Source organism: Pristis pectinata, chromosome 2, assembly GCF_009764475.1.
Source record: "Pristis pectinata isolate sPriPec2 chromosome 2, sPriPec2.1.pri, whole genome shotgun sequence".
Taxonomy (NCBI): Eukaryota; Metazoa; Chordata; class Chondrichthyes; order Rhinopristiformes; family Pristidae; genus Pristis; species Pristis pectinata.
In genome coordinates this window covers 28,342,160-28,461,626 of record NC_067406.1, presented here as the reverse complement: position 1 = coordinate 28,461,626, position 119,467 = coordinate 28,342,160, and the positions used below count along the sequence as shown (strand labels likewise).

Below are 119,467 nucleotides of genomic sequence, written 5' to 3'. Positions count from 1 at the left end.
AGTTTCTATGATTCATCAAACAGTCTCTACACTTTTTAAATCAGTAAATTGTTTTATTATTGTCACATGTACCAAGGTGTAGTGTAAAACTTGTCTTGCATACCGTTCATACAGTTCAATTCATTACACAGTGTATTGAGGCAGTCCGAGGTAAAACAATAACAGAATGCAGAATAAAGTGTTACAGCTACAGAGAAAGCGTAGTCCAGGCAGACAATAAGGTGCAAGGTCACAACAAGGTAGATTTTGAGGTCAAGAGTCCATCTTATCGTACTAGGGAACAGTTCAATAGTGTTATAACAGTAGGATAGAAGCTGTCCTTGAGACTGGTGGTACGCGCTTTCAGGCTTTTGTATCTTCTGTCCGATGGGAGAGGGGAGAAGAGAGAATATCCCGGGTGGGTGGGGTCTTTGATTATGCTCGCTGCTTTACTGAGGCAGCAAGAAGTATAGACAGAGTTCTTGGAGGGGAGGCTAGTTTCCATGATGTGCTGAGCTGTGTCCACAACTCTCTGCAGTTTGTTGTGGTCCCGGGCAGAGCAGTTTCCATATCAATCCATGACGCATCCAGATAGGATGCTTCTTATGGTGCATCAATAAAAATTGGTGAGTGTCAAAAGGGACAAGCCAAATTTCTTTAGCCTCCTGAGGAAGTAAAGGCGCTAGTGAACTTTCTTGACCATGGTATCTACGTGGTTGGACCAGGTCAGGCTATTGGTGATGTTCACTCCTCAGAACTTGAAGCTTTCAAACCTCTCAACCTCAGCACTGTTGATGTAGACAGGAGCATGTGCACCACCCCCCCTTCCTGAAGTCAATGACCAGCTCTTTTGTTTTGCTGACATTGAGGGAAAGGTTGTTGTCGTGACAAATGCTACTAGGCTCTCTATCTTCTTCCTGTACTCTGATTCATCGTTACTTGAGATACGGCCCACTGCGGTGGTATCATCTGCAAACTTGTAAATGGAGTTATAGCAGAATCTGGCCATGCAGTCGTGATATATAGGGAGTAGAGTATGGGGCTGAGGACACAGCCTTGTGGGGCACCAATGTTGAGAATAATCATGCCAAAGGTGTTGCTGCCTATCCTTGTGGATTACGGTCTGTTTGTCAGGAAGTCAAGGATCCAGTTGCAAAGGGAGGTGTTGAGACCCAGGTCTCAGAGTTTGGAGATGAGTTTGCTTGGAATTATAGTATTGAAGGTGGAGCTGTTGTCAATAAACAATAGTCTAACGTAGGTGGCTTTACTGTCCAGGTGCTCCAGAGATGAGTGTAGGGCCAGGGAGATGGCGTCCACTGTAAACCAGTTTTGGTGGTGAGCAAATTACAGTGGGTCGAAATTGTCTGGGAGGCTGGAGTTAATATGTACCATGACCAGCCTCTCGAAGCCCTTCATGATGGTGGATGTCAGAGCCACTGGTCGGTAGTTATTAAGGCATGTTACCTTGTTTCTCTTTGGTACCAGATAATCATGGTCTTTTAAAGCAGGTGGGAACCTCAGATTAAAGCAGGGAGAGGTTCAAAATGTCTGCAAATACTCCTGCTAGCTGATCTGCAAAGGATCTAAGGACACAGTCAGGAGTACCATCCAGGCCAGATGCTTTCTGTAGGTTCACTCTACGGAAGACTGATGTTATGTCCCCTACAGTGACTATAGGTTCAGATGCACTGGAGGCTGTCAGGGTGGGTGTTTTCAGCAAAATGTATATGTAGACTGAGCTGTGATAGTTTCCACATATCCAAGCAGTCTGCCATTGCTCACCGTCCCCTCTCACACTGCTGGAAGAGTTTATTTATTGATCTGGCCCTGAACTGAGAGGTTCACTCAGGCATTTCAGAGGCAGTTGAATGTCAACCACATGGCTGTGGTAATTGAGGTATATTCAGGAGAGCATGAAAGGAAAGTCAGGTTTTCTTTTCTAAATGGACATTAGATGGGTCTCAACAATAATATCAGTGGTTTAAAATTCTTCATTGTCAACACCAGCTTTCCAGGTTTATTTAGCAAAACCAATTCAAATTCTCCAACTGCCACAATGAGATTTGAACTCATGCCTCCCAATTATTAGTCCATGTTTTTGGTGTTCCATCCATCAACAAAACTACTATGTATGGAATCTCATTTTTGTTGTTGTATCTGGTACAGGGAGCCCTTGAACAAAATATCTGAGGAAAGACATTGCCTACATAACCATAGCCCACCTTGAACTCTTCAAAGGGGAGAAAAAGAAGTCATGGGCAAAAATGATGTAAAAGTGAATGACAGCACTTGGAGCCAAGAAATGGAAATAAATAGCTTCCAGAACAGCTATCAGTTCCAGATCTGAACCACATCAAGCGGAAAGGTGTCAAGTGGAATCTACAGCACTTCTCAGTAAAGGAATGAAAATGAGCAGGGACAGTACATACAGTCACTGCCAACTCCTAAGAGTACCTGCAGGGGCCATTTGCAACAGAGATAGACAATAACATGAACTGCAAATATAACATACAAGCTACATTTTTTAAAAAGAAGAAATGCAAATTAAAATACATTTAAAGGAGAAAGGGAGGCAAACATTTACAGTAAATGTTGGGAAATATAAATAGAAACAAAATCTGCAAGCAATAACTGATGAACCACACCCATACTAAATTACTTTTCATTCTAGACATTGACCTGCTTCATATCTCCAGCAGAATTCCATGTTTTAAATAGGTTTGCAATCTGTTTCACTTTCTTTTCTTTATGAGTTTTCACTCACAGGATTTCCTTCTTGCTGACCACTTTGTAAAATATTACAAGTAATAAAGCTATCATTTACAAACCATGAAAATAATTTCTCTTTTTACCTCATTTAGATTCTATGTTTTTGCATTGGGGATGTGAAGAATTATGGCTAGGAGCTAACAAAACCTAACTGTTAAAGAGCCAGCACCTGCTATAAAATCCTCAGTCAAAATTTTTCTTGCTTTTAATATAACATTTTGAAACCACATTGTAAAAATGTAGAAGATACCAAACCAACCATCTGTAGTAAAAATGTAAACGTTCATGAACAGCCAGCCCAATGATTAAAACGAGAGAGAGAGAGAGAGAGAGAGAGAGAGAGAGAGAGAGAGAGAGAGCGCTATGCTCTTGGTATTAGAGCACCTAAGCACTTAGGAGCCTGATGGTTAGCAAAAGAGCAGAATAGGCATCAAGAAGTGTTAGCCACTGACACATCCTGACATCGTGCACATCCTGCCATAAAGTGTCACTCAGGAAATAAATTGTGCATTTAGCTTTGACCTTGTTGGGTGTAGTGAGATGGGTCAAGGGACAGCTGAGGATCCCCCAGTCTTACCCAAGTTTGGACATCATTGTTGGTATGAACTATCCTCCACTAAACAAATTGTTTTATAGAAATTCACTCCTTCCTGTGTATAGGGTTTCTGGAATTCACATGAATCATTTCCCTGCATTGCTTGTGAAAATCAGAAAGAAACTGGAGATGCTGGAAAATTTAAAATGAAAGCAGAAAATGCTGGAAATACATCTGTGGGAAGAGAAATGTGGTAAGATACACAGATGCAGCCTGACCAAGTACCCCTCTGGGGTAAGGAAGGGTATCTACAGTTGTTCTGCTGGTACTTGGCCTGGAAATATAATTCAGGTCACTTTGACCAGAACAATTTAACATGGGCAGTTTTGAAAAGACCCTCCCTTTAACTTTAAGATAAGGGGTGACTGAAATCTCCAAGCTGCCATGGATGAGAACGTTTCGAAAACTAAAACTGCACTAAATGGGATGTCAGAAAGTAGTATTTGACATTTTTCTTATACTACAGAGAAAAGGAAAGGTTTAATTTTTTTTAAATTTTATTTACAGCGTGGTAACAGGCCCTTCCGGCCCAACAAGTCCACGCTGCCCATTTTAAACCCATATTAACCTACCCGTAGGTCTTTAGAATGTGGGAGGAAACTGGAGCACCCAGAGGAAACCCACACAGACATGGGAGAATGTACAAACTCCTTGCAGACAGCAATGGGAATCAAACCCCGATCGCTGGCACTGTAACAGCGTCGCGCTAACCGCTACGCTACTGTGCTGATCCTAGAGGCATATGAACCAAGCACAGGCAAATGGAATAGTTTAGATGGGCACCTCAAGCAACAATCTGCTGCAGGAACACAGGGGGTGGACCAGCATCTATGGGCAGGGGAGTGGGGGGGGGGGGGGGGGAAGAAATCATCAATGTTTTAAGTCGAAATCCTGATACAGGATCTTGACCCCAAATGTCAACAATTCCTTTTCCCTCCACAGATGTGGCTCGACCCACTGAGTTCCTCCAGCAGGTTGTTTGTTGCTCCAGATTCCAGCATCTGCAGTCTCTTGTCTCTCCAGTCTGGCACCTTGGTCAGTATGGTCGAGATGGGCCGAAGGGCCTGTTTCGGTGCTGTATAACTCTACCAATCTACTGGAGCTCGATAACCTTTTGTTTGGAAAACCATCACATTGAATTTAAAAAATCAATAACATTAAGTGACGTGAAGGTGAACAACATCATTCCCTGATGGATTGGTGTTGTCCTGCCCCAGGTGAAGCAGACAGCAGGCTGTCTTCACATCGAGAGCATGAAGCGGGGTTGGGGGGGGGGGGGGGGGGGGTCGCAGCAGCAGCAGCCGGGCGCCGTGTCTCACTAACCCCCGCGCAAACCACGCTCGGCCACCACCCCAGCCCGGTTGTCGGGGTCCGGCGGAAGGTTATTCATTTAAACTTTGCTCTGAAAGGAAAACAGCTCTCCAAGTTTGATCGGCGCCTCATGGAAAAGTTTGTTCAAACAATTTTTTTTAATCGCAAAGCGCAAGGAGTTCCTGTGATGACGTTGACTTTTGCCAATGCACTACTTTTGCAATTGCTTGCGGAAGGGTCGGCGGCGGTTGCTAGGAGCGCTGTGGCACCGCTGGCTCCGGTGGGAGGGACGGCCGTATGGTGGAGCTGATTGAAGCGGAGGAGAGAGGGTCCCAGCGCGGAGTGGCAGCGGAGAGAGGGTCCCAGCGCGGAGCGGCAGCGGAGAGAGGGTCCCAGCGCGGAGCGGCGGAGGAGAGAGGGTCCCAGCGCGGAGCGGCGGCGGAGGGAAGGCCCAGCGCGGAACGTAAGAGGAAGGAGGGTCCCAGCGCGGAGCGGCGGGAGAGAGAGGATCCCAGCGCAGAGTGGCGTGCAGAGAGGGTCCCAGCGCGGAGCGATAGGAGACAAGTGTCCCAGCACGGAGCTGGATGAGACGGCGGCGAGACCCAATCGCGGAGCGGGAGGAGAGAGGGAGGGGCCCCAGCGCGGAGCGGGAGGAGAGAGGGAGGGGCCCAGCTCAGTAGCCTCGCCAGCTCACCCCCGCTGTCAGCTTAACTCTGACCGGCTGTCTCTCTTCCCGGAGGCCGCCACCATGGAGAGGAAGCGAACGATCTGCCCGTGTCTGCCCCCCGGGTGGAAGAAGGAGGAGGTGATCCGGAAATCGGGGCTCAGCGCCGGCAAGAGCGACGTTTATTATTACAGGTAGCTGGGAGGTGGGAGCTGGGAGGTGGAGGGAGGGGGAGAGGGAGAGGGGAGTTGGGAGTTGGGCAGGGGTAGGGGCAAAAAGGTGGCTTGAGAGGGAGGAGAAGTAGGATGTTGTGATGGCAAGAAGTAAATGAGGAATGGGAGAAGTAGCTGGAAATGAGTGGGTGGGAGGGGTTGGGGTAAGAGGGGCTGTGGGGGATGATATGGGGAGGATGGTGTGGGAGTTGTGGGGTTATAAAAATAAAAGATGGCATTAGTAGATGGATGGGAGGGTAGGTAGGGAAGGGGAGGGAGGGTAGGTAGGGAAGGGGAGGGGGCTGTTTGGCTAGGGGTGAGAATGGGTTGGGGAGGAAAGTGGGGCGTTGTGGGTGGGGAGCTGGGAAGAGGTGTGTGGAGGAATTGAGGTGGTAGTGCGGGAAGTGGGTGGGGAGTGGTAACGGTACTTGAAACTGCCAGATACCAGTGTCCTGGCAAATTGGCAACTGGGGCTTTAAACAATAGCTAAAAGAATTAAACCTTAGAACAAAAGAAGGTTTTGGTTAACAAACAGTTTGCTGGAGTCGAGCAGCATCTCTGGGAGGAAGCAAATTGTCGCTGTTGTGGGTTGAAACCCTGCATCAGGTCTGATGCAGGGTTTTGACCCGAAACGTGGATAATTCCTCACCACCCCCACCGCCCCCCAAAGATGCTGCTCGAACCGCTGAGTTCCCCCAGTTCCTCCAGCAGACTGTTTGTTGCTCCGGGTTCCAGCATCTACAGTCTGTTGTGTCTTGGTTTTGGTTAATAAGTTTTTGAAGTAATAAGGCAGTAACAAGGGAATGTTTAAATTTCCCGAATATGAACTGGTGTACAGTCAGCTTAAAATGCATCAAATTCCTAAATTGCATTTTGGACATTTTACTTTTGGCCATTATGAGGCAAACCCAACAATAGGGTATTGGTGAGGGTTGTAATTTTGGATTTAGCTAAAAGAAGTTGGACAGGTGGGAGATGCATCAGTGGGAGAACATCTTTTGTGTAGTCATCATTATGGAGTTAGGTTTAGCATAATTGTTGAAAAGACAAAGATAAGTTTGGAGTAAAGGTTCTAAATTTAAGCCTAATTTTACTAGACGGAGAAATGATTTGTCAGAAGTGGACATTGAATCTGCAACACACAATGCTGCAATCAGAAAGTAAATCAGTTTCAGAATTATGGGAGGGATTTGGGCAAGAAATTTGAGGGATTTGGAGTAAACATCTTTCCACAAAGAAATGGGGTGAAGCCGCCAGATCTAGAGGTGTCTGGGTGACAAAAAATGGAAGTTTCAATTAGATATCCCTTAATCTGATGGAAGGCCTGGACATCAATAGTAGGTGTAAGAATGAAATTAAGAGTGATTAGGAAAGTGAAGAAAGCGTATGAAAAATATTAACAAGTAAAAAAAAAAGATGTTTTATAAACATAAAGAGCAAGAGGATAACCAAAGATAAGGTAGGCCGATTAGGAACAAAATAAAATAGATAACCTATTTGTGGAGGCGTAGGATGTGGTTACTTTGCTTAAAGAAAAATTTGCGACTAGGGGATGATGGCAATATTGTTATTCAGGCAAATAAATATTAGATGTCGAGGGGGAAGTATTAAGAGTTTTATCATCTCTGAAACTGGATAAAGCACTGGGCTCAGATGACATGGAACCTGGGTTCTTGAAAGAAGCAAGGGAGAAAATTACTGAAGCTTTGATTACAACTTTTTAATCTCTCTCTCCAGGAGTGGAGCCAGAGGAGTGAAGGGCTGTTGACATTGTACTGTTGTTTAAAAAGGAGATGGGTACAGCTACGTAGTGGTTTGTAAGTCATTTAAGTTAACTGGTGGTGGACAAATTATTGCCATCCCTTTGAAGCAACAGAATCTTTTAGAAAAGCATAGATTAATTTGGGACAGTGGAATGGATGTGGATTTTTTTAGGGGAAGGTTGTGTCTGACAAACAGAAAAGGCCTGGAGGATCTGTGGCAGATTAGATCCAAAATTAATGGAGTAGCAGGTATCATGTTGATGGGTGTAATGGTCACTGGAAGACACAGTGTTCCACAGAGCTCAGTGCTTGGCCCCTTTTTTTTTGCAATAGATGCTAATGATTTAGATCCAAACCTAGTTGAGGGGCATTATAAGGAAGTATGCAGATTGAAACGTGGATACATAGGAGCAGGAGTAATCTGTTCAGCCCCTCGAGGCTGCCTTGCTGTTCAGTGTGATCATGGCTGATCATCTCAGTACCATATTCACATGCTCTCCCCATAATCCTGTTGCCTTTTCTGCTTCGAAATCGATCATCTTAAATATATTCAGTGATTTGGCCTCCACAGCCTTCTGAGGTAGAGAATTTCACAGGTTCATCACCCTCTGAATAAAGAGATTTCTCCTCTTCTCAGATCTAAATGCATTGCTCCTTATCCTGATGCTGTGACTCATGGTTCTAGATCTCCCAGCCAGACTGTCAGGATTTTGTAGGCTTTAATGAGATGTCCTCTCATTCTTATAAACTCTATTGAATGCAGGCAAAGTTGACCTAATCCCTCTCCATACAGCAGTCCCACCAATCGGGCAGTATATCCTTTCTTGGTTAGGGAGGCAAAACTTCACATAGTACACTATGTGTGTTCTCATCAATGCTCTTCTTAATAGTAGTGCCTGTACACTCAAAATTTCTTGCAATGAAGACCAAACTACCATATGTTTTCTTCATTGCTTGCTGGAACTGCATGTTTGCTTTCAATGATCCATGTATTAGGGTACCTGGATCCCTCTGAAATGCACTACTTCCCACCCATCACCATTTAATTAATACTCTGTCTTTCTGTTTTACCTACCAAGTTTCTATCAGCTTGTCTAAATTGCCTTAAAGCCTCCTTGCATCCTCCTCACAGCTCACAACCCCACCCAGTTTCATGTCCTCGGTGAATCTAGAAACATTTGTTTGGTATACTTATCTAAATTGTCGATGTATATTGTGAATAGCTGGGGCCCGGGTGGTGATCCTGGTGGTACCCAGTTGGTTACCACCTACCACTCTGAATGGGTGAAGTGTTTGCCAGTAAGGAGGAAAGTTTTCTCCTTTTGGCAAACTACAAGAAGGTGTAGATGGTTAGGTCAATTGGGTAGAACAATGACAGATAAGGATTTAATCTAGAAGAGTGAATATGTGCATTAAGGGAGGTTCAACAAGCCAAGGAAATATACGGTAAATAGGAGCAACAAACAATCTGCTGGAGAAACTCAGCAAGTTGAGCAGCTTCTGGGGGAAGGGGGCTGAAGGGAAGGAATTGTCATCATTTTGGATCGAAACCCTGCATGAGGACAGTAAATAGAATATTGAGTGGCATGGCCACAGATCCTTAAAGGGAGCAAGACAAGTCAATAAGATGGTTGAAAATGCATATGGGATGGTTTCTTTTACTAGCTGAGAAATAATATACAAGAGCAGGAAGGTCATGCTAGAACTGTATACAATGCTAGTTAGGTCACAGTTTGAATACAGGTGACCCCCACATGACAGCCATTCAGGTATTCATAAATCACTACGCAGAAATTTGAGATGTGGAATAAAATTCGCCCTCACAGAACTTGTGTGGGGAGAATACATTTTTTCAACTAGTGTTTCTTGAAGGATGTGCAGATAACATGGCTTCATGTTATAGAAAATCATGATATGGCCTGCTTTGTAGAAATGGGAGTCGCCTGTTTTGCATTTTGATTTGGTCACTGCATTACAGCAAAGATGTGATAGTATTGGAGAAACTGCAGAGGAGATTTGTGAAGTTGTTGCCAGGACTGGAAAATTGGATCTGTGAGGAAAGACTGGATAAGCCAATATTTTTTTTTCCCCCTTGGAACAGAGGAAGTCTGAAGGGAGACATAATTGAGGGGCCATGTTGGAGTGGAAAGGAATGAGCTGTTTCCTTTAGCAGAGGGGTCAAGACCAGGAGACATAAGTTTAATGTAAAGGGACAGAGAGAAGATGAGGAAAAGCTTTTACACCCAGAGGGAGTTATGGGTCTGGAACCTGCTGTCATCAACATATTTAAACAGTACTTGGATGAATACTTGAAGAGCTACGACCTGCAGGGCTGTGGACCAAGTGCTGGAAGGTGGGATTAGGCTAGAGAGCTTTTTTTTGACTGGCCCAGACATAAAGGGTGGAATTGACTCCTACATCATAAATTTTCTCTGATTCTAAATTTATTTGATGAGGTACCTTTATCAAAAGTTAGTCAGGGTGTCCAAAAGAGAACTGGGTAAGCACTTGGTAGAATATAATTTGCAGGGCTACAGGGAAAAAAATTGGGATTGACTAGTTGTTCTACATGAAGCCGGCATAGATACAAAAGGCCAAATGGCCTTCTGTGTTAGATCAGAATTGTTGGTAAATTGTTTATTATTGTCACATGTACCAAGGTACAGTCAAAAACTTTGCTTTGCACGCCATCCATATAGATCATTTCATCACATCAGTGCATCGAGGTAGTATAAAGGAAAAGAATGCAGAATATAGTGTTACAGCTACAGAGAAAGTGCAATGCAGGCAGACAATAAAGGGCAAGGCCATGACGAGGTAGATTGTGAGGTCAAGAGTCTGTCTTATCATACAAGAGGTTCATATTGAAATTAACAACTGAGATGAAAGGCCAGAGTTTAAGATATCAATGTTGGCCATTAGTACACAGCCAGGATGGTACAAAAGGGCTGCAGAAGAAAATAGGCTGGTTAAGCCTATATTATACTCCATCTTTATGGCTGATGGAATATAATATAGGAACAGGTGACTTGTGCAGTTTGGTAGGGGGAGAAAAAGCAGAATGCTTTTGAAACTGGTAGGATGTTTGTTTGCTGTGGAATCTTGGTGTGTGGAAAGTAAACATGAAAATACAGCACCCAATCGTCAAGACAAGTATTATCTTTCCATTGAGTTGTACAGCACAGAATCAGGCCCTTAGGCCCACCCTGTCCACAGAGATGGTCTTGCTCACCTTAACTAATTGCATTTGCATACATGTGTCCTCTACGGCTTAAATTTATGGGTCCTCCATGCAATTTTAGTCATGCCTGAAGGATACATTTGCCCTGCAAATGTAATTTTGATTTGATGAATTGATTCTGGGATGAGGGGTTGATGTGTGACAAGATATTGAATAAGATTGACCAATGCTCAAGAGGCCGTTTCCTCTAGCTGAAACACGTATAACTGGGGGCATAATCTCAGCGTAATGAGTCAACCCTTGAGGATTGCAATGAGACATTTCTTTCTGCAGGGTTGTAAAACATTAGAGTCTCTGCTTCAGAGGACTGTAAATGTTCAATGATGAAGTCTATGATGGCAAACAATTTTTGAACACCAAGGAAATAGAAGATATGGGCAGGCAAGCTGACAACACACAGGATCTATCATGATATTGAATGACAGAGCAGACGCAAGGGATCTATGGATCTAAATCTTTGTTTATGTTTTTAGGTTCTTGGGGGAGTACTGTAAACTGGAGTATTACTGTGGCATTATGGTCACTGATAAGTGAGGGAGTATTACCATGGTTTCTTTGAGGGTACGTGAATGAGAGGATATTGGTTATACTGCAGACATAGGTAGTATTTTTGCAGCTACTAGTTTTTAGTGATTTCTGTAGTTGTGCTTTGAAACCTCTCTGCTCTTTCACAGTTCCTAATTTCTCATCATTTGGAAATTGCTCTGATTAGTGTTTTTTGGGTACGGAGTGTATGGCTGCCCTGTTCTCCATATTGTGCTCCACCTTATTGGAATGGGTGCTCTGGTGTGAAATTCCTTCCTGAAGTCAACACGGAGCTGATTGAAATCCAGGGCAGTGCTAGTCACTTCAGATTGAAAATAGCATGCCTGGCTTTGAAAGACAGTCCAGTCATGCCTCCAGGACTGCTGGCTATTAAAGCTGTCAGAGATTGTGCATTAAAAAAAAATTATTCAATGACATTCAAAGTTATTAAAAATTTAGCAGATGAAAACTTGCAACATTTTAAAACTAATAAAAAATAAACATAAACACCAGAAAATGCTTTCAGTAATATTTATTAAAATTAACTCATCAGTTCAAAAAATGTCTTGCTTCATGCTTGCCCTTCTCCTTCACCAACCTGGCCCAGTCATAGAATCATAGAGTATGCAAATGAGCCCTCTGGCCCAACTTGTCTATGCTGACCTGAACTAATCCCATTTTCCTTTGTTTGTCCCATTATCCCTCTAAATCATTTTTATCCTCGTCCCCATCTAAATATCTTAAATGTTGTAATTGTACCTGCCTCTACCACTTGCTCTGGCAGCTTATTCCATATACCTACCTCCCTCTGTGTGCAAAGACTTGCCCCTCAGATCCCCTTTAGATTTTCCCCTTTCACGTTAAACCTATGCCATCTAGTTTTAGATTTCCCTACCCTGGGAAAAAGACGGTGACCATCCACCTTATCTCTGCCCCTCAAAATTTTATAAACCTCCATGAGGTCATCCCTCGGCTTCCTACATCCCAGGGAAAACAGTCCTAGCCTATCTGGTCTCTCCTTGTCACTCGAGCCCTCCAGTCCCAGCAACATTCTTGAATATCTTTCTGCACCCTTTCTTGCTTAACCACATCCTTCCTATAGCATGGCGACCAGAATTGCACACAATACTCCAAGTGTGGTCTCACCAATATGAGCTGTAACATGACGGCCTGATTGTTGTACTCAATGCCCTGACTGATGAAGGTGAGCATGCTGTCCACTTTCTTCACAACCACTTTCAGGGAGCTATGTATTTGTACCTCTAGGTATCTCTGTTCTACGTCACTCCCCAGTGCCCAGCCACTGTGTGCATAAGTCCTGCCCTGGTTCAATTTCCCAAATTGCAATACTTGTCACTTGTCTGAGTTAAATTCCAACAGTGTGAAGATTTCCCAAGGAAATCTGCAGAAGGGTGCATTTTGCTGCAGGACACCATGAAAAGACCAATGTTAGATTCCAATTAGGAACTCCCCACTGATCAACTGTAGTTTGAGACTTGTACTTTCATCGTTGGTGCAGAGCTTTCTTTATCTTGCTGCCACATGCTTTGTACTGTTTCCTGGGTTCTTTCTCTAAACCCTGCATCTTTCTGCATCAAAAACCTGCATAAAAGCAATGTCCAATGACGCTTTTGGTCATAGGAGCATAAGTAGAAGCAGGAGTATGTCATCCGGCCCTCATGCCTGTTCCATTGTTTATTTTGGTACCACTTCCCTGCAGTAACCCTACATTTCTTGATTCCCTTAATATCTAATGTTCTATCAACCTCTGCTTTGAATATACTTGGCCACTGAGCCAGGACAGCACAGTAGCACAGCCAGTAGAACTTGCCTCACATCTCCAGCAACTTTGGTTCAATCCTGCCCTTGGGTGTTGTCCATGTGGAGTTTTCCCATTCCCTCCTGTGACTGTGTGGGTTTCTTCCAGTGCTCCAGTTCCCTCCCACGTCCCATAAACCCTGGTTGGTTGGTTAATTGGCAATGTAGGTTGTAGAATCTGGGGGAATTGATAGGAATGTGGGGAGAATAGGTTACAGGGAAAATTAGTGGGTGAATGGGTTTGCTCTGAGAATCAGCATAAACTTGATAGGCAGAAATAGCCTCCTTCTGTGTCATAAGGGAATATGGAATTTACAGAGCTCCTGGGTAGAGAATTCAAAAGTCTCAAGACTGAGATAAGAAGACATTTCTTCTTATCTCAGGCTTGAATGGCTGGCCTTTTATTTGATCCCTGATTCTACTCATTACAGCCATTATCCCTACATCTATGCTATTAAGCCCCTTAAGAATTTTGCATTCTTAAATGAGATTGCCTTTCATTCTTTTAAACTAGAGATTATAAACCCAGTACACTTAAACTTTTCTGAAAGGACAATCTCCCTACCTTTACCAAAACCCCAGGAATCAATGTGGTGAACCGCTATTGCATGCTCTCCATTGCAAGAATATCTTCCCTTGGGTTGGGAGATCAGACCTACACACAATATTCCAGCTACGATGTCACCAGAGCCCTATGTAATTGCATACAGACATCTTTATGTACTATTTATGTTCTTAATTGCTTGTTGTACCTGCATGTTGATCTTCAGCGAGAGCACCCAGGTCTCTCTGAATGCCAACACTCTCACCATTTAAAAAAATATATACTTTTTATACTGAAATGGATGACTTCATATTTATCTGCTTTGAATTTCATCTGTCATTTCTTTACCCATTAACTTAACTCCTCTACCTCCCTTTGAAGCTTCTATGCATCCGCCACACAACATGCAGATTTGTATCATCAGAAAACTTGGACACTCAGAGGTGATTCCCTCACCCAAATCATTGATCTAGGTAGTGAATAGCAGGGGAACTTTTTACTACTAATTACAATGTCCCAAACCAGAAGTAACCGCTTTATTTCTATACGTTTTTGGTAGTCAACCAATCCTCAATGCATCCCACTATATTAACTCTGATCCCATTTGTCCTAATTTTTTTAATAGCCTCTTGTGCAGCACCTGAAAGAAGGCCCCTGAAAGTACAAATCCATTGCATCCACTGATTTATCTTTATCTTTCTACTAGTTACAGTCTCAACAAAATCTAACTATTTGTCAAACATAATTTTCCTTTCATAAATCCATGCTGACTCTGCCAAATCCTATTATTGTTTTCTAAATTCCTTGCTACCACTTCCTTGGTAGTAGATTCCAAGAATTTTGTACTGGTGATGTCAGACTAACTATCGATAGATTCCTATTTTTCCTCTCCACTCTTTCTTCAGTTATGGGGTCTTATTTATTATCGTTCATTCTGTGGGAACCATTCTAGAATCTATGGAATGTTGCAACTTGCATTCAGCATCTGCAAAACCACCTCTTTCAAAATCTTGGGATCTAGATCATCAGGTTCTGAAGGTGTATTGGCTTTTAGCCTCATTCATTTTCCGCCCTTTTTATTTAAGGAATGCTGATTTTTTTTTTAGGTTCTTATTTATTCCAACACTATTGTTCTCCACTATTTCCTGCAGGTTTTTATGTGTTCTAATGTGAAGAAGACAGATAAAATATTTGTTTAATTTCTCTAGCACTTCCTTATTCCCCATCTTAGCCTGTAAGGGACAACATTAACTTTTGTTAACTTTTTACTTTTTGCATATCTGTAAAACCTTTGTCCTTTTTTGTTGTTTCTCATTAGATTAGTCTTGTATCCTTTCCCACTTAAGCTTTACAGGTTTTTTGGGAGTGTTATAATCTCTTCATTTGATCTAATACTGTCTTGTTAGCCACAGTTGGACCACCATACCTAGGTTTTTTGAGCCTTAAAGGGAATTGTATTTGTTGCAAACTATGTATCGTTTCAGTATATGTTGTCTTTCGTATCCACTGTCATTCCCTTTCATGTAGGTTCACAATCTGTCATAGTTAACCCGTGCCTATTTCCATTCCCCCTCTTCCCCCTGACCACCATTTGCATTGTTTCGATTTAAGACCCAGGGTTCCAATTGAACTGAATATTTTCAATTTTAATGTAAAATTCTATCATATTATATTTACTTTTCCCTAAAGACAGCACACCTGCAAGATTATTAATTGGCCCTATTTCAATGCACAATATTAGATATGAAGTAGCCAGCTCTGTAGTTGATTCCTCAACATGCTGATCTAGAAATCCACCTCATAAGCACACCACCCCTGCACTATTATTGCTGATAAGGTTTGCCCAGTATTTATTTAGATAAAGTCCTTCAGGAATATTGTATTATCTTTGTTACATGTACCTCTAATTTCCTGATTCTACCGTGCCCTACTTGCATGTTCAACCTGTCCACATCTCTCTTGTTCTGAATGCTGTATACATTCAGATAAAGAGCCTTAAGTGTTGTCTTTTTTTTTAACCAATTTTTCCCAACTGTGACTGTAATTGGACTAATATTTTGTGCTGCTTTGTTAGCTTCATCTAAACTACTACTCTGATGCTCTGACCAAGGTTCTTTTCTTTCAACTGCATTTATCCCTTCCTTTATTATCAGAACTAGCCCTTCCACTTTTAAATTTGCTTATTTCCAACCTCAATCATTTTGCAGTGTCACCTTCTTAAATGTTGTTAGATCCTACTCATTTTCATTTGTGCCCTCATTTCATCTCTCTTGTTATGGATGCTGTATGCACTCAGATAAAGAACCTTCAATTATTTTTAAACATTCTTTTTCCAGTTCTGACTCTGACTGGAGGTATACTCTTATGCATCTATGGTCTGATCCTTCCTGACACACACTGGTTAATAATATCCATTTCAGTACCTTGTGCTATTGCCTTGTCCTAACTTTGTAACCTAATTCCTCTTCACCTGAATCCTTCACTCACCATTTTGTTTAAAACCTAATCTACAATCCCAACTCAGTTCAAGTGAAGCCCATTCCATCCTTTTTCCCCAGTACTAGTGCCAGAGGCCCAGGAGTTGAAACCCTTTCCCCTATTCAGATCTTTGAGCCATGCATTCAACTCTCTGATCTTGTTTACTGTGTATCAGTCTGTATCTGGAACAAGTAGAAATCCAGAGATTATAATCTTTGTAGTTCTGCCTTTTAATTTAGTGCCTAGCTGCAGAATCTTTTTATTTCCTATACATATTGTTGATTCCCTTAGTTGGGTCGTCCTCTTTTCTGTTTTCATTCCTGGTTGAGTCTGATGTCCACATGTGCAACTTGCTCAAATCATCCATGGGCAAAGTGCTATCTTGCTTAATTCTGCTTTGCTGACCGACTGCCTATCCAATTGATGTATCAAATTTTGTCAAAGTTTTTTTTTCCAGCTGTAACCACTGTGATAGGCCCAGTCTAAATTTTACTTAATTAGAATAACGTCTTTATGAAACCTTGATATCCCATTTGATCTAGAGTTGAGTTTAAACTCCAGAGCTGGCTGATTTCCGTCTGAAGAAAGTTGCTTTAGTCTTAGTTCTGGCATAAAAATCCCATATTCTGACTTCTCATAAGAAAGCAATAATTAGGAGCTAGGATGGGCCATTTTGTCCTACAAGCCTGCCTGGCTGCTCTGTCCTCAAGCCTGCCCTGCCATTCAACAAGATCATTGTTGATCTTCTACCTCATTACCCTCAGGGGTAGATAATCACAAAGATTCACCACCCTCTGAGTGAAGAAATTTCTCTTAATTTCTGTCCTAAATGGCCTACCCCTTATCTTTAGATTGCAGCTTCTAGATCTAGAATCCTTAGCCAGGGGAATCATCATCCCTGCATCTATAGAGAACAGCCCTCTAAATATTTACTTGTCTCAATAAGACCACCTCTCATTCTTCTAAGCTCCAGAGAGTAGAGAGTTGACCTACTCAATCTCTCTTCATATGATAGACCTGCCATCTTAGGAACCAGTTTGGTGAATCTTTGCTATACTCTCTCTATAACAAGTATTTTTTTTAAGGGAAGGAGACCAAAATTGTACATAATAGAACATAGAACAGTACAGCATAGAACAGGCCTTTCGTCCCACAATGTTGTGCCGACATAGCTATTCCCTCCTACCTACAGAATGCCCATAACCCTCTATTTTCCTCTCATTCATGTGCCAATCCAAGCCCCTCTTAAAAGCCCAGGTGTGATCTCTTGAAGGTCCGTTATAATCATAGCAAGGTATCTTTACTCTTGTACTCTAGCACGTACTGGTGATCTTTCTTGCATCCCGTTCGAATACGATTCTTGGACAGGTTGAATGTGCAAGTTGGCCAAAGGTGAACTTGGCAGAATTGTATGTTCATTATCTACATTTCAACACCCTATAATTCTGCACATATTGTATGTTCTTTTGATATCAGTGTGGCAACAGACTGCATAGAACTTCTTGGTGAATCACTAGTGAGTCATGGTGTGGTAATTTAAGGGATCTGAAGTCAAAGTACTTGAGCAATGACTTGTCATATTTCAGAATGAGGTGTGGTATATGAGGGAGCATTTTTGTGGTCCCCTGAATTGCCAAAAAATTTGGTGTTCTCCCTAATTTCTGTGCAAATTTTAGTGATTCAACAAAATTACCAGCTCCTTATCTCGCTTCAAACAATAGATGGTAGAGTATGTATATTGTTGTTTACAATTTTCAGCATCATGGCAGTAAAGTTTTTAAATATGCTTCTGTAAATTCCTGTCACTCTCACTGCATGATCCTATGATTATGAAATGCTACTTAATGCTGCACCGCACCCCGAAAATAATTTTCCTCTGGGCTAGCTCCAATGTCTAGCTATTTCTGCTCTAGAAATCAACATTTAATGCGCATGGATTTTTTTACTTCTTGGAAGTCACTGAACTTCATCTCTTTAAATGATGATTTGAAATGCATGTTGTTTAGTCTCATTCCTGGGCTTGCCTCTAATGAAAAGCAATAGGTCTGTGTTTATGACAGATCACTCACCGGCATGCCATTAGCATGCAGTAATGGTGCAGGCCCTAACTTTTCCAAGAAATTGTGGCTATGTGTCTGCTTCCTGGCATTTTTCTTGCCTTCAGTGCAGCATGCATTACACATTTCCCTATCCACAATTGGAAGAAAAGTTATTTTGTTATTCATTTTTCCTCATTCTTTTGGATGAGTTTTTTTTGTTTCTTCTTTCCATATATTTTCCTATTTGCCCCCTTACTACCCTTCTTTAACTCTTAGTTCCCACTTGTTCTTTCCAGTGCTTATGAGTTGCCAAGGAATGTGGGAACAGAAGAAGGTCAATTAGCTGATCAAGCCTATTATGCCATTCAGTGAGGCTGAGCGATTGGTAGTCTTAACTCCACATACCTGCCTTTGCAAAGCTCCCTGACAGAGTTGATTGCGATTGGAAATAGTCTCAAACTTCTGCCACCACTTGTGCATAGAAGTGTTTTCTAACCACATTCTGTTCATGTTTCCCAGGGCAACTGCACCTATTCTCAACCCTCCAGTCCCCACAACCTTCTTCATGGCTTGTTAGTGTTAATTCCTTCTCCCCTCCCATGGACACTTTGCACCTCCCACGTGTACCCTGTTGAGAGCTCGACTGACCTCAAGCCCTTTTTGCAACTTAAACGTGCAAAGTTGTGCAGTTTTGTTATCAGAATTTAAGAATCAGCAGCATCTTTTGAAGTATTTTTGTTTTGTGTCTGCCTTTAAGCCAAAGAAAAGTGTATTCTGAGAGTTGACCAAAATTATCCTCAAAGTTAGTTTTAAAAAGCATCTTGGTTGATTGGAGAGGTTGAAATTTTTAACAGCTGAAGCCAAGGAGATAGGGATTTTCGATGCCAGATTGTGAAAAATTTAATGTAGTGATGTCTAATGGTGTCCAAGGCCAAGATGTGCATTCTAGCAGCAGGTGGATATAGATTTAGGTTGCCAATGTACAGTACAGGGCTGGTTGTGGGCGGGGCTAGGACCAGCCCCATTGTATAATCCTGGGAGCGGCACAGGCTCAATGAGGCACACTATCTCCTGTAACTATGGACTTTGTATGAAATGATAGTTATTGAAAGAGGAACTAAACATTATCTCGGAAATTCAGAATCAGGTTTATTATCCCTGACACATATGAAATTTGTTGTTTTGTGGCAGTAGTACAGTGCAAAACATAAAGACATTAAAAATTACTATAAGTTACAAAATAAATAAATAGTGCAAAAAGGGGAATAACGAGGTAGTGTTCATGGGTTTCATGGACCGTTCAGAAATCTGATGGCGGAGGGGAAGAAGCTGTTTCTGAAATGTTGAGTGTGGGTCTTCAGGCTCCTGTACCTCCTCCCCAATGGTAGTAAACATGAAGGGGGCATGTCCCAGATGGTGAGGGTCCTTACTGATGGATGCCACCTTCTTGAGGCACCGCTCCTTGAAGATGTCCTCAATGGCGGGGAGGGTTCTGCCCTGGTGAAGCTGGCTGAGTCTACAACCCTCTGCAATCTCTTTTGATCTTGCGCATTGGAGCCTCCATACCAGGTGGTGATGCAACCAGTCAGAATGCTCTCCATCCTACATCTGTAGAAATTTGCATGAGTCTTTGGTGTCTTACGAAATCTCCTCAAATTCCTGACGAGGTAGAGCTGCTGGCATGCCGCCTTTGTGATTGCATCAGTGTTGGGCCCAGGATAGATCTTCTGCGACCCCTTAATGAAGACTGGTGTGTGTTCTCCCAGCTTCCCCTTCCTGAAGTCCACAATCAATTTGCTGACAACAACATGTTGTAGGAAAAGTTTGCACAAATTTGGGTGGTATCAACATATTATTGGATAATCACTTTCTCCTCCCCCTGTCCTCTTTGGATGCTAAGGCTAATTGGCCAAATTCCTAGCTTATAATAGTCTTCTATTTCTTCACTTCTAGTTTGTTCCTTTAACTCATCCAGTTAGGGAAGTGTGATTGCTTAAATGGAATCACTTAAAGATGGATCTTGTGCATCTCTTTTGGCTCCAGATATGGAGAGCTGAATGTGGTTACAGGAAAACCCTGGCATTGATCTCAAACCTCAACTTAACAAATGTACAATGGTATAGAGTAGATATGGAAAGCTTTTGGCAAGGAAATTTAGACAACCCGGTCACATTGTGCTACTGCTGTTAGTTAGTTGTGACCAATGGACAGTAATAAAATCTCTGATCAGAGAGAGCAAGTTGAGTGCAAGGGTTAAGGATGAGTTAAGGCAATCAAGCAACTTATAAACTTTGGCGTGGATTTTTGAAATCAATGAACTGATAAATGTGTGGGGGTGGAGAGGTGCAACAGAGGTCAGTAACAAACAGTATGAATAATTTGTTGCAAAGATGAGAATGCAACTGTGGAGGAAAAAAAAACTCAAAATGAGCATTTGTTAAGTTGCAGAGTATGGTTTTGGCAGGGGTGTTAAGACAATGTTGCACAACAGATTTTGGCTTACACGGCAAAGTTCCGAACATTTGGTTTCTCCTGAAAAAGTAAAGTGAAAATGGGTCTAGAATGTAGCACCTGGCAAGAACTGAACAGGATAGTTTGACCCAGAGTGATTCCTAATTGTCTGGGACACTGTGACTTGATGTGGTGAATACTTCAATACCACAGGCAGTTGTGGAATTGTGGGTGATATTAGTGGAAAGATGTATTCAACTGACAAAATCACTGTGGATGCTGCAAATACTTTTGTCTCAAGGGGATACTGGTCAGGCATCCCCTTGAGAGAGAAGGGAAAAGAATGTTTCGGGTCAATGACCTTGAACCAAAACAGGCAAAAGGTTAGAAATCAAATGGGTTTTAAGAGGAACAAAGAAAGGATAAAGGAAAGAGAACCAAAAAATTTTGTCATGATGTAGGGCAGAAAGATAAAGTGAGGATGGTCGAAGGCAAAAGGTGGTGGTAATGGGAGAAGTGCTTAAAAATAAATCTAGAGGAGCTTTTTAAAAATAAAAGTAGCATATGAAATTGTTGAACTTGGCATTGGGTCCAGAAGGTTGCAGTGTACCTAACTGAAAGATAAAATGATGTTTTTGGAGCTTATTTTGAGCTCCATTAGAACTGTGAAGGAGGATGAGGACTTGGAGAATTAAATGGCAGTCTGTTGAATGTGTAGGTGGGTAATGTGGAAAGTAAGGAGACGGGGAACCTAACTGTGGTTTGGGAGGTAGAGAGGGGAAATGATGAGAGCAGTGTTGTGTGAAATGGAATTAATAATGTATCTATTTGATTGTGCCATATACATGAAACCTTGCAATAACAATCTATTTGAGGGATTTAATAGCATAGATATGTTACCAACTATAAAGTCAGCATTAGAAATTCACAACATATAGTTTTTACTGGCTTTTCAATAGTATTTACTTTCTAATACTTTGATAAATTTAAAATGTCTTCAAATATAATCAACACAAGACTATAAATTTTTTAATGCAATACTTTTATCTTGTATTTTATTTTCCATGTTTTCCATAAATACATGTTTTTTATGTCTTCTGGAACAACGGGCAAAAGAGATTAGAAGAGTGATTTTTATTTTTATCATCCATTGAGCAACTGTTGACAATGTGGAATTAGCAATAAAATCTTTTGGCATTTTTGAATTATTTTTCATTATTGGGCTCTAAATAAGATTTTTCAGGCATTTAGTATAATTTGTGATGCATTTTGTTTTCCAAGATCAGTCCAGTGGTGTAATAGTGACCAAGTAAAGGCATAAGCTTTTTTTTCTTTTTCTCTATTTACTGTGAAGTTAATCTATACTTCCCGGGCTCGACTCTCTCTCAATAACATGATTGGTTGAAGAGTCACATAGTGTTTTGGCTTGTAACACAGCTACCCTCTAGAATTGCTGAACTGGGAACAATCCATTATGTTGCACACTGGTGCACAGAAGACAACAGAAGCTCTATGAACACATATTGGTTTGTTGAGTGGCAAGCATCATTCCTTCACCACTGATCACAAGTTCTGACCATTATGGTCACCAATAAGACTTCTACTATTTATGGGTTCTTTGCTTGGAAAACCCAGTGGTGGTGGGTTTTAAATTGTTTAAAGGTTAGCTAGGAAGTTAAAGAAATTATTCTATAGTAGTTCTAGTAGTACAAATGAGGAGTTCCTCAAAGGGTTTGCGTCTTGGATACAAATATCTGGAGCTGCAGTGGATGGTTTTCAGAACACGGTCAGCTGAATGCTGGAATGATTCAGCGACTGACCAGTTTGCATAACGGGTTTTGGATTTGAATGCTATTTTAGCATTCTGTCAAAGTAATTCATGTTTCCATTGTGGATTTCTGGGTGCTTAATAGCACAAAGTGCATCTTGCTGTGGGATCCTGAGACATTCTTCAATTAGGTCTCCCAGCAGCAGTTGGATGAGCCACTGCTTCAGGTCTGAATGCAGTCAGATCTTCCTATTCTTTAGCTTTGTCGCAAGGTTTTCATGAATTGAAAGTGTCTCTTACAAACCAAGACCCATCCTCCACATCCTTTCCCTTTGTTATTGATTGCCAAATTGGCACATTTTATTAGTCCATATCCCAATTTTATCTGATGAATTTTTCGTACGTAGTCATACTGTTCCTTCACCAGGAGCCATTTACTTTGAGCTTAAAAGGCAGGAAAATGAGTCTATTCCTGAGAAATGTTAACTTTGATTTTAAATGTTCTCAAAATAATACAGGATGAATGAATTGGAAAAATAAGTAAGGGAATATACAGAATGGATACCATATTATTACAACCTCCTGCATGAATTGACAGAAATTACCTGCGAAATCAACTTCTCAAAATGTTTTGGTGAAATCTCACTACAAAATTGTGAAGAAGCAATTTTTTTATGCTCTCTGCTTTGAGTTGGTGGTGGTAAAGTGCAGATATAATGGCAAAATGCTCTTTCACGGCCTAGATGATAGCCTCATCAAAACTGATCTTGACTTCAAACCTTGTTCTTGTTGCTGGAAGATGTTTGCTATCAGAGGCTGTGCTGGTGTTCTTGTTGATGTGGTCAGCACTGCTTATACCTTTTCTGAAACTACTACTGGCTGTCGCAATTTCTTGATCCAGATAATGTTATAAAACTTGTACCGACTGCTCCTGTGAACTTTTTTAGGCTTGCATGCCCAACTATCTGTTAGTTTTCAGAGATCGGCTTGGGAACAAAGTAAAATTTTACATCATTCACATCAGATTTCCTGTAGTCCAAATAGATGATGCAACTATTGTAGAGGATAAACATGTAATCTGTAGGGTGTACTTGTGAAATTTTACTCATGCACACTTTCTGGATTAAGCTCCAGTGTGTGTTGTTGCAACCACCATATAGCATGCATTTCCTTTATCAACTGGTGCTAGACCAGCTATTTTCGTTTTTATTTTCTCTTCCACCTTTCAGCCCAAGTGGTAAGAAGTTCAGGAGTAAACCTCAGCTGGCTCGATATCTGGGAAACAGTATCGACCTCAATAGCTTTGACTTTCGGACCGGGAAGATGATGCCCAATAAACTACAGAGGAATAAACAGCGTCTTCGGAATGAAGCAATAAATCAATCAAAGGTATTGTATCTTTTCAGTATTCTGCTCTAGGTATGTTTCAGATTTTAAATTTTAATTGATTTAAGTATTTTTATAAATATTATCCTTGGTGCACCCACTGTATCCTGTGCCATGAAGAGGTGGTTGTAGATTAGACCATTTTTGATTTCCTTCAGGTAAGTTCCTGCTACTAGTCATCAATCTGTTGGGCAAAAGGCATTTCCTAGAAGAGGAAATTGTGATTAAAATTTGAGTTGAATTGGACCATTCTTGCTGTCCTGCAAACCCATTTAAGCAGATGAAGCCTCCATATTAATGGCCTGTTTGTTCTATCTGGGCAGCAATGCATGGTTTGGGATAACGCAAAAAAATTAAGGGAAGGAAAGAATAGAATAAAGAATTAGAAGTATAATGCTCAGTTATTAAGATAATTAAATTTTTGAACAGAATTGAAATCCACTTAGTTTTCTTGTTGTTGATTTTAATAATATGGTCCCTCTTGTCATTGGCTATCTTATGAATGTAGTTTATTTCTGTCAAATACAGCCATATGTATCTAACCCTTTTTGCCCTCTTTTTAAACTTTAATATCTGTATTTGTATTAAATAATCACAACATTTGGTATTTAGGATCTCCTGGAACAAGGTGTAGTGGATTAAAATATTTTTTTTCAAGATTTCTCTCTGTTGTAATGGCCAATTCCCATTCTCTCTAAGCTCAGTGACACAAGAAATCAAGCTCTAGAGCAATAGGTTCAGGTAAAATATCTGATGTTGATACTTTGTTTACTGGCACAACATGCCTGCAACTAATTCTGTTATAGTTGTGAAGGATTTGATTGGGCAGATAGTTTGCAACTTTTCTGTACTGTGCTGGTAAGCATGTGGCCTTGAATGAATTCCAGAAATGCCCAGCATACTGGAGCTTCCTAAGCTTTCACTGTTGATAGCATGCATCTAACCTCTTAGGACGTTAATGTTCAAATCAATCAGGATCTGCATAGGCAGAATTTCTGTTCTCCATTAGAGGTGGTTAATCATTAGCTGAAGTACACACCTGGCTCAGATATCAAATTACCACAGCCAGTTGCTTCGTTACAGTCTCGCGTTACAAGGCAGATCATTCTGGAGCCACACTAGATGATCTGCCCATGCTATTTTGCTTTTCACTCTTTCCCATCTGCTTCAAAAGGTGAAGGTAGAAGATCAATCTGTTCTTATGGCAGGGCTGTTATGAGGAGCCTTTTCCTGCCCCTTAAGTTCTTAAAGAGGATTACAAATAGATAGCGTAGCTTGTTATTTACAAAGATATGTAAATGCTTTGTTGTCATCCTCCTAGACATTGAGCACTGCTCACATCAATGTAGGTGCAAAGCCTCAGTAGTTGCTGTTTTTATTTTCTTTGCATTGGAACAGTGAACCTCCGTACGGAGGATGCACCCATGCAAGGTATTTTTTTTAGTATACCTGGATCCTGTTGGGTCCAATAGATAACTTCCAGACTAAGTTTTAACAGCATGGCTTCTAATGGGTGCTCATCTTTTGAGTGTTTGTGCACTGAACTAACTTCACCTCAAGGCACTGATCTAGAAGACTGAAGGAGGATGCTTACTGATTGGGGCCTGATTTTTTTGCCAGGATGCAACCTTGTCAAGTACTCCAGACCCAGGAATTTCAATGAGTTGAAGCTTCAATGTTTTCTGACCTTGATGGAGGAAGTTTTAAGGGAAGGACTGCTTCACCCCTCCCCAACCTACACCCATCCCCTCTGCCCATAGACCCCAAGAAATTGTTACACTCTGATTTCTGGACCAGTGTTTTCCTTGGTCCAGGCTAAATAATATTGATTGTACTGATTAGTTAGTAGATCTACTATTGTATTGTTTGGCCCCCAGCTTGTTATATGGTGAACTAGAAGGACCTCAGCTGTTTATCAACTATTTTATGTCCCAATATGGTTTTCTATCATACTCCTCATTAGTAACTTATAGGGTTCTGGTGCTTCTTTGAGGAATCATGAGGAGCAGCTTGTTTTCAAGTTTCCAGATTCTCCCCGTACTTGCAACCATGTCATGGGTCCAATTAAGCTTCTGGCCACTGACAATTCCCAGGTTATTAATGTCAGGAGAATCAGTAATTGTGATGTTGAGGGTCTGAGGAACCTGTTAATTTTGAAAATTGTAGTGCCATTTGAGCTAGTAGTTACAAGTTCAAGTCCCATTGCAGAAATCTCACAAAAATTTACTCAAGGAAATACAGCACCATCAAAGGTACTGTCATTTGGATGAGGTGTCAAAGGTTCTGTTTGCTCTCTCTCATGGTCGGGGCCAAGGCTACTATTTCCAAAGAGAGGTTTTCTAACTTGGCCAATATTATCCCTAAATAAAACATTGTGACCATTATCTGATTGCTGGTTGTAGGAGATCATTGAAATTGGCTGTTTTGTTAGCTACATTACATCTATATTTCAAATTTGTCTGTCATGTACTTTGGGGTTTCCTGAAGTTGTGGAAGGTGGTATTTAAATGCAAGTCTTTTATTTGTAAAGGTAATAATTGCAGAGTTATCAGCGGGCAATTTCACATTCAATGTTGTCAAGGGGAGTTCTGGTTGCATTGTTCTGGGTCCAATAGATGGTCTCCAGGTCAAATTTTAACAGTAAAACTCCTGCAAGTATTTGAATTTTTAATATTTGTGCACTGAACTAACTGCAGCTTTTGTGCTCCTAATATGTCTGCAGCTACTTTTCAGCTGAACTTTGCTGACACCAGTTCTGCTATGTTGCTTGTTGCCATGTTGTTAAACATTGTCAAATACCATTACTCCTGCCTCTTGCATTTCTTAGCCTTGATCCAAAATAATGAATCTGTGATGTGAATTTGAATGAAGTTGAATGGTTTAACCTAAAGTCATTCTACTGTTCAGGAGGTGGCTAACATGATAGTAAATAATTAGGTCAATTTTGTCCTGCTTGTTGATAGAATAGACCTATGCCTTTCAACTTTGTGTGTGTGCACGCCTCCATGTGTTATCTCCCTTAATCTACAGTTCTTTTTGAAACCAAGACCTCCCTCTGCATGCTTAAGAGACAATTGCGAATGTTGGTGCAGAATTATAAATATATTACAAAACAGTATTTTTTATACATCCCAGAGATATATATGCTCCATTCATTTGCATTCAACCACAGATTTACTGATTATATAAAATTGAACAACTTTAATGGAGCAGTATATCCACTATTATTATGCTATGTGGAACTGAGCCTTAACTATAATTGCAGTTTTTCTATTGATCTGGTTGATGTAATGGGTGCAACCCAAGAGTGTTGTAATTTTTGGACCTGTTGGAAGATGTTGCTGGTGTGTTTTTTCATTTAAGTACCTTGTGGATTAGAAAAGTCATTTGACCCATATTAATTTATCCACTCAGGAAGGTTCAACATCAGATTTATTTTTTTAACTTTTTCTAGAAGTCTCTCCTATTCATTCATCATAGTTCCACACCAGTGCTGAATTTGTTCTTTACTACTTTGAAATTTGTATCCTAAATATAGTTTGAGTTTTCAGTTTGTAGTCCTGGAATTAAAGTATATTAGCATACTACAACAAATTTCAACAGATTCCTAAGAACATGATAAATCATGGTCAAAATTTAGCTGTAGATAGTTCCAAAGAATTCCATGTTACTGAATGCTTTGTGAACTTTGCTAGTTCTGGCACGACCTTGGGATAATTATCATCTATCCTTGGATCTTTATGTTGATCTTGACTGGGACTTTCATTTTATTTATATAGCAGTCAACTGGCCGTAACTTCTAGAGACAAACTCTTAATGTTCTTTACTGATGTGCTTGTTTATTTTGTGTGTTTGTGCTGGTGATGCCTTGGTGATTGGTGCCACCCAGAACCTAAATGGTGAAGGTAGAGATCTGTGTGATACAGCTCCCTTTTGTGGGTGGGCCAGAACAAGTTGTGCCAGTGAAGTATTTAGCCATCTAGTCACTTCCCTTGGCTTAAACAGCCATTAAAATTTGCCATGTTCTTGGTATTGAATACTCTTGGCTTCTCCTAGCATTCAGAAACCATTGAAGATAAACCGATTGAATTCTAACAAAAATTAAATGAGAAATATTTCTGGAGACTGATGCCCACATCCATTTCTCCCCACTGAATTGAATGGACTTGCTATTCCTGCAGTAGATCCGAGAATGTGCTTAACACTTCCAGTGTACATGTTAGTATGTCTAACATTGGAGAACATTTGCGAAATTTAGGAAGAGCTACCATCACATTTGAGTAAAGATCCTAAAAGATAGTCAAGTCAATTCAGTTCAGTGCAAAGCATTTTCCAGTAAGTTTCAATTAGTGTTCAGTTGGATCAAACCTGTTGTAGGTGGCATGTTGCTCTTGATTTCTCCTGTGAGGAACTGATTTCAAAGTCAGTTCAAAACCACTTCTAAAATGTGATTTTTGATTAGTGAGTAAATGGAAATGGAAGCACTGTAGTTTAATTATACTTTTGAGTAGATAGAAAATATATAATTGAAACATAACTAATCTTTATACATGAAATTTTCAGAAGCTTTTGTTCAAAGTACCATGAAGTAAACTTCTGAGGAAGATCAAACGTATGGAGTTTGGGGAAAGTAGCAAATGAAAGTAATCATTGCCAGAAAGGTAGAAAACTGAGCTGGAGTTAAAGATTAGAAATGGGTACTAGTATTACAGTAAGTGATGGAAACATTCAGCAGGTTGGGCAGCAATTGTGGAAGGAGAAACCATCAAAGTTTCAGATCTAAGACCCTTCATCAGAACTGGTAAAGTGAGAAACCTGTAAGTTTTAAGTTGCAGAGTGGGGGATGGATGGATAGGACAAAGAACCCCTCCAAGTCCAGGATTGCTGAGGTCATCCTGAGAGATTGAGAGGGAGAAGAGAGGGAGAGAAAGGGACATATTAAAATTGTGCATCACAGGTCAGAGTTAAACCGTAAGACGAGGAGAATGCTGGAAATACCCAGCATATAATGTAGCCTCTCCAGAGAGAGGAAAATCTTGCATAAGAATTGGCAAGTTCTGATGCAACCAGAAAAAGCAGGTTAACTGAACTTTGTTAACTCGACATTTAAGTTCTGAGGCATTTATACAGTGGCATGCAAAAGTTTGGGCACCCCGGTCAAAATTTCTGTTACTGTGAATAGTAGAAGATGAACTGATCTCCAAAAGTCAAAGTTAAAGGTGAAACATTCTTTTCAACATTTTAAGCAAGATTAGTGTATTATTTTTGTTTTGTACAATTTTAGAGTGGGGGAAAAAAGGAAAGGAGCACCACGCAAAAGTTTGGGCACCCCAGGAGATTTGAGCTCTCAGATAACTTTTACCAAGGTCTCAGACCTTCGTTAGCTTGTTAGGGCTGTGGCTTGTTCACAGTCATCGTAGGATAGAGTTAAAATAGAACTTTTTGGCCGCAATGAGCAAAGGAATGTTTGGAGAAAAAAGGGTGCAGAATTTCACAAAAAGAACACCTCTCCAACTGTTAAGCATGGGGGTGGATCGATCATGCTCTGGGCTTGTGTTGCAGCCAGTGGCACGGGGAACATTTCACTGGTAGAGGGAAGAATGAATTCAATTAAATACCAGCAAATTCTGGAAGCAAACATCACACTGTGTTTAAAAAAAAAGCTGATAACTGAACAGAGGTACTCTGCAAAGCAGACATCCAATGTTCATTTGGCTTATCCAGTGTAGAGAAGCCCACATCTTGAGCATTGAAGGCAATACACTTGATTGGAAGAAGGGGCGGCACAGTAGTGTAGCAGTTAGCGCGACGCTATTACAGCGCCAGCGATCGGGGTTCAATTCCCGTTGCTGTCTGTAAGGAGTTTGTACGTTCTCCCATGTCTGTGTGGGTTTCCTCCGGGTGCTCCGGTTTCCTCCCACATTGCAAAGGTGTACGGGTAGGTTAATTTGGGTTTAAAATGGGCGTTGCGGACTCATTGGGCTGGAAGGGCCTGTTACCACGCTGTAAATAAAATTTTAAAAAAAAGCACAAGCAAATCGCTGCTTCACCTGGAGGGACACTTCAGGTCCTTGGATGATAGGAAGGGAGTGAGATAAAAGGACAAGTGTTGCATCTCCTGCAATTGCATTGAGAAGGGGAGTGTGGTGGAAATCAAAGAGAGGATAAGGGAGTAACGCAGGGAACAGTCCCTTTGAAATGCTGAAAGGGGTTGGGAGGGAAAGATGTGGTATCTCATTGAAAGTGGCAGAAATTGTGGATAATCTGTTCAAGTCAGAGACTTGGGGTGGGAGCTGAGGACAAGAGGATTCCCATCCTTGCCCTGGCCAGGTGAAGAGTAGGGGCGAGCACAGGTACGGGAAAGAGTTGGGGCATGCTTGAGGGCTCTGACAACTGTACTAAAGGGGAAGCCATGTGCAAGGAAAAAGGAATACTGACATCTCCATGTGAAATGTCTTATAATCACAGGAGATACGATTGAGCTGGGGGAAAAAGGGAGAGTGGAATGAGTTCTTCCAGGAAACAAGGTGGAAGGAAGTAACGTTGAGAAAATTATGGGAGCCTTTGGGCTTGTATTGGGCTTGTAATGGATATTGGTCATGAACTTATTTCCTGAGCTGAAGATAGACAAATCCAGAAAAGGAAGGGAAGTCTGTTTTATCTTTCTGACTCCAACAATCAGGTCTTAGCAAAAGCCTTTGCTTCATTTACCAGCATCCCCATCTTGATGCATTCTGAACCCAATGTGATAATGCTGCCTCTTTGCCTATTTCTTTGCTCAGGAGTCTTCTCTCAAGACTTTTGTCTCCAGAATTCATGATCCAACTAGACCCTTCCTTATGGCTGCTTACCATCTCGGTCCATTCATAATTAATGTTAGCAGTTAGCAATCTCAACTTTTTTCACGCCTTTTACACTCTTTAACCCATCCCCTACTGAAGCCTTCATCTCACCAAGGACAAACCCTGGTGTCATCATCAAATACACCAAGAGAATGGAGCTGTGTCTGTTTGGCAAACTAAACTCTTTCTCACAAAGGGCAAACATCAGCTTGCAGATCTCTTCATACATCGCTCTGGATTATTCCCTCATCATTCTAATAAGGGCCATTTCTCCCAGATGGTCACTGACCTCATTTTCTCAGGAGGGCTTCACCTCCATTGATCTGGCCTCCAGCATTATGGTCCACCTCTTTTCTTTTCCAAGATTCACATGCAGGACCGTCAAGCCAAGCCCATTGTTTTGTTCTGCTCTTCCCCCTTCCACCCCCCCCCCCCCACCAAACCTTTGTCCTATCCATTCTTCCCGGACCCTCTCTGCAACTTAAAACTAATATGTTCTTGCACTTTCCCAGTTCTGATGAAAGGTCTTCTTTATTCTGAAACAATCTCCACAGTTGCTGCTTGATCTGCAGTGTTTGTGTTGTGGGTCTGCATTGTGTTCAAACTTGCAAACTATTACTATGAAGAGGATTTGTAAATTAGTTGTGAGGTCCATTTAAAGCAATATTGATAATGTTGTCTAATGCACAAAGTACCCATGGCAATTCACTAGGTTTTGGTGAAAAAAAATGTGGTGATTATGGTTTGGTTATTGGATGTTTAATAAGAAAGAGTTGAGAGATTGAGGGTTCAGGTTCTCAAGACATTAGGTATAGAAGGCAAGTAGAGAAACTATGGCCACATTGAATACTCAGCAGCTTTGAGTGTAACATCAGATTTATTAGGAGGAAGAAAGTTTAAAATATATATTTTTCTTTTGAACAGGGGATAAACTGTGGAATTATTGATAGAGATGTTTAAAATTATGCTGGCTTGGGTCAATGTGGATAGAAACTGTTTTGAGTGTAAAATGCAGGAATGTTAGAGAGAAGATTTAATGTGTGAGATTTGGGATGGAGGGGAAAAAATTTGTTTTTTATATTTTGCTGTGGTAGAATAAACAGATTGTTCAACAGAAATACAATAACATAGGTGATGGTACTGGACTACCAATGCTGAGGCATGAATTTCATAAATTAAATGAATCTGGATTAAAAAAGCTAGTGTCAGTAATGACCAAAAACTGTTCCTTGGGCAATTCACTGGTTACACCTCTCCTGTCTGAGAGATCCTCATTTAAATTGACTGTCTTCTGTGATAACCAGTTTGTAATCGTTATTAACACACTTCCTCCAAATCATGAGCTTTTATTTTGTGGCTCCTTAAAGAATGCGTTCTGGAAATCCAAATACACCTCATCTACAGGTTCCCTCTATCGTTACATCCTAAAGGACTCTGGCAAAATTGCCTTTACTTTTCATAAAACCATGTTAACCTCAACAGTAGATATTAAGCTAACTGGCCTGTAGTTTCCTACATTTGTTCTCCTCCCTACTTTGAATAAGGGGGACAGATTTGCAGTTATTAAATCTTCTAGTACCCTCCCAGAATTCAGTCAGTTTTGAAAATCTTTAACCAATGATTCTACTATATCGGAAGTCACTTCCTTTAAAATGGCAGGCCTCTGGGTCCTGGTGACTTTGTCTTTAGTTTCATTACTTATTCAAATACTTTGTCCCTTGTAATATGAATTGTTACAAGTTCTTCCCTGCTTGAAATTAGCCCATCTACTCAGCTTGGATATTTCCAGTATCTTCCATCCTGAAATTGATGCAAGGTATTGATTTAAAGTAATTGCCAGTTCCTAGTTTTTCATTATTGATTGTGCAGTCTCACCCTCTAGGGATCTCACACTTGCCTTCGCTGCCCTCTTTTTAAACATCCTTAGAAGGTCTTGCTGCTTTTGATCTTACTTGCTAGTTTACTCTCATAATCAATTACATTCCTACTTAGCTTTTTAGTCTCGCACTGCTAGTTCCTGACAAATTCCTTGGTTTTTTTTTGTCTTCCATTAGCTTTTGCTGCTTAGTATGCTATAGTTTATGATTTGGTATGTTCCTTGACTTCTTTTGTTAAACGTCTTTCTCATTGTGTCCTTTTTAATTGGAATTAATATTTGCTGAGTATTATGAAATAGCTGCTTTAAGTATCTGCCACTGCTCATCTGCTGACCTTTCTTTAGCGTATTTTCCCCAGTCCGCTCTAAGCAATTCTACCTTCATACATTGCTCTTGTTTAAATTGAGGACCTGAGGTGTGCACCTCCAAACTGTGTCTGGAATTCTACCATGTTGTGATCACTACTTTCTAGAGAATCTTCAACTTAAGGATTTGTAGTTATTCCTACCTCATGAAACCTAGGTGGAAAGGCATCATGGCTGTGTGGAGTTTGCACATTCTTCTGTAACCACATTAGTGTCCTCTGCGTATTCCAGTTTCCTTATCTGAGGGCATATTGTCGGTAGGTTAATTGGCTGCTATATGTTACCCCTGCTGTAGGTGAGTAGTGGAATCTGGGGCTAGGGCAATTGATGGGAATGTGGGGAGAATAAAAATGGGATCTGTGGCGATTCATGTAAGTGGGTGATGGTCGACACAAACCTCGCGCTAAAGGGCCTATTTCCATGCTGAATGACTTGTGACTTTATTTGGGATTGACATTTTGAATTTTAGGGCTTAGGCAGTTGATAGTACAGCTAGTTGTGGAAAAAGATGTGAGGGATGGAAATGAATCAAAATTGTTTTTCAAAGTTTGTTGGTTACCACTATGGGAGGGATGAGCCATGGAAAATTTTGAACTCAAGGATGTAAATTTTAAAATCAGGCTGAAGAGAGCTGACATTTTTGTGCTTTTCCTCCACTCTGGGGGGTAGACCACAAACCCACATTCATAAAAATGCATGTGGATTATTGCACAAGAATTTTTATTACAATCCTATTTTAACCATTTATTTATCTTTTTTGTTTTAAACTTACAGGGCAAGTTGGATTTGAACACATCCCTGCCAATAAGACAGACTGCATCCATTTTCAAGCAGCCAGTAACTAAAGTTACAGATCATCCCAATAACAAAGTTAAAACAGAGCTGCAGAAAGTAATAGAGCAACCACGGCAAGTAAGTTTAACATCCTGTGAATATTTTCATTGTGGGCATTATATATATATATATATATATATATATATATATATATATATATATATATATATATATATATATATACACACACATACACATACACATATACATACACACACACTGTATGTATAATACAAAAAGAAACATATTTTGGTTTAAGATTTCCTCATTACTGCCTTCGTTTATCTTACTACAGACAACCCTGTAACAAAACCTACTCCAGAGTGGTAGTGAAAAAATTCGAGCACTCAGAGACCTGGCCTTAAATGTATATTTATTTTAAAATATCTGAAAGCTTGAGAAAACAGCATCACTAATTCTTGCTGCTTCTCTCCAGTATTTGTTCTGTGGGGTAGGAAACGGGGATTTTCTGTTGTGATAGATTTTCTAACTGGTCGATACTGTTTGATGTTGATCACAGGAGATATTTGAAGAAGAGGTAGATACATTCTTGAAAGAATGGAGAATTGATGGCTTCTGTGGAGAAGTGTCCTTGGGCAGAACAGCCATGATGTGTTTGAATGGCAGGGCAGACTCGGGTCGGGTGAACTGCTCCTGCTCCTACTTTTGAGTTCTCGTGTTTTTCTGCTAGCCTGACCAAAGTATACCCTGCAAATGTCAGCAAGAAAGTGGGGTATCTAGGCATTGTCACACTGCTAATTATTCAGAATTGGCTGCTTCTACTTCTACATTACCACATATTCACTATCTTTGAAATGTATTCTTGGCTCAGTAAATCAATTTGGGATGTCCTATACCATATATTCAAATTTGTTCTTTGTGGCCTGAGATGGATGTTCGTTTTCTTGGACTATCCCATATTTGACTCCACAATAATTTACTTAATCTCTTTAGATTAAACTCGATAAAACTACTTAGTTTCTTTTGTGATTGAACTTCAGTGTTGTCTTTGAGAATTAAAGTTTATTTCAAAATTTGGGCCATCTCATTGCACATCACATGCTTTAAGATAGTAAACTTGCATGAATTTCTTAACTTTCTCATTATCTTAATAAGTGGGGGGGTTTGGAAGTTAGAATTTCATGGAAAAGTAATCACAGCCTGGTTTGAGGAAGCTCTATATCAGCTGTAATTGATCAGGATTAAGATTTAATTGTATTATAGTTGTAAGAGTTTTACCTCTAATGAGTAATGGATAAAATCATTTTGTTCCTTGAGGACATTTACATCTTTGGAACTATTGCTTCTGTCAACAGCATACTAATGTTTGGAAAGATCCATGTCAGAAACATCAGTACATGGTCTATATGTGGAACTGCAAAGGATATGTCATTTTTCCTATGTTGAACAATTCTTAAAGTTGCCATCCCTTCTGTTCGAAGTGACATCCTAATACTCATTTTCATCTTTCTTTGTAAAATGTGATTTTTGGACGAGGCCTCCTACTGAGAAAGCATTCTTGAGGAATAAACCATTGGTGGTTTAAAGGCTACAACAAATTTTTAAAATTACATAATGCCATCCACCACATGATGTGTAATTCTCACCCACCAGACCATTTTGATTTTAAACAATATTTCCTTTGCTAGGTACTTTCTCTTCAAGGGTTTCACTTTTCTTAATTCTGCTGGTAATCTGGTTTGTATGGAAAAACTGGTGAGGCTGTATTTCATGGTGGCACCTATTCCTAGTTGTTACTACAGGATGTTTATAATGACTTCATTGTTCACTTACTCAATTTTCCTGTCAACTACCCATTCCAGATGCGTCCAATATGGCATTAGAAAGAGTAACCATCATTCCATCTTAACTGCAAGTCACTGTTGTGAGGATGCACTCCCTCGTGTACTATCACTTTGTCAAACAAGCTCATACATGTGAGCAGAACAAAACAAGATATTCATGACACACTGGGTTACAGATTTCAGGAGAAATAACTATGATCACAATCTGAAATATCTTGATTTGAATATTCCTCAATCATTCATAAGCATCAAGAGCATAGACTTGGTCCAATGGGGGAATTTTGAATGGTATGTAGATAGAATGCTATATAATTTCTATGATTTTTAAGAATTGTTGACCTTTGGAGGTGACCCAGCCTAATAATTTTCATTCATTAGTTAATCATTACTTGTTGGGGCGCTAACATTTGCACAGGATTATGTCTTCAATTAAACTGCACTGTCAACAGATGTCAGAACAACTTTAGAGCTGTTTTGTCTTGCTTTGGTCCTCATGTAACGTGGAGATACCAAAAAAAGCAATACTGTCTCAGTAATTTCTTCATTCTTTGAATAATGTCACATTTACCACATCAGGATTCAATTCCATCTCGCCTGTAGGTCTCACTGAGTGTTAAACCATCTTAAGCTAAGAGAACATCAAATGATTTTTCTGCAACTTCAGTCAAAAAAAAACCTGATACATTTAGTAGTGATAGCAACAACTTCCCTTGTTCATCTTAACATAGAAAACGTGCTTGGGTACTTTGCAAGTAAATGGAAATTGATATCTAGACTTATGAGGAGGTGTTAGTACATACAGCCAAAGGTTAAGGCAGGTTTTCAAGATTAGCTTAAAGGAGGAAAATAGGCCAAAAACTGTGCAATGGGATTTCAGAGTTTAAGGATTTGATAGGAGAAGGCTGCCAGTTATTAAGTGGTAGAATGGATAAATTTGGGGTTGATTCAGGCCAGAACTGGAGTAGTGCAGATTTTTGATGGTATTAAGGTTTGGGGGTATAAATCCTAAAGAGGGAAGATGCTACGGAGGGACTTGAAAACAAGATTGAGAATTTTCATATCTGGACTCTGCTGGGAGCCACTGTAAATCAACAAGCACAGGATTGATAGGTGAGTGATGCTTGTTACTATGTGGGTAGCAAAGGTTCAGGTAACCTTGACATTTTGATTACATTATTCCAAAAAAGTAACTAAGCATGTCAGTGAGTAATATGATTGGTCCAAAAGGTAAGAGCTCACAGGATCCAAGGCAGTTTGCAAATTGGATCCAAAGCGGTCTTGTGATTGGAAACTTGTGACCAGAAATGTACTGCAAGGATCATTGCTGGCATTCCTTGTTATTTGTTATATGCATTAATGGTCTGAATGTGAATATAGAAGGTATGATGATTAAACTTGCAGACATGAAAATTGATGGTGTTGATAGTGAGGAGCATAACAGTACAGTACAGCACAGTACGGGCCCTTCGGCCCACGATGTTGTGCCGACCTATATTAACCTTTTCCCCATTCAATCTATCCCCCTCTCTACTTCACCTCCTATAACCCTCTATTTTTCTTTTGTCCATGTGCCTATCTAATAGTCTCTTAAATGACCCTATTGTATCAGCCTCTACCACCACCCCTGGTAGTGCAGTCCAGGCACCCACCACTGTGTAAAAAAAAACTACCCCTCACATCTCCCCTGAATTTTCCTTCACACATCTTAAACGCTGACCTCTAGTATTGGCCATTGCCACCCTGGGGAAAAGGTGCTGGCTGTCAACGCCTCTCATAATCTTATACCTCTATCAAGTCTCCTGTCATCCTCCGTCACTCCAAAGAGAAAAGCCCTAACTCACTCAACCTCTCCTCATAAGACATGTTCTCCAACCCAGGTGGCATCCTTGTAAATCTCCTCTGCACCCTCTCCAATGCTTCCACGTCCTTCCTATGATGAGGTGACCAGAACTGAACACAATATTCCAAGTGTGGTCTAACCAGAGTCTTATAGAAGCACAACATTACCTCTCGGCTCTTAAACTCAATCCCCCGGCTAATGAAGGCCAGCACATCATACACCGCCTTAACTGCCCTATCCATTTGTGTGGCTTTGAGGGATCTATGTACTTGAACCCCAAGGTCTCTCTGTTCCTCCACACTGCTAAGAATCTTGCTGTTAACCATGTACACTGCCTTCATCTTCATTCTTCCAAAGTGTATCACTTCACACTTTTCCGAATTGAACTCCATCTGCCGCTTCTCCATCCAGCTCTGCATCCTGTCTAAATCCTGTTGCAACCTATGACAACCTTCTTCACTACTACACCACCAACCTTGGTGTTATCTGCAAACTTACCAACCCATCCTTCCACTTCCTCATCAAAGTTTTTATGAAAATCACAAAGGACAGGCCAAAAATGCCCACAGGCCAAAATGCTTGCCCACCAAGAGGTCTTTCACCTGACCAAGTTGACACCAGATCCAGCATGGCTTCTCTTGTGGTCAGCCTGTCTACATACTGTGTCAGGAATCCTTCCTGTACACACCTAACAAATTCTGCCCCATCTAAACCTTTTGCACTAGGGAGGTGCCAATTAATATTGGGGAAGTCGAAGTCACCCATAATAACAACCCTGTTATTTTGGCACCTTTGCAAAATCTGCCTACTTATCTGCTCCTCAGTGTCCCGATAGCTATTTGGGGGCCTATAGAGTGATCTCTCCCTTCCTGTTTTTGACTTCTACCCACACTGACTCAGTAGATGATCCCTCCAGTACATCCTCCATCCCTGCAGCTGTGATACTATCTCCGATTAGCAATGCCATCCTTTTATCCCCTTCCCTATCCCTTTTGAAACATCTAAACCCCAAATCTCAATCAGCCACTCCCGCACTTAAGACAGCCAAGTCTCTCTAATGGCCACAACATTGTAATTCCATGTATTGATCCGTGTTCATCATCCTTATTCTTAACACTTCTTGCATTAAGGTAAATGTATTTCAACCCATCTAATTGATTGCATTTATGCCCTGTCCCCTGCCCATCCTTCCTCACCTTCTCTGTATACATTGCATCTACTTCTACACCAACTGATCCATCTTCTAATCTAATACTCCGGTTCCCATCCCACTGCCAACCTAGTTTAAACCCTCCCCAACAGCTCTAGCAAACTTGCCCGCAAGGACGCTGGTCCCTCTCCAGTTCAGGTGTAACCTGTCTCTTGTACAGATATCTACCCCAGAAGAGAGCCCAATGATCACAAATCTGAACCCCTGCCCCCTGCACCAACTCTTCAGCCACTCATTAGTCTGCCATATCTTCCTATTCTTTCCCTCCATGGTGCATGGCACAGGTAGCAATCCAGAGAATATGACCCTTGAAGTCCTGCTTTTTAGCTTTCTTCCTAACTCCCATACTCACTTTTCAGGACCTCAAGCCTTATCTTACCTAATGTCATTGGTGCCAATGTGCACCACAACTCTGGCTCCTCACTCTCTCCCTTAAGAATGCTGTGTGCTCGATCCAAGATGTCCCTCACCTTGGCACCTGCAAGGCAGCATACCAAACAGGAGTCTCGTTCTTGAATCTCCACAGAATCTCCTATCTGTCCCCCTAACCAATGAATCCCCTATCACTATCCTACTCCTCTTTTCTTCCTTCCTCTTTCCCCCCCCGAGCCATAGATCCAGACTCCGCGCCAGAGACCCAGCTGCTGTGGCTTTCCACCAGCGATTCATCCAACCCCCACCAGCATCCAAAATGACATACTTGCTATTCAGGGAAATGGTCACCGGCGTATCCTGTACCGACTGCCTATTCCTTTTCCCTCCCCTAATTGTTACCCAACTACCTACATCCTGCACCCTCTATTTTTAACGGCCTCCTGGTAACTCCTATCTATCATCTCCTCAGCTTCCCAAATGATCCAGAGTTCATCCAACTGCAGCTCCAACTCCCTAACACAGTCTGTAAGGAGCTGCAGCTGGACGCACTTCCTGCAGGTGAAGTCATTAGTGACGCTGGAGGCTGATTTCCCACATCCTACAGGAGGAGCATACTTCTGCCCTGACTGCCATTCCCACTGTTCTATACAAAGAAAATTACAAATAACAGAGAAAGAAAGAGAACCTACCAGAAGCCTCCGCTCACCTACTCCACCTCTTCACGCCGAAGCCTCTTACACGAAAGCCTCAGCTCCCCACACAGAGTGGCCATTGTGTGAGTGGACAGTGTTAACTTCTTGACCCTAACTTCTTCTTATTGGCAGCTGCTGCCTTGTTATCCAATTAGCTAATCAACAGCTATTCACTACAGCTTCAAGAACAACAACGGGCCTACCTTTTCAAACTGCTTCCCGTTCTCACTCTCATTCTAGTTCTTGCCATACTTACCACGGCAACGAGACTTCCCGCTCTCGTACTCATACTACTCACCACAGCAACCTTAAGCAACTTCAGCAACAGAACAATACTGATGAGTTGTTAAGAGGGCAGAGAAATGGCAGATGAAATTTAATCCTGAAAAATGTGAGGACTAATAAGGCTGAATAGTAGCTCCCAGGAGCAAAGGGATTTTGGTGTGCATGTCCAAAGATCCCTGAAATACAGGTAGATTGGGTAGTTAAGAAGGCCTTCTTTAGCCTGGGTGCAGAATATAAGAACAAGCAGGTTATTATACCACCATTTGAAACAGTATTTAAACCACAACTGGATTACTTTGTGTAATTTTGGTTGCTACATGATAGGGAAGATGTGATTGCAGTGGAGAAGTTACAGAAGAGATTCACCAGGATGTTGCCAGGGATGGTTTGTTTCCCTTGAAATGGAGAAGGCTGCAAGGGGACTTGAATGGGGTGTACAAAATTTTGAGGGGCAGAGAGTGAGAAACTTTTCCCCATAGCAAAGATGCCTTTATCCAATGGGCATTGCTTTAGGGTAAAGGGTCGGTGATTTTGAGGACTAATTTTTTCACCCAGATGGTGGTTGAAGTTTGAAATGCATGCGTGAATTGGAAGTGAAGATGGGTATTCTAACGACATTTAAATACTTAGACAAGAACCTGAAATGCCATGGTGTAGAAGGCTACGGACTGAGTACTGGAAAATGGAACCAGTGAATATAAGTATACAGTGGGTTGATGGGCCTTATTCTGAGCTGTATGATTCTATGACTATTACCTCAAGTCAACAGCATGCTGTATGACTGCAGTGGTGCATCCTTTTATGTGTTTGGGCAAGGGTACGTGTTCGTTTCTAGGAATGGATCAGACAGGGAGATGAAAGAGATCTCCTATGGTGCTTTTATGATGTGGATATGTAATCAGACTTTCATATTCCAGGCTCAAATCTATACTATTAGTTGCTGAAGGATCATATTTGAAATAGTAAACTGTCCAAATTCTGAGCAATCTTCTGTAAACTTCCAGCATGGTATAAAATATTCAACAGTTAGTCTTTACCCACTATATCCCTGAAGGCACTTGCCTTTAAGTCACTGTTTTACATTTGAAATTATATGATTATGAGCAGTAATTTTAATCATTGTAACCCATTGCCAAACTGCTTAGGCACTCAGTTCAGTATGGATTATTTCCACTCTGCTTCTTTGAGTTCTGAGCTGGCTGCTGAGGTCATTATGCAACCTGCTGACTTTGCCACAGGTGGAGTAGGAGGTGCCTGATGGTATATGCGAGTGGATAGTCTGGCAGGTGGAACATTCCTTCCACTACATTGGGCTTCGGCATGCTTCCAACAAAAAGACTTGAGGCTCTTGGTGCCATCTCAATCTCAAATCTTCCTCCACTATTTTGAGTGGTCACGGGCCAGGGATTCCTACAAGCCAATGGAGGATGTTACAATTTTTCAAGGGGGCTCTGAACACATGAACATATTGTTGAATTGTTTCTGCTATTCTGGTAATCTCTTGCCGTAATGGATTGGAAAATTTATGGTGGGGGGGGGGGGCGGAATCTTTGGCATTATGCATTTGCTAGTAGGAATATTGCAGATGCTCATTAGATTAATTAAGTGAGCGAGTTCAAATGCTGTTTTTGTGTTCTTTGGTCAGGAAATTTACCTTATTCTGAATAAAAAGGTTTTAGAATATGCAAGTCAACAATGGAACTTTTGAGTTCCACCACGAGGTTATTGCACAGTCAGTTTTGTAAAAGGTGGCAGTTAGCTGTAGCACGGAATTACCAGTAGATGTCCCCAAAACCGCACGATTGAACATGTCACACATAATACTGCTTTCAGACCATGCCATGTAGTCTGAACTGTGAAAATGTACTTGCATTAAGGGAGCTGTTCAATCACTCAGATCCCATTGATTGGAAGAATATGTTTTTCATAGCCAAAGATTTGTTTTTTCAAAAAAGGCTTGCTATTCCAGAATAAAATGAAATGCTGGTGAAACTTAACTGAATGAATCTTTGTTTGTAAACTGGATTCACTTTCATTTATGTAATGCAGTCACATACCTCTCAAACTCATCAATGATTGGTTGATTGTTACAATTTCAATTGTGGTAGCCATTTCATGAATAAGCATAATCCCAAAGACAATACCACTGGTTAATCTATTTTGGCACAATTTACCTTTTTTTTTTACCATTTCAGTGATAGCAAGTGTTTCCTGTGGAACTTAAGTTCAAGTATTTAATTTGGAATAGAAATATAGTTTTAGTAAGGGTGACTATATATACAGTTGTATCTGTTTTAATACTAATCCACAGAGCACTGATTCATTACAGCATTCTTTGTCTTCTGCTCTAAATAACTGTAGATACGTAGTCCCCTGTACTCTTTAAAAGACATCCACTTAAGCTGTGCACTGCCTAGAACCTGGCACAAAGCAGTGTATTTCCCACTGTTTGTGTTGCTGTGCTGTGCCTGGTGCAAGCCCATGCAATAAATTGTCCAGGGATCAGTACGGAGCAGCTGTGTATGAGGACTGGGGCAAATGGTGTTGCCGTGCAGTGCTGAGATGTAGGGCTGCAGTGTACATGTGGGCAGTTGCTGGCAACAGGCATCAGCTTTTTCAGGTGTGACAGACTGCCTGGATCCTTTGGTCTCTCTCATCATCTGCAGTTAGATATGATGTGTTGTTGTCTCTTCTCTTTGCTGGGCGATGTGACTCTGCAGTCCAAATACTTTTCTATGGTAACAAGCTGAACAGTGGTAGCTGGCCTTTGAATGATGAAATGTGTGAATAAAGGTAGTCCATTAACTTTACTTATCCTGTTAGAATTATTTCCTGTTTGTTTCTTTCAGGAATGTAGATTAGTCTGTTTGATTGGAAAAACTTGGAGTAATTTCCTGGCTATGATTGGTAAACTTCTTTCTTTGTTGATGAAAATTTTTCGATGCGGAGTCAGTATATAAAATGGAAGTCCTTTTTCAAAGAGCGTTCAGCTCAAATCATGCATTTGTTTCACCTTTCCAAATGCAGCTTCTACATTGAAGAACATTGCATCAGTCGTAAGTGGATTATAAGAAAAATGTTAGTCAGATAATTTGCCTTGTTTGATCTTTCTGCTCACTGAGCCCAAATAGTCTAGTACCAATCCCTTTAACAATTATTTATTGTTGATTGGTGCTGATACTTGTTTTAAACCTTAAGATCAACCTTGTTGAAGCTGAACTTATAATTCAGGTTGCTGATATTCTGCTATTTGAGTTAAGAGAACTCTGCTATTAGCTAAGATCCAGTTAACCATAGTAATACAGCTTGAGCAAAGGCACTTCTTGAATTGTTTTTGGATACAGAAGGACTCTGAGTATAAGGTATTTCAACATCTTAGCAGTCCTTGGGATGTTCACCAGGCCAAAGGGCACAGTATTTTGTGACAACACTACATCACTTTTGTCCGTTTTGCCAATTGTGTTAATGTTATTGGATATCCTTCCCAGCACACAATAACTCCTTAAATTGTAGGAAAATATCAAAGTGGAAGCTCAGCTTTTCTTTCAGCTCTGTTCATCTCTAGTGTTTTAGAGCAGAATAATAAATACTGTGCAAGTTTTAGCAGTTGATTGATATGTGTCCATGTACAGTTGCAGATTTTTATGTGCTTGGTGATATTTGTGCATTTCAGAACTCCTTAACTCAATTCATGTTGGTGTAAGTGTGAAGTGGTTCATTTTGGTAGGTCAAATATGTTGGCGGAATATAGCCTTAATGGTAGGACTCTTGGCAGTGTGGAGGATCAGAGGGATCTTGGGGTCCGAGTCCATAGGACGCTCAAAGCGGCTGAGCAGGTTGACTCTGTGGTTAGGAAGGCATATGGTGTATTGTCCTTCATCAATCAGGGAATTGAATTTAGGAGCCGAGAGGTATTGTTGTAGCTATATAGGTCCCTGGTCAGACCCCACTTGGAGTACTGTGCTCAGTTCTGGTCACCTCACTACAGGAAAGATGTAAAAGCCATAGAGAGGGTGCAGAGGAGATTTACAAGGATGCTGCCTGGAATGCGGAGCATGCCTTATGAAAGCAGGTTGAGGGAACTGGGCCTTTTCTCCTTGGAGAGACGGAGGATGAGGGGGGACCTGATAGAGGTATATAAGATGATAAGAGGTATTGATCAGGTAGATAGTCAGAGGCTTTTCCCCAGGGCTGAATTGGTGGCCACAAGAGGACATAGGTTTAAGGTGCTGGGGAGTAGATATAGGGGAGATGTCAGGGGTATGTTTTTTTTTACTCAGAGAGTGGTGAGTGTGTGGAATGAGCTGCCAGAAACGATGGTGGAGGCGGATACGATAGGATCTTTCAAGAGACTGTTAGATAGGTACATGGAGCTGAGCAAAATAGAGGGCTGTGGGTAAGCCTAATAATTTCTAGGGTAGGGACACGTTTGGCACAGCTTTGTGGGCCGAAGGGCCTGAATTGTGCTGTAGTTTTTTTCTATGTTCTAAGTATTCTTATTATTCAGTTATTACAGAACCTATGTGCAGCTTCTCTGGTTTTAACCATCAGTTATGTCTGATACTTTGACTCCATTGGAACGCTTGTCAAATGTACTGATTTTGCAAGCAGAAATATAGATAGTCATACAGCATAGAAAGAGGCCCTTCGGCAAACTGAGTGAGTTTCTGCCAACAATCATTTACCCATCTACGCTAATTTTATTTTTTATTCTCTCTATTATAGTTAATTGTACTTTTTTGATCCTCTGGAAATATTTACAACATTGAAGATTATTATTATGAAGAATAGAGTACACCAATTTTATTATGTCTTCTGGTCAAATTTATCAGGATGGATTTTATCACACAATGAAATAGAATTTGCCCACATACTACAAGGCCTGGGGAACATCAGGGCATGAACTGATGCACACCAGTGGTGGAGGAAGTGCAGAATTAAGACAAATGCCAGGCAATGATCATATCCAAGAAGAGAGTTAAAGCATCCCTCCTTGATATTCAATTGCATTGCCAAATCTCCCATCATCAGCATTCTAAAGGGGTGGTGAGGGGCTGTCTGTCAACATTGACCAGCTACTTTGCTGGACCACACACAAACTTGGTTTTAATGACTTGTTACTTATTTGCTCAGAGCCTTTCCAAAACACAAAATCAGGCTAATGAAGGAACACCTCACTGAGTTCCAACCGTACCTATGAACCTTGATATAATCCAGGGCAAAGAACACTTCTTGTTATTGTCTAAGTGCATACATATTAAATATGCACTCCCTGTGCCATCAGTGTAGTATGTTTAGAGTGAGTGCCACAAACTAAAAAGCAGTTTGCTAAATCATCGTCACCAATACCTCCCAAAGCCATTACCTCCACCATCGGGGATGGGGAATAAATGGCTGGTTGTTGGACAGCTTTGGCTGCATCCCAAGTATATTTGTGTTATCCCTTTCTGAATCTAATAACCTCCAGTTGGGCTTTCAGTTGCTAAGGGTTTGAGTTCTGAAATTTGTTCCTAAATTCTTCTGCCTCTTGTTTTTTTTCCTCCTGTATGATGCTCTGTAAAGCCTAGCTTTGAACAAGATTTTGATAGTCTGTCCAGTGTCTCTTTGTGACTTGGCACGGTATAAATGGAAATTATTGTTGCCTTACAATGTGCAGATCTGCAGGCACTTGTTAGTCCTATGTTATCCTTCATCTCTTAGCTAACCTCAGTGATTCCCGATTATACAGTTGATAAATGCACACTTTGAGATGGCAAAAATAATTAGTCAAGGCTTGCCTTCTTGATGACTAGTGATTCTTATTGAAATATATAATTGGTGGGAGTGTTGTCACAGCTCAGCAACAATACTTCCTTTTGGTAACAAAATTCACTGTTGGTTTTCAGCCAACAAATCACTTAAATTGAGCAAAAAAGCAGAACACTGGAAGAACTCAGTGGGTCCAAGCAGCAACTGTGGAAGCAAAAAGTGTAAGTTGACATTTCGGGTCGAAACCCTGCATCAGGATTGAGAGGGTACAGGAAAGATTGCCAGTGTATGGCAGTACGAAAGGGGCTGGAATAGATTCTGCTGATGGTAGGTGGAACCAGATGGGGAGGGTATGCTGGGCAGATGGGAAAGGGGATGGGAAGGATGAACGAAGGGAGAAAACTAGGTGGACAGATGAATGTGTGTGGGAGGAGAGCATTGAAGGTGAGGGTTACCTGAAATTGGAAAATTCAGTGTTCATACCATTGGGCTACAGGTTACCCAAGCGGAATATGAGATTTTGTTTTTCCAATTGCATGTGGCCTCTGTAGTAATGGAGAAGGCTGAGTCAGTGGACTAGTAATGGACAAGTCAGTGTGGGAGCAGGAAGGAGAGTCAAAATGACATTCAATAGGAAGCTCGAGGTGGCCATTGTGGACAGATTGCAGGTGGTCTGCAAAATGTCATTTAGTCTACACTTGGTTTCAGCAATGTAGAAGAGGCCACATTGTGAGCACTGAATGCAGTAGACCAGATTGGAAGAGGTGCAGATGAACCTCTGCCTCACCTAGAAAGGCTGTTTAGGTCCCTGGATGATGGTGATAGAGGGAGATGGGGGGGGGGGGGGGGGGGGGAGGGGGGGAAGAACAGGTTTCACACTTCCTTGGGTTGCAGGGGAACGTGTCATGGGATGGGAAGGGGTGGGTGGGGAATAATGAATGGACCAGAGGGTCCTGGAGAGAGATTTCCCCATGGGAAGGCAGAAAGGAGGGGAGGGTGAAGATGTATTGCAGCTGGTAGAAATGATGGGGGATGATGTGCAGGATGCAGAGGCTGATGGGGTGAAAGGTAAGGACCAAGGGAATTTTTATTATTGTTCTGCCTGGGGAGAGGGAGAGTCAGAGCAGATGATATTCCCCATCTGACACCTCTTCCCCATCTGATTCCATCTACCGATCATCCCCACCCTGTGGTTCCACCTGTCACCTATGAGCCTCTATCCCACCTCCCTTTGTACTGCCATATACTGGCCATTTTTCTTGTTCCCCCTCAGTTCTGATACAGGGTCTTGACTGGAAACATCCACTTACACCTTTTGCCTCCACAGATGCTGCTTGACCTGCTGAGTTCTTTCAGCATTCTGATTTTTTTTGTTCTAGATTCCAGCATCTGCAGTCTCTTTTGTCTTTAGCCACTTAAATTGTATTTTCTTTGGTAAATGTGGCAACCAGTTTGCTCACAGTATAGTCCCAAATCAGCAATAGATGTTAATTTATTCTTGATGCTGTTAATTGAAGAATAGCACAGGAAGCCTTCATCAGCTGCATTCTTGAACAATAGCATGGGAGTTTTGTTTTTAAACATTACCTAATTTTGTTTGTTGTTTCCCAAAAGAAGACAGTTCATAGTTTATTTTTAATCTCTGGTGATAAACCAGTGCAATAATGTAACCCACATATCAGTGAAACCCAATATCAGGAGGGAGTGTATGTAGAGCTAGTAATCAATAACTAAATTATACTCTCACCTCCTAATGGTGTAACAGTCCGTAGTATACTGAATTGTTAGCATAGTTATGTGATCAGTAACTGATGATAACATCAACGTTCTGGAAGCCCCTATAATTAATTATTGCAGTACACCAGAGATTTACAAGTAGATATGGATCCTTTTCCTGGTTTATTTTAATCATCCGATCATAAGTCATGGAAAAATAACATTGAATTTTATGTTAACTATACTTGCTATGCTGCTGTTCCCTAGTCCAATTTTAGCAGCCTTGCAGATTAATTAACAACACTGAAGAACGATCGAGCAGATATGGTCTAAGAAGGTTTTCATATGGCGTCTGCATGATTTCTAATCCCATGTATTCTTATCTCTATATAAAGGCCAGCAATCCATTAACCTTTTTGATCTTTCTTTGTGGCTATCCTTGGATCTCTTAACTCGTATACTTGAATTCATGTTTTCATTTTTGGATCTCCACTGTTTCTAGTTTTTCACCATTTTGAAAATGAATGTGTTCTATCCTTTTTATGGCCTGATGCAAAGCTTCATGTTTCAAAATTATTCAATCCATATTCACTGACACCACCTCAGTCTTGTTCACTGATACCGCATTGATCTTGGCATGACATATATGGCATCTCAGTTCTCATGGCCAATTCTGACAGCTTTCTTCCATCACTTTTCATCTACCAATCTCCTTCCAACTCTACTTTGATCCTTGCTTGTGGCTGTCTCCTTTTCAGCCTAGCTTATAGCACTCTGCTCAACTACTCCCACTCCTCCACCTTGGATACCCTACACTCTTGAACCATTTCTGGTTTCTCATGTTCTTCTTCTCTGCTCCAACTAGCAGCCACGTCTTCAAACTCAGAATTCAGAGCACTAGAATTACTAACATAAACCACTCCATCTGTCTTTTCCTTTTAAGACTCTCATTGAAACTTAAATTTTTGACTGAGTTGGACATGCTTTAATTTTTTTTTTACTTTTATAAGCTGTGTAAATTCAATATTTTATAGAGATCAGAAAGCTGTGAGCTCCTGTTCAAATATGTTTGCAGTGTTGCTGCACTGCGTCTAATAGATAGCTTAATTATCAGAGGAGTAGAGCACTGGAAATATCGATGATGATCTTACTCCTGGTATTACACTAGAAGGGAGGCTTTGCAGCTCTAGATTGAGCTGTGAGAGGTGCTTTGAATCTTAAATACAATTGCTGTACTTGTTTAATGAAGAATTTATTTTCTATATCAGTCTAGGATTATTACTAGCAATTGTCAAATTGATTATTCTCTTGGGTAATCCATTTTATTGGGATTCAATTGTTTCATTTTGATTAGATTTTTTTGAAGTACAAAGTCTTTTTGGTGATACATCTATTATCGCTGCACTTAAGTCCTGTGGTTCAAGTTAAAGTGTGTAAAGATTTGCATTGTGCAGACCGAACATGGCATGTGAGATGGACATGATGTGCACAAAATCCTTTTAACTTTCATATAATACCATTTAAAATGAGCTTGCTAGGTCTGGCAACCTCACCACCATTCCACAAAGCTACTCCAGCTGTACAAACAGTCAGGGATTTCATTGCAAAAGTCAAATATAACATTTTGTAAAAATTGCTTGCCACATCACAAAGATTAATAATATTATGAGCTTTATGCAATCATATCAGTTTTTTTCCTTTGTAATTAGGTAGGGAAAGGGTTGGTTGTTTTCTTCCTCCTTCTCTTGACTACAAATGATGGCATGAATTTCAAATAGCTCAAAAAGGTCGTAGAGCAATATATGATAGAAGTGGGCCCTTTGGCCTAACTCATCCATGCCAGCCAAGGTGCCAATATCCCTCTAAACCCTTCTTATCCATTTAGCTGTTTAAATGTAGCAGTATGGTAGCAAAATGGTTTAATATAGCTTTATTTAAACTTGTTTATAAAGTTTTCTGTAGCTTTTGAAATCTTGAGTCTTTTTTGTCATAAAAATCAGTGAGGAATGTATTCTTCAGCTTGTTCAATCTTTAAATGTTACCCAGTCTCCATTCTAATATTCTAAAATATGTAATTTCAGTATTAAATGGATAGCCATTGATTTACCATAAAACCCTGAGACGCTGGTATTTATGGCATCCTGGAATACTTGATCTGCGATTTCATTTTTATCTTTTGTTAGTCAGCTACTGATGATCCCAGTAAGGTTATGAAGTTCCCATTAAAAGCCTTGACTATGAATCATTCTTCTGATTCAATTCAGCCATCCTGTGACTTGTGTGCCCAGCTGAACTCAGTTTTGTCCTGTGGCAGTTAACTCCAACTTATCTTGACGGGATTTGAATTCATTGCAAAAGTGAAAGGTCAGTATTGAACCCTTGTAGACCTAATTACGAAAAACGAATATGATTCTATAAAGTGATAGATCGTTAGAATATCAGTTTTTATGATATTGAGCTCTGATGCGCTCTTACAGACTAAACACAGATGCTCCGCAAAGCAGTCACCCAATTTACATTTGGTTTCTCCAATATAGAAGGGACCGTATTGCATAGACTAGATTGGAAGAAATGACTATTTAGATCTCTGGATGCTAGGAAGGGAAGAGAGTGTGTGTTGCACTTCCTGCACTTGCTTCAGAAAGTGTCATTAAGATAGTATGGTGGTTGAGAAGGAAGTATGAACCAGGGACTCTCAAAGGGAGTAATCCTTTTGAAATACTGATAGGTGGAGGGGAAGATGTGTCTGATGATGGAATCACGTTGGAGCTGATGGAAATTGTGAAGCATGATGTATTGAATGCAAAGACTGGGAGGATAGAAAAATGAAGACAACTGTTCAGGAGAGGGAGTGAGAATAGAAGTCAATTAAACTGCAGATGTTGCCTAGCCTGCTGGCAATTTCCAGGATATTCCTTTTTATGTATGTTTACAAATGGAAGCGTGGCGACACTTGTGGGCTGCACCCAAAATACTCTACGCAAAAGATGCATTTCACTGTGTGTTTCAATGTACATGTGACTAATAAAGAAATCTTATCTGATTTTAAATGTATTACCAGATTAAATGGCGTGTATGTTGTTTAATGTTAATGAACTCTGTTAATAAAAATTTTAAAATCTATATATTTGCTATGGAAAGAGAGACTAAAATTATACTAGAATTATTCTACTTGTATGTAGAAACATCACTAATGTATTTAAGCTTATCTTGGGTGTCATTTTATTTATATAGAGTCATGCAGCATGAAACTCGCTCTTCGGCCTACCATGTCTATACCAGCTATAAAGTACCTATCTGTACTAATCTCATTCCTCAATGCTTGGCGCAGAGCAGTCTATACCATGGAATTTCAAGTACTCATCTAAATACTACTAAAATATGAGAATACCTGGCTCCAACACCCATGCAGCCAGACAGTGCACTCGAGGTTTCAAACACCCTTTGGGTGAAAAAGATTCTTCAAGTCCAATTACAATGTTTTTTTAAAAAAAAGACATTTGGACAGGTGCATGGATAGGAAAGGTTTGGAGGGATATGGGCCTAATGCAGGCAAGTGGGACCAGCTCAGGTAGGCTACTTGATTGGCATGTACGAGTTGGGCCAAAGGGCCTACTTCTGTGTAATGTAACCCTGACTCTGGGTCCCCTCTGAATCCCTTGCCCCTTCCCTAAACCTATGTATGGCCTCTGATTATAGATACCTATGCTAAAGGGGAACATTTTCTCACTCTGTATCCTATACTTTAATCAAATACCCTCTTGGTCTTCTCAACTCCAAAAAAAAATCAACCCAATCTATCTGGTCTCTACTCCCAGCTGTAATGTTACAAGGGTACATCCTGGTGAATGTCCTCAGTACCCTCTCCAGTACAATTACATCCTTCCTACAGTGCAGTGACCAAAACTGCACACAATACTCCACTTGTGGCTTAACTAATGGTTTATATAGTTATACCTTAACCTTTTTGCTCTTGTATTCTGTGTCCTATCTAACAAAGACTGGTATCGTATATGCCTTCTTAACTATTGGATCTACCTGTGCATAAAGTGAACTGCTGGAAGAACTCAGCAGGTCAAACAGCATCTGCAAAGGGACGGTCAAAATTTCAGGTCGAGGTCCTATATCAGAGTGTGGAGGAAAGAAAGCCAACACAGAAGTTAGAAGGAAGGTGAGACAGATCCTGGTTGGTGATAGGTGGAACCAAATAAGGGAGGCATAGAGGTATACAGCACAGACACAGGCCCTTTGGCCCAACACATCCATGCCAACCAAGTTGCCTACCTGAGCTGGTCCCTTTTGCCTGGGTTTGGTCCATATCTCTCTAAATCTTTCCTACTCGTGTATCTGTCCAAATGTCTTTTAAACATTGTATTTTTACCCGTGTCTATTACTTCCTCTGGCAGCTTGTTCCACATATCCACTACCCTCTGTGTGGAAAAAATTGTTCTGCAAATCCTCTTTAAACTTTCCCCTCTTAACTTAAATCTACAGTGGCACACAAAAGTTTTGACCCCTGGTCAAAATTTCTGTTACTGTGAATAGCTAAGCGAGTAAAAGATGACCTGATTTCCAAAAGGCATAAAGTTAAAGATGACACATTTTAATATTTTAAGCAAGATTACTTTTTTATTTCCATCTTTTACAGTTTCAAAATAACAAAAAAGGAAAAGAGCCTGAAGCAAAAGTTTGGGCACTCTGCATGGTCAGTACTTAGTAACACCCCCTTTGGCAAGTATCACAGCTTGTAAACGCTTTCTGTAGCCAGCTAAGAGTCTTTCAGTTCTTGTTTGTGGGATTTTTGCCCATTCTTCCTTGCAGGAGGCTTCTAGCTCTGTGAGATTCTTGGGCCGTCTTGCATGCACTGCTCTTTTGAGGTCTATCCACAGATTTTTGATGATGTTTAGGTCGGGGAGCTGTGAGGGCCAAGGCAAAATCTTCAGCTTGTGCATCTTGAGGTAGTCCATTGTGGATTTTGAGGTGTGTTTACGATCGTTATCCTGTTGTAGAAGCCATCCTCTTTTCATCTTTAGCTTTTTTACAGACGGAGTGATGTTTGCTTCCAGAATTTGCTGGTATTTAATTGAATTAATTCTTCCCTCTACCAGTGAAATGTTCCCCGTGCCACTGGCTGCAACACAAGCCAAGAGCATGATCAATCCACCCCTGTGCTTAACAGTTGGAGAGGTGTTCTTTTTGTGAAATTCTGCACCCTTTTTTCTCCAAACTTTCCTGTGTCCTCACCACAAAATTCAGCGTCAGAAGTTTGCAAAGGAACATCTAAACAAGCCTAATGCATTTTGGAAACAAGTCCTGTGGACTGATGAAGTTAAAATAGAACTTTTTGGCAGCAATGAGCAAAGGTATGTTTGGAGAAATGTATGGGTGTACGGGTGCAGAATTTCACAAAAAGAACACCTCTCCAACTGTTAAGCACAGGGGTGGATTGATCATGCTCTAGGCTTGTGTTACAGCATGGGCGAAAATACCACAAACAAGAATTGAAAGACTCTTAGCTGGCTACAGAAAGCATCTACAAGCTGTAATACTTGCCAAAGGGCGTGTTACTTAGTACTGACCATGCAAGGTGCCCAAACTTTTGCTTCGGGCCCTTTTCCTTTTTTTTCTGTTTTGAAACTGTAAAAGATGGAAATAAAAAAGTAATCTTGCTTAAAATATTAAAGAAATATGTCATCTTTAACTTTATGCCTTTTGGAAATCAGGTCATCTTTTACTTGCTTAGCTATTCACAGTAACAGAAATTTTGACCGGGGTGCCCAAACTTGTGCATGCCACTGTATGCTTCTAGTTCTAGACTCTCCTACTCTGAGGAAAAGACTGTGATCATTTACTTCATCTATGCCCCTCATGATTTTGTATACCTCTATAAGGTCATCCCTCAGTCTCCTATGCTCCTGGGTTAAATGCCCCAGCCTATCCAGTCTCTCCTTATTACTCAAACCCTCTGGTCCCGGTAACATGGTTGTCTTTTCTGTACCTTTTCCAGCTTAATGACAGCCTCTGTACAGTTGGATGACCAGAACTGCACGCAATACTCGAGTGTACCGTTCTGGTCAGTGTGGTTTCACCAAGTCTTGTACAGTTGTTACATGACATCTCAACTCTTGTACTCTTTGCCCCGACTGATGATGGCAAACCTGCCAAGTGCCTTCCTCACCAGCCTGTCTATAGTCCTGCCCTGGTTTAACTTACCAAAATGCATCAACTCTGCACCCTTTTCCTGTGCTTCTAAAACCTTTTTGTAATATGACAATAAGAACTGTAAACAGTTCGGTGTGGTCTAACCAATGCAGGTTGAGTATGGCTTTGCTATTTTTCTGTGAAGTGCTGAACTATGTCCACAACTCTCTGCAGTTTCTTGTGGTCCTGAGCAGAGCAGTTGCCATACCAAACCATGATGCATGCAGATAGGATGCTTTCTATGATGCATCGATTAAAAATTGGTGAGGGTCGATGGGGACATGCCAGATTTCTTTAGCCTCCTGAGGAAGTTGAGGTACTGGTGAGCTTTCTTGGCCATGGCCTCCAGGACAGGCTATTGGTGATGTCCACCCCTAGGAACTTGAAGCTCTCAACTCTTTCGACCTCAGCACCACTGATGTAAACAGGAGCATGTGCACTGCACCCCTTCCTGAAGTTTATTTGTTTTGCTGACATGGAGGGAAAGGCTGTTGTCATGACACCATGTCACTAGGCTCTCTATTTCCTTCCTGTACTCCAACTCATCGTTATTTGAGATACGGCCCACTACGGTGGTATCAACTACAAAGTTGCAGATAGAATTAGAGCAGAATCTGGCCACACAGTCATGAGTGCATAGGGAGTAGAGTAGTGCAACTTTTAATTGTTTGTGTATTGCATTCCAAGGTATCGTTTGAACTTCAATCCCACCAAGACTCTCACCTTCCAAGTAACAAGCAACCTTTCTGTTCTTTCTACCAAAACCACATCTTGCAGTCATCCGTGTTTAACATTGTCTGTGTATTCTGCAAGTTTATTAATGTTCTTCTGTAATTTGTTGGAGTCATCCTCTATATGGACCTCTCCCCTAAGTTGGTACCTGTCCCATGGCCCCTGCCCTCTCCTTGAAAACCTACCACCGAAGCAAAATTGTTGCCTTGGCCTCATCCTGCCTTGCTCCCTCTCTGCTCTTTTTTATCTTTACCTCTCTTCCCCAAGATCCCCTCCCCTCTACCTTTCTTCACACATTTTCAGCTGATTGGATGAAAAGCTATATTCATTTATTAAGTGCAGTGATATATACTTGGCTCTGGAGGAATAACTATGCCTACTGCCACACCTGTCATCATTTCCTGCATGTTTCAAATGGCCACATTATTATGACAGTGGGTCCCTGTTAGAGGAGAAAATTGGCCCTTTGAATTACATTCCAAAGATGACTTCATTTGATTCTCTTTTAAAGAGAAAGGAAATTAAGTGACATGAGGCATGAGGTTGGATTTAAGATCTATTAAGAAAGATTTTACAAGATCAATTCAATTGTCGTATTTTCTATTTTAACGTCCCTTTTTAAATATTAGGAAAAAAAATCATCACTGGCATATTCTCTATATACTGCTTCGTGTTTCCCTCTTGATTGCCTGGTAGAAAGGAGAAAGTTCTTTTGGTTCTAAAGCATTTTAATTCTGCCATTTCTTAACAGCTTTTCTGGGAGAAAAGACTCCAAGGTTTGAGTGCATGTGACATTGCTGAACAGATCATTAAATCAGTAGAACTTCCCAAAGGGTTGCAAGGTAAGATCCACTGATGATGTGATAATCAATAGGATAATGCGATAAAAGCAGTTTGTCCCAATTACTTTTGTGCACAGTTTCTGACTGGCAATATCAAGATTTTAATGGTTTCTTATCTTCACAAAATCTTGGCTACCCTCGTTATTAAAAATTCCAGGATGTATTCCAAGTAAGCGTGGTCTTCAAGCTGTGATGTGTCAAAACGCCTACAAGTGCTGATAAATCTTGATTTTAGACATAAGTTGAGTTTTAAAAAAATTCTAAACTAACTTCTAAGGGAATTCTTGGGTAGTGGATTTGTAAAATTGAACTGTGGTTGAAGTTTTCTATTTTCTGCTTAGTTGGTCATGAAATTACTTTTTTGTCATTTTGGTCCCTGCTTTTGCTGGAAGTAGTTAATTTGAACATTTCTTTTTGTAGATGAAGACAGGTTGGATGAGTTTAGATAGTATTTGTTGGTAGGTAGCAAAACTTGGAGATATCAGAGCCATTGGCATAGATAATCTGATTAGTTCACAAGATCATTACAATGGCCCAGTCAGGCCATAAAAATCCTGTCCATTTAGGAGACCTCAATCATCCTTGAGAGTCATAGAGCTGTACAGCACAGAAACAGGCCCTTTGGCTCAACTCATCCATGCTGACCAAGGTCCCTACCTGCATCTACCAATTCCTCTGGTAGCTTGTTCCACATACCCACCACCCCCTGTGTGGAAAAACTTGCCCCTCGGGTCCCTCTTAAATCTTTCCACTCTCACCTGACTATGCCCTCTAGTTTTAGGCTTCCTAACCCTGGGAAAAAGACTGCAACCATCCACCTTATCTATGCCTGTCATGATTTCCTAAAACTCTACAAAGTCACCCCTCAGCCTCCTTTGCTGGAGTGAGAACAGTGCCAGCCTATGCAGTCTCTCCTTATAACTCAAACCCTCCAGTCCTGGTAATATCCTTGTGAATCTTTTCTGGATCCTGTGGTCACCTCTTAATCATATTATTCCCATAGTATGGTGACCATAACTGCACACAATATTCCAGGTACGGTCTCACCAATGTCTTGTACAACTGTAATATGATGTACCAACTCTTGTACTCACTGTCCTGACCGAGCATGAGTGTGCCATTTGCCGCCTTCACCACACCGTCCACCTGTGTCTCCACATTCAGGGAGCTGTGTACTTTACCCCTAGGTATCTGTGCTCTGCAGCATTCCCCAGTGCCCATTGTGTACATCTTGCCCTGGTTTAATTTCCCAAAATGCAACAGCTCACACTTGACCAAGTTAAATTCCATCTGCAATTCCTTTGCCCACTTTTCCAGTTGATCTAGATCCTGTTGTAACCTTTGACAATCACCTTCACTGTCCGCCACACCACCAATTTTGATGTCATCTGCAATCTTACTAATCAGGCCATCTACATACTGTTCCAAATTGTTAATGTATGTGACAAACAACAGCACTGATCCCTGCAGCACACCACAGGTCACAGGCCTCCAACCTGAAAAACAACCCTCCACTACCTCCTACTAGCAAGCTTATTTGTATCTATTTAGCTGGTTCATCCTGGATCCCGTGTGATCTAACCCTCAGGGCCAGCCTACCATGCAGGACCTTGTTAAAGGCCTTACTAAAGTCGATCTAAAAAAAACATCTACCACCCTGCCCTCTTCAATCCTCTTGGTCACCTCTTTGAAAAACTTAAGCAAATTTATGAGGCACTATTTCCCACTCATAAAGCCATGCTGACAATCCGTTCTCACCTTTCCAAATGCAAATAAATCTTGTCTCTCAGAATCCCATCCAGTAACTTTCCCACCACTGGTGTTATGCTCACTGGCCTGTAATTCCTTGGCTCATCCTTGCAGCCCTTTTCAAATAAAGACACAACATTAGCCACCCTCCAGTCTTCTGGTACCTCACCTGCGGCTAACGAAGATACAAAAATCTCTGCCAGAGTCCAAGCGATTTCTTCCCTTGTTTCCAACATCATCCTTGAATACACTTGGTCAGACCCTGGGGCTTTATCCACCTTTATGCGCTTCAATAACACCAATCTTTTACAATGTCATTATGTTTCAGGATATTACTTTTCTCTTCCCTGAACTCACTAGCTTCCATAACCTTCTCCATGGTAAATGCAAACAAGAAGCATTCTTTTAAGACCTCACCCATCTCCTGTGGCTCCACACATAGATGACTACACTGATCACTAAGGGGACATTCTCTCCCAAGTTACCCTTTTGCTGTTAATATATTTATAGAATCTTTTATGATCTTCCTTTACCTTTTCTGCCAGGATTATCTCATGTCCCTTGTTTGCCATCCTGATTGAAATTGGTTTATTATTGTCACTTGTACTGAGGTATGATGGAAAAACTTGTCTTGCATACCATTAATGCAGATCAATTCATTGCTTAGTGCATTGAGGTAGTACGAGGTAAAACAATACAGAACGCAGAGTAAAGTGTCACAGCTACCGAGAAAGTGCAGTGCAGGTAGACAATAAGGTGCAAGGTCATAATGAGGTCGATTGTGAGGTCAAGAGTCCATCTTATCGTACGAGGGGACCATTCAATAGTCTTATAACAGCAGGATAGAAGCTGTCCTTGAGCCTGGTGGTATGTGCTTTCAGACTTTTATGTCTTCTGCCTGACTGGAAAGTGGAGAAGAGAAGAGAGCATGTCCTGGGTGGGTGGGGTCTTTGATTATGCTGGCTGCTTTACTGAGGCAGTGAGAAGTATAGACAGAGTCCATGGAGGGGAGGCTGGTTTCTGTGATGTGCTGAGCTGTGTCCACAACTCTCTGCAGTTTCTTGCAGTCCCAGGCAGAGCAGTTGCCATACCAAGCCATGATGCATCCAGATAGGCTGCTTTCTATGGTGCATCGATAAAAGTTGGGGAGTGTCAAAGGGGACATGCCAAATTTCTTTAGCCCCCTGAGGAAGTAGAGGCGCTGGTGAGTTTTCTTGGCCATGGCGTCTACGTGGTTGGACCAGGACAGACTTCCTGATTTCCTCCTCAAGTGTAACCCTACATCCCTTGTACTCCTGAAGCTAGATCCTAATTGCCTATACCTGACATATTCCTCCTCCTTTATCATAACCAGAGTCTCAATATCCCTTTTCTTTATACATAAAAGGGCATTCACATTGACAATATATTTGCAGTATGGTAATTGCATTACATCTGTAGGGGGCAACATGAGCATGATACCTGACAAGACTAGTTCAGGGTAAATCAGAAAGACACTTTGTGTTATCAGGTGGGGTAAATAAGGATTACAGCTTTGATTATAACAAATTATTTTAAAAGAAAATGACAAATAGGATGATTGTAGCTCCATGAATAAAATGAAAATATCACCAGTTTTTTCTTTTCTCCTTTTACCTTTTTGCTTTATTGAACTGTATATGTCAAATTTACCAAAAGGACAGCACTGACGTATTGCTACTGCATTACTTTGCAAGAAGAAAAAAATAAGGTTGTATTAATGCCAAGTGAAATGTACATTAAATCAGTTTGGTCATCATGTAATCTAAGTTACTGGAAGAAAATGACTTTTGCATTAAATACAAATAATAATTTCTATCTTTTCTTTCTTCTAAACAAAAAGGTATTGGTCCTGGCAACACAAATGAAGCATTATTGTCTGCAATAGCAAGTGCCTTACACACCAGTTCTGGACCCATTACAGGACAACAGTCTGCAGCTGTAGAGAAAAATCCAGCAGTTTGGCTCAATGTTTACCAGCCAATGTGCAGAGCATTTGTTGTCACAGATAAGGATATCAGGTGGGGCTTCAAAAACTTTTAAGTAAGAAAGTTGCATTTTGAACAATGGCCACTTTAGTTTGATATTTTTACCAGATCAGGCTATAAATAAAATGCAAGCTCTTCAGGTTTAAATTTAATAGTTTCTAATAATCATTCCATTTGCTTGAAACCATCATTTTTCTGTGCTACTCTTGGTGCAAAATAGTGACCAATGGGATTATAGTTCCGCAGGGCACCACTGGCCTTCTGGTACTTCATAAATCTTGAGTATTTTAACACATGAGGTGACTGAATGTTGTTGGTGGTTTGCTAGAGAAGGATATCATGGCAAACCAATCTTTAGTCTTGTCTTTTCTTTGTATCTTGATGTAGTTGCTATTTTGATTTACTGGTTTTGAAATCCTGATGACAAAGTAGAATTTAAACTCTTTGAACTTCTACTGTATTGACTGTATTATCTTGATAATGCAAGGTGACCACTTCTATTAGTTGTAATATCACAGATGCTCCGAGGGAGTTACTTGAAGCGGAGAGTGCCTCCTGCTTTACCAGGAGGGTCACATACAGCTTGATGGCAACAATATTTACTTTTCTTTAAATCTGTCATTTTCTTGAGCTGTTTTGTTTTTTCAACATTAGAACATGATAATAAGAAATTAAAAATTAATTTACCAGCACTATATCAAGTTCACTAAAGGGGACAAATAATAAAAGGTATGCCTCTATACTACTGTCTCTGCAGTTTTTAGTTGTGCATTCCATGTGTATTTAAGAACCTTCAGGCCTTGCTTTGATCGCCTGAATAAGTTTGATAATAATTCGGAATTCAGCTTGACTTTTGTGCATTTCCATTTGGTTCACTTTGTTTCACATCCCTGTCTCCCCACTGCTTCCAACATCTCTTCCAGTTTCACGTTCCAAATCATTGTAACTCACTGAGTAAAAAACATTCTGCTCATCTCCCCAATACCACACCCCACGTTAACTTGCTAATTACCTTAAATCTGTCTCATCTGGTTACTGAGCTTCCTGCCAGTGGAAACCATTCCATCCTGCCTACCCTTTCAGCAGCCCCCAATTTTGAACATGTCTATGATATCCTTCTTTAACCACTTTAAAGTAAAATAGAATTCCTTCTGTCCAGGTGCCATTGTGGTAAATCAGCACTGCATCTGTTCAAGACTAGGAAATTCTTTCAAAGGTCTGATGTACAGTGTTAGATGCAATTCTCTGGCTGAGGCCTTCAATGATATTTATCCTTGGTAGCCATGAAACCAAGGATTCCGAAAGTTTATCTGCCTCCTTCAATCTGAACTTGAATTAACATAGCACCTTCTAAAATGTCTTTATTGGAATGTTGATGTATTTCTTAATGTTAAACTTCGAAAGGATGTATTAGGTGAGCTGCCAAAAGCTTGTCCAAAAGAGTTAGGATTTAGGCAGTTGATGAGCGGTCTGGGAGGGAATTCACAAGCTTATTGCTATGATAGACAGAGGCTGCTCGACCAGTGGTGGAGCGATTTTAAAAGCAGGAAGTAAGTAAAACAGCACAGTCATCTAAGGGTTGTAGGGCTGGGGGAGATTGGGGAGGAACAGGACCAAGGTGGAATTTGAAAATCTTAAATCTAGGTATTGCTTAAACCATATCCAATGCAGGTCACCACACAGTTGCATGTGAACATGGCTTTCCATGGGTATTGGAGTTTTTGAAGGACCCTGAGCAGAATGTCTCACTGAAGTAGTCAATCATAGGGTTCTTTTTTGACTGGCATGGATATAATAGGCTGGATGACCTCCTATGTTGTAAATTTTATTAACAAAGGAATGGTAGGTAGAATGTTTCAGCAGCGAATGAACTGTTGCAGGCATGAATGAATCTTATGGATGTGGAAAATCGATGGTTTGTGTAATGGATATGTGATCAGAAGCTTATTTCTGGGTCAATTATACAACCAAGATTTTGAAGTCTAGTTCAGCTTTAGACAATTTCTAGTGTGAGGCATTAAATTTGTGACTCTTTCAAAGATCTGTGCATGTAAACTTGCAGGCTTCTGAATTCATGCACTACCTTTTAAAATTGTACCATTTAGCTTATACCGTCTCTTTTTCTTCCAAAGCAATTCATTTCATACTTGATGTTTCATCTCTTGTATGCCTCCCCATTTACTGTTTGAATCCTGCTGCTATTCTCCTCACTTCCAACCTTTCTCATCCAGAATCTTTGAAATTTTGTCCTTTTGTAAGTCCAGGTCGTTAATATGTCAAAAAGAGCAATACTCTTGATAACAATCCCCCAAGTGCTACACTCTTTTCAGAAAGTAACTATTCATTACTATTCTCCTTTTCACTTTTAGCCAATTTCTTATCCATAATCCTATAACACCAGGGCTTCAAGAAAAATTGTGCTTAAATGTCTATGGTTCCTATTCGCTCTGCCTGTGCATTTCTGCAGCTTTGTGATCTTTTGCTTAAAAGGAAGCTGTTTCACTGTGAGCCTTTTTTTTTACTTTGAATGCACGTTGAGTGTACAAGTGGGAGAAAACAAGAACTCCTACATTGTTATAGTGTAATAAAGCCACAAATATTGTTGCCAATTATAAACAAAGGTCTCAGAAGTAATTGAATGATTAATTTTCAATTAAAGCTGACCAATAATGAGCTACTTCCTTGCAGAGTAGACTTTCCTTCAACAAATCCTCCTTAAAGTACATAAAAATGTGGGAATTCAGTTGCCTTTTCCATTGGGACATGTTTCTTTCATTAGGAATAGGGTATTCATTTATTTTTGAAGTTTAATCCAATACAGCTGTGCCTACATGAGGATCATTTGTGGAAACTGAAGAATAAATGTGAAAAGGAACAAGGCTTAAAAGTGAATTACTACACTTCAATTTTTGACCAAAGCTGATTCACAGACTAGTTATTTATCATGACACCTATCAACAGTGCTGTCAGATTGCAAGGTTTATACTTGAGGTTTTTATATGATGCTAGCCATCTTAAATAATAAGCAAATTGATGTGTACATTTTTCAATTGTGTGAAAATCATACAGCTACTTTCCTAGCTTATTAAATATTATTGTAATTTCAAGGTTGGAGAGTAACATTTTGGGTTTCTTTCTGTTTGTTTTGACACTCGCGGTAGAAATTCATAGCAATAGATTAAATCAACAGTTGCTGAAAATAACCCACTTGGAAGTGCATTGGTACTGTTTAAAAGTAAAAGAATATTTTGGTATGAAAATGGTTTATTAATAGAGTTGTTTATAGATTACAAAGAATACCCTCCAGTTTTCTAACTGGCTGGCTAAGACATCTGATGCAAAGAAAGCAAAAAGAGGAAAGGCCTTGTGGATAGCAAAGAATTCAAGATCAGTGACATTACCCACAGTTCTCAATGACTGGACAATTCTTAAAGTGCAATTAATTATACTTTTTTCTGTGCTTTAGTTAAAAAGGAGCCACCTGCTAGTCTTTTAATTGTGTGCAGTTGAAGCTGAAAGATAAACATAGGGTGATGATTTTTTTCACCAGCAGAAAAATGATTTGCTTTTTCAACATTTATTCTAAGAGCTTGCAGCTCTCAATCTTCGCAGATAAAAAGATGTGTTTAGCCACCAGCATGCTTCTATAATGTAGTATATGAGATGACCAGAACTTCCACTATATCTGTGCCCCACTCCCCTGCGCTCAACATCTTTTTCCTTATCCTCATCCTCTCATGTCACTGCACTGACTCTCCATGTCCCATTTAATACCTGTATCCAAAAGAAATATCATCCTATATTCCTGTCCATCTCCACACTTCCTGCTATTTGTTCTCTCATCATTCCTCATTCTGTCCTCCTCTGACTGCTTTCACCGAAACCACTTATCTTGCTCTTTTGCTCCTGTAATTCCTCTGATAGAGCAAGTAGGTAGAAATAGATTCTTCTGGTAAGTGGGTCAGGAAATAGAATTCATGGATATGCCAATTCCTAATCCACACAGCCAAGCTTCCCTGGATCCCTTGGCCTCTGACCTTCTGAAGAAGCCTACCATGAGGAACCTTATCAAACGCCTTACTAAAATCCATATAGACAACATCCACTGTCCTACCCTCATCTACCCTCTTGGTTACCTCCTTGAAGAATGCCAAGAGATTTGACAGGGACGACTTTCCACACACACAAAGCCGTGCTGACTGTCCCAAATCAGATCCTCTCTCTCCAAATGTTGGTAGATCCTGTCCCTCAGAATCCTCTCCAGCAATTTACCCACCACCAATGTCAGGCTCACAGACCTGTAGTTTCCTGCATTGTTTTTGTTACCCTTTTTAAACAATGGTACCACATTAGCCACTCTCAGTCCTCCGGAGCCTCACCTGTGGCCAGAGATGAAGCAAAAATCTATGCAAGGGCATTGACAGTTTCTTCTCTAGCTTCCCACAAGGTCCGAGAATGCACCAGGTCAGGCCATAGGCATTTATCCACTTTAATGCACTTTAAGGCCTCCAATACCACCTCCCTGCTAATTCGTATGTGGTCCAAGACAGCATCACTCATTTCCCCCATTTCCTTAACTTCCATTGTTTTCTCCACAGTAAAAACTGAAGAGAAATATTCATTAAAAAATCTCACCCATTTCCTTTGGTTCCACACACAGACGGCTATGCTGATCTTTAAGGGGACCTATTCTCTCCCTAGCCACCCTTTTACTCTTAACATACCTGTAGAATCTCTTGGGATGTTGCTTCACCTTGCCTGCCAGATCCTTCTCGTATCCTCTTTTTGCTCTCGAGGGGAAATTAAAATTCTTTTTTGTAAACTGTGCTAACTTAAATGCAATTGAATCCCATGGGAGATTTTAAAAAGAACATGCCTGGAAGAGGGCTAAATTGCAGGGAGGAGAGGACATTGTCTTTCAGGCATTTCTTTCAAAGAAACGGCACCTGCATAACTGCTAAATAGGATCTTCTGTCCTATGAAACTATGATTGTATGTCTTTGATTCCAAGATTCCTCTTGTGTTTCTATGCTCAGCTGAACGATAAGAGGGAATCTGGTGAGAAGCTTGGAATGTAAAAGTCAAAGTAAGTTACCCTCTGTTATTCTTCACAGTGGCTGGTACTGGGCTAATAAATGTTAGGGAGTATCCCATCTTACATTTCACATTAGCAAAATAAGCACAGTGGGATCTGCTGTGCATTTTGTTTTAATGTGTCTTGGATGAAGGACAAAGGTTTCAAGCTGAAAATATCCCATTTATATTTTAGATGTCAAACACACAGATCTGGACAGAAGGTTAGATTTACTCAGTAGTCTTAAAATATTAATTGGACAGTTGTAATTAGAGTGAAAACATTAAAAAATAATTAAGGTGCTCTTTCAGATTCTGTATATTGTTCTTGGCAGCAGCAGAATTGTTGGATGTATTATCAGTTTAATTGCTGGTAGGTTTTGTTTGTAGTATCAATGGGAAATGAATAGTCTTTGAGCCGAGAAAGCATATTTATTTCTACAGTGCATCTGTTAAACCAGCAGATGGCACTTGCATATTAAGCATGATAGCTTTAGTGAAATTAGGAAGGCAGCCATAGTCATAATTTCAACTGATGTGGCCATGGTTCTTCAGAGGGAATTTTATCTGTTTTTTGTAAACATTTTACAGTTATGTTTCCATCTGTATTGGCAATCTACAATACTTGAAATAAGAAGCATGTTCAAAGACGAATTCAGGCATTTGTATCCCTTTTATACACAATCGTAATTCTGTTATTTTTTGTGTGGCCTATTTACAGTCACACAAGCAAACCTTTCCTTAGAAATAGGACTAAGGAGTGATCCTTCTCTATTCAAATGTTTCCTTACTTAAAAGAAAATGCCAGGAAAATAGAAAATCGCACATTTCTTTGGGAATGCAGCCAACAGTATTGGATTGGTTAGCTTCAAGTGAGAGAAGTTCCAGATGTTCAGATGACCATTAATTAAAAGCGAAAAGCATTATGGAGAAGCATTGGGGATTGGCGCCCTACCTTAAAGACCTCATACAGGCAAGAAAATGTGGGGTGAGGGAGGTGGAACAAGTTTTCCTTGAAGCTAGTGCTTTCTCTTTCCTTTATAAAAGAAAGTCATGGAATAATAGCTGAGGAATTAAGGGGTTCTTTAATTTAATGCTTGAAAGTGAATTTGGTGACAATTTACTTGTATCCTTGACTTGACCAGACCAGGGAAGAACCTGGAAGTTTATCTTGGTGGGTATGGAGAAGGAAGGGATGTACCAGAGACAGATGAAAAATGGTCTCAGACTTGCAAACAATTAAATCCATGGGCTGCTTGCACATTCAAGGTGAGGTTGGAGAGGGCAAAAGAGAGGTAGTTGGTAGAGGAGAACAGAAGGTAGAGTTTAACTCTGTATTCTGGAATGATCTTGGAGTTAATGAGCAGTTTTGTGTGGGCTGGTATACTTTATAGATCAGTGATTACTTATTAGCATTCACAAAAGTCTTGAGGGTTGGGAAGACTTGCCATTTCTTGACCATTTTCATCAGTATAGTTTGTATTCTGCTTGAAATTTTCCTTTGTGTAGTGCATTGGCTGTGTATTGGTTTTTGTAAGACTAATGATACGAAGTGTGATTGTTAACGATGAGTTATTGAATGTGAAAATAACCAGTTTTTGCAAAAGTAAAATCAGCTGATTTACTTTTGTCCTATTGACTCTGTCCTTAAGAGTATTGGAAGCAAAGATTTCTCCTTAACATTTACTTAACATTATTTTACATTATCTTGAATCTGAAATCAGCAGCTGCAATTACGTTATTTTAATCACAAGTTTCTTTTCGAAGTACCGTAAAGTCCAGTGTGTGGTTGAGCCTTCATGCATCTCCTCACTTATAGGAGTACAACCTTAAATTTATTAGCCTGCAAAATCAATGCACTGAATTTTGTGGGTTTTATTGCATTTTAGATAAAACCTTTAATACAGACATTGCAAGTACTAAATAAAAATTTAAAAACTGCTGGAAATCTGCAAATACTAAGATTGATTTTTCTAGTAATTTCTATGCAGTTAAATCTGTAAAGGCAAATCATCTCTAAAACATGTTTTAAAAAATTTCTCAACATTATAGGAAACAAGAAGAACGAGTACAGCAAGTGCGAAAAAAACTGGAGGAAGCTCTAATGGCAGATGAGTTAGCACGAGCAGAGGAAGTCACAGAAGAAGGACGTGTGGAACAAGAGCAACCTGATGCACAAGGGTGAGATGTTAATTGCAACATAGCATGATACAATTGAGTGGACTGGGGAGGCATTGCTGACATGTATTTTAGGATTATCACCTGTATGGACTACAAATAAAGGTAGTTAATTTTGGGGATCTTGGCACTATCATCAGGTCTCTAGATTGTGAAATGGTATTGAAATATCAGTTCTTTTCAGGAAAGTGAAAAGCTTGCACGGTTACCATTCTAATTTTTGTTACTTTCTATTTTCATTGACTATTCATTGAGATTTGGAAGTCAAAAATATATTTTTGTGAAGCATTTTGTTTTCAATTGTTGCTAACTGACATTAAGGCATATTGCATGGATTGCTTTTTCACTAGAAGATCAAAACTGAAGAGGGCAACAGGGATACTTTGAGATACAGACAACCTGTGTTTTTCTCTGTGAACTTATCACGCTGATTGAGCATTGAGTTTCAATTCTGTCAGTACGTCAGAAATTTAGCAACATATGCGCAGAACTCCCAGACTTAATTCCATTTAAATGGACAAATGGCACCAATGGCAAGATCTGAGCCCATGACGTGCCAAAGCATTTTACAGCGAATGAGGTATTCTTTTGAAGTGTGGGAGACATGGCATGCAGGTTGTGTTGAGTCCAAAAAGTATTAATTTTAATTAGAAAATAATCTGTTTTATTTATTGTGGCGTAATTGTCCCTTACTGCTCATCAAAGTAGTGCCACGGGATATTTTATGCCCATCCAGGAAGACAGCTGGGGCTTCAGTTTAATACTCTTGCCTCAGTAGGTACTCTTGCCTCGGTACTCTTGCCTCACTGAATATCAACTTGGATTTTGTGCTCAAGTCTTCTGAATGATGCTGGAACCCAAAAGCTTTTGATTCCACTGAACCATACTAGACATCTTGAGCTTTTCTATTATTTTCCTGGAACGTGGAATAGCCATCACAGAGACACACTTTTTCTGACTGATTCATACCCTTTAAGACTTCTGTTTTCAAAAGGATATTTTCTATTTTATTCTCACAGACTCAGACATAAAGGCGCATCAATTACTTCTATGACCTTCAAGCTTCTTCTTACGAAATAATTTGTGATCACTTTACAAGTGCTATTATTATGCTATAAATTGTAAAGATGAAGTGAACATTTTTGTCTATTTTGAATAAGAAAATTGTTTATCCCCTCATTCCCTTTCCTACCCATTCCCAGTCAATCATCTACTAGTAAGAGGGTAAATGCTAATACATTATAGAATTTAGTACATGATCAAATTGGCTGTGCCAGAATTGGCTAGCCGTGGATAAGTGAGCAAGGTAAGGTTGATGTTGCCTCTAGCTGGGATTGATGTGCTGTGTGGAAAATCATGGGTGAGAACGGAGGCCTTGCCTCTGTGTGGGTGGTACATACTCCTCTGCCACATGCTGTATTGACAATTATATGTTTTGAGTACTTTGGCCATTGTCGATATTTTGTATGTAAACCTACATACGTCATTTGAAATTGCCAAGTCCTTATGCCTTGCAAGCATATTATAATAATCATGCCACTGTAAATTTAGGGGTTTACTACAGCTTGCTGCATTGTAATATGATGCATTTGTTTCTGCAATATTAAGTTAAGCTCTCCATTACAGTGACAAAAGCATTAGTACTCAAATCTCTACTTTCTCAGTTTAGCAATATTTCCAGAACCATCTCTAATCATGGCTATATTTAAGGTTTTTAAACATATAATATAATATTTGCTTTCCTGTCTATTTTTCTTAGTTCTCCCATCCCATCTATTTTTTTTCTGTCTCTGCTTCCCTTTTCATTCTTTCCTTTAAGCATTATTCTGACAGAGCTTTTTTCTCAGTCTTTGTTTTCATCTTTCAACATGCTTGTTCATTAATTTGTTTTTCTTAGTTCACAGTTCTACAATCCTTTATAACATGTGTATGCTTGCTTTTCTTTTTTTGTTTAACCAGATCATTTACTCTCTCTGATTTCTCTCTGTCTGCTGCAGGGTGGTACAGTGGCATGGTACAGTAGTGCTTCTGCCAAACAACTCCAGTGACCCTTGTTCAATCCTGACCTTGGATGCTGTCTTTGTTATACATAATCATTGCATGTTCTTGATGACTATGTATTTCATAGAATCATAGAGAGATACAGCACAGAAACAGGACCTTCAGCTCACTGTCCTCACTGACCATCAACCACTCATTTACACTAATCCTGTATTAATCCCATTTTTAAAATTCTCCCCATGTTCTATATGTTCTATTCAACTTCCTCCTCTTCCGCCCCCCCCCCAAGATTCTGCCACTCTCAACTTAGTGGCCGGTTATCCTAATAGTCCATGTCTTTGGGAAGTGGGAGAAAACCACAGCACCCAGAGGAAACCCAGGTGGTTGCAGGGAACTTGTGCAAACTCCATGCAGACAGCACCTGAACTCTGGATTGAACCCAGATCTCTGGTGCTGTTTCCTCCAGGTGTTCTACTTTCCTCTCACGTCCAAAGATGCACTGGTTGGTAGGTTAATTGGCTACTGTAAATTATACCTAATGTAGGTGAGTGGAGTTGATAGGCATATGTGAGACAAGTTGCAGCAGGAAAATTGGGGGAATGGGACAAATGTGAAAGCTCTGAGAGCCAGCCTAGCCTCAGTAAGCCTAACAGAACATAGAACAGAGAAACAAAGGACTGCTGATGCTAGAATCTAGATGAAAAACACTATGGTGCTGGAGGAACTCAGCAGGCCAGGCAGCATCTGTGGAGAAAAGCAGACGGTCAATGCTTTGGGTGAGGACCCTTCCTCAGAATATAGAACAGTACAGCACGGGAACAGGCCCTTCGGCCCACCATGTCTATACTGACCATGATGCCAATCTAACTAATCTCGTTTGCCTGCACGTGGTCTATATCCTTCCATTCCCTGCCAATTCATGTGCCTGTCTGAATACCTCTTAAACATTGCTGTCATATCAGCTTCTATCACCTGCCCTGGCAGTACATTCCCAGCACTTACCACTCTCTCTGTGTAAAAAAAACACTTGTCCCACACATCTCCTTTAAACTTCCCTCTCTTACCTTAAATCCTTCCCTCTGGTATTTCACATTTCCACCCTGGGAAGAATACTCTAACTACCCTATCTATGCCTCTAAATTTTTTATCTACTTCTGTCAGGTCACCCCTAAGTCTTCAAGGCTCCAGAGAGAACAATCCTAATTTATTTAACCTCTTTATAGCTAGTACACTCCAATTCAGGCAATATCCTGGTGAACCTGTTCTGTCCCATTTCCTAAGCCTCCACACCCTTCATATGGTGGTGTGATCAGAACTGCACACAAGTTTTAAACAGTTGCAACATGACTTCCGAACTTTTATACTCAGTGCCCCGACCAAATTCTTTACCACCCTATCCACTTGTGGCCGCCTCGTATGCTGAAAGTCAATCTGGAAAATAATGTGAGAAACCATGGTAGTATTCTGAGCACTCCACATTTTGTCACTTGAGGCCAACAACTGCTAAACATTTTGCTAACCTGTAAAGAAGGAACTTGCACTTAATGCTGTTGAATCACCACCTCAGCATCCCAACATACACCACATCGAATTACTTTTAACATGATGATGTTTTGTTATGCAGCCAGTCAATTTTATGCTATTTGTGGGAGTAGTGTGGTGGGATGACTGGGAAGCAAAGTATTATCAAGACTTGTTCTTCAAGCAATATCAAGGGAACCTTTTACATCTACTCTACAGGCAAACAGGATTTTGGTTTAATGTTTTATACAAAGAAATGCAACACTCCATCAGCAGCATGTCGGCCTATATTACATGCTCAAGTTGAGCCTACAACCTTCTGGTTTCAAAGCAAGAATGTTGTCAGGGAATGTTATTACCTTGCATGTGCAGTATGATAATCAATAATTTTTTTCCCAAGTCACAGAGAAGTCCATTTTTTTTGTCAATGTGGAGTATATGATTACAGTTGTGCATAAAATCAGTGGATCCCACAATGTACAAGCCATTTTCTTTCAGTGCCTAATCTCCATTGTGTTTTAGCATTTTTTTGTCTACTCTTTTGTTTTATGGTTTTATTTTGCTTAACCCTGTAACATCCTTTAATATACATCTGGGTGTCTCATATTTGGCATCACCTGTACAGGCTGGAAATTTGTCTCACTCTTATTTTTGAGCGCTGCCCATATTTCACTTTGTGCATACTTTTCTTTTGTTTGGTTTGATCCATGAATAATTTGGCATCTAGTATTTATAACTTCACTACTGAATCTTCAATCTGTATATCAATTCATCTTTTTTAATTTTTGGAGTGGAGGATACAAATGAAATCTGAAAACCATTTGCTCTTCATTCTATCTTTAGAAGCTTCAGTTTAAGCAATGAAGTGCACAGTTTATGGTTATATCTACTACATCCCTTCTTGTCTTGGTTGTGTTTTTCTTGCACAGTAAACAATGTAACACAAACTTGTCTCGTAGTTTCTGTTCTGCTGAGAAGGAATTCTGAAGGTATCTCTAACAAGTTGCATAGAACTGTATTAATGTTGACTTTGACAATACACGAATAATTTTATGAGAGTTGTAACTTATTCTGTAAGCTGTATGCAGAGACTTTTCCATTAAATATATACGTTGAGTACTGATTATTCAGCTTTGTCGGTATGATTATTTTGAGCGTATGATTAAATACAACCCTTACAGTTAAAAAGTAATCTGCTTTTTTTTCTGGGAACAATATTGATCAAAAGTATGAACATTGATTAATTTAAACTCTGTCTAATTTCAGTTTTAGATGTGGTTATTGTACAGGTCAGTATGACACCTTTTATTGCACTCCAGGATAGTGAATGTTGATCATTAAATACGTCATTATTTAAATATTCTATCACTAAGATCATTTTCACTTGATATGCGTCCGGATGCCAAGTGCAAAGTGGTCTTATTGCTGGGCCTCTATATGATGATAAACCTTCATCATTTAACTTGGATCTCTTTGCCCAAATTTACTTTAATGCTTAAAGGCCTGCTGGAAATGGAAAGCTGATCTATGATCTGTAGGCATTACTGCTCAGCAGATGATAAAGGTTCCCTTCTACCTTTGGGTAGAAGGTACAGGAGCCTGAAGGCACGTACCACCTGACTTAAGGACAGCTTCTACCCCACTGTGATAAGACTATTGAACGGTTCCCTTATACAATGAGATGGACTATGACCTCACGATCTACCTTGTTGTGACCTCTCACCTTATTGCACTGCACTTTCTCTGTAGCTGTGACACTTTACTGTTATTGTTTTTACCTGTACTACATCAATGCACTCTGTACTGACTCAATGTAACTGCACTGTGTAATGAATTGACCTGTACGATCAGTTTGTAAGACAAGCTTTTCACTGTACCTTGGTACAAGTGACAATAATAAACCAATACCAATACCCTGAGTGGCACTGTTGAAAATGTGATATTATGTAGGACATATAGTTATTTGTTTTTTAGATTTACTCTATATTTTACTTTTAATTTTGCAAGAAGCTTTCAAATTTCTTGTTGGACATATGATTTGCTGGGCTTTAGTGTTCTGCTATAAGTTCAGTTTGGAGAAAGTTCTTTTCTATTACATGTTCCAAACAGTAAACTCAACAGGGCATTCAGAGGTCAGGTTTGTCATAAGGCCTTTTTTACCTTTTCTTGCATTATGTAATATCAGAGGTGCAGCTGCTAAATATCTATATCTGAAGCCTTTTTTTGAGCATAACTTCTTCGCAATACTTGGAAATGGAAATGCTTCACCTTTTTGAAAGTTTTGATTTCTCATTATTTACTTCTCATTTAACACTGGGCCTATTATTATTAATCGGAGGATATGTTGTCAGATGAAGGTGCTATCATCTGTTTTCAGACACTTAGGTGACCATAGAACAATACAGGCCCTTCGGCCTACCATGTTGTGCCGACCTTTAAACCACGCCTAAGACTATCTAACCCCTTCCTGCCACATATCCCTCTATTTTAAATTCCTCCATATGCTATCTAACAATCTCTTGAACTTGACCAATGTATCAACCTCCACCACCACCCCAGGCAGCGCATTCCATGCACCAATCACTCTCTGGGTGAAAAACCTCCCTCTGATATCTCCCTTGAACTTCCCACCCATTACCTTAAAGCCATGCCCTCTTGTATTCTTGTATTGAGCATTGGTGCCCTGGGAAAGAGGCGCTGGCTGTCCACTCTATCTACTCCTCTTAATATTTTGTATACCTCTATTGTGTCTCCCCTCATCCTCCTCCTCTCCAATGAGTAAAGCCCTAGCTCCTTTAGTCTCTCCTCATATTCCATACTCTCTAATCCAGGCAGCATCCTGGTAAATCTCCTCTGCACCCTTTCCAACGCTTCCACATCCCTCCTATAATGAGGCGACCAGAACTGGACACAGTACTCTCAGTGTGGTCTAACCAGAGTTTTGTAGAGCTGCATCATTACCTCGCAGCTCTTAAACTCGATCCCACGACTTATGGAAAGCTAACATCCCGTAAGCTTTCTTAACTACCCTATTCACCTGTCAGGCAACTTTCAGTGATCTGTAGATATGAACCCCTAGATCCCTCTGCTCCTCCACACACCCCAGAATCCTGCCATTAACTTTGTACACCGCCTTGGAGTTAGTCCTTCCAAAGTGTACCACCTCACACTTCTCTGGATTGAACTCCATCTGCCACTTCTCAGCCCAGCTCTGCATCCTATCAATATCCCTCTGTAAGCTTCAACAGCCCTCCACACTATCCACAACCTTTGTGCTGTCTGCAAGCTTGCTAACCCACCCTTCCACCCCCTCATCCAAGTCATTAATAAATATCACGAATAGTAAAGGCCCCAGAACCGATCCTTATGGCACACCACTAGTCACAGCCCTCCAATCTGAATGCACTCCCTCTACCACAACCCTCCTGCTTTCTACAGGCAAGCCAATTCTGAATCCCCATGGTCAAGCCTCCCTGGATCCCTTGCTCTCTGCCCTTCTGAAGAAACCTCCCATGTGGAACCTTGTCAGACACCTTACTAGAATCCATGTAGACCACATCCACTACACTACCCTCATCTATCTTCCTGGACCACATTATTGTTCTCAAGAATAGTGCTGATGTTCTGCTTATTCTGCTTTGCAAAGAAGCTAGAGAAAGAATTTAGATAAGGTGACACATTTTAAAAGAACTATGTTATAAGATTGAAAATTTTTAAATCATGTATTTTAACTCTCTTCAATTGTTCAGCTTTGTAACCAGCAAACAAGTTGGTATATTCTGCACAAGGGACCAAACTGTGGTCATATTATTTGAAGGCAAACACATTGCATGAATACTCATGACTTTTATTTTTAAATAAAAAAAACAAGGTTTTCCTATGATAAAACTGACTGTGTTTGAGTTAATGCAGTTTGCCCAGTTGCAATGCATACTGAGAAATCTGCTGCAGTTAACCTTTAATGACTAAGCCTCAGGGACTTGACATTTTCAAGTTAACTTGGTCTTTCTTAAAACCATATTGTTTTAGCAAGAATGATGCAAGAAACCTTACCTGTGATTACTTTCCCTAAACTAACAGAAAAGCTACTAAATCTACATCAGAACGTGTAGGTCAACAGGTTTGCTGTTCACAAAGGAAAAAGTACTTCCAGTACTTCACGTCTTATGAGGATAGGTTGAGCGAGTTAGGGTGACTGGCAGGCAGAGAGCTACTTGAAATATTTGAAAATGAGACTTTTCATCTTTTAGTTAATCTTGTAACCAAACAAATAGTATAGTTTCTAACGGCATTTTCCTAGTATGTGCTCCTACCTATTTCTTTTTCCCACCTTGTGTCCACCCTCAAGATGATGAGCTATTTAAGAGCAAGGCTAGGATATTCAGCACATAATCTTGCTTTGCCAGTCATTCTTTATGTAGGTCACCTATATTAATTCCCGTAAGCTGCCTACATTCAAACACTTATTTAACAATCTGTTGATTTCATTTCTTAAACTTCAACATGTTCTAGAGGGGTTCAAGATCTATTTGGATGTTATCTACCCTATACTTGTCCATTGTGACTTTGTTGAGGCTGATATTTTTTTGCATGTGTTCAGTTACCTCTTTCTCTAATAATTTTCAAGTCCTATTCATTTTTTTTATATTTATCGATTTCTGGGATCTGAGTGTCCTTTCCTCATTGTCCTTGAGAAGATGGTGGTGAGCCACCTCTTGAACCACTGCAGTCCTGGTGAAAATTGGTATTAGACTGATAACAAAAGCAAGAGGGCATTGGCTAGGGTATCAAAAGCAAGAGGGCATAGGTTTAAGGTGAGAGGAAGGAGTTTTAAAAGGGATCCGAGGGATAATTTTTATTTTACACAAAGTGGTTGATATCTGAAACACACTTCCAGAGTAGGTGGTGGAATCAGATACAATTACTACATTTAAGAGGCACTTAAACAGATATTTAAATAGGCAAGGCATAGAAGGATATGGTCCTAATGTGGACAAGTGGGATTAATGTAGATGAGCAAAAAGATCAGCATGGCCGTGGTGGACCAAAAGGTCTGATTTTGTGCTGTATGACTCAGACTCTGATGTAAAACAGGCACTATCATTATTTCTCTCCCCCGCTTCCTAAATGATATAAATATTTGTCACTGAGAGGTTTAAAAAGTATGACCAATGCTATGCAATTCCCTAACCTATTTCATTTGTTATACCCTGGCCTGGTACTAACTTAACCACTATCAGGTTCCTTTTCAAAAGTCATCATACCAGCTGTGGCACAACTGAATCAGAATCACAGTCTATATGTAAAGATTTACTTTCTGTTAGATCCAGAATAGTAAAACAAAAACAAGAAATGGTTCAAATTCACTCTTAATTTGGGGAACATTGCTGGATTGCAAATTCCCTGTAAATGTATATTCTACTAATACAGCACACAAAAAATGCTGGAGGAACTCAGCAGGTCATGTGGTGTCTATGAAGGGAAATGAACAGTTGACATTTCAAGCCGAGGACTGGAAAGAAAGAGGGCAGAAGCCAGAATAAAAGGGTGGTGATGGGGAGGAGCACGAGCTGGCGGGTGATTGGTGAATCCAGGCAAGAGGAAGAAGATGGGGGAGGGCGAGTGGGAATGATGTGAGAAGCTGGGAGGTGATTGGAAGAGGCAAAGGGCTGAAGAAGATAGAATCTGATAGGAGAGGACAGTAGACCATGGAATAAAGGGAAGGAGGTGGGGGGCCAGAGGGAAGAAGGTGTGGGTGATGGGCAGACACCCTTTTATTCTGGCCTCTGCCCTCTTTCTTTCCAGTCCTGATGAAGCGTCTCAGCCCAAAACATCGATTGTTCATTTCCCTCTGTAGATGCTGCCTGACCTGCTGAGTTCCTCTAGCATTTTTTTGTGTGTGGCTCCAGATTTCCAGCACCTGCAGTCTCTCTTGTATATTCTACTAATAGGTAGTCTTCCTCTGCAGCCAGCTGCTGTAATAACTTAAGCTTATCTGAACATTGGTTTGATTTAAGAATAGAGTTTGTCACTTTGTGTACAGAGTTTAGTAAACTCTATTTTCTGTTTAATGTCCAAATAGTGTTAATTATAAAAATATAATTTGAACAAACAGAAAAATTAGTACTGTGCATCAATATTTACCAAGGAGAAGGACGTGGAGGATAAGGAGATCAGTGTGGAGCATGCTAATATGCTAGGGCATTTCGAGATAAGGGAGGAGGTAGTGTTGTGTCTCTTAAAGAACATTAAGGTGGATAAGTCCCCAGGGCCCGATGGGATATACCCCAGGTTATTGAGAAAGGCAAGAGATGAGATTGTTGGGGCTTTGACCAAGATCTTCATGTCCTCTCTAGCCACAGCTGAGGTCCCGGAGGACTGGCGAGTAGCTAATATTGCTCCATTATTCAAGAAGGGAAACGGGGATAATCCTGGCAACTATAGACTATTGAGTCTCATGTCAGTGGTAGGGAAGTTACTGGAGAGGATTCTTAGGGATAGGATTTATGAGCATTTGGAAAACTGTAGCCTAATTAGGGGCAGTCAGCATAGCTTTGTGCAGGACAGGACGTGCCTTACTAACTTGATTGAGTTTTTTTGACGAGGTGATGAGGGTGATTGATGAAGGTAGAGCTGCGGATGTTGTCTACATGGATTTTAATAAGGCGTTTGACAAGGTCCCTCATGGGAGGCTCATCCAGAAGATTATGATGCATGGGATCCACGGTGAATTGGCCGTTTGGATTCAGAATTGGCTTGCACATAGAAGACAGGGTAGTGGTAGATGGGTCTTATTCTAGCTGGAGGTCTGTAACTAGTGGTGTTCCGCAGGGATCCGTACTGGAACCGTTGCTGTTTGTGATGTATATAAATGACCTGGATGAAAATGTACATGGGTGGGTTAGTAAGTTTGCAGATGATACTGAGATTGGTGTTGTGGAGAGCACGAAGACTGGCAAAGGATACAGCGGGATATAGATCAGTTGCAGATATGGGTGGAGAGATGGCAGATGGAGCTTAACCCAGTCAAATGTGAAGTGTTGAATTTTGGGAGGTCAAATTTAAAGGGACAGTACACTCTTAATAGCTAACAGTGTTGATATGCAGAGGGATCTTGGGGTCCAAGTCCATAGCTCCCTGAAAGTGGCTACACAGATTGATAGGGTGGTAAAGAAGGTGTATGGCATGCTTGCCTTAATTAATTGAGGAATTGAGTTCAAGAGTCAGGAAGTTTTGTGCAGCTTTATAAAACTCTAGTTAGGTCGCATCTGGAGTATTGCATTCAATTCTGGTTGCCGCATCACAAGAAGGATGTGGAGGGTTTGGAGAGGGTGCAGAAGAGGTTTACTAGATTAGAGGGCATGTGCTATAAGGAGAAGTTGGAAAAACTTGTGTTGTTTTCTCAGGAGCGGTGGGGGCTGAAGGCAGATGAGATAGAGGTTTATAAGATTATGAGAGACAGAGTGGACAGCCAATATCTTTTTTCCCAGGGTTGAAACGTCTAATGTCAGAGGGCATGCATTTAAGGTGAGAGGGGATAAGTTCAAAGGAGATGTGCGGGGCAAGTTTTATTTTAACACAGAGTGGTGGGTGTCTGGAATGCACTACCAGGGGTGGTGGTGGAGGCAAATACGATAGGGGTGTTCAAGAAGCTCTTAGATAGGCACATGAACGTGAGGGAAATGGTAGAATATGGATGTTGTGTAGGCAGAAGGGATTAGTCTAGTTGGGCATTTGATTACTAATTTGATTAGTTTGGCACAACAACATGGCTGAAGGGCCAGTTCCTGTGCTGTACTGTTCTAAGTTAGAAATGCCAATTATTGGTAAAATATTTGGGTTGCCTTCATGGAAAAGAGTATGGGAAAAATTGATTCTTTCCTCCTAATCAGTCTTCAGATGAGATTTATCCTCCCCTCCACTCATTTCAGAATGTCAGCCTCAAATGGGATTTTGCAACTGGTGATTATTTATGAAAATTTGAAAGATAGCAGAAGAAAATCTACTAATTGATACTGTGATAGGATAATAATGTATTTTACGATCGATATGTAGGGAAGTAGTATCTAGCAGACTAGTTTTTCAGATGAGATTGTTTATAATGAAGTTATTCATTATTTATATTTTTTGCTTCTTCACATCTGCAGGAAATAGCAGTGAAAAATAATTTGTTGAAGGTTTTCTATCAACATGATAAATTTGTAATTCTGTAAACCGGTTCTGCAATAAAATCCTAGTTGGAGCAGATGAAGGGTGTATTAATACTAGATAAGGCAGGACCAACGTGCCGGATCCAAATATTAAATCATTTATGTTCAATTGTATTTGCTCAGCTATTCGATGTAACTTAAGTTAATGAGGTGAATCAAGATACTTAGTGACATTGCAAAAATCTCATTGCTTACGTATGTAAATGAATCTATGATGTACGTTGTACAATTCATAAAGTGCAGGAGGAAGCCATTTGGCTGATCTTGTTTGTACTTGCTCTTTGAAAGAACTGATTAGGCCTACGCTTGGTGTTCTTATGAGTGTGCTATTCTGTTCACTTAAGTACTTTCTGTTTCTATCACTATGGAATTGGCTCACACCACCCTTTTCGGGCAGTGCATCCCAAATCATAATCAGCTGTGTTTTTTCAAAAATCACTTTCCTTCTTTTGCCACTTGCCTTGTCTCTGGTTGCTAACCCTTTTGCCATTGGAAACACGTTCTCCTCATTAATCAAAATCCTTCATGGTTTCGAACAACACTATTAACTTGTTTCTTCAAGGATACCATTAAAGGACAGTATTAAGAGGGAAGTATTTATTTGTAAGGGATTTGGGGGAGAAGTTTGTTGGTTTGATTAAAAGTACTATTTCATCATTGTTTTTATAACTAATTTTTTATCTGAATTGCTATGTTCTTCTACCTTTGCAGGTAATTACATTCCATTTGCACTCAAAAATCTCAAGCCCATTTAATTCAAGGCTATGTGCAAGCACGTAGGATTGAAAGAAATTAGTGCAACTTGGGCAAGAACATCAAGAATTCCATTGAAAAAGGATCAATGTACTACTTGGATCTTTTATTATATTTTTAAAAGGGTGGAAATGGACAGAGAGGCAGTAAGGTTTCTGTAGCCACTTTATTGTTGATTTCACTGAAATGTGTGGATAATTATAGCCTCTACCTTTTTCACTACCATCATGTTGAAAAGGGCAGAATATTCTCACTTCTGTGCATTGAATTCTGGAAAGAATTGTGCCCAGTCCTTTTATTTTTACAGAACTTTGAAGCCTTCCACGAACCATTATCGACAGAAAACAGTTCCAGTTTTTATGTACAGGAATTGATATCTTTGATTTCAATTGTTGGCCCACTGGAGCAGTTTAAGCAGCATGAGTGACTTATAAAGAAGAAATGTTGCAGCTTGAATACATACTTGCAGCCTTCACTTTCTGAATTGCATTTGTTCTTTCATCCCTCCCTTTATCTTTCCTCTTCTCATATCCAACTAATCCTCTGAACCATCAGTGCTACCCCTTTCACCCCCTACAACACCCCAACCACTACCATTACTGGGTAGGTAGCTAATATTACCATCTCGTGAATGACATGATCTAGCAACATAACTTGGAACAAGCAAACCTTTGGATCACAGTGTGGACAGACAATTCATTCTGTTATTTTCATAAAGAAAGACAAGGTGTTCCCCAATGGTGGAAAACGTAGTGTTATAAGGCTGAATTCAATGTGATAACTCTTTTGGGCATCAGATTATGTTTAAAAATTGAAATATGTGATAAATATATTTTTAAAGTTAGGTCCTTTTTTTCTTTGGTTAATAATATCTTTGTAAAAGTAATTGGATTCTGTGACACTGTGCAATGTAACATGCTCTTCTAGATACCAGAAATATTTTTTGTGCTGTATATAAGTAATTTGTCCATTTATCATGTGGCCTAGGATTTGATAACCTATGGCTTTATTACTGAGTAAAGCAAAAAGGGTATATATATATTTAAAAAATATATAATTATTTACTGAAAGCACCTGTACAATCTATTATGACAAAATAAAGGAATTGGTTTACATTTGGGAACTTTCTTGGACTGTCTATTATTGATGGTAAATTGTTTTGTTTCTAATTACTCACTGAGATTAATGAACTTGCATACATGCAAGTATTTCCTCATAGTTCTTGACCCCACTTCTGAGTAGTTGATGGCCAAAGTTTTCCTGAAAGACACTGTTGCTTTGCTCTGCTCTTCACGCCTTTTTAACATTGTATTTACAAATAAGGTAGAGGTGCCACGTTGAACTTGAAGATAATTCTGGTATTGCACCATCTGTTCTTTAGAGGAGAGAATGGGGAAGGTAGTGAGTGAAAGGCTGATGGTCCAATATTGGAATGACATGATGTGATGGACATGGGAGCATTCAGATAGATGTTTCAAAGTGGAAAAGATGAAACTTGGGAACAGGGTAAGCTAGTCAGCCAGTTAAGCAGCTCAGTCATTTATTTAAGATAGTTCTACACATCTGGCCGAGCTGTTTATTCACCTTTGATACACTTCATTGTGTACTTTTACATAACAAAAATAACAGTTAATTATTCCAGCCATAGAGCATTTTGTAAATGAGTAATTATGGAAATGGAAGAGATGGAAATGGTGGTAGGAAGGGGATGGACTAGTGCAAAGGGGTAAGGGTTTTAAGAGTGACAGGTTTAATGCTGAGCTGGGAAAGGTTTGAAAAGCAGCAAATGAGAGAACGTCTTCCGAGCAACTCCCACTGGAAAATGTCAAGTCAAGTTATAGTCATATGCACAAGTATAGTGAGGTACGGGTATAATGAAAAACTTGCAGCAGCATCATAGGCATAGAGATTCAGACAACACATAGAACAGAAGTTATACATAAGTTGTACATAAATTACTCAAGACAGTGAAGAAAAAAAGACTACAAAAGAAAACAGTTCAAGAACCTGATGGTTGCAGGAAAGTAACTGTTCCTGAACTTCGTGGTGTGGGACTTCAGGCTTCTATATTAACTGCTCGATGGTAGCAGTGAGAAGAGGGCATAGCCGGAATAGTGGGGATCCTTGATAATAGATGCTGTCGTCATCAGACAGCACATTATGTAGATACTTTCAATGGTGAGGAGAGCTGCGCCTGTGATGGACTGGGCTGTGTTCATAACTCTGCAGCCTCTTGTGTTCCTGTGCATTGGAATTGCTGTAACCAGTCATTGATGCCTCATGTTCCCACCAACAAATGCCACACTACTTGCTAAGAAAAAAGTTGAGTAAGGTAAAAGTATTTGAAAAGGATGGAAACATAAGTGGAAAAGTAATCGAGGGGGATGGACTAGCTAGCCATAGTTAGTCAACGTATTAGCCTATGCCATCTCCCATATGGGATCCACTAGTAACGTGCACTAAACAGCTGGAACAGAGAGAATATAAACAATGTTGCAAAATGTCGAATAAAAAATGAAAGTGAAGACTGATGGATAGTGTCATGATTGTTATATTTAACTTGTCAATATTTTTACATAAATTTGATTTCTGATTGTTTTAGTGGTTCAGGGGTTGCAGTATTATTTAGGTGTTGCTGATTAAAATCACTGGTATTTCAAGAATTTTTTACTCTATTAGTATTATCAATTTCACAGTTTTGAGCTGAAATGTTACAAAATTAGCCAGCTCAAGGAGGCAAAGTCCATGAACCCACCAGCTATCTCAGGGTTAATTCCATTCTATCATTTGATCTATGCCCATTTATTTCTTCAAAGAGAAAATAGGCCTTTTGACAGTTTTTTCTTTGTACTCAGTCAACACTGTAAATGTCAACATAAAAGAGTTTTTGGAATTTGGCTCTATCCAGACAAATTAGTCCTAGTGATTATGTAGAGGATGAAATTTTATATGTTAATGATTATCCCAGTCTCATAAAAGGAAGGAGAAAAAGAACACACTTAAAACACACACATGGCTCTTAGATCTTACTGAAATTTTAGGCAACAGCAGGCAATATGGTACTACAACCTAGCCATAAAGTGAAACTAATGATCTCTACGCAGTCAACAGAGGACACTCTGTGAGGATAAGAATTACCTTTAAATATATTAGATGACACACATTCTGGATTGCCAGAGAAATAAGAATTACACACATTAGATTTAAGTAGTTTAGAAACTCTGTATCATCCTTAAGTTCCATGCTAAAGTCATGGATGATAGTTGGCTCATTGGGAGTATCCTCACCGAGGAAGAATTCCACAGTTTTTGGGCCCATAGTTGAGCCAGACTATCTCGTATTGAAGGAGTGCTGACTTGCTGCTGGATACTTTTCTATTAAGTTGAAGTCAGGTCGGTATGTTAAAGTTCCAGTACATTATTTCGACAAGAGCAAGAAGGTCCCCTGGTGTGCTGGCCAACATTCTTTCTTTAATCACAAACTAGTTAACAGACTAATTATTCTCATTTCCATTTATGAAAAGTCATTGAGACCAAAATAGCATTCATACAAGTGTTGCAGTTCACAGTACTTCATACTGACTGAAATGGAATAAGGCACCTTTTATAATTCTTTAAACAGATCATTTGTAGTAATTATGACATCTAGAATACTTTAATAGCCACAAATCCTCAGAAAAATGGCTATAAATCCTCAGAAATTGTGCAGGGGAGAGTGTATAGGATGTGGTGTGCTATTTTATAAGTAATACACCACCTCATAATCACAAACTTGTGTGTCATAAAAGTACAAAAACGTATAACTCCTCACCTACACATCCTTCACTGAGAAATCTGCAGTCTTCAACATCCATGCCTTCTTCCTCTTACTCTTCACCTCCTTTGTTCAACTCAGTGGACCTGGCTCATTGATTCTGCTTTCACCTCTCCAATCACAGCCAGAGCTTCTCCGGCAATGGTTTCTCCTCCTCTTTTGATCTTTAAAATCTCCCAAGCATGAATCCTGGATCCTTCGTGATGCTGTCCTTTGGTAATGTGCATATATAGAAAGAGGATACAAATTCCTTCATGCATAAAAAAAATGCATGGGAAGCAATTCATGTCTCACCCTCCTGCTTAAGCAAGACCATTCTATCTTTACTGCAGTTGCACTGTGGTCATTTCAGGGGTAATAAATATGTTCACCTTGATGTTGTGCCTATACCTCTGAAAGCAATAGTCTTCAACTGCACTTACTATTCAAGTCATAGAAAGGTTTGGGGCAAATTCTTTGGAAGAATGGCAAGACAGATAAGAGAGCTGGCAGCCTGCAAATTTGACTCTGATATTGTGGTGGATGAGGTAACACCTGAGGAGGATTGGTGTGCTTGGTTAAGCCTTCTATATTTTTTCACAGGAGGGGTGTTGAGAATACATATTGCTTCACGTGAATCATTAATAGAAATGCAGTCCAGTTGCCACATCAATGTCTGCTGTGACAATCTGCCTATCAAAGGTAATCAGCAGCGCATTAGAAGACCCACCGAAAGGAATGGTATATACAGTGGTATACATGGGAGGGAGTAGTTCATGGAGACATCAACATTGAGTCCAGAATCCATGAAGTTTCAAACACAGACAAGGAATCCTCCTCCTGATTACCACTTAGTGCCCTGTCTCAGTGCTCCTCCATGTTGAACAACACTTGGAAGAAACACTGAAAGTAGCAAGGGCACAGAATGTACTCTGGAAGGGGGACTTCAACATTCATTATCAAGGTTGGTGTTACAAATGCACCAAAACAGTTTTCTCAGAGCTGCAGCTAGTGCAGGTCTTCAGTACTGAAAGCTGGATGTTACCTGGTCCCATAGCTTTTGTTGTATCCAGTATTATCAGCCATTTCTTGAAATCATGTGGAGTGAGTTAAATTGGCTGAACACTGGCTTTAGTGATGGTGTGGCTGTCAGGAAGAAGCCGAGTTGGATCATCCACATTGAATTTCCAGCTAAAGATGATGACTTCTCAATGCATTTAGTGGCAACTTGCCAATCCATATTAACACAAGGTCTGGAAGTGGGCCTCACTTTAACAATATCAGGGATTGCCAGTAATCTTAATTTCTGCTTGCCCAGTTTCATTATTGGGTGCAGTCAGCCCATAAATTTGGAAAAGATGATTTTGGAAAAATAAGGTAATGTCTTCTCATACTGTATTATTATGAAATCCAGCAGCCCTTTATTTATCTGTGTTCAACTTCAATTTCCATTTCAGTTTTAAAACTACTTACTCACTGTGTTTAACAGTTCTTAAATGAAGTTTAAATATTAGGATGACAGTTTATAACACCAACAACATGTGGTACCTTGATGTGAAGAAGATTCCATTAAAATTCTAAACATTAACTTTGCAAGTGAGTGTAATAGGGTTTTATAGTACCATGACTGTCATTCTTCAAAGAAGTATTATTTATACAGTGATCTAATTAGTCATTTGAAATATCTGCTGTTCAAAGCTTAGAACCAATGTCTCAATTAAAGTCTGAGAGAATGGTCAAACTAATCAGAAAATAATGAACTCACAAGACTTGTTAGACATCAGAAGCTTTGAGGGGAGGGGTTATTGGGCTTCCATGAATATGGCAGTTGGTGGGGAGTTGGGAACACTGTGGTTGAAGGATGACATGCTTCAGGAGGATGGGTAGAGGTAGAATCTAAGACTTTGGGAGGAGGTACTGGGACTGATGGTGGAACTACAGGGATCTAGGAGAGGGAAAGCTGTTAGCCTTAAACAGTGATGGGTGGAGGTGGGAGTGGTAATGGCAACCCAACCAATAAAGCAGATCAAAGCAGCTTTCCACGTGCAATAATGAATGTTAGCAGGCAATTAAACAACTAGCAACAGGAGGTGGCTCCATGAGCATCCCCATTGTCAATGATGGTGGCACCCAGCACATGAACACAAAAGACAAAGTTGTAGCACCTGCAAACATTTTCAGTCAGAAGCACTGAGACAATGATCCATGCTGGGTACAGCAAAGACCGTGGTATTCAACAAAATCCCATCTCTACTGCTGAAGACTTGTGCTCCAGAGCTGGCTGCCTCAAAGTCAGCTGTTCCAGCTGGTAACAGGTACTTGCAGCACCAAGTGGAAAATTGCCAAGCTATAGCCTTTATGCAAAAAAACAGCTGAAATCCAATGTAATTTCACCATACACATTGCTGAGGTTCAGTGAGGCTGTTCTTCACCACTTTCTCTGGGGAGTGGGAGATGGCCACAACAGTGCTCATGTCCCATGAATGAAACAAAAATGGAACAAAAATCTTCAAAGGCAGAGAAATGGAGCTAACTGGATAGGACTTGCAAAGAGCCTGCGCAAACACAATGGACCAAATGGCCTCGTTTCTTGCTCTCAATTTCTGTGATTTAATTTTCTAAATGTACCTGTGCACCTCTGGAGGGTATACAGAAGAACAAGTTAAGTTGAACAAATTAAGCAGTAATCTTCAAAGCTGGGAACCTTCACTGGTCATACAACAGCGAGCAAGAGCACAGAAAGCATGACAGACTTTACTGCAGGTTTTCGAAATTGATCACCTTGAGTGAATTGAGTTTGGGCAGTATCACATTTATTTCCTGGCTGATGCAAGTTTGTGGTACAAAGCTCAGCAGGGGTTCCAATTAGTTGTCCATGTGAATCACTAATGGACCTGCTGTGGGAATGGGAAATGTTCAATAGGTTATTTAAAGCTTTAAAAATAAACTCACATTTTAATTACATGGAAAGAAAAAGAAAACTCAGATGTGCACATTGAAAACAAAGTATGTAAACCTTTTTAATTTGACAGTTACAAAATTTCAGGAAGAAGAATGAACCATACACTGTGGATAATTAAACCTGAAATCAATCCAGGGAACAGTTTTGCAATATTTCCTCCTAAAATACTTTTGACTTAAGTCATTGAATTCTTTAATTTCAGATTTTTATGGGTTTGGATGAAAGAAGCCTGTGCATGTTCAAATTTCAGCTTCTTTTTCTTAGTGTTATATTTTGTGTCATTGACCAGGAAGAGGGGTAGTGCACATGCTCTGTTTACAGCAACAGTGCTGAGGTTGAGAGGGTTAAGAGCTTCAAGTTTCAAGGAGTGAACATCACCAATAGCCTGTCCTGGTCCAATCACGTTGATGCCATGGCCAAGAAAGCTCACCAGCGCCTCTACTTCCTCAGGAGGCTAAAGAAATTTGGCATGTCCCTGTTGACCCTCACCAATTTTTATCAATGCACCACAGAAAACATCCTATCCAGGTGCATCACGCCATGGTATGGCAACTGCTCTGCCCAAGACCGCAAGAAATTGCAGAGTTGTGGACACAGCCCAGCGCATCACGGAAACCAGCCTCCCCTCCATGGACTCTGCCTACACTTCTTGCTGCCTCGGTAAAGCAGCCAGCATAATCAAAGACCCCATCATTCCCCCTCCCATCAGGCTGAAGATACAAAAGTTTAAAAGCACGTACCACCAGGCTGAAGGACAGCTTCTACCCCACTACTTTAAGACTATTGAACAGTTCCTAGTACATTAAGGTGGACTCTTGAACTCTAAATCTACCTTGTTATAACCTTGCACCTTATTGTCTACCTGCACTGCACTTTCTCTGTAGCTGTTACACTTTATTCTGCACTCTGTTATTGTTTTTCCTTGTACTACCTCAATGCACTGTTGTAACGAATTGATCTGTATGGATGGTATGCAAGACATGTTTTTCACTGTACCTTGGTGCGTGTGACAATAATAAACCAATTTACCAATTTGACCCTGTTGACTTCTTTCTTGAGCCATGTGTTGAAGCCATGAATGTACGAAACACAGAATCTTGGACCTAAACCATAATTGTGGCTGTGGGTACCTTCCATCCTGAATCATTCACCAGTCTTGGTTCAGTTCCATGGTAACGTGCCCTCTGATACTTTGCTGTCTTTCATGCCGAAACCTATGTATTGACTTAACAGGCTGTAAAATGTTTAAAGCCAATATTCTACCCATACAAGGCCTATCAAGTGGAAGAACTTCCCATTTACCTTCCCTAGCCCAAGGACACTGAGGCCAAATGAATCACCCAATATCGAGTCATAGAGTCACAGAGCATGGAAACAGCACCTGTGGCCTACCTTGTCCTCGCTGACCATTGGAATTGGAATTGGTTTATTATTGTCACATGTACTGAGATACAGTGAAAAGCTTTTTGTTTGTGAATCATCCAGATAGATCATTGCATAAATAAGTACATTGAGGTAGAAAAAAAGAAAACAGAATGGAGAACGTAGTGTTACAGTTACAGGAAATTTGCAGTGCAGGTAGACAGATGTAGGGCAAGGGCCATGGTGAGATAGATTGGGAGATCAAGAGTTCATCTTTTAGCGTATGAGAGGTCCGTTCAAGGGTTTGATAACAATGGGATAGATGCTGTCCTTGAGTCTGGTGGCAAGTGCTCTCAAGCTTTTGTATCAACTGCCCAACAGGAGTAGGAAGAAGAAAGAATGACCTGGGTGGTAGGGGTCCTTGATTATGTTGGCTGCTTTCCAAAGGCAGCAGGAAGTGTAGACAGAATCAATGGACACTGAAGATTTTTGAGGCTAGTGAACCTAGAGTAGATTGGAATTGATAAAGGGACCATCTTGGAATTTCAAAATCTTTAGAATAAATGAACAAGTAAGTAAGTGGCTGGCTGCTCCATGGTCCCATGGGTTGACCACTCAAGGCTACCTTCCCAGCGTTGTGTAATTACTCCTTTTGCAATCATTCTTAGCTGTTCAATATTTTGAAAAAAAATTTCCAGAGTAAACTGTTTATTCAGTACGGTTCCACAGAACATAGAACAGTACAGCAGGAGAACATGCTCTTTGGCTCATCATGACTGCGCCGACCATGATGCCAGTCTAAACTATTCCCACCTGCCTGCACATGGTCTGTATCTGTATCCCATGATTTCCCGCATGTTCACGTGTCTGTCTAAATGCCTCCGGTGGCTGTGCATTCACGACACCTGTGTAGAAAACTTGTCTTGCAAATCTCCTTTAAGCTATCCCCCTCTCCCCTTGAACCTATGCCCAATAGTATTTGATGTTTCCACTCTGGAAAAAAAATATTGGCTATCTACACCTCTCATAGTTTTATATACTTCTATCACGTCGCCCTTCAGTCTCCGATGCTCCAAAGAAAACAATTCAAGTTTGACCAAACACTCCTTTTAGCTAATACTCTCCAATCAATGCAATGTCCTGTTGAACCTATTTTGCACCCTCTTCAAAGCCTCCACATCCTTCCTGTGTCATGGCAACCAGAACCTCACACATCTCTAAATGTGGCCTATTCAAAGTTTTATGCAGCTGCGACATGACTTCCCAACTTTTATACTCAATGCCCCAATTAATGAAGGCAAGTGTGTTGTACGCCTCCTTTACTACACTATCTGCTTGTGTTGCCCCACTGAAGCATCAGCTGAGCTTTTTAAAGTGTGCATGTTTTTATAGGTGCTGTAGACATGGGCATTTTCAATGTCAATCATTACTATTGCCCGCACTACACTTACACTTATTTGCGATGTATTTATCATTTTGGAAGTGCTGTACATTAAGGAAAATATTCTGACTCAAATATGAAACTTCTGCGACTTCTCTAGGGTTCCAAGAAATGCATACATTCTTTGGTTAAAAATGAATTAGACACCTTCGCTATATTACTCCACTTCAACCAAACAAACACTGAGAAAAATCTGTTCTGGTTATTGGCTGCGATGTTTGATGAAACTGTTCCTGGTACATCCCCTGGTGCCACTGCAAAGAAAAACACATTTATTATTAATACACCAGAGATCAAAATCATTACTAGTGTAAAGATTAAAATCTTGTCTGGAAGTGGCCAGGTCTGCAGATCAAATCTGATTAAAAATCTGATCAAACTTTGCAGCAACAACAAGAATTTGTATTTACTGAGAGTCTTTAACACAGTAAAACTTCCCAAAATGCTTAGTGGAATGGGACAGTGGTGCATCCAGTAGAGCTGTTGTCCCACAGTTCTTGTGACCCACGTTTGATCCTGACTTTGGGTACCGCAGAGTCTCCCTGTGACTGCAGTTCACCTGCGTGCTCTGTTTTCCTCCCACACCTCAAAGACTTACAAGTTGGTAGGTTAATTGGCCATTGTAAATTATCCATAGTGTAGGTGGATGGTAGAATCTAGGGGCAGTTGACGGAATGTGGGGAGAATAGTTATAGGGAAAATTAGTTTTGGAATGGGACATTACAGTTACATCAATATTTTGGCAAATTTAACAAAGTGAAGACTTAAGAAGCAAATGAGTGTGTTAAAGAAAGAAAGTGGAGGGAAGAGACAAAGAGGTTTAGAGAGGGAATTCCAGAACTTGGAGGCTCAGCTTCTGAAGATACAGCCACCAATGGGGGAGCGATGAAGGCCAGCAGGTCTTAATTGATCAGGAGGAGTGCACAACTGTAGGACGAGACCAAGATTTCAGAAATGCAGTGAAGAATAGCCATAGTGTGACTTGAACACAAAGATGAGAATTTCAACTTTGGCCAATGTAGAGTAGCAAGTTCAGGAGTGAGGGGTGAATGGGAATATTTAATGAGTTGAGATATTGGGCGACAGAGGTTTGGATATGCTCATATGTGAAGAGTAGAACAAAGGTGACTAATCAGAAACGTGTTAAGTACTCCAGTACAGAGATAACAGAAGCATGAATGAGGGTTTCAGCAGCAGATGAGGTGGAGGACCAGTGGAATGGGACTCTGCTATACGGGTGCAAATGCACTGTGTCCAAGGTGGACAGTTTGAGAAGGACAAGGAGTGGAATTACTTCTGTAACAGTCACAAGGTGCTATTTGTAATTTTGATAACAGTTGCGTGAATATGCATACTTACTCCTATGTACCCACATTTGTTAGGTTCCTCCAACTGCCACTTAATTTACAGCACTAACAAATGGGTGGGATCTGGACACCTGCCTTTTGATAAGAGTTTGTGAACTGGAGAGTGAATTTAACTTTATTAAATGGGGAGGTAAAATAATAGAGGCGTAAAGTGCCATGGCTCCTGAGCTATCATCAACTATCTCTGAGTCAACTTCGGACCACTACACACATTTTCTGTAGACACTGATCAAATCACTTGTAGTATTTCATTCTGGTTACACTTGAGAGAAACTGCAAACCAGAAAGGCTTTTGCAGATAAAAGTAATGCCTGCAAACCACTCATAAAAAATAACACTTCATGTTGGTTATTTTAATTTGTTAGTGATGCCCAATGACCTACTTTTGTTAAATTATGGTGTAAATTAGATAAAAAAACAAACTAGGAATGAAATCTAGCCATAGAACAACCCTGTAGTATCAATATGCACAACACGACTGCTGCAAATGTGTTAAAAGACATTTTCACCCTGGGAAATGGACTTGAGTAATCCACACCATCAACCCAACAGCCTATCTGAAAACACAGTCATTTTGAAAATATGCGTCTTCACTGCCTTCTGTAGCAACATTTTCTTCCCAATTACTGCTTACGTAAATACTATCAGTTACAGTCATAAAAATAATCGTGCTATCAGAGCTTAAATTCAAGACTTGCTGATAGACTGAGACTTTGAAATTATTATTCAAATAATTGCATTTTGAGTGTTGGAAGCCTGTTTAACAATCTGTTTCTGAAGTGAATAATTTTGCTGATCAAGCTTCTCTGATGAATTTGTTGGATAATCCTAACATCAATTTAAGGAAATGAGTCATAACAAGACCAGATGCCTCTCAGGTTCACTTTCTAGTCTGTGCTGAATTATCCTATTTCACCTTAGATAACAAGGGGGCACTCCAAGTGGTCTCTGTAGATCATAGGGTAAAGATTTTATTATTGATTGCTACCTACTTTGCATATCTGGCCATCATCTAAGGACCACTGCTAGTTTTAATTAGATGGCCCTTCTGACCCTATTACAAATTTTTCAAAGGCAGCCTTATTTAATTTTTTTATCCTAGTTTTCTGTCAGTATTTTCAGGTCAGGAAGGTGGTGTTAAACATTAAAGGGCCTTGCGCCAGCCTTCAAGAACAGAAGACATCAGTAATATGCCAACCGTATTTGTATCTACTGTTGCGATGGTGGTGATCATTGGGATGTATGCTCTTCATGTCATCCTATCAGACATATTAGAGATTGGGGAAGAGCTGATGGGAATATACCTCACCTCATTTACTGTCTCCTCTCACTGGAAATATGATGCGAGTCAGTGGGACTAAGGAAGAAAATAATTTCAGTCTTACACAAGTATAGGGACAAGCTGGTGGCTTAGCCATAGGGCACTAGTACGGTCTGAAAGTCAGAGTTTACTGAAAAGGAGGAAAGTAACTGGATGATACTGAATGTTCATTTTACTCTTTGGAATCAAATTTAATGATCAAAGCATATTCACTGGGTAGACACAATGCTTGACACCAGTGATTTGTCCCCACCAATGCTGGATTTAGGATGTATTTCAGAATCCAACTGCTGTTTGAGGACAGGAGTATTGGAGATCCAATCAGCTTGACTGGCTGCATGGATGAAGAGAGTTCCAATATGGCTAAATGTTTTTGTGGGATGAGGAAAAGAAGGAGCACTCCTTTGTGAATGACCCCTACAGGGACCACTTTAGGCTAAATTCCACCTCTAACAAAGCCACAACCATGCACCTCTCTGCCCAGGACTTATTTTGCTGCCAAATCAGGTGAGCTATCTCAGCAATCTGGTCTGGACCGGGCAGCTCTGCTGTTCTACTCACATGAAGTTTGGGCTTTAGCATAGCACTGTCTTCCTCCAGTGGCTGCAGGCAAGAGACTCCCTGAGAACTGAAGTAAAGCTTTTAATCTTTTAAAAGTAGCAACAATGAAAAGATTTGACAGGACTCCCGGGGTCATGGGAATGAAGGGAAAATCATCTAATGGACATATATGTTAAAAATATCTATTTTATTAAAGCAGTATTATATTTATTCATTTTTTGGGATCTGTGTGTCACTGGCAGGGTTTGCATTCAATCGCAGAATTTAACTTGCAGAAATCATCAAAAGTAGCAAGAACACAGAGTGTTCTTTGGTTGGAGTCTTTAATGTCCGTCACCAAGAGTGGCTTGGTAGCACCACCACTGACTGAATTGAGTGAGTGCCAGACTGGGTATGCAGCAGGTAGTGAGTAATCCAAAAAGGAGGATAAAACTACTTGACCTTGTCCTCACCATTCACCTGGTGCAGATGCATTTGTCCACCATAGTAACAATCCTGATGCAGGGTCTCGATCTAAAACATCGACAATTTCTTCCCCCCCCAACTGATGCTGCTTGTCCTGCTGAGTTCCTCCAGCAGATTGTTTTTTGCTCCAGATTCCAGCATCTGCGGTCTCTTGTGTCTCCATCTTGCGACACCTAAAATGAGGTGCCAAGCTGCAACAGAGGACCACATACTTACTAAATAGCAGAAACAGTGGGCAAAGTTCAGAGCTAAGTGATCCCACCACCAACAGGTCTGATTAAATCTCTGCAGTCCTGCCACATTTAGTGACGAATGGTGATGGGCAATTAAACCACTACTGGAAAGAGCAGGCACTGATAAAATGGTATCTGAAAGGTTACTGCACATGATAAGAGTGTATGGGATTGGGGGGTAATATTTTAGCATGGGGCATTATAAAGGCAATACTTGGGTACATAGGAAGAAACTTTCCGCACAGCAAAGGTGTCTAAAACCAGACGGCATACTACTTAGGGTAAGGGGTAGGAGATTTAGGGAAGATCTAAGAAGGAATGTTTTGCACCCAGAGGTTGGATTGCAAGCTGGAGCTAAATGTCTAAGGAGGTGCTGAAGGCAGATACCCTCACAACATTTAAGAAGTATGTAGCCAGGCACTTGAAGGCACAGGAGACGAAAAACCAAATGCTAGATGTGATTACTATAGATGGCAATGTAATGGTCGGCATGCACATGGTGGGCCAAATGGCCTGTTTCTGTGCTGTATATCTGTAGGGTTCAGTGACTAGAAATAATTTTAGGCGGTGAGGGATAGCAGTGGAATTCTCCAATGCAAGCAGACTTGGAGGAGTACAGGATTGGATTGAAAATAACTGCTTTAATGAGGTTTTTTTTAACCTCCTGTAGAAGAATGAACAGGAGCCCAGGAAAACCTCACAGAAATTCAGAACCATCAAATCCATGATGGCATGTCAGCTTGTTTGATTAATGATTGTGACAGAGAAGTAAAGTATTACAGAATTGCCAGAGATGTATTTTCTTTTCATTGTTATGCCCATATAAACTCGAGGTGGCCTGGTAATATGATGACTACTTTTATTTCATAATCTCTGGATCATTCTGTCAATGATAGAGCATTCTATTATAGACAGAAACCGAGGAGTTTAATCACTACATTCTGCGTATTCCCATTAGAAGACACAACTAGTTTAAAATTAACAATTTGTGAACAAAGTAGGTATTGTTCTTGACAGTGAGATATAAAACATTGTTTAGTACATGATTTCCATTAAATTATATAAATATGCCATTAATTATCTGCAGTATGACTGTTAATGGAACATGTGTCAATTCATATTTGTGATTTAGGTTTGAAATTCCATCCCAGCTAATATACAAGCAAAGAAGCTCAGCACTATTTTAATACTGTGAGGGGAAAGGAATTGTTTACATTTGGGTTGAAAACCTGCACCTGGTCCTGATGCAGGGTTTTGACTCAAAACGTCGGCAATTCCTTTCTCCCGACAGATACTGTTTGATCTGCTGAGTTCCTTCAGCAGAATGCTTGTTGATCCAGATTCCACCATCTGCAGTCTCTTGTGTCTCTTGTCACTATCTTAATACTTCCTCATTGCGATCATCACTCTGTTTACTTTTTAGTGTTTCTGTTTTCTGAAAGATTTGCATTTATATAGTGTTTTTCACAATTGATATTCAGAAGCTTTCTCCAGACAATGATTTTCTTTTTGGATTTGTATTCACTCTTGTTATGTAAGAAATGTGGCAGCTAATTTGTACACAGAAAAATCCCACAAATAGCTTTAAAATAGATGGCAATATCATCTGCTTTTATTAGAGATATTGACTAAGGGAGAAAAATTTGACAGGAAACTGGATCAAGAAAATTGGCTCCATAGCTTAGGGGCATCTTTTAAAAAAAGCACATGGATTTTCTTCTACATTCCCCAGTTTTAATGCCAATATAGTTTAACTCTTAGGATTTCCAGCAATTTTTCTTTCAAATCCCCTGGATACTCCTGGTAGGATTTCAAACCTAAATCATGAACATGAGTTCCATTAACAATCAAACTGATGTTATGCACTGGAGATAATGTGGGTCCACAAGCTCAGTTCCAGGTTGAACCAGATACCAAAGTTGTGGCCATTCAGTTTTAGATTGAGGTGCGAGCTGATGAAAGGGGTGGAGTCTGTAGATGTGGACTTTGTGGCAAGGACTGAAGATGATGGATTTTGATCTTTCCAGTGTATATCCAGACTAAAACCTGTCGGGCTATTGGGAAAGATCAGAGGAGTGGAACTAATTAGATAATTCTTTCTAACAGCTGGCGTATGTATAATGGGCTGAAAGGTCTTCAGCATTGCATAATTCTACAAAAATGGATGTTAGATAGGAACAAAAAGAATCAGTTTAGGAACAGACTTTAGAAAGCTTTATGTTAGAAATCCCTGGTTTCCAAGAAAATCCCAGCATTAGGTGAGCAATATGAGTGATGTGTCGATCATCTTACATAGATCTTTTGGTATTTTGAGATGTGAGCCATTAATCACCTGTAGATCTCCAAATTAATGAAGCACCTAATTCTGCCAGGTCACTCACTTTATCCCATGCTCTGGACCTTTTGCTAAGAAGTGAATGAAGCTCAGAGGTTGCAGTATATTTATGACCACCTTTACAGGTCACCTTCTAGCCTGTATGCATAGATTCCTGGTATGGACTTCTTAAAAATTCTTTTTGGTTAAATGAAGCTTCAGTCTGACATATATTTTGAGGACACACATAAGGCATTTCCTCCTAGAAAACACCAGGCTGCTTTGGGTAGCTGCCATTTAGAAGTTATGGTAGGGGATATACTGTAAATGCTAACAAGAATGTCCTTGGGGAAAGAATTGAAAATCTCCTATTTATTCTGTGCATGAAAGTTACATTTTTATTTACAGTTTTCCTTGTTTCCACTGCATTACCTGAATTCACAGCATAAAAACGATGCAAGATCCAAAGTTCCAACTTGTCCAGTTCCTTATTTATCTCCAACTATTTATCCGATTGCAACATCTCTTTATATCTCTCTCTCTTCTTTGCCATACCTTGCTGCCCTTAATGCCTTCTGACATTATTATATAGTAGCCCTTCACTCTCTTTTGTTTAAATCTGTAGCATTAAGACTTCCCTCTGAAGCTTTTGCTTTTTTTTATGTCCTCTCTACAACTTGCTCCTTCCCTCCATCTCTCTCTTTCCTGGCCCCTCTTTCCTTCTCACTCATTCCATCAATAATGTCCAAAATTAAATGTTCTAAAACAGTTGCTTATTTGCTAAAATTTTTAAAATGTCAGGTTTGTTTACATACAATGAAGAAGGCTTTTGGCACGCTGGCCTTCATCAGTCAGGACATTAAGTATAGAAGTTGGGATGTTATGTTGCAATTGTACAAGACATTGGTGAGGCCACATTTGGAATTTTGTATTTAGTTTTGGTTGCCCTGCTACAGGAAAGGTGCCATTAAGCTGGAAAAAAAATTGAAGTGCAGAGATTTACAAGGATGTTGCTGTGACTTGAAGTACTGAGTTACGGAAGGAGATTGAGCAGGTTGGGACTTTATTCATTGGAGCATAGGAGAATGAGTGGTAATATGATAGAGGTGTATAAAATTATGAGGGGCATAGAAAGGGTGAGTGTGCACAGTCTTATTCCCAGGGTTGGGAATCAAGAACTAGAGGACATAGACTTAGGGTGAGAAGAAAGAGATCTAATGGGAACCTGAGGGACAACTTTTCGCCCAAGGGGTGGTGCGTATATGGAATGAGCTGCCAGAGGAAGTGGCTGAGGCAGGGGCATTAACAACATTTAAAAGGCACTTGGACAGGTACATAGACAGGGAAAGTTTAGAGGGATATGTGCCAAATGCAGACAAATGGGACTAGCTTAGATGGGAATCATGGTTGGTATGGCCAGTTAGGCTGAAGGGCCTGTTTCCGTGCTGGATGACTCTATGTATTGGTTTTCTAGCCAAATTAACTATCAATGCTTATTATTGCTTGCTAATTGCACACAAAATTCTGATGAGGAAAGAAGTGTAATTAAAATTGAAAATCTGGAAATTGTTGCCCAGATGTAATAGTCCACTGCTTAGTCTCCCTTAGCATTCATCAGCATTAAGTTGTGTGACCGTCCTGTACCAGTGTTGTTGATAGGAACCAAACTTGCGGCAAAAGGAAAGGGATTACCCATTTCTGTCTGATTTTAATTGTGCAGTGCAGTTTAATAACTTCTAAACAACCACTTCATTGAAGCTTACCTGCATCCCTCATGTCTCACCACTTCAGCTTTTAGTTGTTTGTCATACATTTTTTAGCTTACAGTTTCAACCACCTCTCTCTTTGCTTTTATTTCACTTTCTGTCCATTTTGCTGTTGAATTCACTATTCTGAATTATGCTTCCTGCTCAAGATACTGCATTGCAATTTTTAACCCTGCTATCCATGATAAGGGGATAGAGAATTGTTTGCACTGTTCACACATATCCAGATACCCTGAAGTGAGAGTCATGCCGTTTCCACCGAAGACTTACAGTGATTTACAAGGCAAAATCTTATGGAAATTAAACAGCAAAGGACAACAGGCTTAATGAAAGATGTGCACTACTTAAAACAGTAACTTCTGGTCCAATGTGAATTGTGACTGAACTTTTCTTGCCCTTTTTTTAGTCAATGACTTATAAGCCATCTTATGATATTGTGATCTTAATGAGCAAGATCAGAAATATTTTTAAAGCAAATCATGCATAGGCAATATTTAAGGAAGAAGCTTCAAATGAGCATCTGTCATGCTTATTTTAAACCTCTTTATTCTCTTTAGAACTAATTATCATCATATAGAATCTGTAGAAAAACATAAGAGCAATGGATCCACCCTGGAGATAGAGAAACTATACCAACAACAGGCTGAGTACACATGAGCTCCAATTTTCTTAGAATATTTGCATTTTCCCAGGTAATTGGAGTCTAATGCTGGTCATTTACTGAAAGGTTATAAACAAACTCCACCACCCAATCACAAGTACAATAAATTTGGGTGCAACAATGTTGTTTGTGTGGGTTATTAATCATTAATGCTTCCCAAAAATTTGATTTTTGAACCAGTCAGTTAATTGTCACTTAATAGACAGCAGGTGAATGGAATGATCAGGCATGTTTTCTTGTTATGAATCTTTTGGACAAACACAGAAACCTTCTGTCCTTTGTACTGATTCACTCAAATAACTACCAGACCTGGGGCTGAAAATTTGGGCTGATGCCTTTGGGTTTCTGGAGGTTTTCAATTTATACTTCCTGAAAACTCAGTGTGCCAATTAAGAGCATTGTCTACCTAAGTGCTGAAGAAATCAGAAGAAGCATGAAATGATGTTAAATTTTATTTATTTAGTTCAATATTCTATAGATTTATTGATTATTTTTCCAGTTTCAACTAAACCCTGAACCAGAATGAAAAGAAAAATTACATCAATTACTTTGAAGTGAATTTAATCAAAAGCCTTCATTCCGAATCTAATTTAAGGATTGGAAATATCCATCAAGAGAAAAAGTGTTGTGTAAAAAAGGAACATTTGAAAAGAGGGATTATAATACTTAGGAACTGAACTCTGAGAATGATTTAGATTTTTTTTCTATTTATTCATTTTATGAATTATATAGTTTTTTTATTTGTTTATTACCCAAACTTACTCGCCCTTAAGAAGATGATGGTTTGTTGTGTTCTTGAATTGCTGCTGCCCTTCTTGCAGAGGTACTCCCACAGTGCTCTTGAGTAGGAAGCTCCAGGAATTAAACCCAGTATGAGTAATTTATATTTATGGATCCGATGTCCTTTTTCAGAGAAACAGTCTAGTTTTCAAATTTTCAGAAATATCAACTGTAGGTCCAAGAGCCTGCAGTGGAATCAAAGAATACAAATGCCAAAATATGCTGAAAATGTGGAGACACGAGATACTGCAGATGCTGAAATCTAGAGTTTAAAAAAACAAACTACTGGAGAAACTCAGCAGGTCAAACATCATCTGTGGAAACAAAGAGATGGTCAATGTTTCGGATCAAGATGCTGCATCAGGACTGGTGGTTGATGTTTCAGGTCGAGACCCTGCACAAGTCCTGATGCAGGCTCTTGACCCAAAACTTCGACCACCCTTTTGCCTCCATAGATGCTGCCTGACCCGCTGAGTTCCTTGAGCAGTTTGTTTTTTGCTTTAGGCTGAAAATATTCCTCCTATACACCTTTTAACAACTACCAAGAGCTTGAAGCCTAAGAGATTTTAGCTATTGGACCTCTTTAGCATATCCCTCTACTGACTCCCATGCCAACCTAGCAGGAATGATTATATCGAGAGGGCGTGAGCAAAAATACATGGTAGGGTTAGCTTGGTAAAGTAGATAAAGTAGATGATGGAATTAGGAAAGAGCACAATTGGGTAGAAGGAACTCAGGACACCTTAGGCTTTGTGTATCCTTCTGGTTTGCAAGGACTTGTTAAATATTTTAAAAAATACTTTGCAGGTTTCCTGTGGTCTAAATACCAAGTTCCAATTCATTATAACAGCCCTTTTTGCTGTAAAAGTTTTACAACTCAGCAAATAATCAATTTGTTTACTCCATATTTATCTGCCTTGATCTAGTTTTTTGACTAAGAAGATGAGCCTCAAAATTAGGACCTAACTGTGTCGAATACTCATCAGCTCAGTGAGATAGAGAAACTTTTAATACATGCAGACCAGTTGAGCACATCAGCTGCCTAATGGCTTTTATATTGAACAATTTTGCCTAAATGGGATCCTCACTACCCATTGTTGTGAACCAAAAGTTGCCTGCACATTGTGCTAATTCAAATTATGAGACACTGACATAATTACCAGTGTTAGTAAAATGAGTCTGTCTAAAATTGGAGATCAAGCAGGAAATAAAAAAAAGTACATTTTCTAAATGATGAGAGACTGCAGAGCTCTGAGATGCAGAAGGATCTGGGTGTTCAAGTGCAAGAGTTGCAAAAGGACCAGTAAATTGGTAATTTTTTTATTATTGTCACATGTCATAGAGTTGTAGAGTCATAGAGTCATACAACATGGAAACAGGCTCTTCGGCCCAACTGGTCCATGCTGACCAAGATTCCCATTTGCCTGTGTTTGGCCCATATCCCTCTGAACCTTTCCTATCCATGTACCTGTTAATGTTGTTAATGTACCTTCCTACCTCTGGCAGCTCATTCCATATACTGACCACTCACTAGGTGAAAAAGTTGCCCCTCAGGTTCCTATTAAATCTCTCCCCTCTCATTTTAAACTTGTGCCCTCTAGTTCTTGATTCTCCCACCCTGGGAAAAAGATTGCACATAGATCCTATATGTAAAAGATCAGCCATCACTCTCCTACACTTCAATGAAAAAGTCCTAAGCTCCTCAATCTCTCTCCATAACTCATTCCCTCGAGTCCCGGCAACATCCTCATAAATCTTCTCTGCTTAATGGCATCTTTTCTATAGCAGGGTGACCAAAACAGAACACAATATTCCAAAGGTGACCTCACCAACATCTTGTACAACTGCAACATAACATCCCAACTTCTATACTCAGTGCCCTGACTGATGACCAGCATGGCAAAAGCTTTCTTCACCACCCTGTCTACCTGTGACACCACTTTCAGGGAACCATGTACTTGCTGTTCTACAACATTCCCCAAATACAGAGAAAAACTTTGTATTGCTTGTCATCCATACAGATCATTTCATCACATTAGCACATCGAGGCAGTACAAGGGAAAAGAAATAACAGAATGCAGAATATAGTGTTACAGTTACAGAAAAAGTGCAGTGCAAGGCAGGCAATAAGGTGCAAGGCATAGATGAGGTAGATTGTGAGATCAAGACTCCATCTTATCATTCAAGAGGACCATTCGGTAGTCTTATAACAGTGGGATAGAAGATGTCCTTGAGCCTGGTAGTAAGTGCTTTCAGGCTTTTGTGTCTTCTGCCCAATGGGAGGGGGGAGAAGAGAGAATGTCCCGGCTGGGTGGGGTCTTCCATAATGCTGGCTGCTTTACTGAGGCAGTGAGAAGTGTAGACAGAGTCCATGGAGGGGAGGCTGGTTTCTGTGATATGCTGAGCTGTGTACACAACTCTCTGCAATTCTTGCGGTCTTTGGCAGAGCAGTTGTCATATCAAGCCGTGATGCATCTGGATAGGATGCTTTCTATGGTGCATCTGTAAAAATTGGTGAGGGTTAACAGGGCATGCCGAATTTCTTTAGTATGTGGTTACAGACAATCAGGAAAGCTAACAGAATGTTAGGGGAATTGAGTACAAAGTAGGGACATTATGCCTCAGTTATATCTTTTTCTCCTTAGGCAGCCCCTCAGCTTTGTGCTTGCTGATGTGACTGGAAAGGCCTCTGTAGGAACTCAGACTCAACCACAAATAGGGTAGGAGATCTCTACTGGGAGGGTAGTTTGTCAGGTGGTGTGCTCCTTCTGTTGTTTACACAGATCCTGTGCTCCTGATGCACGAACTTGAGGTTCTCAATATCATCCCGAATGCTCCTTTTCCACTTTGAACTATCATCAGCAAACAGTCCCAAGAGTGTGTGGGGATCTTACATTTTTTCAAGGAGGCTTTGGGCATATCCTTGAATCCTCCATCCACCTGAAAATCTCTTTTCAAGACAGAATTCAGAGCAAAATGTTTCACGAGTCTGACGTTAGACCTGGAAATGGCATGTCCTAACCAATCTACCCAGCTGAGGCTTGGTGAGATGACACCTGGAGTACTAGCATCTGTATTTTAGGAAGGATATTATTACTTTAGAAGCAGTTCAAGGAGGTTTACTAGACTTATCCCTGGAACAGGCAGGTTGCCCTGTGAGGAAAGGTTGGACAGGCAAACTTGATCCAATGGAAATCAAAAAAACTGCAGATGTTGGAAATCCAAAATAAAAACAGAAAGTGATGGAAATACTCAGCAGGCTAGGCCCTATCTGTGGGAAGAGAAACGGAGTTAATGTTTCATGTCAGAGACCCTTTGTCAGAACTGGGAAGGAGACTAAAAAAACACATAAAGCTGCAGGAAGAGTGGGGAGAGGGGAATGTCTCCAATAGGGTAAACCAGGGTGACCATGGGGATAAGCTGTAAACCAGGTTATATGATCAATGAGTGAATGGGAGCAGTTAGAAAGTGAGAACATAGGCAAAAGAACATAGAATAAGGAATGTAGGAGTTGCTCCCTGACAATGTTGCTCTCTTGCAGCAGGCTGAAAAGCTTGAGCATATAGATATTAGGAAAGAGGAGCTGCTGAAACTTCTGGAAAGCATCAAGTTGGATAAGTCGCCGGGACCGGATGAGATGTAGCCCAGGCTGCTGTGGGAGGTGAGGGAGGAGATTGCGGAGACTCTGACGATGATCTTTGCATCATCAATGGAGACGGGGGAGGTTCCAGAAGATTGGAGGGTTGCGGATGTTGTTCCCTTATTCAAGAAAGGGAGTAGGGATAGCCCAGGAAATTATAGACCTGTAAGTCTTACCTCAGTGGTTGGTAAGCTGATGGAGAAGATCCTGAGAGGTAGGATTTATGAACATTTGGAGAGGTATAATATGATTAGGAATACTCAGCATGGCTTTGTCAAGGGTAGGTCCTGCCTTACGAGCCTGATTGAATTTTTTGAGGATGTGACTAAATAAATCGCTGAAGGGAGAGCAGTAGATGTAGTGTATATGGATTTCAGCAAGGCGTTTGATAAGGTACCCCACGCAAAGCTTATTGAGAAAGTAAGGAGGCATAGGATCCAAGGGGACATTGCAGTGTGGATCCAGAACTGGCTGGCCCACAGAAGGCAAAGAGTGGTTGTTGAAGGGTCGTATTCTACATGGAGGTCAGTGACCAGTGGTGTACCTCAGGGATCTGTTCTGGGACCCTTAATCTTTGTGATTTTTGTAAGGGACCTGGATGAGGAAGTGGAGGGATGTGTTAGTAAGTTTGCGGATGACACAAAGGTTGGATGTGTTGTGGATAGGATAGGGGGCTGTCAGAGGTTACAGTGGGACATAGATAGGATGCAAAGTTGGGCTGAGAAGTGGCAGATGCAGTTCAACCCAGATAAGTGTGAAGTGGTTCAGTTTGGTAGGTCAAATATGATGGCAGAGTATAGTACTAATGGTAAGACTCTTGGCAGTGTGGAGGATCAGAGGGATCTTTGAGGTCTGAGTCCATAGGACGCTCAAAGCAGTTGCACAGGTTGACTCTGTGTTTAAGAAGGCATATGGTGTATTGTCCTTCATCAATCGTGGAATTGAATTTAGGAGCCGAGAAGTATTGTTGCAGCTATATTGGACCCTGGTCAGACCCCACTCGGAGTACTGTGCTCAGTTCTGGTAACCTCACTACAGGAAGGATGTGGAAGCCATAGAAAGGGTGCAGAGGAGATTTACAAGGATGCTGCCTGGAATGCGGAGCATGCCTTATGAAAGCAGGTTGAGGGAACTGGGCCTTTTCTCCTTAGAGCGAAGGAGGATGAGGGGGGACCTGATAGAGGTATATAAGATGATGAGAGGCATTGATCGGGTGAAATGGTGGCCACAAGAGGACACAGGCTTAAGGTGCTGGAGAGTAGGTATAGGGGAGATGTCAGGGGTAAGTTTTTTACTCAGAGTGGCGAGTGTGTGGAATGGGCTGCCGGCAACGGTGGTGGAAGCGGATACGATAGGGTCTTTCAAGAGACTTCTGGATAGGTACATGGAGCTGACAAAAATAGAGGGCTATGGGTAAGCCTAGTAATTTCTAAGGTAGGGACATGTTCGACACAGCTTTGTGGGCCGAAGGGCCTGAATTGTGCTGTAGGTTTGCTATGTTTTTATGTTTCTTACTACTTTGCATTTTGCAGCTCCTACATTCCTTTCTATATTATCTATGTTCATTCATTGACCAGATGACCTTATCCCCATGGTCGCCCCTCCATCACAACTGCACTATCACCTGCTTTCTCCTTCAGAATCCTCTTGACTGGTGAGCTACTTTTTCATTGGGGGAAGCTCATGCTAAGACAAGAAGATGGGTATTGAGCAGAAAAGTAGAATTAGCTTTGATGTTTATAAATGATAGAGGAGGCTTGAGAAGAAATATGGCCTTCCGCTGCTCCAATGTCTTATGTTAACAATGCTTTACCAGAAAAATATGTTTGGACCACTTGATATCAAGACACACTGAAAATACACCACAATTGTGTGTAATTTATGTCTAATTTATGTTTTTCTTGTGAATTCTGCTTATATGATGCTATGTGCCTGTGATGCTGATGCAAGTAAGCCTTTCATTGCTCCCGTGCATACATGTACTTGTGCATATGACCAACCTCAATTTATCTCTCAGCATCTGCTACTGTTACTGTCCTATTATCACTGCAAACCTCTTACATTTGTTTCATTTTTGATAGTGGATGATTTTTAAAGGATTTCTGTATTGCTTTTTCATTCTTTTTTAGTTCAGTCTGGTAAGATTCAAATAGCTGCCTCTACTCTTGTGCTTATATTTTCTTCTGAAATTTTTTTAACTATGAATGCTCTTCACCTGAAGCCTGAATTGGAATTGGTTTATTATTGTCACTTGTACCGAGGTACAATGAAAAACTTGTCTTGCATACCATTTGTACAAATCAATTCATTACAGAGTGCATTGAGATAGTACAGGGTAAAACAATAACAGAATACAGACTAATGTGTCACAGCTGCTGAGGAAGTACAGTGCAGGTAGACAATAATGTGCAAGGTCATAAAGAGGTAGATTGTGAGATCAAGAGTCCATCTTATTGTACTAGGGAACTGTGCAATAGTCTTATAACAGCGGGATAGAAGCTGTCCTTGAGTCTGGTGGTATGTATTTTTCTCTGCGTTCTCCACTGGATGCCCAACAAATGTAGAGGACCAAAACAGTGTTGTCTCTGTGATAGAGCTGGATGTTGGCAGACATAACAATCCACTTAACTATAACCATTCTCCCTCTCACAGCATTTTTCTGGAAAAACTGCAATCTTTTTTTTGGAGGAAGTTGCTGTAGCTTCTTTCCTCCATCTATTTAGTAGAGTCTGTTTTCTGAGTAATTTGCCATTGTTTACTATCAGTCACATAGTCCACTTCACATTCAACTCATTTGCTGATGGCAATAAATACACTGTAAAATTATTTCTCACCTTTTCTCCAAATTAAAGCAGTTACTAAACACCACTGCAGAGAAAAGGAAGCACTTTAAGTAATGGGTATTAATGTTCTCAGTTCAAAAGAGTAGAACAAGGGACTTCTCACTGTCAATAATGATACAGTTGTTAACCTAAACATGCTTGAGCATTGATTAGATGTGTTAATACTGCCCTGAAGTTTTAGCTCAGTAAGCCTGATGTTGATCTGAGGATCATTCTCTGGATTTGTCCCAGTTGGTTGATTTGGCATCAGAAGGAATGCATACTGACACAGGGCTAACACTGATTATGGAGGATTTTCAAGTGAAATCTTAAGGAAATCTCCATCATTCATTTTGGATTTAAGGAGATTATAGGACACACATTCTAAATTTCCACTGTGCATTATATATTTGGAAGGCGAAACAGAATTAACATTTCAAGTCAAAGACTCTTTGTCAGAACTGGAATAGGGAATTTAACCACAGACTTACCTTCCCACAGATGCTGTCTGACCTACTGAGTGTTTCCAGCATTTTCTGTTTTAATCTCTTTCCCAGCTCTGACCAAGGATCTTTGACTTGAAACATTAACTTCTTCCATAGTTGCTGCCTAACCTGGTGAGTGTCGCCAGCATTTTCTGGCTTTAATTCAGATTTCCAGTATCTGCTGTGTTTTGATTTTCATTATATTTGTGGAACTTGGCCATGTAAAAATGGGTGTGTAAAATTCAGCATCTGGCTAGGGAACTTTGTGTTGTACCTAAGAGCATTACATGTTGTTTTGACAGCTTAGGCTTCTTTAGCTGAAAGGTGAAGGAACCTTCTTAAAAATCTCACCACCTGCAGGTGGGATGATCAGGAATTCCAATGAGTTGGCTGTGGCAGGAGCATCCAAAAGGAACTACCAGCATTCAGCTGCTCAGATGTAAGTAAATCCAAGACCTACTGTAAATCCAGGAGAGGTGAGGGATAGATGCTGATGCATTTGTTGTTCCAGACTCCATGCCATCTAACCTGCCTGCCTATGGTCTACAAAAGCATAATTAAACTGAAATCACTTGAGCCTGATGTCAGTAGTATGGAAATGCTGGAATCTATTATTAGGGAAGTGGAAAATAAAAGTGGGATTGAGCAGAGTTAATAAGGGTTAATGAAATAGAAATCATATTTGACAAATTTGTTGGAATATTTTGAGATTCTAACCAGCGGAATAGGTAAGGGGGAATCAATGGATGTGGACTTTTAACAGCCTTTGATTTATTTGTCTACCTGCTCGGCACTTTCTTTGTAGCTGCAACACTATATTTTGCCTTCTGTTTTTTCTTATTACTACCTCAATGCACTTATATATGGAATGATCTGACTGGATGCTGTGCAAAAAAAAGCTTTTAACTGTATCTCAGTTCCTGTGATAATAATAAACCAATACCATGCAAGAAATAATAAAACAAAAGCATTGGCATGTACTGAAGATTTGTTAACAGAGTTGGAATAAAATTGTCTTTTAGAGGTTCAGAGGCTGTGACCATTGGTATGTCACAGAGATTCATGCTGGGGATCAGCTCTTTACAATTTATATCAATATTGGATGGGGGAATCAAGTGTAATATATCATTTTGATGAAGAGACAAAACTGAGTGATAGTACAGGCTATGGGAAGGATGCGGAGCTGCTTCAGGGCGATATAGGTAAATGATTTGGATGGGCAAAAGCATGGCAGTTTGGAAAATGATATAATAAAATAGGAAAGAAAATAATTTTTAAATGGTGAGAGGTTGAATGGCAGTGGTATTCACATATCCCTAAATCTGCAAGCAAACAATATGTTGGCTTTTTTACAAATATATTCAGCTCTCAGAATCTGGCTATTGCTGACAAATCAGTACTATGGCCAACCCTCAATTGCCCTTGAACTATTGGTGAAGGTTCTCCCAGAAGCTGTTAGGTAAGGAGCTCAGGACTTAGTCCCAGCAATGATGAAGGACTAGTGACATATTTCCAAGAATAGATGCTGTGAGACTTGGAGAAGAACCTACAGGTGCTGCCTGTTATCTTGGTACTTCTTGGTAGTTGCGGTCATGAGTTTGAGAGGTGGTATCTCAACTAAATTACACCACCAACATAGTTACTCCATCTACAAAGTACAATGGAGGAGCATGATGGAACACTGTCCACTTTCCTGGATGGTGTCAGGCTTCTGGAGAGTTGTTGGCACTGTTCTCATCCAAGCAAGTGGACAATGTTCCATCATGCTCCAATGATGATGGTGTTGCCATGTGAGAAAAGATTGACTAGATTGACACTGTATTTTCTAGAGTTTAGAAGAATGAGAGGTGATTTTACTGAAACATATAAAATTCTTGAGGGGCTTGACAGGATAGATCCAAGGATGACTTTTCCCTTTGCCAGGTTTCTGAAAGCAGAGGTTCACAGTGGGCCCAGCCACTTAGGTTAGAGATGAGAACAATCTCTTCATCCAAAGGCTAGCTAACCTTTGAAAATCATTGCCCAACCCAGCTGTGGAGGCATAGTCTCTAAATATATTCAAGAAAGAGATTCTTAGATTTTTAGATATTAAGGGAATCAAGGAAAATAGGGTTAGTGCAGGAAAGTAACAGGAGTGCCAAGGAAAGAAGTCATGATCCTAGTGATTGCAGAACAGTGGCCTTTTTGTGCTTGTATTTCTTATGCTTTTGTGTATTTTTGATGAATTAATGTTAATTTAGGAATTTTATGATCCAGTGCCTTTGTGAAATATCCTCAAGGACTAATAGTTGTTTGCACATCCAGTTGAGATTTTAATGGTCATAATTACGGTTTGATAATAATTGAATTTTATGTATTGAACTATAATGTCTTTACATGAATATTTTAAAGCATCAGAGATTTTAAATTAAAAAAACAATTTTATTTACATTTTCAAATGTGATTAGTCAGCTTCTGCTTTAGTCACATATCAATTCTTGGTTAGAGTTGTATTCGGCATCCAGAAAGGTAAATAATAATAGGTCCTATTATCTCCGTCTTTACTGTGATTGGCTGCTCAGCCAGCTTGACATCATCACAACTGTTGGAAATTAAGCATTCTATTGAATTCACTTTAGGCCGTCAGGGGTCAGTAAAGAAGAGATTCCTGCCTGACAGACCGTTAGATCTTTATGGGGAGCAATTTTCCCGGTTGGCTGCTCATTACATGTTCTGGGGCCTTCATGTTTCTATTAGTTATTTATTTTTCAATACTCCATTCAGCAGGCTCCATTAATATATTGTGTATTGTAACTTTACAAAGATTTTGCCCTGAGTTCTCCTATTTCTAGTTAAGAGATGGAGGACAGAGAGGTTGTGTGGCTTAGGGTTTAAAACACAGAGCAGTGATGAATTATACATGTACAGTATGCTTCAACATTATATGACTTTCGACTCACTCCAGAGGAATAATGTAACCTTTCCTGCTTTCTCACTTTTAGTCAGGACCACATAGGTTGCTAGAAAATGTACTCAATTTTCAGAAAAGGTCATCTGATGAAGATGGGATTTTATTTTGCTTAATTAGGTATCTGAAAGCTTCTACACCAACCTTCTTGAGTCCTACCAGGAACCATAAAATAATTAAATATTGACTACTTTCTAACTGGGATTATTATATCATTAATCAGTTCCTGTGGCAGGTACTGGTCTGCTGACGGGGAAGCTGTGATTCCAGCTCAGGCCTGGCTTAGAGGATAGATCTATAAGCAACAGCAGGGAAGACCAAACTTGGATTTATTGTTCAAGTAGGACAAGGGGTCGGTTTCTTCTATGGACTAATTTCAATCAGTTCAAAATTAAGGCAATTGAATGGGAGGATGATCCTTAATATAAATATTTAACTTTAATTGGATGAAAGGAAGTTTTACAATAAGGGTCCCAGCTCCGATCCCGGCAGTACACCACTGGTCACAGTATTCCAATCAGAAAAGCCTCCTTCCACAATACGCTCTGCCTTCTATCACCAAGACACTTTTGGATCCAATTATCCATCTTGCCTTGGATCCCACGTGCTTTAACCTTCTGGAACTGCCTACCATGTGGGGACCTTGTCAAATGCCTTACTAAAGTCCATATAGACAGGATTGCCCCCTCACAAAGCCATGCTGACTATCCCTGATCAGACCCTGTGATTCCAAATGTTCATAAATCCTTTCCCTTTCTAAGTTTCTTACCATTGATGTAAGGCTCATTGGCTTGTAGTTACCTGCCTTAATTATCCCTGTAGCCCTTCTTAAATAAATCAACAACATTAGCTGTCCTCCCATCTTCTGGCACCTCACCTGTAACTAATGAAGATACCAAGTCCCTATGTCAGGCCCCAGCTATATACTCCCTTGCTACTAACAGCAATATATGATAGATCTCTTTCAGCCTGTCCTGGCAACCAATAAGGTCATGGCTGATTTTTTACCTCAGTGCTACCTTCTTGAATTAATCTCATATCCCTTGATTGATAAGAATATAAGACAATAAGAGCAGAAGTAGGTCACTGGGTGAGCCAAGCCTGCCCCGCCAATTCCCTTGATATCTAAAAATCTATTGAATGGTGTTATGACGATACTCAGTGACTGATCATCCACAAGTTTTTTGGGTCTTGAATTCTAAAGATTCACCACCCTCTGAGTGAAGGGATTTCTTTTTGCTTCATCCTGAATGGCAGGATCCTTACTTAATAGACTGTGGTCCCTGGTTCTGGATTCCTCAGGGAAGGGAAACATCAGTCCTGCATCTATCCTGTGAATCCCCTTAAGAATTTTCTATGTTTCAGTGAGAATCTCCTGACTCCCCCAGTCCTTTCCCCCAGCTAATGGCACAAGTGAGAAGTGGGATGAAATACTCTCCATTTACTTGGATGACTATAACTCCACAATGCTCAGGTAGCTCGGCCTACTGAAATCAGTAGGCTTCTTGAGCCTGCTCCACCATTCAGCATGATTATGGCTGATTTTATACCTTATCTACGTTTCTACCCAATCACCATATGTCTCAATTCCCTGTTTTTCCAAAAATATATTGATCCCAACCTTGAATATACTCAAGGACTGAATATCCAAAGTCCTCTGAGGGAGAGAATTCAAAAAGATTTTAAACCTTCTGTATTTTCTTCTCTTTCCAGAATGGCCAGTGCCTTATCCTGACACTGAGCCCCAAACATCCTCTCAGCGTCTGCCTTGTCAATCCCTCTCAGAACCTTATGTACAACAAAGAGATCATCTCCCATTCTCCTGAAGACCAGCGACATTACACCAACCTTATGCAAATACTTCTCATGGGACAACACCCTCATCACAGGGATAATTGGAGCGAATTTATGCTACACTGATACAAATGCAAATATGAACACCATTAATTGCCTTAAGTGTTAATTCCCTCCCTCACTGGTGCATCACAGCCGCATTGACTCTTATGCTTGAAAAGAAGGTTACAGAGCAGTTTGGAGACTGTGTAGTGATGGGCACCAGCTTCTGTAAGGCTTCAGAGAACATTGAATCAATTCGATGCCTGATTCTGCACTTTTTGACTGTCTCCTCAGTGACAGAGCTGCTTGCCCATTTTAAGTGTATGCAGCAGTACCCTTCGGATGCCTGCAAGAATTGACTTTATGCTCATAAAACTTTTTATTTCTGGGGAATGGAATCTGTCGCTATTTTCACAATCTTCCTCTTACTAGACTTAGATCGATCATTTTTTATTAACTTTAAAAAAAGGAAAAGCTTGTACTTACATAAGGTCTTTTTTCAGGATCTTGACTGACTGACAAAGGGTTCTAATGAAGGGTCTTGGACCTGAAACATTAATTGTTTCTTTTTCCACAGATGCTGTCTGACCTGCTGAGTGCTCCCAGCATTTTCTGTTTTTATTTCAGATTTCCAGCATCTGTAGTTTTGTTTTTATTTTAATTTACCTGGGATATTCCTTATCTATTTTACACAGTTTCATTATTGGCAGTGCACTTATCAACTAAGGAAATGACAGAGCTTCCAAAATACATGTATTGTGGAAAGTAAAATGTAAAGCCATTCACACAAACCTCTTGTTACCATCACATTCTGAGCTTTATATTTTCTATTAAATGGTATTCTAGGACAAAGTTGATGTGTGTATACATACAGCATTTTATCTCACCAAGTGCTGATCACTCTCAATATTCAACAGCATTAAGTTTCTCCAGTTTGGAACACTACAATTTAAAAAATCCCTTCATCTTTTCATGTGTTCTTATTTGGATGCACATAGTGTTAAATCTTTTAGAGTTTTATCAGTTCCCAAGGTCCACTTCATCCCAAGTTCCTTGTTATAAATTCTGTGGGTTTGATTCATTCCTAGTAAATAAATCTGCAGATTCAGGTGGAGAGAATTGGGGACAGAGGAGAAATGCACATTCAGAAAAAAATCACAAAACATTTTTTATATTTTATGAGCAATATCACATCTTTCAGTTTAATCTTCCTTACTTCAAATAAGCTCTTAGCTTATTGATTCAGTTTCTCCCTGTGTACTATATATTTTGTTATCAACACTATTTAGATGCCAAAGAGCAGAACTTGCTTGGATCTGATTAAAGATACTGGTCCAGAACTGATGATAAATCCCTATTGAATTGCCAGCTTTTCTCTGTGCAGGTTCTATCAAGTTCAAGATTCCCATAAGATCACAAAGGTCCTGAACTTGTTGGCCACTCTTGGCTGGGATGTTGCAGACTACACACAGTGTTGGATTCATCAATGGTCCCAGTGGTGGGGAATTAACTTACAGCAGTTTCCCAACAGTATCCTAGCACCAACACTGCGAAATAAGCCTCATGAACCTTAGGAACCTGCTCCTGTGGTTTCATTCATTCCAGTAGAAAGGCATAGTTGTGGTATTGGAAAATTTATATGGATTTATTGCTTTTAAGTGTTTCTAACTCTTTTCATTTTTATTTCTCACATTTTTAATAATTCTTTTTAACCATTTCACTTTTTAATGTTTTTGACAGGTTTGTCTCAAAAATTTTAGTACAGTCCTGAACTGCCAATATGACAACAATACATCAATTGTGATCAGGAAGGCATTTCTTAGTAAGGTGCTGTAGGCGGATGAATAAATGATGGCAGATACTGACCATTGAGGTCAGTAGTGAGTGGGTATAGTTCTCAGCTAGTTGTATGCTGTGTCCCAGTGGGACTGAGTTGAACTCAGCTCCACACAATGAGAGAATAGGGCAAATAGGGACATAAACTCTTATCTGGGGACTACTGCTGAATTCATGGAACCATATAAAACTGAGGGAGAATCTTCAGCCCATTATACCTGTGCCAGCTGGGTTCTATTGTCCTGCTCTTTTCATATTAGTCATTTGTAAATATCTATCTATTTGGATACCTATTGAGTCTGCTTCCATCACTTTTCTAGATCATTGCAATTCTCCAGGGAAAAGTTGTTCTTCAACCCCTTTTGGTTCTTTTGCCAGTTGTCTTAATTATGTTTCTCCTTATCCACCCTTCCAAAATACATGTAATTGTGAGCAATTTAATCAAATCTCCTCTTAAAGTTTTGTCGTACAGAACATATAGAACACTACAGCACAGTACAGGCCCTTTGGCCCACGATGTTGTGGTGACATCTTATCCTGCTGTAAGATCAATCTAACCCTTCTCAATCACATAGCCCTCCATTTTTCAATCATTCGTAAGATAGGATAAGATCTTTATTAGTCACATGTACATTGAAACACACAGTGAAATACATCTTTTGCGTATTGATTTTGGGGGGCAGCCCACTAGTGTCGCCATGCTTCTGGTGCCAACATAGCATGCCCGTAACTTCCTAACCTGTCTGCCCCGACAACCTCTGTGGGCAGTGTGTTCCACGCACCCACCACTCTCTGTGTAAAAAACTTACCCCTGACATCCCCCTTATACCTTCCTCCAATCACCTTAAAATTATGTCCCGTCGTGTCAGCCATCTCCACCCTGGGAAAAAGTCTCTGACTGTCCACTCGATCTATGCCTCTTATCATCTTGTACACCTCTATCAAGTCACCTCTCATCCTCCTTCTTGTAAAGATAACAGTCTCATCTTATCTAGTTTCTCTACAGGACTGAGATCCCTCTTTCTTGCTACAAGCCTGTCATAAGTTTGGGTCTGACAACCCAGGGCCTTTCCACCATCTAAAAAGCACAAGACAGAAGCATGGTGGAATACTCTCCATCGTCCTGGAGGAATGCAGTACCAGCAGCTCTCAAGAAGCTCAACAACATACAGGACAAAGCAACCTGATTGATTGACATCCCATCAACCATCCTAAATATTTCAATCTCTCCACCACTACAGTGGTTGGAGAAGGCAGCTCCCCACCACCTTTTCAAGGGCAATTAGGGAAGGGCAATAAATGCTGGTCTTGGCAATGAGACCCAGATCTTGATAATGAATTAAAAAAGAAGCTCTGTTGAATGCAAAGCTGGAGGTTTGGTCATATGATATCCACCTCCATATGATAATTTACGAATGTAGATACATCCACTTTGGATCCTGTGTACTTCAATGCCTTTGTTGGCTTCTAGCTGCTTCCAGCAATTCTGAGGCATTCTTCTCCAGTACTTAAAAATCAGCACACATCGTCCTGTAGTTCCAATACATCAGTAACTCTGCATTGACATGGTTTCATTTAGCCTGTTCCTTTCTTTGCTTCAAAGTTGAGTCATAAGCTGAAAATCCTTTCATGGTGTACATTTGAGACTAGGACCGAAAGCGTGAAAGATGCAAATGTAAAAAAATTGTTTGCTTTCACATTGTGATACATATTTGAAAGATTTTACCCATCTTTGATTATTTCTCCTTAATGTGTTCTAATCTGATGTAAAATGCAGCACCATCACATACCTTGCCAAAATTAATGTCAATCCAAGATCTTCATGTTATTTCAATTGCAGCATATTTTCTTTATTGTTCAGTGAGAAAATGGACATTTGTTACATTTGATTTGCTAGGCAAATAGAGAGTAGGCCTTAATTGGACAGGAATGAGGTAAAAAAATCAGGAAGTTTTGCTGCCATTAAGGTGGTTTTTCTGAAACCATAACTGGAATATTGCACATAGCATTGGTGTTCTTATTTAAGGAAGGATGTATTTGTCTTAGAAGCAATGCCTCGAAGACTTGTAGAATTGATTCTTGGGATTAAGGGTTACCTTAAGTAGACAGCTAACCCCTTAATGAACCTATGCACTCTGGAATTTGGAAGAATGAGCGGTGATCTGCATCGTTATGGCACAGTTCATTGTGAGCAAATATTGGAGGGAAGAAAGGTTGAAAATCCCGATGGAAACAAAGTTTGGGCATTACATTATTATTGAATTTAGGGTAGGTTTGCTAGTGCTGCTCCAGGGGGTTTAAACTAGATTTGCAGGGGGAGGGGATCCAGATTATTAGAGCAGAGAGTGAGGTGAAGGAGGAAAAAGGTCAAAAGGTCATGCGAGGACTGCACGTATCGACAGAAATCAAAGGTTTGTACGCGATAGAAATGTTCTCAGGTGCATCTATTTCAATGCAAGAAGTATTGTATGTAAGGCAGATGAGTTTAGGGCATGGATTGGCACATGGGATTATGACATTATTGCTATTAGTGAGACTTGGATGCAGGAAGGGCAGGACTGGCAGCTTAATGTTCCAGGGTTCTGTTGTTTCAGACATGATAGAGGAGGAGGGATGAAAGGGGGAGGAGTGGCATTACTAGTCAGGGAAAATATCACAGCTGTGCATAGGCAGGACAGCCCGGAGGGCTTGTCTACAGAGGCCATATGGGTGGAGCTGAGGAACAAGAAAGGTGTGGCCACACTAATAGGGTTGTATTATAGACCACCCAATAGTCAGAGGGAATTGGAGGAACAAATCTGTAGTGAGGTAGCAGACCGATGTCAGAAACAGAAAGTTGTAATAGTAGGGGATTTTAACTTTCCACATATTGACTGGGACTCCCACACTGTGAAAGGGCTGGATGGCTTGGAATTTGTCAAATGTGTTCAGGAAAGTTTTCTAAATCAATATATAGAGGTACCAACGAGAGAGAATGCAATACTTGATCTCCTATTAGGGAACCAGAGAGGTCAGGTGACAGAAGTATGTGTAGGTGAGCATTTTGGGTCCAGTGACCATAATGTCATTAGTTTCAAGTTAATTATGGATAAGGACAGGTCTGGTCCTCGGGTTGAGGTTCTAAATTGGAGAAAGGCCAATTTTGTGGAAGTGAGAAAGGATCTAGGAAGAGTGGATTGGGATAAGTTGTTTTCTGGCAAGGATGTGCTCAGTAAGTGGAATGCCTTCAAAGGCAAAATTTTGAGAGTGCAGAGTTTGCATGTTCCTGTCAGGATTAAAGGCAAAGTTAACAAGCATAGGGAACCTTGGTTTTCAAGGGATATTGGCGATCTGGTTAAGAAAAAGAGAGAGGTGTATAGCAGGTATAGGCAACTAGGAACAAATGAGGTACTTGAAGAGTATAGAAAAAGTAAGAAAATACTAAAAAAGGAAATCAGGAAGGCAAAAAGAAGACAAGAGGTTGCTTTGGCAGATAATGTGAAGGTAAACCCGAAGGGTTTCTACAAGTATATGAAGAGTAAAAGGATAGTAAGGGACAAAATTGGTCCCCTAGAAGATCAGAGTGGTCGTCTATGTGTGGAGCCTCAGGAGATGGGGGAGATCTTAAAAAGTTTTTTTGCCTCAGTATTTACTCAGGAAACTGGCATAGTGGATATGGAAGGAAGAGAAACAGGCAATAGTGTCATGGAACATTTAGAGATTAAAGAGGAGGAGGTGCTTGCTGCTTTACAGCGAATAAAGGTAGATAAATCTCCCGGGCCTGTTAAGGTATTTCCTCGGACATTGACAGAGACTAGTGTAGAAATTACAGGGGCCTTGGCTGATATATTTAAAATGTCCTTACCCACGGGTGCGGTGCCAGAGGACTGGAGGGTAGCTCATGTAGTTCCGTTGTTTAAAAAAGGATCTGAAAATAAACCAGGTTATAACAGGCCAGTGAGCCTGACATCAGTAGTGGGTAAATTATTGGAAGGTGTTCTGAGAGATCGGATATACAAGTATTTGGATAGCCAAGGGCTGATTAAGGATAGTCAGCATGGCTTTGTGCATGGTAAATCGTGTTTAACGAATCTTGTAGAGTTTTTCGAGGAGATTACCAAGAAAGTAGATGAAGGAAAGGCTGTGGATGTTGTCTACATGGACCTTAGTAAGGCCTTTGACAAGGTCCCACATGGGAGGTTAGTTCAGAAGGTTCAGACACTAAGTATCCATGGATTCGAAATTGACTGTGTGGGAGAAGACAGAGTGGTAGTGGATGATTGTTTCTCAGACTGGCCTGTGACTAGTGGTGTGCGTCAGGGATCTGTGCTGGGGCCATTGTTGTTTGTTGTCTATATCAATGATCTAGATGATAATGTGGTAAATTGGATCAGCAAGTTTGCTGATGATACTAAGATTGGAGGCGTAGCGGACAGCGAGGAAGGCTTTCAAAGCTTGCAGAGGGATCTGAACCAACTGGAAGAATGGGCCAGAACATGGCAGATGGAATTTAATGCAGACAAGTGTGAGATGTTGCATTTTGGAAGGACAAATCAAGGTAGGACATACACAGTAAGTGGTGGAGCACTGAGGAGTGCAGAGGAACAAAGGGATCTGGGAGTTCAGATACATAATTCCCTGAAAGTGGCGTCACAGGTAGACAGGGTTGTAAAGAAGGCTTTTGGCATCCTGGCATTCTTAAATCACAGTATTGAGTATAGGAGTTGGGATGTTATGGTGTATAAGACATTGGTGAGGCCAAATTTGGAGTATTGCGTACAGTTCTGGTCACCTAACTATAGGAAGGATATTTGTAAGATTGAAAGAATGCAGAGGAGATTTACTAGAATGTTGCCGGGTCTTCAGGAGTTGAGTTACAGGGAAAGATTGAACAGGTTAGGACTTTATTCCTTGGAGTGCAGAAGAATGAGGGGAGATTTGATAGAGGTTTACAAAATTATGATTGGTATAGACAGAGTAAAAATGAGTAGGCTCTTTCCACCTAGATTAAGAGAGATAAGTACAAGAGGACATGGTTTTAGGGTGAAAGGGGAAAAGTTTAGGGGGAACATTATGGGGAACTTCTTCATTCAAAGAGTGGTGGGAGTATGGAACGGGCTGCCATCTGATGTAGTAAATGCGGGCTCACTCTTGAGTTTTAAGAATCAACTTGTAGATACATGGATGGGAGAGGTCTGGAGGGTTATGGACTGGGTGCAGGTAAATGGGACTGGCGGAATACCGTTTGGGCAGAGACTAGAAGGGCCGAATGGCCTGTTTTCTGTGCTGTAGTGTTCTATGGTTCTATGTTTCTATGAATTCATTTGGATGGGCTGGATTCTAGAGGTTAGACAGATCTTGTAAATGAGAAAATCCATCCTTATTAATGACTGGTACTAACTCACAAGGAAATAATTCAAACTCCACACAGACACAAGGGAGGTCAGGATTGAACCAGTGTTGTTAGAGCTGTGAAGCAGCAGCTCGACTAGTTGCCCCAACCCAACACTATACAAAGTTAACAGTGGGAATCAACATCCAGATGAAACTACTGCAAATCTTGCTGGTGACTTGAGAGGGATTGCTGATTACTATAATACAAGTTTGGAGGAGATGTTGCAATATCAGGTAGATCTAAGACATGTGTACTCAAATGAGGCTGCTCACTGAGAAGAAACTGAACTTCAAGCTGTTGTTTGAGATTTCCCAGGAAATAAAGACAGCAGTCAAACAAGCACAGGCTTTTTGACATCATTCAGTGAAAGCATTAACAAGATGAGGCCTAGCTCTTGAGCACCTTTGGGAAGAATGAAGAACAACCTCGACAAGAGATATTATCACAGGGTCAGCATGTGACATTAGTCTAATAAGTCCAAACACAAATGCTTGGAATTTTTCAGCACAAGGTCCAAAAAACAAGCATTGTGTAAATTAAAATTACATTAATGTGGCATTAGCCAATGTTGCACATTGACGATGAGGCTCTCCTTGTGTGCTCCAGTTTCCTCCCACATCCCAAGGAAGTGTGGGTTGGTAGGTTAATAGGCTGCAATAATTTGCTGCTGGTGTAGGTGGGTAGTAGAACCTGGGCCAAGTTATGTAGTGATATCGGGAGAATAGTTCGCAGGGGAAATTCATTGGGGAATGGAATTGTTCTGTGAGCTGGTACAGATTCAATGGACTGAGATATCTTCCTTTTACATTGTGTGGAAATTTGGAAAGCTGATTTAACCAACTTTTCAAATCACTCCAGAACCAGCAAAGTTCTTATCAGCTTCTGTGCCTTGGCACCCAGATGCAGGGAAAGTAGACTTCCTTTTCCCCCTGCAACATCAATTGCAGCTAAAAGGTGTTCCATTCTTTCCACATATCACTTCAACCGAACTACTGAAAGAACCTAAAGTGCCAGTTGTGGTCATAATAACTTGCACTATGCTACAGTGCAACCTGTAGACCATAAAATCTGAAGTGTGAAATCCAACTTAGCCTCAGTAAGCTCTGCTGCTGCACTGCTCCAGGGTAAAAGAAAATCCCAAAGTAACCTTCCTAGTTAATATTCATTCATCTTCATTACCGATTATCATAATGGCACCATGAGGTAAACGCAAGCATCAAGTAAAAGCAACATTCAGGATTCAGCACTTTTCACTAGGTGCTCTGCACTCTGTGTGAAGCCATTTTATTTTGTGTCATTATCTGACCACTTTAAAGAGTTGATAACAATAGAATCATAACATTACAGACACCACTCCCAACAAAGGAGTGAGAGACTCTGAGGGGAGTTAACAGGGTAGATGCTGTGAAAATGTTCTCATTGGTGTTGGTATTGGTATTGGTTTATTATTGTCACTTGTACCAAGGTACAGTGAAAAGCTTGTCTTACAAACCGATCGTACAGGTCAATTCATTACACAGTGCAGTTACATTGAGTCAGTACAGAGTGCATTGATGTAGTACAGGTAAAAACAATAACAGTACAAAGTGTCACAGCTACAGAGAAAGTGCAGTGCAATAAGGTGCAAGGTCACAACAAGATAGATTGTGTGGTCATAGTCCATCTCATTGTATAAAGAAGCTGTCCTTAAGTCTGGTGGTACGTGCCTTCAGGCTCCTGTAGATGGAAGAGGAGAGAAGAGAGAATGTCCTGGGTGGGTGGCGTCTTTGATTATGCTGGCTGCTTCACCAAGACAGCGAGAGGTAAAGACAGAGTCCAAGGAGGGGAGGCTGGTGTCTGTGATGTGCTGGGCTGTGTCCACAACTCTCTGCAGTTTCTTGCAGCCCTGGGCAGAGCAATTGCCATACCAAGCCATGATACATCCAGATAGGATGCTTTCTATGGTGCACCTGTAAAAGTTGATGAGAGTCAAAGGGGACAAACCAAATTTCTTTAGCCTCCTAAGGAAGTAGAGACACTGGTGAGCTTTCTTGGCCGTGGCTTCTACATGATTTGACCAGGACAGGCTGTTGGTGCTGTTCACTCCCAGGAACTTGAAGCTCCTTGGTGGGGGAATCTAGAACCAGGGTAGTTACAGGATAAGATGTCAACAACTTAAGATTGAGAAGCAGGAATTGCTTCTCTGACAATTGAAATTTTTGATTTCTCTCTTCATAATAATATTCAAGGTAGTGATAGATATACTTTTGAACTGCAGAGAAATCATATGTTATGGGTATCAGGCAGGGAAGTGAAGTTGAAGCTAAAGATGAGATCAAACATGGTGTTATTGAATGGTGCAGAAGCCCAAGGGTCTGGATGGACGACTCCATAAGAACATAATAAATCAGCTCCTTGTGTTTGTTCCACCGTTCAATTAGGACATGGTTGATAGCTTTTTTCGGCACCACTATCCTGTACTAACTCCATGTCCCCTGATTCTCTTGATATCTAGATATCTGTCAATTTCTGTTTGATTTTAGTGACTATTTGCATGATTCTCTTGGGTAGAGAATTCTAAAGAATTTTTTTTTCTCATCTCAGTCCTGAATGGTTGAACCCTAATTTTACGACTGTGGCCCTTGATTTCAGACACCCACCACAGATGTGGAAACATAAATAATACTATTTTGTAACACATGTTAATTTCTTTCCAGACTTGTTTTCCTTTGTTTTTGGGAGGTATTTCATGTCTTCTATTGTGAAATCAGACACAAAGTATTTGTTGAATTTCTTTGCTGTTTCCTTATTTCCCAATATAATTATTCCTGTACAGTCTATAAGGGACCCAAATTAACTTCAGCTGATCTATTCCTTTATACGCATTAATAGAAGCTAATACGGTCTACTTTTATGTTTCTTCCAAGATTACTCTCCTCATGTACTTTCCCTATCCTCATCAATTTTTTGGTTTTCCTTTGCAGAATTCTGAAAATCTTCCAATCCTCAGGCTTTTTGCTCTTTCTGGTAATACTATAAACCATTTGCTTTGATCTAACACCATTTCTAACTTCTCTTCTTAGCCACACAGTTGCACCCCTTTTACCAGTTGATTTTTTTTTGCT

General features: G+C 40.3%; 1 protein-coding gene across 3 annotated transcripts; it reads left to right on the top strand.

Moving 5' to 3' along the window:
* Positions 1-4,685: 4,685 nt before the first annotated feature.
* Positions 4,686-79,513, top strand: mbd2 (methyl-CpG binding domain protein 2). 3 transcript variants are annotated; one of them, XM_052010462.1, is made up of 8 exons: positions 4,686-4,792; positions 5,394-5,512; positions 23,387-23,546; positions 33,402-33,539; positions 54,817-54,907; positions 58,518-58,695; positions 65,788-65,916; positions 78,357-79,513. In XM_052010462.1, the coding sequence occupies exons 2-8, from the start codon at positions 5,403-5,405 to the stop codon at positions 78,358-78,360; spliced, it is 810 nt and encodes a 269-aa protein (XP_051866422.1). In that variant the 5' UTR covers positions 4,686-4,792; positions 5,394-5,402; the 3' UTR covers positions 78,361-79,513. The 3 variants fall into 3 exon arrangements, with proteins under 3 accessions (XP_051866422.1, XP_051866423.1, XP_051866420.1); XM_052010460.1 differs by lacking the exon at positions 4,686-4,792 and adding an exon at positions 4,855-5,117; XM_052010463.1 differs by lacking the exons at positions 4,686-4,792; positions 78,357-79,513 and adding an exon at positions 63,699-63,748 and having other exon boundaries at positions 4,852-5,512; positions 65,788-65,909.
* The last annotated feature ends 39,954 nt before the right edge of the window (positions 79,514-119,467 follow it).

Coding starts and splice junctions, on each gene's coding strand:
- mbd2 (XM_052010462.1), top strand. CDS start 5,403: ATGGAGAGGAAGCGAACGATCTGCCCGTGTCTGCCCCCCGGGTGGAAG. Junction 5,513..23,386: donor AGCGACGTTTATTATTACAG/GTAGCTGGGAGG, acceptor TCCACCTTTCAG/CCCAAGTGGTAAGAAGTTCA. Junction 54,908..58,517: donor ACTTCCCAAAGGGTTGCAAG/GTAAGATCCACT, acceptor CTAAACAAAAAG/GTATTGGTCCTGGCAACACA.